At 45.4% G+C, this 115,513-nt stretch overlaps 1 protein-coding gene across 3 annotated transcripts; it reads left to right on the forward strand.

Annotated features, from left to right (window-relative positions):
* The first annotated feature begins 35,467 nt into the window (after positions 1–35,467).
* On the forward strand, positions 35,468–112,219 carry PLD2 (phospholipase D2). Of its 3 annotated transcripts, none has more exons than XM_044278734.1 (25): positions 35,468–35,560; positions 71,081–71,195; positions 72,974–73,089; positions 73,864–74,015; positions 74,705–74,804; positions 75,173–75,238; positions 75,799–75,857; positions 75,959–76,051; positions 80,122–80,274; positions 81,855–82,004; positions 82,091–82,174; positions 85,198–85,276; positions 86,963–87,073; positions 87,151–87,327; positions 87,697–87,820; positions 89,987–90,105; positions 90,346–90,453; positions 92,499–92,603; positions 92,881–92,969; positions 102,273–102,386; positions 108,124–108,173; positions 108,690–108,827; positions 108,957–109,110; positions 109,917–110,034; positions 110,186–112,219. In XM_044278734.1, exons 2-25 carry the CDS (start codon positions 71,093–71,095, stop codon positions 110,408–110,410), a joined length of 2,787 nt encoding a protein of 928 aa, XP_044134669.1. In that variant the 5' UTR covers positions 35,468–35,560; positions 71,081–71,092; the 3' UTR covers positions 110,411–112,219. The 3 variants fall into 3 exon arrangements, with proteins under 3 accessions (XP_044134669.1, XP_044134668.1, XP_044134667.1); XM_044278733.1 differs by lacking the exon at positions 35,468–35,560 and adding an exon at positions 36,008–36,124; XM_044278732.1 differs by lacking the exon at positions 35,468–35,560 and adding an exon at positions 53,092–53,186.
* The last annotated feature ends 3,294 nt before the right edge of the window (positions 112,220–115,513 follow it).

Consider the following 115,513-nt stretch of genomic DNA (forward strand, 5'->3'; position numbering starts at 1 on the left):
GACTTGGGTATTCCTGTTACAAGTATGCTCAGCAACAGTACTCAATGTCAGGCAGCAGCTACAAAAGGGAATACAATTTTAAGGTGTTTAAGACGTTAAAAACCTGTGATTCCAAAGTAACATTACCCAGTTATGAAGCCACATCTTGAATACTAGATTCCGTTTTGAGCTCCATAGATGATCTCAATACAGTCCCGATTTGCTCATTCCAAGGACCAGGGGACATTCACTACATGTGGAGGAAAGGATTCTTTACAGTAAGAGTGGTCAGACTATGGAATGCCCGACCCTATAGTAGGTAGCGATAGCAGATACTAGGCCACCATGTAAACAAGGCTTAGATGCTTATCCAATAATAAGTGGCTGTTGAGGATCCTTAACAGTAACAAAAAAGGGGTTTTCCAAGACTATCCAACTGATGACCTATCCTCTGGCTAGGTCATTGGTATCTGATCATTGGGACCCCAGTCGATCATCTACTTCAGCAGGGGTCCCCAAGATTCAGACGCTTGCCGATCAGCTGTTCGAGGAGGCAGCAGAACTCTAAGCACTTATGTCTCTTCCTAAGGCAGTGATGTCCATGTACATCGGTCATACAGCCTAGGCACAGCTCCAGAGGATGGGCCATCAATAACAAATTCCTGAATAACTCCAGTAAATAAGATATTAGGTAACACTAGCACCAAAAAACACTTGAATATTGGCAGTTACAGTAAACTGACCTTCAGCAACCAATATCAGGCAGCTGCCACACAGTCAAATAAAGTTGTGGGATGCAAACTAGACCTAATGGGGGTCATTTATTATGATGGTAATATTTGTAGTAGTCTGCGTTGGAGTACTTGTGCCAAATTTATCAATTGTTGCAAGATGGTTTGATAAATTTGGGACATCTTTAAACCTAAAGCTTACCTAGAAACACTACTCCACCGCCTCTACTGAAGTTAGATTGGGACTTCTCATAAAAGTATGTTAATGTGCCCAAATAGTGTATTGTTACCAGCAATCTGCCACCGATCACCCAAATGAACGAGAAAAAACATTAGTTTGTGCAGGCACACCAGTCATGGTCAGATTGTGCGGTCTAAACAGTGATCTGCGGTCCAGAAACAATGATTCTGTACGGGGACGAGCAATCACAATATTGATCCCTCGTTCTCATACCGTGAAGGAGACCTTACCGTGAGGTCTGCTTCACTGAGCAGGCGACTGCCGGGAAGGAACGCTTCCTTTCTATCAGATGTTACATTGGGACGTGTAAACCCACCTTAAGTAATAAATCACGAGGGAAACTCATTAACACTTTCCTGCCACATATTAAAACTGGATGAGTGGTATAAAAATGTAAATGTGACTTTTACATTAACCAGCACAAATACATGAGTTGACAGTACAGAGATCTTTCTAATGACACCAATACCCTGCGCTGTAGTGTTAATATGGGCATCCTCTACATTTAGTGGAATGGTTTCACGCTCCTCAGATTCTTTACTGCAAGAGCAGTGACACTATAGACATCACTACAGGTCTGAGGTCTTCATAGAGCATGAGGTAACATTACCCGGATCAAAGTTACACAATGCCTTTCAATCTTACCATGTAAAACCCGCACCCCATTTCAGATTACAGGAAATAACCACATGCAAGAAAAATTCAGTTGTGTCCCACTGATCCATTAACCCAGATGGTCGTCAAAACACTACTGTCTATAGCAGTGTTTCCCAACCAGTGTGCCTCCAGCTGTTGCAAAACTACAACTCCCAGCATGCCCGGGCAGCCTTTGTCTGTGCGGGCATGCTGGGAGTTGTAGTTTTGCAACAGCTGGAGGCACACTGGTTGGGAAACACTGGTCTATAGCAATGCCTCCAAGGTACATAAATATAATATTGTTCATTAGCCTCATGCTCAGCATTTTAAATTAAGATGTAATGGACATCTACCTACATCACAAGTGTGCAGTCTACTCCATTTTAGGTTGATGAGAGAACAGGATCTGATGGGCTGCTCAGTGTTGAGCTCGATCATTGCAATGGCTAATGAAGATAAATTAGAGCTTGGATCTTGAGGTAGAAGCCAACCAAACACACACACTTTACAGGAGAGACGCTTGGGATCATGATCAGCCTGTTCAGAGCTTGGATTTTACAATTACAGCAACTTTAGAAATTCAGCACTGTGATATAGAAGTTATAACCACAAACCAGACACACGAGCGAGAGGTCCCACTCTGGCCTCCAGTATTATACTAATTAACCCTTAGGTCACCTGAGAATGTTGTGGAATACATGCATTTCCAGTGTGTGAAAACGGTAGCGTATTACAGCACCAGCAAAGCTTATGACATTACACAAATCTCATGTACAATTTGCAGATTTTTTTCCTGTGTGGAAAATGGACCTGCCGTGCGGATTTCACATTAAACAGAATGTCAATTATGGTTGTGGTTTTAGCTGCGGATTTCACCCCTTTAAAAAGGAAGGGCGAGATCTGTGGCAAAACTGCATCAAATCGGCACTAAAAACAGTTAGGCCTCCTGCACACGACCGTATGGCTTTTTGAATATTTTGCGGTCCGTTTTTAACGGATCCGTTGTTCCGTTTCCGTTCTTCCGTATGGCATATACAGTAATTACATAGAAAAAAATTGGGCTGGGCATAACATTTTCAATAGATGGTTCCGCAAAAACGGAATGGATACGGAAGACATACGGAGTACATTCCGAATGTGTTCCGTTTTTTGGCGGACCCATTGATTTGAATGGAGCCAGAGAACGTAATTTGCGGGCAATAATAAGACATGTTCTGTCTTTGAACGGAAATCCGGAAACAGAATGCATACAGAGTACATTTGGTTTTTTTGCGGAACCATTGAAATGAATGGTTCCGTATACAGAACACAAAAAAACGGCCCGTACACTGGCAAAAAAATAAATAAAAAATATAAGAGTTTGTGTGAACTAGGCCTAATGCTGTGCAATCCCATCAGAGGAGCGGAGGAAGGGCTAGAACAGCAAATGTCTAGTGACCGATACAGGCAACACTGATATTTACATACCCCTAAACCTACTTATTGACTTGCCGATTTCAAGTACAGTACAGAGTTCATTACACATAACCTTAAAGTCATTGTGGAACAATAAAAGATCATAAGATCCCCAAATTTAGTGGCAAAAACTGGTAAACCAGATTAAGGCTCGTCTTACTTGGGATGGCAATTTTTTTTCTTTTTTTTACCAGTGCCTTTCCCCGCCCCATAAAGCTCTACAAAACCAGTGACATTACATAGGTGCACATACAGAAATAGCAATTTAAAAATAAGAATTATGAACACATCAATCCAGGACCAACTATGTTAGAAGGAATCCTTAAAGGGATTGTCCGACAAAAAGTATTCTATACTTTCAAAGCAAAACCTGACTCTGCACACTTGTATAAAATGTCTGATTACATTCAATGACATCTACTGAGGTGGTCGCACGTGCTCGGGTGGGGGCGAAGCACACCTACTGAGCTGCTAGCTTAAAATAAAACTAGTAGGGAGGCAGCTTTGGAGTCATGTCAGGTACAGGACTGGTTCCAGCTTTGTCAGAAATGGAAGATTGTCACGTACTATAATATGAGATTGTCATTTTTACATCCTTATAGGACAACCCCTTTAATAACTCTAGTAGCCCATGATTGGTCATGTCCTGAGTATTTTGAAGAAAAGTACCAAGTACTTATAGATTAATTTGATCTACTAGGAGCCATACGAAAACTCATAATAGTGTGGACCTCCTGAAGAGGAAACCTCTGGATGACTGGTGACCAGGACACACAAGACTTCTCTTGTACATTTTCTAATGGTTAACCAGAATCACTCAAGCTACATGGACCATTATACGGCAGCCAAAGACTCAACATCTGAACCACTGACTCTGGCATGAGACACATTGTTCATCCATTTTGAAAAATTGAAAAAGCTTCACGGGAGGTTAATCTGCCCAAATCAGGGTGTAACTGATAATTGACCATACTGTATAATAGTGTGTAAGACATCACCGGATACTTGAGGTGGCAGTCATCTCACTTGGTAATGAAGCATCACTGTTGTCAGAGGGATGGACGCATGTAGCAAAGAAGACGGTGGATCCTGAAAGCAGAGACAAATCACACAGTGAATACATTTGAACAACTCATCTAACCCCCCACAGATATCTGCAGGAACCCAAGGAATAGGCACCTTTAGGGTCCGCTAACAGACCACTACGATGGGAAGCATTTGTAGGAACGGTTCCTAGAAGTTCTCTGGATACTGGATATTCTATTAGATGTCTGTACACATGATGGCAGAGCTCATACGGTTCTATAGGAGTCTCCACGTGCTCCTGCATTCTCCTCCAAGGTACAGGACATTATTCTGTTCAAACACATGGAGGTCTCTTTGTTGCAGGACCTTTACAGCAGTCACTGCTCTAAAAAAAAAAAAAAAAATTATATATTTTGTGGGTCAGTATACTTGTTGCAATGCAAATTTTTATAGTGTTTCTATTTTTGTAAAAGTAAAATTTGAAAAAAAAAAAAAAGTTTGTCACCATATTCTGACTATAATCTAATTCTCTCCCCCCCCCCCCAACTCACTTCCATCATTACACCATAGACTGCAATAGTTGTGGATTTTTACAGGCCTCCTATTAAGCCCTGCTGCATGTACAGCTGAGGCTACTTTCACACTTGCGTTCTGAGCGGATCCGTCTGGTATTTGTACAGACGGATCCGCTCCTATAATGCAAACGATAGTATCCGTTCAGACGGAACCGTCTACATTATATTTTACTAAAAAAGTCTAAGTACAAATTGTATTCAGACGGATCCGTCCAGACTTTACATTGAAAGTCAATGGGGGGCGGATCCATTTGAAAAATGCACCATATTGTGTCACCTTCGAACGGATCTGCCCCCATTGCAAGCAGCGTTCGGGTGTCCGCCTGCTGAGCGGAGGACAGACGGTGCCAGACTGATGCATTCTGAGCGGATCCGCATCCACTCAGAATGCAATAGGGCTGGACGGATCCGTCCGGGGCCGCTTGTGAGAGCTGCAGCATACGGGTAGGCTACCCGACACTGCTAGATTTGAGTGTGTAGTTCCCTTTAAGCCAGTCAGGCCGGTTACCGGCAATCCTTATAACAGCCAGCAGAGGGAGCCCCCAGTTCAGTATAAATAGGCTAGGGCCTAGCTCAGAAGGGTAGAAGTTTCCAGACTCAGTACAGAGAGGGTTCCCCTCCTGAGTCCTTATGCATAGAAGTCAGAAGGGCATAGCTAAACAGCCTGAAGACACAGAATACCACAGAGGCCGATCAGATAAAGCAAGAGGTACTCAAGACAACAGAGGAGGTACTATATAAAGACAGCTTCAAGGGTACGCCAGCTATAGGGCATTAGACCTTGGAGAGAAAGTCACATGTAGCAGGACCAGTCAGGAATAGTGTGCAAACCGCCTGTACTGCATCTCCTGTAATCAACACTCTGTATAATGCCTTGCTAAGACCGGCCATTCTGTACTCCCAAGAACCAGCTGTATCCACTGATATTCAGTAAAAGTTCCAGTTTTTGTTGGCTATCCTATGCTTGCTTCATTCTTCTACAATACCATACACGGCGTGTCACCGTTTAATTGACACTGGCGTCACGAACTGTTAAATACCTGCCTGTTCCAGTATTTGCCCCAATTGAAGACGACAGTGGATCCCAGGTTAGTGGTCAATCTGCACTACAAAGCCCAGCATACACTACTGACCCCCTGGGACACTGCATCGCTCTTTTTGGCGTCACGAACAGGATCCGCATACTTCTACAGTGCAGAGAAGTGTGAACTGTGTGCTTTAACTATTCCACCACCGTACTACAAAGACTGTACCCTTTATTTCCAAGCCGGTGGATTGAAATTGTGCCTGGGAGGAATCAGAGACACTGTACTGTGTTGCGCTACCCCCAGAGAGAAAATCGTACTTGTGGACTGTGATTTATTGGACTTTGCAACACCCTGCTTGCTGTCAGGGAATCGTGATCAAGATGGCTACCGGCCGCCTGGAGTAAAGTTTCCCGCGCTGCTGAGGACCTCCGTGGGCGGATCCCTTCAAAGACACAGAGAATCCCGCCCTCTTCATCATCGCACCGCCGCGGCCCTGCTTTTCCTGCGTCAGCAACGTCACCGCGTACACAGGACGTCCGGAGTCTCACGAGATTTGGCCTGCGCGAACCCGGCGATACCGGTAAGAACTTGTATCCGGAGGGAAGGGGATTGTTCCGGCCCCTTTAGTCACCAGCGGCCACCTCGTAATAAGTTAACATGTCAGATCCGGGAGTTGCCGAGCGGCCGGACCCGGGAGAGCTTGCGGCTCCTAATCATCCTATAGCCCCCAGCATGATGCCCTTTACCATGCCTTACTATTTTGGGGCCCCATGGTTTCCCCGCTATAACGGAGAGGCCCATACCCTAAGGGACTTTAAGGAAAAGTTGCTGGCCTTATTCAAACTATACCCCATAAATGCCGATCAGCAAATGGAAATCTTGCTAGCGCAACTGGAGGGGGCTGCCCGCAGAGAGGTATTATCCTGGCCTGCTGCGGAACGGAGTACTCTAGAGCAGATATTCACCCGCCTCAGGGCCACTTTTGAAACGAGGACTGCCTCAGAGATAAAGATGCACTTCTTTGGCAAGAAACAGAGGCCCGGTGAGTCCCTCCGTGACTATGCCCTATCACTTCAGGAGGCTTTGGGGGCTGTAATTCAGATAGATCCCAAGGAAGCTGATAACCAGGATCAGACCCTGAGGGAACAATTTATTACCGGAGTGTCTAGTGAGCAAATAAGGACCCAATTAAAGATGCTGTCCGCCCAACACCCTAACAGTACCTTTCTGGACTTTAAAGAACTGGCTATAAAAATTCTGGGGTCAGCAGTATCTACAGAGTTGAACACCCCACCTGAGTTATCAGCCTGCAGGTCAAAACCGCTTATCATTAACCGAGCTGAGGCCGGTCAAGCTGTTCAAGCTGCAGCTACCGATACTATCGCCATGCTGACAGAGCAAGTAAATCACCTCACTAAAAGCCTAGAGAGAGTGTGCAGAAAAATGGAGGAATGGGAAAAACCTATGATGTCAGAAGAGGAGTTCCTGTCACCCTCTAAGCCGTTCCCACCTCCATACCAAGAGACTCACCCCAGGGATCCTGGGAGGCGCAATAGGGGTCGCCAGCGGCCCGTGTGTACATACTGCAAAAAGATGGGACACACAGAATCCACGTGCTGGCAGTTAAACGGGCAACCCCTGAGGCTGAGGACCACCCCTCGGGAGGTAGAACACTAGGTCCAAAAGATCCAAATTGGATGCCACGGTATGTAGGATCCCATCCTAAAATCAATGTGGAGATTAACGGGGTCCCCTTTGAAGCCCTATTAGATACTGGGTCTCAGGTCACTACTATTCAGCTGCCCGCCTTTGAAAGATTCTGGGACACCAATCAATTGACCCAGCCGCCTGAATCCTGGGTAGAGATTATCGCCAGCAATGGCAAACCGGTAAAGATCCATGGATACTGGGAACCCACCCTGCAGGTGGGAGAAGTAACCTTACCTCAACAGGGGGTGATAGTAGTACAGGCCGGCGACAGAGGAGGACATCCTGTCATTCTAGGCACCAATGTCTTCAAAAACTGTTATGCAGAAATACTTGCCGTATTACACCAGACTCTGCCCACCGCTTCCTCTGCATCCAAGAGGGTGATTCAAAAGACTATCACTGTGTTAAGTGCCCAGCAGAGGTTTGCTAACGGGAAAGGAGAAATTTGTACTGCCAGGATTCGTGATAATAGGCCTGTGACTTTGCCTCCTAATTCCCAAACTCTCTTATGGTGTCGTGCTGTCCTGGGAGTCCAAGGCCAAGATTATCCAGCCCTGGTGGAACCAATCCAGATGGAGAACTACCCTTACGTGAGAGCTGCCAAGTGCCTGGTGAACGTCTCCCAAGGTAAAGTACCTGTCCGTCTGATTAACCTGAGTGATCATCCTGTTGCGCTTACTAAGCATGACCCTGTTGCCCAGCTTTCTCAGGTGTCCTTCCAAGACATCATCCGTCTTCCAGTGACAGAAAAGCCGCCAGCTGTAGTTAGCGGATGTCCGCCGGTGCCCCAGTCACAAGTGCCCTGGTGGGAAGAGCTCCATGTCGGGGACGAGGCTACCCCCCAACGTCAACAAGAGGGGATACTACAGCTTGTCAAAGAGCACCACCAGGCCTTCAGTAAACATGCTACTGATTATGGAGAGGTTAGTGCCATACAACACACCATACCTACTGGCTCTCATCCTCCTATCAAGGAGAGATACAGACCCTTACCGCCTACTTCCTATCAGACTGTAAAGGAAATTATCCAAGAGATGAAAGACTCTAATGTAATCCGGGACAGTCGTAGCCCGTGGGCGGCACCCCTGGTCCTTGTAAAGAAGAAGGATGGTGGTATCCGTTTCTGCGTGGACTATAGAAAAATTAATCAAATAACCCACAAAGACGCGTACCCACTGCCCCGCATTGAGGAGTCACTAACTGCTCTGGGCTCCGCTGCCTATTTCTCCACGTTGGACTTGACCAGTGGCTACTGGCAAGTACCCATGGCCCCGGCAGATAGGGAAAAGACGGCTTTCACCACTCCCATGGGCCTGTTCGAATTCAATTGTATGCCGTTCGGGTTATGTAATGCCCCAGGAACTTTCCAGAGACTAATGGAACGGTGCTTGGGTCACAAAAACTTTGAAACAGTGCTGCTGTATCTAGATGACGTCATTGTGTACTCAAAAACATATGAAGACCATCTGAAACACTTAGCAGAGGTATTTGAAATCCTTATCAAATATGGCCTGAAGGTAAAGCCATCCAAGTGCCACTTGCTCAAACCTGCGGTAAAATACCTGGGGCATGTGGTAAGCGGAGAGGGCATACAACCTGACCCTGATAAGTTAGCGGCTGTCCGTAACTGGCCGGTCCCCACTACCGTCAAAGAGGTGAGGGGTTTCCTTGGTTTTGCCGGCTACTATAGACGTTTTATCCCCCATTTTGCTCAAATAGCCGATCCTATCCAGGAACTCTTGAGGGGGCAGCCCAAGAAAAGTCCTAGAACTCCAGTGCCCATTGAGTGGAATGAAGAAAGAGAGATAGCGTTCCAGTTGTTAAAAAAGAAACTGACTGAGCCTCCCGTGTTAGGTTATCCAGACTACAGCAAGCCCTTCCATCTGTATACTGATGCTAGCAAGCGAGGCCTGGGGGCTGTGTTAGCCCAGATCCAAGAGGGAAAAGAAAGAGTGATAGCCTATGCAAGCCGCTCCCTGAAAGGAGCTGAGAAAAATGACCAGAATTATAGTTCCTTCAAACTAGAGTTCCTGGCATTAGTGTGGGCAGTGACGGAGAAATTCAAAGATTATCTAGCCGCTACCCCCTTCATTGCATTCACTGATAATAACCCTCTGGCACATCTAAATACAGCTAAATTGGGGGCTTTGGAGCAAAGATGGGCCTCTCGCCTCGCCAACTATGATTTCTCTGTAAAATATCGTGCTGGACGTACTAATGACAATGCTGATGCTTTATCCAGACTTCCCACAGAGACAGCTCCTGATGATGTGCGAGATGCTTGGGAAGATGTAGAAATGCCGGCCTTCTACCATAAATTTGCTCAACAGGATCAGGCTCGGGCTACCAGTAACAGAGCTGCAGTTCCTTCACCCTCCAGTAGGCCTGAACTCAAAGAAGAAAGGTGGGTGAAACTACAGTCTGAAAGTAGAGTGCTGGGTGAATTGTTGGACTTCATCACCAGTGGCAGAACCCCTGAGAGGATTCGGCGTAAGAGTACAGATCCTGAGCTCAAACTGTGGAGACAGCGCCATCAGCTCTTCATACAAAAGGGCCTGTTGCTGCGGAGAAGCCTAGACCCAGTGTCCAACGAGAGGGTGCATCAGATTCTCATACCCCGACGAGATGCAGGTATGGTGTTGGAGATGTACCACAATCAATCCGGTCACTTTGGGGTCCAAAAGACTGAGGCAAATATCCGCCAGCGGTTTTACTGGGTGGGCATGCGAGAAGACATGGAGAAGTGGTGTCGAGAGTGTGTAGCCTGTACCTTGAAACGAGGTGAACACCATGATCAGAGGGCACCACTGAGACCCATTGTAAGTACTCGTCCTCTTGAACTTGTCGCCATCGACCATGTGAAGCTGGAACCTAGTCGCTCAGGGTATGTGTACGCTATGACTATTATTGACCATTTCACTAAGTTTGTTGTAGCGGTGCCTGTGAGAGACCAGACGGCCAAGACTACAGCCGAACTGTTCTGGAAACACTTCCTCCTGCCCTACGGTTGTCCAGAAAAGATCCTCACCGATCAAGGTCCTGCTTTTGAGTCCCATCTGTTCCATGAACTGTGCCGCCTGCACAACTGTAAGAAGATCCGGACGACGGCCTACCATCCGCAAGGTAATGGATTGTGTGAAAAAATGAATCAGACCTTGATAGAGATGCTGAGGACCGTGCCTCCTGAAACCAGGGGAGATTGGCCTAATCTGTTGCCACAGCTCATGTTCACATACAATCATACCATACACTGTTCCACCGGGTATACCCCCTTTTATTTGATGTTTGGGCGCCAAGGGTTATTGCCTGCTGACCACTCCTTGGACGTACTCGTACCTGATTGCATCAACCCATTACCTAATACCGACTGGGTTGCTGAACACCAAAGGCGATTGAATACGGCCCAAGCTATTGTTCAGGAACGTATGGACTATGCTAGAGACCGGCAGCAGAGAGACTATGACCAAGCAGCCCATGCAGAACCCTTGACAATAGGGGCTGTGGTATGGTTAAAAAATAACCGCTGCACCAGTAAACTGGACAGTAAATGGGAACAAAGTCCCTATGTTGTCACTGCAATCCCAAATGTTGGAACTCACACTTATGAGATCACCCGGGAAGGCAGGGGATCCCAAATTGTACACCGAAACCGGTTAAAGCTCTGCCTGACACCAGAACCCAGTGCCGAGAGTTCTATCTCTGAACCCCCTGTGTCAGAGTCATCAATACGGCCCGAGGATCCTATGCAGGCTGTCCGTGATCTAAGGTATGACGCTGATCCCATGCATTGGCTTCTGACACCATGGTTGAACTTGTTGGTGCCCGCTCCGGCACCTACTGTACCTTCACTTCCAGAAGAGCCGGTTCAAGATGCCCCGGATCCAGCTCCCCCTCTAGTGGATCCTGTTGTTCCTGTTGTTCCAGTTGTTCCTGACCAAGGTCTCACGGATGGAGATCCTCCTGTTGCTCCTCTCTCTTCTACCTCGTTGCTAAGGGAAGAGGAGACCCCTGTGTTGAGAAGGTCCACCCGGATAACCAGGGGACGTCCGCCAGTCCATTTAGGAGACTTTGACTATGCTGGTGGTGTCTCCCCCCGAACAGTTGTTAATAGAAATAGCCTGCTTGACGTTTGTGCGCAAGAATGGACTCCTCCACGTGAGCCCTTGCCTGTTCTATACCCACGGGGAAACCCTGTGTAGTTCCTTATTATACTTCAGTCAAGAATAAATAGACTAACCTGGTTCACCTTAAGTCCGCTGTGCCAGGTCAGCGGCCGTGTCTAAGAAGAAAGAAGACGCCCCTTTTTCTTGCGTCATTTATTGCAAATGTTATATTTTTGTGTGAAATAGTTGTTTATTATATTTATAATGCAATGTTTAAATTATGCAGCAGCTTATGTTGGTTCAGGCATGTGTGTGAGTACGAGGCCTTACTCACGTTAAAGTCTGGGGGTGTGCAGCATACGGGTAGGCTACCCGACACTGCTAGATTTGAGTGTGTAGTTCCCTTTAAGCCAGTCAGGCCGGTTACCGGCAATCCTTATAACAGCCAGCAGAGGGAGCCCCCAGTTCAGTATAAATAGGCTAGGGCCTAGCTCAGAAGGGTAGAAGTTTCCAGACTCAGTACAGAGAGGGTTCCCCTCCTGAGTCCTTATGCATAGAAGTCAGAAGGGCATAGCTAAACAGCCTGAAGACACAGAATACCACAGAGGCCGATCAGATAAAGCAAGAGGTACTCAAGACAACAGAGGAGGTACTATATAAAGACAGCTTCAAGGGTACGCCAGCTATAGGGCATTAGACCTTGGAGAGAAAGTCACATGTAGCAGGACCAGTCAGGAATAGTGTGCAAACCGCCTGTACTGCATCTCCTGTAATCAACACTCTGTATAATGCCTTGCTAAGACCGGCCATTCTGTACTCCCAAGAACCAGCTGTATCCACTGATATTCAGTAAAAGTTCCAGTTTTTGTTGGCTATCCTATGCTTGCTTCATTCTTCTACGATACCATACACGGCGTGTCACCGTTTAATTGACACTGGCGTCACGAACTGTTAAATACCTGCCTGTTCCAGTGTTTGCCCCAATTGAAGACGACAGTGGATCCCAGGTTAGTGGTCAATCTGCACTACAAAGCCCAGCATACACTACTGACCCCCTGGGACACTGCAGAGCCTTCAAACGGAACTCACAAGCGGAGCCCCGAACGCTAGTGTGAAAGTAGCCTAAGGGCTCTTTCACACTTGCGTTCTTGTCTTCCGGCATAGAGTTCCGTCGTCGGGGCTCTATGCCGGAAGAATCCTGATCAGTTTTATCCTAATGCATTCTGAATGGAGAGAAATCCGTTCAGGATGCATCAGGATGTCTTCAGTTCCGGACCGGAACGTTTTTTGGCCGGAGAAAATACTGCAGCTTGCTGCGCTTTTTGCTCCGGCCAAAAATCCTGAAGACTTGCTGCAAGGCCGGATCCGGAATTAATGCCCATTGAAAGGCATGGATCCGACCTTAAGCTAAACGTCGTTTCGGCGCATTGCCGGATCCGACGTTTAGCTTTTTCTGAATGGTTACCATGGCTGCCGGGACGCTAAAGTCCTGGCAGCCATGGTAAAGTGTAGTGGGGAGCGGTATACTTACCGTCCGTGCGGCTCCCGGGGCGCTCCAGAGTGACTTAAGGGCGCCCCATGTGCATGGATGACGTGATCACATGATACGTCATCCATGCGCATGGGGCGCTCTGACGTCATTCTGGAGCGCCCCGGGAGCCTCACGGACTGTAAGTATACTGCTCCCCGGCTCCCCGCTCCTACTATGGCGTCCTGGGTGCCATAGTAACACTGAAAGCATTTTGAAGACGGATCAGTCTTCAAATGCCTTCAGTTCCCTTGCGTTTTTCCGGATCCGGCGTGTAATTCCGGCAAGTGGAGTACACGCCGGATCCGGACAACGCAAGTGTGAAAGAGCCCTTAAGGATCCATTCACACATCAGGAAAATGGGTCCGCACCCGTTGCGGAACGGGTGCAGACCCATTACTTTTCAACAGGGCCGGAATGTGCTGTCCGCATCTGCGGATCCGCACTTCCACATCTGTGCTTCCGTTTCCGCCAAAAAAAGGAACATGTCCTACTCCTGTCCGCAATTGCGGACAAAATTAGGCCTTTTCTATTATAGTGCCGGCGATGTGCGGTCTGCAAATTGCAGAATGCACATTGCCAGTGTTTTGCAGATCCACAGAACACTTACGGACGTGTGAATGGACCCTAATAGGCAGTTTACTGTGGCAGGTCTGGGAGACTTCACAAGGCCCCAGGCTGCCATACCAAGCAATCAGCACTCAGATTTCACCACAGGGGTCATGCCCTCTGTATGTATGAGCGGCACCCACTCCTGCAATACACTGGCCAATCAGCAGCTGCCTCTTTGTGCCGATTGGCCAGTGTGAACCAAAGCACGCCCGGATGAATCAAGGGGCAGGTCAGACAAGACTCCAGACGCCATTACTGTGTAACAGAGGGGGCGAGGTCTTTCGTGCGCTCCGGGCCCCCCTTGTGCTGCAGGCCCCATAGCAACGGCGTGGTCTGTCTATATTGGCGGTACGCCACTGCAGGGGTGCCAGAGGGAGCCTCCACTACCTCTAACCTTTCAGATGCAGGTTGCTATTCACTGCAGTATCTGAAGGGTTAAACAACCAGGATCAGATTCTCAGATTGCAGCATTGGGGCATTGTATTACATAGCTGTCACCTGTTAATTATGGGGTGGGCTCCCCTTGGGAGTACACCTCATACAGCCATCACACACCACTCACGTACCGTATATTCATGTGGAGCAATCGGGAAAGGGGTAAGGAAATAGTAATATTCACAGGCGCCATACCTTATACATGAATGTAACCGGGCGAATACAGATGCTGACACAGCGAGACCATCCAAAGAACAGCGTGAAGGGGCATCTCCAGTAACCACTTGTGTAAAGCCTACAAATAAGAGTACCATTGGTTATTACTGAGGTCCCTCACAGGCAGCAGATACTCTAAAATAGGATAGTTAATTATCATGCAGTACAGGATACAGTCCTGTAGGTGGCAGCAGAGCGATAAGAAGCCTCCACGTGTCATGTCTCAAGATCCTCAGCTCTAGAGCAGGAATGGCCAACCTGAGGTTCTCCAGCTGTTGCTGTCCGCAACAAGACTACAACTCCCAGCATGCCCAGACTGCCTACAGCCATCAGCAGGGCATGGTGAGAGTTGTAGTTTTACAACAGCTGGAGAGCCACAGGTTGGCCATCCCTGCCCTGGATAATCGCTCCAAGGACCAGATTCTGAAAACAGAAACCCATTAGATACACCAGTTAACATAATGAGGGTCATAGTCCACTATGACTATGAAACAACCATACAGGCTGATTGCATCACCACAATGGAGGAAAATTCTTTAAAGAAACATAGGCGTGTCAGTTAGCTGGCCAATTAGGTTTCCTTTATTAGGCCTCATGCACATGGCCGTTGCTTGGGTCCGCATCCGAGCTGCAGTTTCGGCGACTTTGATGCAGACCCATTCACTTCAATGGGGCCACAAAAGACGCGGACAGCACTCCGTGTGCTTTCCGCATCCGTTGGTCCAAAAAAAAAAAAATAAATAAATAAAATAAAATAAAATAAAAAAAACACACACACACCACATGTCCTATTCTTGTCCATTTTGCAGACAGGAATAGGCAGTTCTATTAATGGTGAATTGCGTAACGCACACAGACGCCATCCGTGTTTAGCCGACATGCACACGGATTACTGCCAATTGCCAGGCTGCAGCAGGCACTAGCGGACTAGCCCTGTAAATCCAGGGGAAAGGGACGGAAGCTGAAGGGGGAAGGGGTGTGTAAAACTGGTGCTCCATAGGCTTTGGACAGCCCCTCGGTGCTCCAGTTAGGTCATTTGCATATACATAATACAGTTCCCAGTAATAGAACAGCCAAAAATAAAAATAAAAATCCTTACATCGCCACATTCTGACCCCCAAGCTGTGTAAGGGCTCTTTCACCCGAGCAGATGTCGTGCGGGTAATCCGCTGCATAAAAGAGCCAAACCCCGCTCCGGACAGCAGAAGCACGGAGAATTAACATGATTGATAACGCTCCGTGCCTCTCTGATCTTTTTACTACAAAATCTGTGAGAAAGTGGTAACTGCGAGTTTGAAGTAAAAAGATCACAAAGAGGCAAAGAGCATTATCAATCATGTTAATGCTCCGTGTCTCTGCTGTCCGGAGTGGGGCTTGGCTCTCTATCACGCTGCGGATGACACGCATGGCATCCGCTCCTGTGAAACAGCCCTAAAGGCTTGATTTTTTTGAACGGCAGCCAAGGATTTTTATCATGTTCTCTAAGGAATTCTCGACACTTATCCAAGGATTTTTTTTTTTTGTTCCGTGGTTTTGCACTAAGAATGTGAAGGCCCAGTCTCAGCACAGACATCGGGAAGCTGTGGCATCGTCTGCTGGCGATTTAGCTCCATTCAGTGGACCTAGAGTAGGACGGGTCCACACCATTCGAGATGAAAACCCACAGCGATTTCTGTCAAGGGACACGTAACAGGTTCTGACATGATCAAAATCAATCATAAGAAAATTCCTTAAGAGGGAGGTCAGGCACCTCAGCCGTGTGAGCCCCCCCATATCAAAATTTTTGAACAAAAACATATGCAGTTGGTTAGATCAATTGTTGTTTGCATTAGATCTCATACAGAAGTAGAGATATTAACAGTTATTTGCAGGGGGGGCTAACCCGTCATCAGCCCCCCCTTAAAATTTTATGCAGACTAATAGGCCTTCGTTAGATCTGGTAAGATCAAGTGGTTTCAACATTAGATCTCATAATTACAGAGATATTATGGCTATTTGGTATTACGTCGGGGGGGCTAGCCCCCCTATTTTATACTACCCAATATCCTTGTTTTCATGTGAAATATCTCTAATTATATGAGATCTAACGTTAAAACCACTTGATCTTACCGGATCTAACAAAGGCCTATTAGCCTGAATGAAATTTTACCCAAAAAATTGCATGTGGGGGGCTAGCCCCCCCCCCTGACGTAATACCAAATCTCCATAATATCTCTGTAATTAACCACTACAGGACCGCCGTACGCAGGATCGCGTCCTGGCGGCGGCCCTGTAATTCCTCCTGGACGCGCGCATTCACAGGATCGGCAGGTAAACGAGTGGATCTACAGCCTGCCAGCGGCGATCATTTTTTAACCCCTAAAAAGGTATACTAGACGCTGTTTTGATAACAGCGTCTAATATCCTTGCTACCTGGTCCTCTGGTGGTCCCTTTAGCTTGGATCGACCACCAGAGGACACAGGCAGCTCAGTAATAAGTAGCACCAAGCACCACACTACACTACCCCCCTGTCACTTATTAACCCCTGATCACCCCATATAGACTCCCTGATTACCCCCGTCATGATTTATTCAGACGTCCGTATGCGTTTTGCGGATCCGCAAAGCATGGACACCGGCAATGTGCTTTCCGCATTTTGAAGATCCGCACATTGCCAGAACTATATAGAAAATGCCTTTTCTTGTCCGCAATTGCTAACAAGAATAGGACATGTTCTATAGGCTCTACAAAAAAAAAAAAATCAGGCCTGATCTTGTGCGCACACTTGCGTTCAGTCCGCCCCACCGCAGTGACAGAATTTTTTCTGATCACTGCAAAAACACTGTAAAATCGCCGCGGCGCTATAAAAAGATCACTTTTGAGGGGCATGACGAGTTCATAGAAGATTTTTTTTTTTGGCACAAGTTAGCGGAAATGGATTTTTAGTTTTTTCTTACAAAGTCTCATATTCCACTAACTGGTGACAAAAAATAAAATCTCACATGAACTCACCATACCCCTCACGGAATCCAAATGCGTAAAATTTTTTAGACAGACTTCTTCTCACGCTTTAGGGCCCCTAAAATGTCAAGGCAGTATAAATACCCCACATGTGACCCCATTTTGGAAAGAAAACACCCCAAGGTATTCCGTGATGGGCATAGTGAGTTCATGGAAGTTTTTATTTTTTGGCACAAGTTAGTGGAATATGAGACTTTGTAAGAAAAAAAAAAAAAATCAATCATCATTTTCTGCATATTTGTGACAAAAAAATTAAAAGTTCTATGAACTCACTATGCCCATCAGCAAATACCTTAGGGTGTCTACTTTCCGAAATGGGATCATTTGTGGGGTATTTATACTATCTGGGCATTGTAGAACCTCAGGAAACATTACAGGTGCTCAGAAAGTCAGAGCTGCTTCAAAAAGCAGAAATTCACATTTTTGTACCATAGTTTGTAAACGCTATAACTTTTGCGCAAACCAATAAATATACACTTATTGCATTTTTTTATCAAAGACATGTAGAACAATAAATTGAGAAAAATTTATATAGAAATATTTACAACTGAAAGTGAAAAAAAAAAAAAAAAAGTGTAACAAAAAATGTCAGCAGCAATGAAATACCACCAAATGAAATCTCTATTAGTGAGAAGAAAAGGAGGTAAAATTAATTTGGGTGGTAAGTTGCATGACCGAGCAATAAATGGTGAAAGTAGTGTAGTGCAGAAGTGTAAAAAGTGGTCTGGTCATTAAGGGGGTTTAAGCTAGGGGGGCTGAGGTGGTTAAATGAGATCTAACGTTGAAACCACTTGATCTTACCGGATCTAATGAAGGCCTATTACTCTGCATCAAATTTTACCTGAAAATTGCATGTGGGAGGGGGGGGGGGGGCTAACCCCCCCCCCCCTCATTAATCACTTAATAAGTTTGTAATTATGTGAGATCTAACAAAACAACTAGTTGATCATACCTGATCTAACAAATATCTTCCAAAATAGCTAATTGTTTGGTCAATTTTTTGATAAAGGGGGCTGATGACGGGTTAGGCCCCCCCCCCTGCAAATATCTCTACTTCTGTATGAGATCTAACGCAAACAACAATTGATCTAACAAAGATCTAACCAACTGCATATGTTTTGTTCAAAAATTTTGATATGGGCGGGCTAACACGGCTGAGGTAGGTCAGGCTGGGTTTCAACAGTGGCCACAAGGCATCAGTTTGACGGGCAGAGCTACAGAACCTTGCTGCATTGTCTCTAGACTACAGGTGAAGCACAAAAAAAAATAAATAAATTATATCCATCTCTTTACCTGTGTTTGATGAGAAACTACAGCACTTCACGGCTATAATGTCCTAGAGGTGCAGCTTGAATCCCAGCCAAAAGGTAAGGCCACACAAAGCAGCCGCCAGACAGCTTCAACCACGCAAGTCCTAGTCAAGGAGCTGATTCTTATTCCACATCCATTGTTACTGGCTGTGCGGTTTGCAGGTGTTAATCATCAAAACCAGGAGTGGATTAATAAATAAAAAAAAAAAAAAAAACTGTCCATAATACTTTCATGACCCCCACATGATTTTTTTTATTTAAAATAAACACTGAACATGTGGCCGCACCCTTAGGCCACCTGCACAATGTGGTTTTTTTCTGCGCAGATTCCCGTGCAGAAAAACCACAGCATAGTACACGAAAGTGTATGAGATCGCAAATCTGCGGAGCGTCAATGAGATTTGTTAATTTCCAAATTCACTACATATCAATCAATTATTTTTGCGGTTTTAGCTGCCGATTTCACCCCTTTTCCAGTGAACTGTGTGATCTGCGGCAGGACCACATCTAATCTGCACCTAAAACAGATATTAGAAATTGCAGATTTTGGTGTGGATATGGTGCAGAAACACAAATCTGCATGAAAATCACCGGTGCACAGGTAGTCTAAGGCTACATTTACATCTGCGTTTTTGCTGGATCAGTTAAACAAAACGCTTCCGTTACTGATACCTGATAAAACCGTCTGCATCTGTTCGGAACAGATCTGGTTGTATTATCTCTAAAATAGCCAAGACTGATTAGTCATGAACACCATTGAAAGTCAATTGGGGACGGATCCGTTTTCTATTGTGTCTGAGAAAACGGATCCATCCCCATTCACTTACATTGCGAGTCATGACGGATCCATCTTGCCCTGAACCACATCGCGGACAGAGAAATGCTGCTTGCAGCGTTATTCTGTCCGCGATGAGGACGCAACCAAACGGAACACATTCTGGTGCACTCCATTCCATTCAGTTTTGTCCCCATTGACAATGAATGGGGACAAAACAGAAGCCTTTTCCTCCGGTATTGAGATCCTACTGTATGACGGATCTCAATAGCAGAAAGGGGAGAGTGCAGATGTGTATGTAGCCTTAGGCCTCTTTCACACGAGCGATACACCCAAGTTCAGTCAGGTTTGTCTGTGACTGTGTTCAGTGTGTTTGCTTTTTCATGCGTCTTATAAAGAACTGAAGAGCAACAATCTACACCTCCTAACAGCCATCATAAATAAAAAATAAATAAAAAAAAGCCGTTTTTCACGCAGCCCCATTCACTTCTATGGAAAGACACTACATAGAACATGCTCAATTTTTTCTGAATGCAGAGATGCGTGAAAAACTATACTCAGAGCCATTGGATTAAATAGTCCAGGATTCATGTGGATGCTCCGAGATCTATACGCTCATTGCATCCTGATGGAAAACTCCCTTGTGTAACAGAGGCCTGAGCAATCACGTACGGCGCCTTCACATGTAGTAGGTTTTGTTGCACAAGCCTCAGCGACTGATAATCATTTTTATTCACCTGGATGGGGCTTGCAGAAATCCACACGCTTGTCACCAAAGCCCCGTTTACATGAATGACAGATTTTCAGAAGTTTGACCTTCCACATGTGAAGGCTCCCTTAGTCCACCTGCACATGACTGCGGATGACTGCGCATAAAATCTGCACAAGTTTCCGTGCATTTCTGCACCAAAATCCACAATTTCTAACAGCGGTTTTTGGTGCAGATCTCGCCATTACATTGAAAAGGGTGAAATTCACAGCTAAACCAGAAACATAATTGACATGCTGCGGATTTATGGAAATCCACACAGCAGGTCAATTTCCGTGCAGGAAAAGTCTGCAGTGTACGTGAGATCCGTGTAATCTCATACACTCTGCTGGCACTGTAATACGCTGCGCATGCCTCGTCATAAATTAAACATATCTAGCGGCAGCACAGAGGGGGAAAACCAAGACTGGCATAAAACGCTGGTTCTAGTAAACATGCCCCAGCGGTTTTCTGTCCACATCAGACCTTCCTCATGTGTGGACTTTCCTATAGGGTGCACTCACACAGTTTAAAATAAAAGGGCAAGGGAAATCTAATCATCATGATGCAACCATTGAAATCAGGGAGAAAGTTTGAATCAGTTTTTAAAGGCAAATTTTAGGGAGAAAACTCCCATCAAAATCAGTTATAAAAACCTCCACATAAATATAACTTCAAGATAGTATATGGAAAGATAGCAAAGGAGAAGTGAAAGCATAAAGTGATTCCAACAGACACACGCTTGTGCGCCAGCACCTGTACATAGTACTCTACCTTGCCTGCAGAAGCCATACTGCAGCACACCACCACCTAGTACACACAATGCAGCAGGAGCCGCTGCAGCCAATCACTACATCACCCTGCACTCATCTGAGGGTCTTATTAGTCACAGGTGGAGCTCAGATATTAACAAGCCAGTCATAATTAATGAACCAACCACTGCCTCCTGTGGGTGTAGCAGAGCTGAAACCGTATGCATTGTGCTAACATCTTAGGTTTGGGCTAGGTCTACACGATGACATTTGTCGCACGGCAATTTTTTATAATGGTAGTCTATGGTGTCACACTGTGACATGCTGTGACTGCGGCGCGACAGTTGCAAAAAACCCATTCAAGATGGATTTTTCTGCGACTGTCACGCCGCAGTGCGACACCATAGACTACCATTATAAAAATTGTTGCGCGACATATGTTGCAGTGTAGTGGCACCCTATGTGTTGCGCGACACAGATCGTTGTGTAGACCTAGCCTTAGGCTACAGTCACAAGACCGTATGTGTTTTGCGGTCTGGAAAACACTGATCCGCAAAAAATACGGATGATGTCCTTTTAGCATCCGCATTGCATCCTTTTTTTGAGGGGCCATTGTGTCCACAAAAGGGACAAGAATAGGACATGCTCTATATTATTTGCGGGGCTACGGAATGGACATATGGTATGCTGTCCACCTTTTTTGTGGACCCATTAAAATGAATGGGTCCTCATCCAATCCGCAAAAAAAAAAAACGGAACGGACACGGAAACAAAATACATTCATGTGAATGTAGCCTTACAATAAGCTCAGAACTCCACCAGTGCATCGTGGTTGAGACGTGGACATGTGGTCCCATGCGTTTCTAGGGTAGGGTCACATGTGATTTATTTGCTGCTTGTAATCTGCATCAGAGTGGCAAACATGGCACGGGCATGGAATTTGTGGCTATAATACAGCTGCCTGAACGAGGCCTAAGGGCTCACGTACATGAGCATGTGTGCCCTATGCGGTCCGCAATGCATGGGCACCGTCCATGTGCACACCGTTTGTGGCACCATTGACTTAAATGGGTCAACGATCTGCAAGAGACAGACCACACCGCAAAAAAAAAATCTAGAACATGTTAAAAAAAAAAATGTTGCAGTGTGGAGGAATGGGGAATGGCTCCGTAGCGCTTCCTTGGGCTTCTACTCCGTGCCTGCTCTCCGTATCTTGAGGACTGCGGACCTATTCAAATGAATGGGCTTTTCGCAATACAGGCACAGTGTGCATGAGCTGCCCTAAGGCCTCGTGCAAACGACCGTATGTATTTTGCAGTCCGCAAAAAACGGAACCACAAAAAATACGGATGACATCCGTGTGCATTCCGTATTTTGCAGAATGGAACAGCTGGCCCCTAATAGAACAGTCCTATCCTTGTCCGGAACGCGGACAATAATAGGACACGGAACGGAACGGAAATATGGACATATGGAAACAGGATGCACACGGAGTAACTTCCAAAAAAAACTGAGCGGACATGGAAAGGAAATCCGTTCGTGCTGCTGGAAAGAACCTGCTCTTTTCACTATGTAATTCGCAGACTGTAACGTCCCATCAGGTCAGCACATCCTTCTCCTTAAATCCTCTGTGCTGCTTGAGACCTTTTACTCTGTGACACGTCACAATATCAAATTCTCTACTGTTACACTCTGAGGGTCAATTATGAACATTTTTATGGCGTAAAACCCCTTTTTTGTGTCTTTTTGAACACTGTTGTGACAATATTTTGTCGCACAGGTGTTTTTGCGCCTTATTCAACACATAGGAGTGTCGGGGGTTGGGACTTTGACTGTGGAAACAGACATAAGTGTGGCGAAAAACGACTCCAGCCAGGATCCGGCCTAGTTTTTCCACCAGGGGTACGGACTGCTGGAGGTGCACCATCCGCCAACAAAAAAGAAAAGGCCGAGGTACAAAGCGACATCATTCATCAAAACTGATGTAAAGGAAAAGTGGCGTGGTCGTCCATGGCAACCAGATTCCACTTTTTATTTTCCAAAGGAGCGCTGAAATCTGATTGGTTGCTATGGCCGACTAGGCCATTTTCTACTTTACACCAGTTTTGATAAATCGCCCCCATTGTATCTAATGATTGTCAATGGTGTCACATGGATGGATTTTGTGTCGCAGGTTGTACGTGCAACACCCGGTTCACCAGTAGGTGGCAGCAAACATGGCAGAGCTATTTTACCTAGAGTGGAACCTTCCTTTTCATTCTAGCCCCCGTTGTGTGGTGGGCATTTTCCCCACTGGCTGCAGGGAGGGAGGCACTTAGTTAGGAGTGAGTCTAGCTTACCCCTTGCAGGAGGGAAGCAGGAGCCGCCCCTGTTGGACGAGCCTTGCCTAGAACAGCTAGAGCACCTTCAGCTCAGCTGCAACTGAAGGCGGAAGCTAAAAGCGTCAGAAACCTGGAGTAAAGTTCCCTGGATAAAGCTAGAGACAGATCAGACCACAGAAAGTTAAGTATAGCAAGCCTGTCAGCACAGCAGAGCCAGAGAGCAACAGGTATAGGAAAGAGGAGTTTGCCTGCCACCATTAATGCCAAAGCCTGTTGGAAGCCAAGACAAAGTCTGTAAACCATTTGGAGAAACGTTTATGCAAAGTAAAGCTGCTGTTCAACTATATACAAGGTCTGGACTAAATTTATTCAACTATCCCTTTTCTGCAACGGAGGCAATGCCTGGATTCCAGCATATCCAGGTAGGAGCACCGTGACACATGCACACCAACATTAAGGGACATTTAGGCCACCCTACAACACTCTGGCATTCCTACCCCTGGGTACCATCTACCACAGTATCACTAAAAGGGGGTCTGTGCCCTTGTTTCATCACTGCAACTGGCGACACGACTAACACTCATCTTAAAGCAACCCATTGCGCACCGCCTTCTGCTGCATACGCAACTTTTTCTCCATTGACTTTAATATTAGTCACGTGCGACAAGCAACTCACCGGCAACTTGCAGCCAAATCCTAGCTCGCACGACAGCAAGCTGCAGACAAGTCGTACATATTTTTTTATTTCTGTGTTACTTGTGGCACCACACATATCGCCATGTAGATGTACAGCCAACGTCACACGGTCAGTGTTTGTAAGCTTAAGGCCTCATGCACACGGCTGTGTTCCGCGGCCGAGAGAGGTCCATGGTATGCCGGGCTGGATTCCTGTTCAGAGGAGGAGCGCACGGCGTCATTGGTTGCTATGATGCCGTGCGCTTCATGCCGCCGCTGCACTACAGTAATACACTATATGAGTGTATTACTGTACTGCAGCGGCGGCATGAAGCGCACGGCGTCATAGCAACCAATGACGCCGTGCGCTCTTGCTCTGAACAGGAATCCAGCCCGGCATACCACGGACCTCTCTCGGCCCCGGAACACGGCCGTGTGCATTCGGCCTAAACCAGTCCCAGAACATGGAAGGGACAGAAATCTTTCCAAATACCTTGAAGCACATTTACTAAGACTGGCTTATCAGTGGCAGTCTCTGTACCTGTTTCCTGGTGCAAATGTAAGTAAATTTGCTGGAGCTTGGACATTGCCCATGCCCCTATCACACCCAATTGGCGTACACGGCGCAAAACCAGCCATGCGACACAATATTGTCACAGGGCCGGAGTGAAAAGCGGACTTGTGACACTTTTTACATCTAAAAGTCTCACAAGTCCCTTAGTACATGTGCCCCCTTCTCTGTAGGCGCCACTTCAGGTTTACAAGCTCTGGTGAAAAATACCAGGGGCCATTTACAAAGAGAGGCTTTTTACGCCAGTCTCTGCACCCCTTCCCCATGCTAATTTCAGAGTTCTATTCAGCCGGAGTAAAAACTAAGCCTGCCCCTGACTGGAGTAGTTTTACACCACATTTCTGCCGGTTTTCAGGTGTAAATGTTGGTAAATTTGCCAGGACCGATGCCCCGGCCCCCGCCACTCCCAAGTGGAGAGCGTAGCATAAAACTGCCCATGCGACAAGATACTGTCACACTGGCATTAAAAAGTCATAAAAAGGGGTCTTGTGACTATTTGTCAGGAAGAAACCAGACAACCCTCGGGATCCACCAGCAATAAAGAACAGGTAAGTACTTACCCGACATATCCCGCACCAGCTGAGATATACCAGACTGAAGTGGTGACATTACGTCGACAACATGTGACCACTGCAGCCAATCACTGGCCTCGTTGGGGGCACCTCTGCAGGAGCGTGAATAGGGCCTGGCCGGGAGAACAGGGGCTGGAGCACAGGACCCGTCAGGTAACTAATTTAGGCCTCATGCACATGACCGTATGTTATTTGTGGTCTGCAAAAAACGGATACGCAAAAAAATACGGATGACATCCGTGTGCATTCCGTATTTTGGGAACAGAACAGCTGGCCTATAATAGAACAGTACTATTCTTTATCGTAATGCGGACAATAATAGGACATGTTCTATTCTTTTGCGGAACGGACATACGGAAATGGAATGCACACGGAGTACCTTCCGTTTTTTTTGCGGACCCATTGAAATGAATGGTTCCGTATACGGTCCGCAAAAAAAACGGAACTGACACGGAATGAAAATACGTTCGTGTGCATGAGGCCTTATGCTAAGGACTTTTTATGTTACTGTTGATGTGATTTCTTAAAATATCGCCCACTTTGCTGGAACTGTACCGTGCTGCTCTCGTAGGACAATCCGCACAGTCCACACGTGACTTAGGCGGGGTGCTGGATGTCCGTAATGAGACCACTGGAAGTGCATGGTATGGAGACTTATTGACAATGCTCCATGGGAAAAGAAGACGCAAAGAGATCTCCCAAGGAAAGAGAACAATATTGCTGGCGCCACCTTGTGGAGGTGACTCCCCATAAGTCAAGATCTAAACACTATGAAGTAGTGTTCTGGATGGCTAGGTGCGATGCCTCGGAGGAAATAAGTCTCAATACTATGGAGCACTTCTGGTAGGTTTCATACAACATCCTCCTCCATACTGACGTGGTGTAGGACACTGTGCATTGCAGTAAGGGTCCATTCACACGTCTGCATCCGTTCCGCAATTTTGCAAAACAGGTGCGTACCCATTCATTTTCAATGGGTCCAGAATGTGCTTTCCGCATCAGCATTTACAGATTCGCACTTCCGTTCTGCAAAAAAATAGAAGATGTCCTATTCTTGTCCGCAATTGCAGACAAGAAAAGGCATTTTCTATGAGAGTGCCGGCGATGTGCGGTCCGCAAAATGTGGAACGCACATTGCCAGTGTCCGTGTTTTGTGGATCCGCATAGGGAGTCTGCTGTGGTAGTGAAACAATACTGTGAGTCAGTATGAAATGCAGTTGACAGGCGTCGCTCTAACCCTGGGTTCACACCTGAGCGTTTCTGAGACGCGCGTTTTACGCGCGTATTTGTCGCTCGTTTTTATGCGCGTTTTTTGCAATAGTAAACGAGCGTTTGTGTGATTGACTGCAGTGTTGTCCAATGAGTCTATGGCCAAAACGCGCGACAAACGCCCCAAAAAAAGCTCAAGAACTTGTTTATGCGTCGGGCGTTTTACAGCACGTTCAAACGCGCTGTAAAACGCTCAAGTGTGAACCAGGGCCATAGGGAAGCATTGGTTTTCACATGTTGAGCGTTTTACAGCGCGTTTGAACGCGCTGTAAAACGCTCAGGTGTGAACTTAGGGTAAGATTTAGTTCACACTTCACTTATTTAGTCAGTAGTGATGAGCGGCATAGGCAATATTCGTTTTTGCAATATTTTTCGCATAATATTCGCAAAAAATTCTAGAATTTATGATCTCCAGTCATTATTTCCGCGATTGCACAAATTAGCACTAATGATGCACATATTTTTTGCGTAATACATGCAAACTATACATTCTATCAGGTCTTAGTAGATATTACTGATTGGTGCACTAAGTATTGTTGTGACATCACAACACTATGTCTGTAGCATGTATGTATGTATGGACAGCATAACCTATCACACTGCCTAACACCCTGCACTATATCACTATCTAACCTACACTGACTATCTCCCACTAACTATCTGTATTATATATATATAAGCTAACTAACTATCTATCTAATGTTATTGGATAAGGAATAGGATCCAGATGATCCAATGACACTGCTCTCTCTCTCAGAACTGCAAAAAAACTGCAGAAAATGGCTTCTGGGAAGTTTCTTATATAGTAAGGGGCAGCTTTCCTATTGGTTGCTAGGGATGTTGCTAAGCTCTGACAAAGACATTGCAGCCTCATTGGCCCACAAGCAAGAAGGGAGGTTACTGATGAAAAAAATCTAGAATATTCGCGATTACGAATATATAGCACTGTATTTTACATCTTCACGAATTCTCAAATCCGCCTTCACACGGTCAGCATTTGGTCAGTAATCCATCAGCATTGCTAAAGCCAAAGAAAAAAAAAACAGGAGTGGATCCAAAACAGAGATGTCTTCTGTGTTTTGTACCCACTTCTGCTTTTGACTTCCAAATCATGATCCAATCCTAATGCAAAATAGGGACTGTGTGATACAGGCCTTACAGCTGCTACTGTACATTAACAGGATCCATTGTGTTTCTCATTTTTCCAACCTTCTGACAGATCAGAAGAAGGGTCAAATAAATGGTGATGTCAACAAGGCCAAACAGAGATAATAGAGGCCCAGTCACAGAGTGGTGACGTGGCAACAGCATGAGGAGTCAACACAGTGGCCCAGTGACAGATTGGTGAGGTGGCAACAGCATGAGGAGTCAACACAGTGGCCCAGTCACAGAGTGGTGAGGTGGGGGGCAAAAGCAGTGGCAGTAACAGCACAAGATGGTGGGTGGCAGTAGGAGCAGATGGCAGCAGGCATCATCCGAATAGCGGCTGAAGCAGGTTGCCAGAAGAAACGAGTGTCTTTTTAAACAGTTTGGGTGCGGCACCCAGAATGATCTAGTTTGATGCATCAGGCACTGGAGTATGGAAATCCTGGCTGATCCACGCCTGATTCATCTTCACAAAAGTCAGTGTCTCCACATTTTGGCTGGAAAGGCGACTCTGAGTAACTATGCCCCCACCCGCACTACACACCCGCTCTGATGCCACACTACTGGCCGGGCAGGAAAGCTTGTCCAGGGCAAACTCAGCCATTTGCGGCCACAAATCAAGTTTGGCTGCCCAGTAGTCCAGGGGATCTTACATGTGGGATGGCAGGGTGCAGTCCAAGTATGCCAACACCTGCTGGTTCAGGTTTTGATCCATGTCTTGCTGCTGCTGGTGGGTGGTTTCTTCACTAGGCGGGTGAAGAAAACTGCTCATCAGAGACTCTAGACTTACTGTAAGTTGCTGCTGATGGAGCTGTTATTGCTCCTGCCTCCCACCCCCCTCCAGCAGCAATGGCAGTGAAACGTGAGCGCAGAGGCCCCCCTGGTCAGACCTTCGTGAGGATGGGCGATGGTGCACATAGGCAGTGGCCAACTGACTACAAAGGATGTCTCGATAGTAGTTAATTTCATCCTCTCTTTCAGCGGGTGGAAAAAAGGCCACCATTTTGGACCGGTAGAGAAAGTCTAACATGGTGGAGAGGCAGTAGCCATCCCTCTGCTGAATTGTGACAATTCGGCTGTAACTACGCAAGCAACCGAGCATGCATCGGTCCATTTGCGCAAAAGACTTGGAGCGACTCCCTGCCTCCATCTCCACTGCATACAGCCACTGTGTCTTGGGGTCATCTGCCTAGTCTTCCTCATCGCCCTCTACCTCCTCCTCTATTGTCACTTGTACAGAAAAACCATCCATTTATCACATCTGATATGGCAGGTAACAGACGTGCGGCGCAGAGGGGAAGGAAGGGGAGGACCCTTTCACTAGGGGGAGGGAGGAGTGGTGACCCCTAACTCACCTAGCACTGGCACCTGGCTGCCCTGACGTCGCTAGACGGGCTGCTAACCCATACACCGATCATGTGCCTTATCACTGGCTTACCCTGAAATAAGCCTTAGGTAGTGAGTAGGGTGGTGGGAGCACTAGTCATCACTAGGGCTGAAACGAGTCATCGATTTAATCTATGTAATCAAGGCAAAAAAATCCTCGATGCAGTTTTTCTGCATCGAGGATTCGTTTAAATCACATGACCACGAAGCGTGAGTGAAATGAAGCTTCTCACTCACCGCTCCGTGGCCTCCCTTCGGCACCGCGCTGCAGGAGCTTGCGTTCACACATCTTTAGCGTGCTGGCTGACGTTGTGTGTGACGTCAGGTCCCCAGTGCATATTAGAATGAAGACGCGTCTCCTACGGACTCCATGTGTCGGCGCACTATGCACTGAAAGGTAAGTATAAAGTTAGCAGAGGCAGCAGCAGAGGCGGCAGCAGTGACGGGGCGGGGAAATGGTGGCACCTGTGATTTGGCATGGGGAAATGGGGGCACCTGTGATTTGGCATGGGGAAATGGGGGCACCTGTGATTTGGCATGTATAAAGTTATTGGCGGGGGGGGCCCCTGTGATTTGGGATGTATAACGTTATTGGCGGGGCGAGAGGGGTTAACGGGGGCACCTGTGATTTGGTACATGGGGGAGTGGGGGACATGGTGAATGGCATGGAGGCACTGGGGAAGGGGGACATCATGGCAATGCCATCATGGGGGCAATGGGGGACATGGAATGGAGGGTCTGCTGCTGATATGATGGCACTGGGGGACATGGTGGATGGCATAGGAGCACTGGGGAAGGGTGACATCATGGCAATCTAGATGGCATGGAGGGGTTGATGGCTGTGCCATCATGGGGGCACTGGGGGACATGGCATGGAGGGGCTGCTGATCTGATGACACTGGGGGAGTGGGGGACATGGTGGATGGCATGGAGGCACTGGGGAAGGGGGACATCATGGCAATCTGGATGGAGGGGCTGATGGCAGTGCCATTATGGGGGCACTGGGGGACATGGCATGGAGGGGTGCTGATCTGATGGCACTGGGGGACATGGTGGATGGCATAGGAGGCACTGGGCAAGGGGGAAATCATGGCAATCTGGATGGAAGGGTTCAGATGGCAGTGCCATCATGGGGGCACTAGGGGACATGGCATGGAGGGTCTGCTGATGTGATGGCACTGGGGGAGTGGGAGACATGGTGGATGGCATAGGAGGCACTGAAAAAGGGAGACAACAAACAGGAGAGAACCGGAGATTCGACAGCACCAGTTCCAACTCCACCAGAGGCCAGAATAGAAGATCAGGAAGGTAGGAGAAGAGAAAGAAAGAGAGAAAGAGAGAGAGAGAGAGAAGGAAAAAAAAAAAGGGCTATATCTGGCAACAAGGGAAGCAGAAAAGGAGAATATTTAGTAGCTTGGAGTGGCTGACAGAGAACAGCTGAAAGGAAAAGCTACAGATTCCTAAATGGGACAAAAAGGATCGCAAACTTAAGCAGGAAAACCTGGACCGGAATCCATTCAACCCACTAGGTCATGGAGCGATCTCTTGAAACCGAGCGAGTAGCCACCCGCTGCGACCTTCTGACCCCAGGCACAACAGGTCGTGACACCATTTCTGTATACATTGCTTGTGTGTGAATGTCATCCTCCTCCTCCAGCTAAGCCCCCACAGGGCTCAGGTGGCCATGAGATGTAGGTGCCACGTCTCCTGCCCCTGTTCATGGACATGAAGCAGTAGAATGACGTTGTTCATCCCGTAGTCCTGGCGACTGACTAATAAAGTAGCCCCCTCAAAGGGCCTAAGCAAACTGCAGGTGTCACGCATGAGCTGCCACTGGCTGACGTCAAAGTTACACATGGGAGTGCTCATGTCCGCCTGCATCATCAAGACATCGTTTATGACCTTTATCTCCTCATATAGTCGGTCCAACATGTGGAGTGTGGAGTTCCAACGGGTAAAACGTCGCATATGAGGTGATGTTGGGGAATGCCATTCTGCCTTTGCAGCTCAAGAAGGGTGTGCTTAGCAGTGTAAGACTGGCTGAAGTGCATGCACAGTTTCCTGGCCATCTTCAGGATGTCATGCAGATGGGTATAAGACTTCAGGAACCGCTTTACAACCAGATTGACCACATGTGACATGATGTTCTTCCGGTTGTCGGTGACCATGGTTCCGATCTTAAGTTGGCGAGGAGACAGCCAGGATTCGCTTTCTTGATGGAGGACGCAGAGCAGTTCCTCCCCTGTGTGACTCTGTTCGCCCAGGCAAACTAGGTGTAGAACAGTGTGACACCACAGTGCCCTGCTCATGTGGTATGCTGAAGGAGCACTTCGAAATGTGCCTCCAGTGAAGGCTAAGGACAAGGTGGAGGATCAGGATGCAGTGGAGGACATTGGCGCAGGACTCAAATATTAAGATGTGGAGGCAGCACCTGGCCAAGTAGCTGGTGTGGCTAAGCAGGAACCACATTTACCCAGTGGGACATATATTGTCCTTGACCGTAGTACCAGCTCCACACGTCAGCACTGCCATGAACTTTAGCAGACCAACAGGTTCAAGAATGTCCCCACCTTCTGTTCAACATACGTGTGCAGGGTTGGTACTGCCTTTTTGGAGAAGTAATGACGGCTTGGGACTCTCCACCTGGGCTCGGCACAAGACATCAGTTCTCTGAAAGGTGCAGAGTCCACCACATGGAAAGGGAGGGACTGTGGTACCAGCAACTTGGCCAGGAGCACGTTCAGCTTCTGCGCCATTGGATGAGTTTGTGCATACTATTGTCTATTTGCAATCGTCTCTGGGATCGATTGCTGACAAAATGACTGACAGGGAGTAGGAGCAGAAGCATCAGTACCAGTAGATGATGGGAAGGAAACGCTGCTCCCTTCTGCTGAGGTGGTGGAGGCTTGACTTGTGGAAGAGGGGTGTGGGCTACTTGGTGATACAGCTGTTGCTGCCTCAGGCTGTACCACTACCACTTTATGATGACGCAGGGCCGTGGTGCCAACATTGGCACCCTGGCCACGCTTCACCTTCTGCCCACAGATTCTGCAAATGGCCATGCTGACGTCCTCCGGCAGCTTTATGAAAAATTGCTACACCTCTGAGTATGACATCTTGCCCCCACCACTCCATGCTGACTGCCTGCTACCGCTGCCTCCGTGAACCCCTGCACTACTACTTCTTTCCGGACAGGTAGGCTCCTGCGTAGTGGGCGTTCTACCCTGGTCACGTTTGGCTCCCAACCTCCCACTGCTGCCACCCTGCTGACTCACGGCCACGCGACCACCCTGCTGGCTCAGCAGCTGCCTCATGTGCAGGCTGCCACCCTCTTCTCCTGATGATGAAGATGAAGCCCCCTGTTCACCCAGCTCCCACGTGCGATCTGCCACATCATCGTCCACTACTGTTTGCACGTCACTGATGTCACCCTCACCAGTCTCAGGGCCACGTGCCTGACCACTCGCAACACCAGCTCCCGCGTGACTGTCATCACTACTTGCCCACCTACTGGAAGAAGCAGCGGATCTCTCCTCCAGATATTGGCTGGGCAGTAGCTGCTGATTGTCCTCTAGAATCTTGTCCTCGCTGAAAAGTAGAGCCGAGCTGACGGCATATAATACTTCTCAAGCTGAGGGAACAGAAAATGACAGAGGCAGGTTGAAGACAGGTGGGGGCACAGAGCTTGTTCTCCGGCCATGCCAACTAAGGTTCTTGTCAGAGGAACCCACCGACTCTTGGCTAGGGGTGTCTTATGTCACTTGCGACGAAGTAGAAGACTGAGTCAACCATTCAAGGACCGCTGGGTTGCTGGTCAAGACACGACCGCTAGATGACACTAGGAGCTCAGGCCTGTTGCTGTGACTGCTGCTGCCACACACACCACCCCCTTCTTCTGCTGCTACTTCTGCCAGCTCCAGAAACATTTTGGCCACTACCCGTTTCCTTTGAAGGGCCTGTCACATGTCTGTCCAGCATAGTGTAAATTCAAAGAATCTGCAATTCTATCAGACTGCAATTTAACCACTGCAGAACAGCGAATAGACGTACCTATATTTGCTATAAATACACTCCAAAACTGGATGTAACACATTGTAATTTCACTGCAGAACAGCAAATGGATGTACTTATATTTGCTATTAATACACCTCAAAACTACCTGTATCAAACCGCACTTTCCTTAAAGGGGTTGTCCAGGTTCAGAGCTGAACCCGGACATACCCTTATTTTCACCCCGGCAGCCCTCCTGAGCCTGGCATCGGAGCATCTCATGCTCCGATGCGCTCCCGTGCCCTGCGCTAGATCGCGCAGGGCACAGGCTCTTGTGTTTACAATAACACACTGCCGGGCGGTAACTTCCGCCCAGCAGTGTGTTCGGTGACGTCACCGGCTCTGAGGGGCGGGCTTTAGCTCTGCCCTAGCCGTTTTACTGGCTAGGGCAGAGCCAAATCCCGCCCATCAGTGCCGGTGACGTCACCGGGGTTCCTGTCAGCCCCATAGAGAGCCCCGGTACGTCACCGGAACTCAGAAAAATGCCTTTGCCCTGCGCGATTTAGCGCAGGGCAAAGGAGAGCATCGGAGCATGAACTGCTCCGATGCTCATGTCAGGGGGGCTGCCGGGGTGAAAATGGAGGGATGTCCAGGTTCAGCTCTGAACCTGGACAACCCCTTTAATGAAGCATGGGTGAATGGAAATAGTTATTTTTCACCTAAATACACCCCAAAACTGGTGGTATCAGACAGCACTTTCACCCCTATAACAAAATCACGTTCTAATATATGCAGCAGCCATTTTAGAAAAAATACGATTCGTTACCACGAAGCACAAGGAAATTCGACTCCCGTACAAAACGAATTCCACTTCGTCAACTTCAATTCGCTCATCTCTAATTGTGACGTCAGGAGAGCTGTTGGAATCACAGTGGGGCACATTTACTAAGACCAGATTTTTAAGCAGGTATTAGTTTCCCCCTTTGACCTGCCCTTAGATTTGTCTGATTTATGACGAGGTGTGCGCCTCTTCATAAATTAGGCGCGGCAAAATATTGACTTGTGACCATTTTTTACGCCTAAAAAAGTCACAAGTCCGTTAGTAAATACGCCCGAGTTGGTTGATAACATGAAGAAATGCATGTGGAAACCGCCTGCGTTCAATTGTGATTGGATACACTTCTGCAATGCTTTTACTGGCCCCTGTGGATTTTACAAGTCAAACATGTAAGGCTACTTTCACACCCGCGTTTGCTGCGGATCCATCATGGATCTGCACAGACGGATCCGTTCAGATAATACAACCGTCTGCATCCGTTCAGAACAGATCCGGTTGTATTATCTTTAACATAGCCAAGACGGATCCGTCTTGAACACCATTGAAAGTCAATGGAGAACGGATCCGTTTTCTACTGTGCCCGATCCGTTTGGCTCAGTTTTGTCAAACGGACGCCAAAAAGCTGCAAGCAGCGTTTTGATGTCCGCCTTCAAAGCGGAATGTAAACGGAACGGAGGCAAACTGATGTATTCTGAGCTGATCCTTTTCCATTCAGAATGCATTAGGGCAAAACTGATCCGTTTTGGACCGCGTGTGAGAACCCTGAACAGACTTCACAAACGGAAAGCCAAAACACCAGTGAAGTAGCCTTAAAGGGAACCTGTCACCGGGATTTTGGGTATAGAGCTGAGGACATTAGTTGCTAGATGGCCGCTAGCACATCCGCAATACCCAGTCCCCATAGCTCTATGTGCTTTTATTGTGGAAAAAAAACTATTTGATACATATGCAAATTAACCTGAGATGAGTCCTGTCCCTGACTCATCTCACGTACAGGACACATCTCAGGTTTATTTGCATATGTATCAAATCGTTTTTTTTACACAATAAAAGCACACAGAGCTATGGGGACTGGGTATTGCGGTTGTGCTAGTGGCCATCTAGCAACCCATGTCCTCAGCTCTATACACAAAATCCTGGTGACAGGTTCCCTTTAAATCATTTACAAAGAGCGGCTTTTCACGCAAATCACTTATCATGCGTGTGACTTTCAAATGCTTTTTTTTTTTTTTATGAGCTCTGCAGCTTCTAAAAACAGTCACTGGGAAGACTGTCAGGGGGCCGTTGGGTGGAGTAGTACACTACAGATCCTGGTAGACCAGTGATGGGTGAACACACAGTTGCTTGCTATACAATTTGTGTTCTCTGTCAGCCACTTTGCACATGAGTGAGACTGATTATATACACGAGAAAAAGGAAAGCTAGAACTCAGGGTTTAGTGAGGTTTTTATTGGGATGACAGGCAGGAATTGTGGGGGTGGGGTGGCAGAGGGTGAATCCCAGCAAAGTGAACTGTGGGAATGTCACTGTCCATGTACTTGAGAGCAGAGTCTTACATCACTCTGTCAGGGGCTGGAATGCAGCAGAGACTGGAGAACAAAGCATGGGGTCAGCAGAGAGACACAGAGGAGAGGACCAGGGAAAGGGGCAGAATGGAGGCATAGAGAGCACAGGGGGCAGTGCAGACCCCACAGCTGGCGCAGGGTGCAGTGCAGACCCCACAGCTGGCGCAGGCAGGGTGCATTAGAGACTCCACAGGCAGCTGCACATGTATAGGCTGGTGATTTCGGGGAGATCCATCTGATGCGGAGTACAATGCTGGGGTCAGACGTGCAGGTCTTCTGACTAGCACTGGTTACCAGAGATCAGCAGAGCGCACAGAAAGCTTTCAGGACTACAGAGTGAAGGCAGGAAGCTGCTGCTGGCTGGAGGTATGGCCGCATACTCAGTGGTGGGGTGGAGGTATGGCCGCATACTTAGTGCTGGGTGGAGGTATGGCCGCATACTTAGTGCTGGGTGGAGGTATGGCCGCATACTCAGTGGTGGGGTGGAGGTATGGCCGCATACTTAGTGCTGGGTGGAGGTATGGCCGCATACTTAGTACCGGGCTGGAGGTATGGCCGCATACTTAGTACCGGGCTGGAGGTATGGCCGCATACTCAGTGCTGGGTGGAGGTATGGCCGCATACTTAGTACCGGGCTGGAGGTATGGCCGCATACTCAGTGGTGGGGTGGAGGTATGGCCGCATACTTAGTGCTGGGTGGAGGTATGGCCGCATACTTAGTACCGGGCTGGAGGTATGGCCGCATACTCAGTGCTGGGTGGAGGTATGGCCGCATACTCAGTGCTGGGTGGAGTATGGCCGCATACTTAGTGCTGGGTGGAGCTGTGCACAGCAGAGTTAGGGGAGGGCAGGGTGGAGTCACTGGTACAGATTTGGGGAGGGCTGGGAGAGGTGTGTGTGCTGCAGGAAGTGAGGGCACGCCGCAGTCAGGTAATAATGGTGCTGATATGGCTGATATACATGCAATCTGTATACACAGGTGTCATATGAGAATGTACATGTTACCTACGGTATACACAAGTGTCAATGTGAGTGTAACTTATACACATGTGACATGGGAGTGTACCGTGGTCTGTGTATACATGTGTTATATGTACAGGGGATCTATATACACATGTGACATGGGAGTGTACCGTGGTCTGTGTACACATGTGTTATATGTACAGGGGATCTATATACACACATGTGACATGGGAGTGCACTGTGGTCTGTGTATACATGTGTTATATGTACATGGGATCTATATACACACATGTGACATGGGAGTGTACCGTGGTCTGTGTACACATGTGTTATATGTACAGGGGATCTATATACACACATGTGACATGGGAGTGCACCGTGGTCTGTGTATACATGTGTTATATGTACAGGGGATCTATATACACACATGTGACATGGGAGTGTACCGTGGTCTGTGTATACATGTGTTATATGTACAGGGGATCTATATACACACATGTGACATGGGAGTGCACCGTGGTCTGTGTATACATGTGTTATATGTACAGGGGATCTATATACACACATGTGACATGGGAGTGTACCGTGGTCTGTGTATACATGTGTTATATGTACAGGGGATCTATATACACACATGTGACATGGGAGTGTACCGTGGTCTGTGTACACATGTGTTATATGTACAGGGGATCTATATACACACATGTGACATGGGAGTGTACCGTGGTCTGTGTACACATGTGTTATATGCACAGGGGATCTATATACACACATGTGACATGGGAGTGCACTGTGGTCTGTGTATACATGTGTTATATGTACAGGGGATCTATATACACACATGTGACATGGGAGTGTACCGTGGTCTGTGTATACATGTGTTATATGTACAGGGGATCTATATACACACATGTGACATGGGAGGGTACCGTGGTCTGTGTATACATGTGTTATATGTACATGGGATCTATATACACACATGTGACATGGGAGTGTACCGTGGTCTGTGTATACATGTGTTATATGTACAGGGGATCTATATACACACATGTGACATGGGAGTGTACCGTGGTCTGTGTATACATGTGTTATATGTACAGGGGATCTATATACACACATGTGACATGGGAGTGTACTGTGGTCTGTGTATACATGTGTTATATGTACAGGGGATCTATATACACACATGTGACATGGGAGTGTACCGTGGTCTGTGTATACATGTGTTATATGCACAGGGGATCTATATACACACATGTGACATGGGAGTGCACTGTGGTCTGTGTATACATGTGTTATATGTACAGGGGATCTATATACACACATGTGACATGGGAGTGCACCGTGGTCTGTGTATACATGTGTTATATGTACAGGGGATCTATATACACACGTGACATGGGAGTGTACCGTGGTCTGTGTATACATGTGTTATATGTACAGGGGATCTATATACACACATGTGACATGGGAGTGTACCGTGGTCTGTGTATACATGTGTTATATGTACAGGGGATCTATATACACACATGTGACATGGGAGTGTACCGTGGTCTGTGTATACATGTGTTATATGTACAGGGGATCTATATACACACATGTGACATGGGAGTGTACTGTGGTCTGTGTATACATGTGTTATATGTACAGGGGATCTATATACACACATGTGACATGGGAGTGCACCGTGGTCTGTGTACACATGTGTTATATGTACATGTGTAGATAACACTTGCTGACTAAGATTTCAGGAAGATTCTGAAGAGGGGAGTTTTCTTCCTATGAGACTGATCCGCTGTGTGCAGGACCTTACCAAAGTCTTATTCTTCTGCCTACAGCAGGCATGCTCAACCTGCGGCCCTTCAGCTGTTGCAAAACTACAACTCCCAGCATTCCCAGACAGCGTACAGCTATCAGCCTACAGCAGGGCAATGGTGGGAGTTGTAGTTTTACAACAGCTGGAGGGCCGCAGGTTGAGCATCCCTGGTCTACAGCATGTGACTCACAAATAGCCCATGCACAGGTAATCATAGGGCGCCTAAACGTACCCTACCCCCCCGCCTATTACCAGCCGTTTTGCTACTTACCTCTAACCATTTCTGCACTTTACTCCACTCCTGGGTGCCACCTGTTACAGCGGAGGCCCACGGCCACTGTTGCTGGACTCTCTTGTTCCTGGTTTCTGTATCCTGACCTTGCCAACCCGGCTCCTGCTTTTCCCCGTCCACCCTGTGGGGTGTGCGCGCTCTTAGGGCACATGCACACGGTCATTGACCAGCCGTGGCCGTATTGCGTCCCATTCACTTCAATGGGTGCGCAATCCGGGAGATGCGGAACGGAGGCACGGATCGGACCCCCACAGAAGCAGTACGTGCTTCCGTGGGTTTACTGTATGTACCTCCGCACTGCTCTGCTTTTGACCTGACTTTTTGCCCATTGACTGGATTGTGACCCTCAGCCTCCTGATGTGACATCTGCTTGACTTCTGTATTGACTCTTCACTGCCAGCCCTGACCTTGGACTGTTTCCCCATATTGAAAAAAAGCTCAGGAAGGTGAACAACCCCTTTAACCCGTAGGATACCAGTGCCGTATATGTATGGTGCTGGGAACTGGGCCAGAAATTTCAGCGCTGTGCTGCTAGATGCTGCGCCCGCCCAATCAGCTGCAGGGGTCTGGCAGTCACTGAAAGCCAGACCCCTGCTGTATGCGTCGGCATTGGTGAAAAGACTGATACTGCTGCGGTCAGCACTGACCGAGGCAAGTGAGGTATCCTGACGGGTCCACGTGTCTATCGGGTCCCAATGACTATATCATTATAAAAAATAGTTTCACGACATTGGTGCAACAAAATGTTGTTCGACACATGTCGTCGTGTAGCCCTAGCCTTGTACTGGTAATACACTTACAGCCAATGCATTACAATATAAATGAATTTTAATGCATTGTAAAGGGGATCCGACCCCCAAAAGTTGAAGTCCCAGAGTGGGACAAAAAAATTAAGTTAAAAAAGCTGTAAAAAAAAAAAATATCGTTTTACAAAAAAAAGCGTACTTTTCCAAAAATAAACTTTATTTTTTTTTTGTAAAAAATAAGAAAAAAGAGAGAAGTAGACATGTTGGGTATCACCGCTTCTGTATCGCCCGGCTATATAAAAATATCACATGATCCACCCCGTCAGGTGAACGCCGTAAAAAAATAAAAACAGTGCCAAAACAGCCATTTTTTTTCACCTTGCCTCGCAAAAAGTGTAATACCAAGCAATCAAAAAGTCTTATGTACCCCCAATTGTTACCAATGAAAACATCACCTCATCCTGCAAAAAAATAGCCCCCACATAAGACAATCACTTAAAAAAATAAAAACCAATGGCACCCCTAAACCAATCCATCAAAATGTCCTGCCATGTGCCCCCACAGCAGTTTACCACCACATATGGGGTGTTGCCGTATTCAGGATAAAATGGGTAACACATTATGGGGTGCTTTTTCTCCTGTCACCCTTTGTGAAAATGAAAAACTTGGGGCTGAAGCAACATTTTATTGGAAGAAATTAAACTTTTCATTTTAACAGCTGTTTCCAAATTCCGTAAAACGCTTACGGGGTCAAAGTGGTCAGTACCCCCTTTAAGATATTCTTTAAGGGGTGTAGTTTCTAAAATGGGGTCATGTATTCAGGGTTTCCACTGTAGGTGTACGTCAGGGTCTCTTCAAATACAAAATGGTGCCTAAAAACCATTCTAGCAAAATCTTCCTCCAAAATCCATATCGTGCTCCTTTCCTTCTGACCACTACCATGATGTGCCCATAGAGCAGTTGACCGCCACATATGGGGTATTTCTGTAAACTGCAGAATCACAGTAATATATATTGAGGTTTATTTTGCTGTTAAACCTTGCTGTGTTGCAAGAAAAAAAATAGATTAAAATAAAAAAAATCTACCAAAAAGTGAAATTTTTAAATTTCACCTCCATTCTCATAAAGTGACACATGTCAGACTTGCAAAAATTGGCCTGGGATTTAAGGTGAAAAGTTGCTCAGTACTGAAGGGGTTAAAGCTAGCTAGGTTACAGGTTAAGGGCTTGTTCACACGACCGTGGTTTTGTTCCTCATCCGAGCCGCATTTTTTGCGGCTCGGATGCGGATTCATTCACTTCAATTGGGCTGCAAAAGATGTCCGCATCCATTGCTGCGTTCCGTGGCCCCGCAAAAATTTTAAGTCTGGTCCTATTCTTGTCCATTTTGCAGACAAGAATAGGCATTTCTATAAAGGGCTGTCCGTTCCATTCCGCAAATTGCGGAAGGCACACGGGCGGCATCCGTGTTTTGCGGACCGCAAAAAACGGCACGGTCGTGTGAACAAGCCCTAATATAAGAGATTCCTGGAGGAGTCTGAGGACGCAGGTGAATTCTGTGAAGGCAGAACACTAGAAGTAAACTATTTGATCATCTATTCAGGCAGTAATAACACAAATGATTATAATAACTAGAATTAGGAAATAAATATGTATTTTACCATTGCTGTGATCAAATGGATCTTCCTATTGTGCGAAGAGTCTCCATTAATTAAAGGGGTTTTCTGAAATTTAAATACTGATGACTAATCCTCAGGATAGGTCATTAGTGTCTGACTCTCAGCTTTCCCTAGGCCAAGTGATGCCATGTTCACCAGTCATGTGGCCGCCTAGGCTCAGACCCATAGAAGTGAATGGGGCTGGGTGCAATACCAAGTACAGCCACTATATAATATACGGTGCTGTGCTTGGTAAGTTGTGAGAAGGCCGCGGTGCTACTGTGAGCATCGGTGCCTTCTGAAACCGCTGATCGGTGGGAGTCCCGGGTGTCGGACCCCCACCGATCAGATACTGATGACCTAAGTCTCAGAATACCCTTTTAAGAGACTAAGAAGGAGTGCCACTACAAGGGACATTATGGGCCACCAGGGAGAACATTATGATTGCTGGGGGACATTATGTCTACTGAGGGCACTGCAGGAGTTGGTATTTGTATTAAAAAAAAAGCCAGTGAAATTCATCTTCTTTTCATAGCTATTTATAACTGCCATGAAAAATGGATGCAAAATGGCCATGAAAAACTGACAGTCCGTTTTTAATGGCCTAAGGATATTGTGCACCTCAGAGCCCCCCAGGAGTCTGCCTGGCTTTAGCAGAGCGGGCAGAGGAGCGAGGTGCTGGGCATCTGTATGCCAGAGTTCAGGAGAGCAGCGCTCTCGATCCGTGCCTCAGCTCTGCGAAAGATGGGTGAAGGTCCTGCACTACTTACCTCAGAATGTCAATATTTCCCCTCACACTTCTGACAGGACATCTCATACATACACAGGTTCATGTATGTACTAACCTCACCAGTCTACATGTACATACAGCTAGTCTTGAGGTAACTTACCTGCAGCCCACATTTTCTCACACTACTTACCTCAGAATTTAAATTTTTTCCCTCGCATTTCTCCAGACTGACACCATAAACATTTATGTCAGCACTAACCACATCAGCGTACGTACTTAGGCCTCATGCACACGACTGTTGTCTCATTCCGTGTCCGTTGTTCCGTTTTTCGTGATTTTCTGCAGACCCATTGACTTTCAACGGGTCCGTTGAAAACTCGGCCAATGCACCGTTTGTCATCCGCTTCCGTGATCCGTGGTTTCAGTCCGTCAAAAAAATATAACCTGTCCTATTTTTTTTCACGGAAAATGGTTCGCGGACCCATTCAAGTCAATGGGTCCGTGAAAAAACATGGAGGTACACAAGATTGTCGCCCGCGTCCGTTTTTTTTCCTATCATTTGCATGGCAAACTTGACTTAGAATTTTTTTTTACTTTCCTTCATGTCTGGTGATCCTCCAAAAATAAAGGAAGACAGACGGAAACAAAAACGGATCACGGAACAACAGAACCCCATTTTGTGGAACGGAACACAACAACGTCGTGTGCATGAGGCCTTACACAGATAGTCTTGAAGTAACTTCCCTCCAACATGTGTTTTCTCACTCTTTTTACCTGGGAATTTATCCATTTCTTCCAGGATATATCTTGTATGCACCACCACAGTGTACATGTATATGTCTAGTCTTGGTGATACTTACCTCTAGCACGTGTTTTCTCTCATATTTTACCTCATAACTTCTACATTTTCCCCTCACGCTTCTTCTGACAGTGTATATTTCACACTGACCACACTAGTGCACATGTACTGTATACAGCTAGTCTTGGTGATACTTACCTCCAGCATGTGTTTTCTCACATTTTGTACCTCCAAATTTCTCAATTTTCCCCTTGCGCTTCTCCTTACTTATACACTTTCATTTACTGTACGGTATATGGCTAGCCTTGATGATGCTTCCCTTCAGCACATGTTTTCTTACACTTTTTACCTCACATTTTCCCCTCACACTTCTGACGGGACCACTCTCCGCTTTACCTCACATTTTCCCCTCACACTTCTGACGGGACCACTCTCCGCTTTACCTCACATTTTCCCCTCACACTTCTGACGGGACCACTCTCCGCTTTACCTCACATTTTCCCCTCACACTTCTGACGGGACCACTCTCCGCTTTACCTCACATTTTCCCCTCACACTTCTGACGGGACCACTCTCCGCTTTACCTCACATTTTCCCCTCACACTTCTGACGGGACCACTCTCCGCTTTACCTCACATTTTCCCCTCACACTTCTGACGGGACCACTCTCCGCTTTACCTCACATTTTCCCCTCACACTTCTGACGGGACCACTCTCCGCTTTACCTCACATTTTCCCCTCACACTTCTGACGGGACCACTCTCCGCTTTACCTCACATTTTCCCCTCACACTTCTGACGGGACCACTCTCCGCTTTACCTCACATTTTCCCCTCACACTTCTGACGGGACCACTCTCCGCTTTACCTCACATTTTCCCCTCACACTTCTGACGGGACCACTCTCCGCTTTACCTCACATTTTCCCCTCACACTTCTGACGGGACCACTCTCCGCTTTACCTCACATTTTCCCCTCACACTTCTGACGGGACCACTCTCCGCTTTACCTCACATTTTCCCCTCACACTTCTGACGGGACCACTCTCCGCTTTACCTCACATTTTCCCCTCACACTTCTGACGGGACCACTCTCCGCTTTACCTCACATTTTCCCCTCACACTTCTGACAGGACCACTCTCCGCTTTACCTCACATTTTCCCCTCACACTTCTGACAGGACCACTCTCCGCTTTACCTCACATTTTCCCCTCACACTTCTGACAGGACCACTCTCCGCTTTACCTCACATTTTCCCCTCACACTTCTGACAGGACCACTCTCCGCTTTACCTCACATTTTCCCCTCACACTTCTGACAGGACCACTCTCCGCTTTACCTCACATTTTCCCCTCACACTTCTGACAGGACCACTCTCCGCTTTACCTCACATTTTCCCCTCACACTTCTGACAGGACCACTCTCCGCTTTACCTCACAGATAACTGACTGCTAAGCCCCGCCCACACACCTGCCACTCAGCAGGATGAAGCCCCCTGATTGGCCACGCCTCCCTCATCCAGCTGCTTACCTCTGGTCCCTCAGCTCCTGGGCGCAGTGCAGATGGTTCTGCTCCTTCCGCTTGGTGCCGGGACCTCGTCTGCGGATCCTGGGAGCAGATGGAAAGTGGAGGGATGTGTATATGGGTGTCCCTAGAGATTTTGCCTTCAGATTCCCTTCCAGTTTGGCTGGTAAAAAAAAAAACGCACCAGAAACATTTACAACACGGTTTAAGGGTCCATTCACACGTGCGTGTGTGTTTTACGGATCCGCAAAACACGGACATCGGCGATGTGCATTCCGCATTTTGCGGACCGCACATCGCTGGCACTTTAATAGAAAATGCCTACTCTTGTCCACAATTGCGGACAAGAATAGGACATGTTCTATATTTTTCGGGATCGGAATTGCGGACGTGTGAATGGACCCTTACTTTGATTGCCATGGTTTTGCATTTCGGTACTCGCCCACGTTGTTTTTAAAGATGAAACATATTTTTTCACATGGAAAAACCAAACATGTGGACGGTTACACTATCATAAAACCACAGCAATCGCTGTAAAAACATTCAGGCAGCGTTCACACAAGGTGTAAATGCTGCTCAGTTTCCACAGTTGAAATTTGTGTGTGAAAAAAACTCTCAAGTTGTCACGACCCCAGGATCTTAAAATGTATCTGACGCTGCCGGATTTTTCATGATTCTGGGGTTGCGGCAAGTTGAGATTTGTGTTGTTACCCCATTTAGTGCAATGGCTGCAGTGATCTCCAGTCATGTGACCGCCAAGATCCCCGTGTAGCGCCACTGAATGGGCTAATCCGTTAGCAGACCCCCTGTGTCCATTTTTAAACCACAAGAAATCAACTGCAGCATGGAATCACATTGAAAACAATGTAAGGCGGTTTCTGTGCAGAAACTTAATCTGCAAAATACGGAGAAAACCAGCAGCGTGTTGGGGGGGGTTCACCTGCCGAACTGAGAATCGGGTGAAGTCTACTCGCCTGCTCCCCAACATTTCCCATAGGGTGGGATGGGGCTTTAAAAACTGATATGGGGCTGGATAACCCCTTTATGACTCATGCACGCGACCATCGGCTGTTTTACGGTCTGCAAAACACGGACACCGGCTGTGTGTATTTTGCGGAACGGTCGGCCCCTAATAGAACAGTCCTAACCTTCTCTGTAATGCAGACAATAATATGATGTTCTATTTTTTTTTTTCCGGCACAGCCATGCGGATATACGGATAGGGAATGCACACTGAGTCGTTTAGTATTTTTTTTTGCGGTCCCATTGGAGTGAATACTTTCACATATGGGCCGCAAAAAAACGGAACAGACATGAAAAAAATACGTTCATGTGCATGAGCCCTTAAGGCTAGGGCTAAATGACGACATTTGTTGCGCAACAAAAGGGCACAACTACACTGCAACGTTTTTTGTTACAATAGCCAATGGTCTCGCACAAATTGGATTTGTGTGAGGCAGTCGCAGCATGTTGCAGTGCGACACCATTGACTTTCATTACCAAAAAATGTTGCACGACATATGTCGCAGTGTAGTTGTACCCTTTTGTCGCGCAACAAATGTCCTTATGTAGCCGCACCCTTAGAGTACTTGCATACTGCGGTTTTCTAAATCTGCACGGCAGGTCAATTTCCGCATGGGGGAAAAAAAAAGCAAAGCGTACATAAGATCTGTCTGATCTCACTTACTTTTAGGGTACTTTCACACTAGCGTTATTTTCCGGTTTTGAAATCTCAGTACCGGGGAAAAAAACGCATCAGTTTTTTTCCTTTGCATTCTGAATGGAAAGCAATCCGTTCAGTATGCATCAAGATGTCTTCCGTTCCGTCCCTTGTACAGTATTTGACCGCACTTGCCGGATCCGGCATTAATTGCCATTGAAATGTATTAATGCCGGATCCGGTACTAAGTGTTCCGTAAATTGCTGGATCCGGTTTTCCGGTCTGCGCATGCACAGTTCTTTCTAGCTTTGAAAATAAATAAATACCGGATCCGTTATTCCAGATTATACCAGAAAGACTGATACGGTATTTCAATGCATAAGTCTAACGGATCCGGGAAAAAAGATATGTTTGCACTTTGCAGACAGATTTCTGAATCCGGAACTGCCTGCTGGATTCTTCTAACGCTAGTGTGAAAATAGCCTTACTTGTACTGTATTAGGCCTCATGCACACGGCCGTGGCCGTACTGCGGCCCGCAAAGAGCAGGTCCGCAATATGCATGCACCGCCCGTGTGCTCCCTGCATTATGGTTACGGACCCATTCACTTGAATGAGTCCGCAATCTGGAGCTGCGGTGCAGAACGGAGGCTTGGAACCCCACGGAAGCACTACGTAGCGCTTTTGTGGTGTTTCTGTCCATGCCTCCAACATGTTAATTATTTTTTGTGTGGTTGGATCACAGACCCATTCAAGTTGAATGGGTCTCGATCTGTCCCGGCTGCTGCACAGATGTTTCCTTCGCAAATTGCGGTCCCCAATGCACAAAACAGCCGTGTACAAGAGGCCTTACAATTTTTTATTTTAATTTTTTTTTGTACGGAAAATTTGCTCATAATCCGCAACACATGCAGGTAGTCTAAGGCCTCTTCCACATGAGCAATATGGATTGTGTCAGGATCTGTACAGGAAAAAAGTGATGGTTGTGCACCTAAGTTCTATCAGTTTTTTTTTTTTTCTTTGTTCATTGTCTGCGTTTTCTCTATCTTGAATGCATCCGTATTCCTTCAGTTTTTTTTTTTTTTTTCTTCACGCGCTATACACTTCTGTGGGGCTAGGCTTCCTTGGCACACACAATACAGAACATGCTGTGATTTTTATTAATTTTTTCTCCCTGTATGTTGAAGGGGCACCTGAGGCGGTGAGGGGATGGGAGTGACCAAAAAAACGTTTTATTTAATGGTTATAAGGGATAATAATAGCATTCTTAATACAGAATGCATAGTACAATAGAGCTGGAGGGGTTAAAAAAAAAAAAAATTTAACTCGCCTTAATCCACTTGTTTGCGCAGCCCAACTTCTCTTCTGCCTTCATCTGTGAGGAAAAAGGACCTGTGGTGACGTCACTGCGCTCATCACATGGTCCATCACATGATCAAGCACCATAATGTGATGAGCGCAGTGACGTCACCACAGGTCCTTTTTCCTCACAGATGAAGGCAGAAGAGAAGCCGGGCTGCGCGAACAAGTGGATTAAGGCGAGTTAAATTTTTTTTAACCCCTCCAGCCCTATTGTACTATGCATTCTGTATTCAGAATGCTATTATTTTCCCTTTATAACCATGTTATAAGGGAAAATATTACAATCTACACAACACCTAACAGAAGTTCGGGTTTCGGTACCAAACATGCAGATTTTTCTCATGCGCGTGCAAAACGCATTACAATGTTTTGCACTCGCGTGGAAAAATCGTGCATGTTCCCGCAACGCCCGTGTGAAACCAGCCTTAGGATAGGTCATGATTATCAGATTGGTGGGGCTTGACTTCTGGCTCCCCCGTCAATCATCTGTTTGAAGAGGACACTGCACTCATGTGACTGCTGCAGCCTCTTCCTACGCCAGTGACATCACATTCATCGGTCACATGACCTAGGCACTGCTCAGTCCCATTCAAGTGCATGGCCCTAGGCTGCAGTACCAAGCTTACCAAGGACGCCGCAGCGTTCAGCTGAGCCCCACAGTCTCTTCCAACAGCTGATCGGAGGGGGTCAAGAAGTTAGATTCCTACTGATCAGATATTGATGACCTCTCCTAAGGATCAATATTGTACTTCTCACCCCCCCACCCTGTAGCGCAGCAAGATATGATGTTTCTGAGTTAGGGAAGCAGAATAACATGCTGTACTGTTCTATTTCCATAGCTCTCCTGCACCACAATGTAAGCTACAGAAACCGCGGCGTACTCTGCTGTTTCCCAGCCGGCGGGTGGTTGGGACTGTGTCTCATCTCACCTTAGTAACAGGGAGATGAGACATCGTCTATAAAGATCAAACACACTTTTGAACATTTAAAGCAATATTGGTGAATTATTTTGGTTTTGTACAATTTGAGTGAAAAAAGTATGGGAACCCAAGGAGAATTGAGCTCCTAGATAACTTTGACCCTTTGTTAGGGTTAAAGGGTTTCTGTCATCAGAAAAATGGGCATCAACCTGGCTGACGTTAGCGATGTGCTAATATCAGCTGAACATAATTATATTAGTGCCACGTGTTGAGCGCGGTGACGTCAGCGCAGGTCCTGCTGAATGAAGATGGAAGGTCCTTTTGCGGGTCCTTCAAGAAGAACAAAGTGGGTGGGGTGAGTAATGTGTTTATTATTTTTTAACCCTTAATTGACATTTGACTTTGCATTCTGTCTTAAAGAATGCTATTATTTTCCATTATAACCATGTCATAATGGAAAATAATATTCTACAGAACACGGAACCCAAACCCGAACTTCAGTTAAGAAGTCCGGGCTCGGGTCTGCGTACCAAACGTTTTTTTATCACGCGTGTGCAAAACGCATTGCGCTCGCGCGGAAAAAACTGAAGAATGCAACGATTTTCCCTGAACGCACCCGCATCCTATCCGGCCCTCACCCCGGTGTGAAAGAGGCCTGAGTGTTCACAGTAACATCAATCAGCCGGTGCTAACAGATAGTGTATCTCCTGCCTCATTATATGACCACTTACTTATCTTGGTTACACAGTGTTATCTTTGTGGCTTCTCAGTGCTCTGCAGTAGACTATAGGTATGTGATCAGTCATAGTTCATCGGAGGGTTAGTTCCCCCTCATTGCCTGCTGTTTACAGAGCAGCTGAGCAAACAATCCTCTGTCAGCTAAAAAGATCTTTTATGGAGACCTAAAAATGCTCGCTGGTCGGCAGCACATCTCCCCATATAAACAGCGGACGGACTGAAACTGTACGGGGTGAACAGTTGTATGAACATTCAGTTTGCATCGTCCCACCTAAAACGAGCTCCAATTGACTTGTCATACTGTAAGTCGGGGCTTGTTCTAGGTGGAAATGTGTAAATCGCCCACACAAAAGGACCTTTAGGCTGGTCCTACACATTAGACTACTTTCCCTTCTGCATTTTGCTGTACGCTTTTGAGATCTGTCACAGGGTCTCAAAACCGCAGCGAAATCTGACACGTTTCGTTCATTGTGGAGATAATAGAAACATAGAATGTGTCGGCAGATAAGAACCATTTGGCCCATCTAGTCTGCCCAATATACTGAATACTATGAATAGTCCCTGGCCCTATCTTATATGAAGGATGGCCTTATGCCTATCCCATGCATGCTTAAACTCCTCCACTGTATTTGCAGCTGCCACTTCTGCAGGAAGGCTATTCCATGCATCCACTACTCTCTCAGTAAAGTAATACTTCCTGATATTACTTTAAACCTTTGCCCCTCTAATTTAAAACTATGTCCTCTTGTAGCAGTTTTTCTTCTTTTAAATATTCTCTCCTCTTTTACCTTGTTGATTACCTTTATGTATTTAGCAGTTTCTCTCATCTCCCCTCTGTCTCGTCTTTCTTCCAAGCTATACATGTTAAGGTCATTTAATCTTTCCTGGTAAGTTTTATCCTGCAATCCATGTACCAGTTTAGTAGCTCTTCTCTGAACTCTCTCCAAAGTATCAATATCCTTCTGGAGATATGGTCTCCAGTACTGTGCACAATACTCCAGATGAGGTCTCACTAGTGCTCTGTAGAGCGGCATGAGCGCCTCCCTCTTTCTACTGGTAATGCCTCTCCCTATACACCCCAGCATTTCCTGCTGCTCTATGACATGGTCTGCCTACCTTTAAGTCTTCTGAAATGATGATCCCTAAATCCCTTTCCTCAGATACTGAGGTTAGGACTGTATCACTGATTGTATATTATGCTCTTGGGTTTTTACGCCCCAGGTGCATTATCTTGCACTTATCAACATTATCTTTTAGTTGCCAGATTTTTGACTATTCCTCTAGTTTTCCTAAATCCCTTTCCATTTGGTGTATCCCTCCAGGAACATCAACCCCGTTACAAATCTTTGTGTCATCAGCAAAAAGACACACCTTACCATCGAGGCCTTCTGCAATTTCACTGATAAAGATATTAAACAATATGGGTCCCAGAACAGATTCCTGAGGTACCCCACTGGTAACAAGACCATGGTCTGAATATACTCCATTGACTACAACCCTCTGTTGCCTGTCCCTCAGCCACTGCCTAATCCATTCAACAATATGGGAGTCCAAGCCCAAAGACTGCACTTTATTGATAAGCCTTCTATGTGGGACAGTATCAAAAGCCTTACTAAAGTCTAGATAAGCGATGTCTACTGCACCTCCTCCATCTATTATTTTAGTCACCCAATCAAAAAAATCTATAAGATTAGTCTGACATGATCTCCCTGAAGTAAACCCATGCTGTTTTTCATCTTTCAATCCATGGGATTTTAGATGTTCCACAATCCTCTCCTTAAGTATGGTTTCCATTAATTTCCCCACTATTGATGTCAGGCTTACTGGCCTATAGTTGCCTGATTCCTCCCTACTACCTTTCTTGTGAATGGGCACAACATTTGCTAATTTCCAATCTTCTGGGACGACTCCTGTTGCCAGTGATTGGTTAAATAAATCTGTTAATGGTTTTGCTAGTTCACCGCTGAGCTCTTTTAATAGCTTTGGGTGTATCCCATCGGGCCCCTGTGACTTATTTGTATTAATTTTAGACAGCTGACTTAGAACCTCTTCCTCTGTAAAGACACATGCATCAAAAGATTCATTAGTCTTCTTTCCTAACTGAGGTCCTTCTCCTTCATTTTCCTTTGTAAAAACTGAACAGAAGTCTTCATTGAGGCAGTCAGCTAGCAGTTCAGAGTGGATGCAGATGGTTGTATTGACTGGATACGTTTTTAATCCCTTGATGGATCATGCAAAAATGCAGATGTGAAAGTAGCCTTTTTTACGGCGTTCACCATACCGGATAATTTACATGATCTTTGTATAGTTGTGGTAGTTACGGATACAATACCAAATATGTGAAAGAGGTTTTATTTTTGCAATTTTTTTCCATTGAAAAGCGTTTTTTATTTATCTAATGTTGTGTTTTTTTTTTACTTTTCTAATCATTTATTAGTACCAAAAGAGGACTATAATAGTTGATTACTTTTTAACCCTTTTGCTACTAGTGCCGTACATGTACGACACAGGAGCGAAGGGCAAATATGGCACGTGCGCACACGTCTCATGGCCGGCAGGTCTTCGCTGTTTCAAACAGCAAAGATCCCGCGGCTAATGACCGTGACCGGCAGTGATGCCGATCGCGCTCATTAAAGCCTTTAGATACAGTGATCAAGTGAGATGACTGCATCTAAAGGGTGGAAAACCCGAAAGGAAGAACAGCCTGCTGGATCTCTGTGCATTCTGGCACCGCCTCACTTAGTAGTAGAGCAAGGAATGCCGTGCATAATCTTGGGCTTTCTATTCCCCATGGTCACTTATTGAAAATGGCCAGCCGTATCTAAGTACAGTATATACATGTTATGGTGTAGTAGTGTATATACTGGATCTGGGCTGTGTGTATATACATGTTATGGTGTAGTAGTGTATATACTGGATCTGGGCTGTGTGTATATACATGTTATGGTGTAGTAGTGTATATACTGGATCTGGGCTATGTGTATATACAGGTCATGGTGTAGTAGTGTATATACTGGATCTGGGCTGTGTGTATATACAGGTCATGGTGTAGTAGTGTATATACCGGATCTGGGCTGTGTGTATATACAGGTCATGGTGTAGTAGTGTATATACTGGATCTGGGCTGTGTGTATATACAGGTCATGTGACTGATATTTAATGTGACATCACTGGCTTAGGAAGAGTCTATGGCTTTGAATGGTGCTCACCGCTCCTGACATGTCTGTTTTAATAGCTCCATGCATTCCCCATGTAATAATGATTCTGGAGCATGTATTCTCATGGCTCTATGTTGTGCCGTTCCTTTATTATTTCTACTAGAAGTTATGAATGAATTGCCAGCAGTCTGCAGTAAGGGTACAGAGGGGAGGTAACCAGTTGGGGGGTTGTACCTTCACAGACTCGCTCTATCCAATCAGTGTTGCCATTTTCAGACTATACACCCCCCCCAACTGGTTACCTCCCCTCTGTACCCTTACTGCAGACTGCTAGCAATGTATTCATAACTTTTAGCAGGAGTAATAATTGAAGGTGAATAAGTGAAGGCCGGTCAGTGTAACCTCTACGATTACCAGATGGGAACGGGCTGGTAGGTAATGGCGCTCCTCACTATGACTCCTGGTGTTGGTCCTCTGAGTCTCCACATTATGTATGATGGCAGCAGGCGCTCTCCATCCCTCCTGTGAACTGTGATGCGGCCATTATTATCACCTGGCAGAACCTGCTTTCATCACTGAACTCTATTGTCCACCATTCCTGCCTCTCCAGTGGGCTCTGCTGGGACACCAGTGCGGGCGTCCTCGATGCTGAGAGGTCAGTGGCAGTGTGTGAATAAAGTCCTGCTTCTGGTACCAGGGATGGTCAATCTGTGGCCTTCTAGCTGTTGCAAAACTACAACTCTCAGCATTTTCTAATAGCTGTAGGCTGTCTAGGCATTCTGGGAGTTGTAATTTTGCAACACCTGGAGGGCCGCAGGTTGAGCGTCCCTGAAGTAGATGGTTTCTCATGGTCCATGTGGTCACTGTAGGAACTCCTGCAGAAGCGACTTGTGACCCCGTGTCTGTCCTTTCAGATACAGCATCCATCTTGGCGATCGTCTGTCTTGACCGTCCAGAACCCCCTCCACATGTGTGAGCGCCCCCCTCTGACCACTGTCCGCACTACAGAAACTTCTCTTCCAACTCCTTCCAAGACTTGACGGATGGACCATAGAGCTTCTCGAAAGTCTCACTATTCCTCTCTTTTCTTTAAATTGCACAAATGGTGGAAGGATCCATCTGGTGAACACAGAGATAACATACAGATGTAGTAGAGTTAACACTCATGCTTTATGAAATGTGTTATCTAAACTAAATGCGTTAAGCAAACACCTTCAATCGCTTTTCAATGGCTTTTGTTTCAAGATAACGCGATGAGTTAAGAGTTTGAGTGTTAACCCTGCTACATCTGTAGTCTATGAGACTGAACAGAGACGTCTGTCTGTCCAGTCCAGCCTGTTCTCCTGCACATTGATCCAGAGGAAGGCAAAAGTCCCTTCTTGTCTTTACTCGGTCTAGTCGTTCTTTTTCCTGCAGGCTATACGTTGTTGTCACTGGTTCAGCTCTGCTCCATCTGCACATGTGGTGGTGAAGTCATGTGTGATGTAGTCTGGGCCCTCCAGGCTCTTCCTCTCCTCGCCCTGTCTGGGCGTTGCTGGATGTCACAGGGAGGGGCGGCTTTGGAGCTCACAGGACGATGGTGGTTCTCGGGATGGAGGTGCAGTGACACGAAGTGAAGGACTACATCAGAGGTGACTTGTGTTAGGCCCAGATGTGCGTAGAGGGGTGTCCGAGTCTGCACGGGCGGGTGTGCGGACTATGGGGTGCCATCAATACTGCACTGCAGAGTGCTGCACTCTGGAGACTGCGCAGGAGTAGCAGAGTTAGATCTAGTGTAGGGTAATGTAGTGGCGGTAATGTGATCTGCACAGGAGTAGCAGAGTTAGATCTAGTGTAGGGTGACGTGATATGTACTGGAGTAGCAGAGTTAGATCTAGTGTAGGGTGACGTGATCTGTACTGGAGTAGCAGAGTTAGATCTAGTGTAGGGTAATGTAGTGGCGGTAATGTGATCTGCACAGGAGTAGCAGAGTTAGATATAGTGTAGGGTTATGTGTTCTGTACAGGAGTAGCAGAGTTAGATCTAGTGTAGGGTGATGTGATCTGTACTGGAGTAGCAGAGTTAGATCTAGTGTAGGGTGATGTAGTGGCGGTAATGTGATCTGCACAGGAGTAGCAGAGTTAGATCTAGTGTAGGGTGATGTAGTGGCGGTAATGTGATCTGCACAGGAGTAGCGGAGTTAGATCTAGTGTACGGTGATGTAGTAGGGGTGATGTGTTCTGTACAGGAGTAGCAGAGAGATCTGTGGAAAGTAGATGGTTGTACTGGACGGAATGGTTTCAGTAATTGGTGCAGGAACAGCATCTGCAATGTGATCATTGCAAACCCTTGCAGATAACTCTGCTATTCCTGCACTGAAGCATCAGTGATGTAATCCACACAGGAATAGCAGATAGTGGAACATCAGTGTATAGTAAAGGAATAGCAGAGCGGGATTTAATGGTCTGAGATGTAGTGTCTGTCATATAATAAATGTAGGAATAGCAGAGCTCGATGTAATGGTTAGTTGGTATTTTAATGTAACCAGTGCAGGAGTAGCAGAGTTGTCTGCACTGTAGAGAGAGCAATGCGGGTATAGCAGAGCTGGATATAGTAGTCTGCAGTGTAGTGTCAGTGATCAGTGCAGATATAGCAGAGCTGAATATAGTGCTCTGCAGTGTAGGGTCTATGGTATGAACAATGCAGGTATAGCAGAGCTGGATATAGTGATCTTCAGTGTAGTGTCAGTGAACAGTGCAGGAATAGCAGAGCTGAATATAGTGCTCTGCAGTGTAGTGCCCTTGATGTGAGCAGTGCAGGTATAGCAGAGCTGTGGTGTGTAGTGTCTATTATATGATCAGTGCAGGAGTAGCAGAGCAGTGGAGGTAGCTGTAGTATCAGTGCTTGACTGTAGAAGTAGCATTCATGGTTTGTAATGGTATCGGCACAGGAATAGTAGAGCTGTATTTACTGTGATATTATTCTAATAGCAGGGCTGCATATATTGGTTTGGTGTAGTGTTGGTGATGTGACAGAATAGCAGAGTGATGCATTGTTCTTCCTCTACACGAGGTATATCTGACCCTCCACTGGTGTAATCTGCATGAGGCGGGAATGAAGCAGAGGCGGTTACGTGTGTGCGGTGTGACAATATACCCCGTCACTGTACAGACCCGCACCCCCTCCTCCACTTTCCATTATTCATGTAGTGCTGCCACACCTGTGCCTGGTTTAACCACTTACTGCCTGATCCCGACCCGTCCTCCAGGAGGGGGCGCAGTAGTTTAGGTCCAGGTTAATGTATACATTGTCCATGCAGGTCTGGGCTGATGGGTGTGTACATGTTCTCTAGGCTATTATATGCTAGAGGAGGCTTCTACACTGCATTCAGAACTTCTCCACGCCCGTTCACTTCTCTCACATTTTATGTTCCTCCTTGTGCTAAAACAAAAAATCACGTTTCCCCCATAGCTCTGCACGCGATACCCCATAATGAGAAAGTGAGAACAGAATTTTTTGAAATTTTTGTAAATTTATAAAAATGAAAAAACTAAAACTTTGCCTGGCCAGAAGTCTTCAGACCATTTGCTATGACATCTGACATTTAGCTCTAGGGCCTCCCAGTTCTGTGGATCGTCTCTGTTCCTACACCTTGATTGGAGTCACCTGTGGTAAATTCAGGTGATTGGACAGGATTTGGAAAGATCTCACAGCGGACAATACATATCGGAGCAAAAACCAAGCCATAAGGAGGAAAGAACTGCCTGTAGAGCTCAGAGACAGGATTGTGTGGAGGCACAGACCTGGAGAAGGGGACAAAAACACTTATGCTGCCCTGAAAGTTCCCAGGAGCTCAGTGACCTCCAGAATTCTTAAATGGAAGACATTTGGGTCAACCAGGACTCTTCCTAGAGCTAGCCGCCCCACCAAACTAGGGGCTCATGCACACGACCGCATGTATTTTGCGGTCATACAGGAACGGAATGCACACGATGACTTTTTTTTTTGTGTACGCACAAACTATGGGTTTACCCGATGAACGAGCGCTTCCGTACATGTTTTTGCGGCCTGTTAACTGCAATGGGTCCACAAAAAAAGAACGGAAGTGCTCGTTCACTGGTTGTTTGCCGCCAGCAGATCGTGCTGTATAAATAGTATGGGGAAGAGTGATGGCACTGTGGAGGAGATCGCTTCATGTCTTCCCCACCAGCGAGCAGCAGATTGTTGGGAAGGAACACTTCCATCCTGATAATCTGCTGCTCTGTCATCCTGTGTAAAGGGACCTTTAGGGACAACCCTGTAAATGTCCCTGAGTGGCCCAGCCAATGGAACATCTCTGGAAAGACCTGAAAATGGCTGTCCACTGACGGTCCCCATCCAACCTGACAGAGCTGGAGAGGATCTGACTTGTGCCCCGAGTGAAAGGGGCTGACGACTTGTGCCCCGAGTGAAAGGGGCTGACGACTTGTGCCCCGAGTGAAAGGGGCTGACGACTTGTGCCCCGAGTGAAAGGGTCTGACGACTTGTGCCCCGAGTGAAAGGGTCTGACGACTTGTGCCCCGAGTGAAAGGGGCTGACGACTTGTGCCCCGAGTGAAAGGGGCTGACGACTTGTGCCCCGAGTGAAAGGGGCTGACGACTTGTGCCCCGAGTGAAAGGGGCTGACGACTTGTGCCCCGAGTGAAAGGGGCTGACGACTTGTGCCCCGAGTGAAAGGGGCTGACGACTTGTGCCCCGAGTGAAAGGGGCTGACGACTTGTGCCCCGAGTAAGGCCTCGTGCACACAACAGTGTTTTTTGACTGTCAGGGATTTGGCTTCTTTGTGTCTTCCTTTTTTTTTTTTTTGTCTGAAAAAAAAAAAGAAGGTTAATGAAAAGTGTCATTTTATTGCACCAAGGTCTTGTAGGAAAAAAAGGGACGCGGACACGGATGACATACCAGTTGTGCATCAGTTTTTTTATATTTTTACTGACCCTATGACTTGAATGGGTCCGTTCTCTGTTTTCCATTGACAAGAATAGGACAGGTTATATTTTTTTGACGGACTGGAATCATGGATCACGGACGCGGAGAAAAAACGGAGGACTATCAGTTTTTTTTTTTTTTTTTCACAGCTCCATAGAAATGAATGGGACCTCCGCTAAACTGTGAAAAATGACGGAACGGACGCGGATGCACACAACGGTCGTGTGCATGAGGCCTAAAGGGCCTTGTGTTCCGAGTAAAGGGGCTGAAGACTTGTGTCCATGTGAGAGTTTTGTTTTTCCTTTTCAGTAAATAAGCTGAGATTCTAACCTTCTGTTCTCCCTGTGCTGGAGAAGGGCAGAATGATGGGAAACCTGATTGTATAGCACAAGACCATAACGTAACGAGATGTGACTTTCCCAATGCCCTGTGCAGCCACTTGTACTCTGCGTTCTCTATGCTGAGTTGTCAAGGCGTATCCTATATTCTAGAGTTTCCAGTCATAGATTCCCTGGCAGGATATAACGGGAGGATTCCCTATTTGAGCTTTAAAGAGAACCTGTCACCATTTTTATGCTGCCCATACTAACAGCACAAGCATGAAATAGAGACGGGTAAGTTGATTTCAGCGGTCTGTCATTTAAAAAGTAAGTGGTTGTCGAGAACCAACATCACAATCATTACAGACTGGGCCTGGAAAAGAGTCACGGCCACCTGAGAAGAGTCATGGTTATGCATGAATTCCTGCCCACCTGCTGATGGCTGACGGTCTTCTACCTAGTTTTCTCGCTTTCTTTCTAGCAGAGAACTGCCAATCATCAGCAGATGGGCGAGAGAGCATGAGATTTGGAATAACCAGGACTCTTCTCAGGTGGATTTGACTCCTTTCAAGGCCTGGGCTGCAATGCTTATGATGCTGGTTCTCAGCAACCACTTACTTTTAGCTCATCATGAGTGAGACACGACAGAAATCAGCATTTCTGTCATTATTTTATGCTGCCCTCTGAGGTCAGAATAACGTTGATGACAGGTTCCCTTTAAAAAAAAAATATGGAAAAGAATTCCTCCGAATCCTGTGAATCATCCGGAGAAGTATTTCCTGTTTGTCTGCTATAAATTTTTTCACTCCTTATTCTCTGGGTGTCTTAAATTCTTAGAGATACAGGTACATCCACATGTCTGCATTCCCTATGGAGGGTGTCAGAGTATGTGTATTCTCTATGGGGGTGCATCGAGTGTGGATCCTCCTTGGGGGGTGCATCCCGGTGTGTGTGTGTGGTTTCTCTATGGGGGTGTATCCCGGTGTGGGGTTTCTCTATGGGGTGTGTCTGGGCAGGCTGGGACTGGCCCACAGGGGACAGTAGATAAAAGCCCCATTGTGGATAAACAATGTGGAAACTGTGGACCACCACGTGCCAATGACGTGAGAAGTAAACATCACTTATGAAGGTGCGTGAGGGCAGACTGGCATGTTAGGAGCCCACAACCAAAATTAACCAACGAACTACCAGACGTGTCTGCGTATGGGGCTCTGAAGCAGACACGTGGTCACTTCCACAGTTGCATTAGCAAAAAAAGTTTCAATTTTCACGGCAGTATCAGAATTGGACCTCCACTGATTGGCACTGGATTGTCTTCTCTGATTGAGTCTTCTCGGAGTCTCATTTTCTGCTTCATAGCACCGATGGACGTTGACGTGTTAGGCGAGAAACATCAGAGAACAAACAACCTGCAACCATTGCTGGCAGAACACAAGCTGAAAGTGGTGGCAGTGTTATGGTCTGGAGAAGATTTTTGTGGCATTCTCTGGGCCAATCATCCATGTGGAAGGCACTCAACACTGATTTGGGTATAAATCCAGTCTTGCAGATCACGTGCACCCATAAACGCTGATTGTCTTCTCTGGGGCGGATAAGATTTTCTAGCAACACAATGCGACCTGTCACACAGCTAGAAATGTCCGACACTGGTTGGAAGAGGATGATCGAGACTTCCAAATACTACCCTGGCTTCTCAGACTTGAAACCATTTGCCCATCTGTGGGGCCACCTTGATGGTCATGTTCTCTCTATGGATCCTCCTCCAGCAGCTGTGGGATGCACTGCAGTCAGCATGGCTCCACATACCCGTGACAACCTACCAGGACCTTATTGAGTCTCTCCCAGCCCATCTAGCTATGTCCGTGCTTTGGATATTAGCTGCTGGTCAGAATAATGGGACTTGACCGTGTAAAAAAATAAAAAAATAAAAGGGGTGGATTATTTAGCAAACTACCCACTTTGTTATTATAGATGCATTAGGGTGGCTTAGATGACTTGTAGGTACAGCCAGTATCTTCTTATCCCAGGGACTTTCTCAGAGATGCTGTAGGGACCCTCATAATCAATTACCTTGAGCTGCTGCATTGTGACTGCCACTGTATTAGCAGGTAGTATTTGCATGTAGCTGTGCAGTGGGCACCCAGAATTAATTTTACTGGTGGGTGCTAGGCACCCCAGTCTGACACTGTGTCCGGGTATGTGGCTTGGGGGTTCGTATGGGTGTGTACATTCTCTTAGAGGGTGCGTCCAAGTGTGTGGATTCCCTATGGGGGCATGCCCAAATGGGTGGGTTCCCTACGGAGGTGCATCCTGGTGAGTGGATTCTCTATGAGGGTGTTTCCAGGTGTATTCTCTGTGGATGTGCCCTGGTGTCTATCTTCTCTAGATATGGTGTGTGTAATCCTTATGGGGGGTGTGCATATTCGCTATCACGGAGTAAATAACCCCGACACCAAAAAACACACTTTTTCTCCTCTGTCTAGGTTGGGTTGATTCACATATCCTCTCTCGTCTGTACCTGGTGCCCTGGGCTTGTTCTCTGTGCACCAGAGGTTGTCCCCTTTAATCCTTGTTTCTACTTATAATGATCTTTGCGGGTTCAGTGTCCTGCCTGACTCTTGGGGTGCCGACTGTTCTATGCCCTCCTGCCTGGTCCCTGCCACTATGTGCAGGCTCAGTATATATTCAGCATTTGGCCTGTATCTTGCTGCACTGATCACTGTGATCTAAGCCACACACTGACACACTTCCTGGATGTTGGCTTTTACAGTCCTTTGGTCCCTGCAGTGTCATCTAGTGGCCACAAGTAACATTGCAGGCATATTCAATGCGTGGATTTACATGCTTATGGAGGAACAGACACTCCAAGGGCGGGGTCTTCGTACAGTATTGGAAGGCATTCCAGTATTGTGTTTTATTATTTTTTCGAATTGACCACTATATGTTAATACCAGGACTGGTTTGTTTTGTGCATATCTTTTTGTATTATTGTGATTATTTTTATTAGGATTGTTTTTAAATAGAAGAATATTCCTATCCTTATTTTTAGCTATTTTAGCCGCACGCTCTAACATCCATTTCGGGTGCCCTCTTTTCCGCAATCTCGTCATAATGATCATGCTCTCCTCTACAAACGCCTGGTATGAACTACAATTGCGTCGAGCCCTTATTAATTTGCCTACCGGTATTCCTTTTAATAGTATGTGCTATGTGTCCACTATTTGCTCTTAATATGGTATTCCCCGCAACTTCTTTTCTATAAGTTTGAGGTTGTATGATTTCCTGCACTTCTCCACTTAATTTTAGATCCAAAAAATTCCGGGCCCCCCACCCCATCTATGTACCTGCCATACCAGACTATGGCATCCCCATATGGATTGGCATCACAGTATATATATACTTCTCCTCCCAATAGGACATCACTACATTTGCTAGTGATGGGGAGAATTTTGCCCACATTGAAACTCCTTTTTTCTGCAAATAGAAGAGACCATTGAAGGAGAAACAAGTATTCTGTTGTTTCTATTACCGGTATATAATCTAAGAATTCTTCCGAATATCTGCTGTACTTATTCAAGTTACTTATAAAATACTCTAATGCCAGCATTGCTATTCTGTGTGGTATCGAGGGATATAAAGCTGTGACATCACATGTCATGTCAACCATACATAGTTACTATACCATTTTTTTGTTATCGAAAAAACTTTTCAAAACTTTAGACATGTTACCAATGTACCCTGGGATCCTTTTCACAAGGGGCTGCAAAATTGTATCTAGCCATTCCCCCGAATCTTCATTGAGCGACCCTATCCCTGATATTATAGGTCGGATGCACCTTGGGCAGTGCATGAATGAGCGGAGTTACTGGTGATTCTATATCCAAAAACTCAGTGTGTGAATATTCCCTTATTTGTACCTTTGGCTACCAGGTGTCACGGATGGTGTTGCAGAAAGCTGGAACTTATAAATAAACATCCGACTGGCTTGATCCCAAACTAAGGAGCATATGGGTGAGCCCTATAAAACCCCTAGAGCTCTCCCTGACTGCTATGCCCATGCAAAGGTCTTTGTCACTGTGTGACACCTGAAAACCCTATAATTTAGGGTCACCTAGAATCAAGCCAGCAAGGAAACACAAATAAAGGAAAAATACTTATCTGAGGGAAACAGCAGCAGCAGCCTCCAGCAGTGAACACTTTATCCAGGAAGTAGTATAAACCGCAAAGTGAGGCAGTATGGGAGGGAATATAAAGGGAGACAATTAGTGTAAATAGGTGACAGCTGGGAGAAGGAAAGGAGATGACAAAGTGAAACCAAAACAAAGAACGTCATGCAAGAGGTAGAGAAGAACGTCTGCCATAGCTTCTCACAGAAGTGGCGGTGACACCAGGTCATTGTAAATTTAGCGAAACCTGATTAGGGGATCACCACTAAGTTTGTCATATACACTTTCATCACCCAGCAACGCTATCATCTGTTGTTGTTAATCTGATTTATTCATCACTACCAGTGATGGTCAGTTCGCAGTGTTCGCCAACGAACACATGCGGGCTGCCATATTGACTCACCCGTCTGGCGATGCACAGGTAAGCCCTTACCTGTGCCGGGAGCCAGTTTGAAATCTAATGCGGTCACCGGGAGCAGGCAGTTCCAAGAACAGCCCGATGAAGGCCCCCGGCGGCTTTTCTCGGAACTGCCTGCTCCCAGTGACCTCATTTGATTTCAGACCGGCTCCCGGCACAGGTAAGGGCTTACCTGTGCATCGCCAGACGGGTGAGTCAGTATGGCAGCCCGCATGTGCTCGTTGGTCGAACACTGCAAACTGACCATCACTGATCACTACCACGCTCCCCCCCCCCCCCCCCCCTCTTATCCGCCATCTTGATTATTATATACCTCATATTGGATAATTCCGATAAGGCTGCTCTTTGTTTGAAACTCAAATTGTGTGCTTTTTTTTTTTTTTTATCACAGTGGAGTCGCGCATCGTGCAAGGAGGTAATTTCTCTTTCCAATACCTCTTGCGCGACTCCGGTGGATACAATTTGGGGTTGGCAATTCTGCAACCTCCACCTGTCCTTTCAGGGCGAGGAGCCGGGTTTTCAGATTGGAGATCATTCAGACATTATAGCAGGGCTATGTGTTCTTTGAAAGATAATCCCATAAACTCATTGGGAAGTGGTTGTATTTCGGCATCTGTCTGAACACGTCCCACCTGACCATCCGGTTCACAGAAATGTTTTTTAACCGTTAGGTCTCTAATACATTTGTTTGTCTAGCAATGTAAAAAACTAATTAAAAGTCATTAATAGGCAAAAAATGAAGACCCAATGATGGCACTTCTGGCTGATCTTGTGTCAAAATATAATCGGACAGGTTCAGTACATCTAATATTTCCGCGTCCTGAAAAGCCGTGTCTATTTTTTATTTTTTTTGTCTGCTGGAGTATATTTCCTTCAAATTGCTACAATCTGAATAAAAAGGAGCCTGCTGAAGGAGGGAAGTGTGGTGAGCGGGATGCCGGCCATCGGGATATGAGTCACTGGCATCCAGCCCAACCATGGCTGAACCTGGATGTGCAGACCGAGTGCACGCAGCTTCCAGTATGTGGCAGGACAACTTTTTAGTGGGGGAGGGTAAGGGAGTTGGAAGCACACTAACGAGGTGTAAGGTAGGTTACTGGGGCAATGCAGGACGGAGAACCGGGCGACCGCTCAGACTGGACAGGGCTGATCTATAGAGGTGTGTACAAGGGGAACTGCCACGAGGGAGAGAATAATCGACTAAGGAGAACTGTTGGGCAGGGACATGGGCTCCTAACTGAGCCTAGGTGCCATAGGGAATCGAAGAAATAATGGCCTATGTGACAATGAATGAGGAACCACAGAGAATGGAAGGTGGGATGGTATAAGACCGGGGGGGGGGGGGGTAAGCTGTCGGGGCTATATGAACACACAACGGCATATACATATACCAGTATATCTGGTATCACCCCTCTATACAGTGCATCCCCTTCATATGCAGGATACCCCCTCTATACAGTGCACCTCCCTTTATATGCAGGATACCCCCTCTATACAGTGCACCTCCCTTTATATGCAGGATACCCCCTCTATACAGTGCACCTCCCTTTATATGCAGGATACCCCCTCTATACAGTGCACCTCCCTTATATGCAGGATACCCCCTCTATACAGTGCACCCCCCTATATGCAGCATACTCCCTTTATATGCAGGATACCCCCTCTATACAGTGCACCCCCCTATATGCAGCATACTCCCTCTATACAGTGCACCTCCCTTATATGCAGGATACCCCCTCTATACAGTGTACTCCCTTTATATGCAGCATACTCCCTCTATACAGTGCACCTCCCTTATATGCAGGATACCCCCTCTATACAGTGTACTCCCTTTATATGCAGCATACTCCCTCTATACAGTGCACCTCTCTTATATGCAGGGTGCACCCCCCTATATGCAGGATGCCCCCTATATATGCAGGATACCCCCTCTATACAGTGTACTCCCTTTATATGCAGCATACTCCCTCTATACAGTGCACCTCTCTTATATGCAGGGTGCACCCCCCTATATGCAGGATGCCCCCTATATATGCAGGATACCCCCTCTATATAGTGTACTCCCTTTATATGCAGCATACTCCCTCTATACAGTGCACCTCTCTTATATGCAGGATGCCCCCTTTATACAGTGCACCCCCCTATATGCAGGATGCCCCCTCTATACAGTGCACACCCCTCTATACAGAGCACAAAAAGTTATTGCCAGAAAAAAGTTATCAGGAAGAATTGCTAATCCTTTATTTTATTTTTTTGCAAGCTTGCCTAACCCTAGGGTGGGGCTGGGGGTGACATACAGAAACTACTGTAGCATTTGTAGACCATTATCAAAAATGTGCAACGTTTGATAAATTTGGAGGAAAGTACACCAACGCAGATATATATATATATATATATTTATTCCCCTTTTTGGATAAAAGCCCCCCCTCCCCAGGGCTGTGCAGTGCCTCGAGATCTCTGCAGTTCCTCGCTATAACATATAAGGTATTATTGAGGTACGGCTTAAATATTCACGTGAGACATCCAAATGAAATCCTGTTGGTTGTGGAGTGAGAAGAATTTTTCCCATGCAGAGTTTAATAATCTCTTGGAAACTGTTCCAGAATGGGTGATTTATGGGACAAGATCTCCATATATGAAGCGGAGCGCCCATCACGCTGCCAACACGAGGGTGACGGGCTGGAGTCAATCTTGTGTAATAGGTCAGGCGTTCTGCATCATCCGGAGACTGGTTTTATAGTTTAGTCCCTGATGGCAAGTAGATATTGAATAGAAATGTATTCCCTTCAATATAGATTTATAGGAGTTCTCCGAGACTGGGAACCTCTTTGGATATGACCGTGCCCCCTCCTGCTAGCAGTGCTCTGGTTCCAGTGCCAAGCTCCTTTCTCCATTGCTTCAGGTCCCCGCAGGACTGAAAGTATGATGTTCCATCTACACAGACATCACTGCTGCAGGCCAGTCAGCGGTGATGTGTGTAGGCACAGCATGGGACCACTGCTACTGCTGAGGCCATCGATTGGCTGCAGCGGTGAGGTGCACATAGACACCATGTAACACTCTGGGTCCAGCTGGGACCTGAAGTAGTGGAGGAGAAGGTTGCTCACTAGTTGAATCAGAGTGCCAGTAAAACCAGTCAGCTGTTTGAATGGAATGCAGTGCTCGTACAAGCCCTGCCTTATTGTCACTGCTTAGCAGGTGTAATTGCAGCTCCTCCATCCTACTCACTTCAATGGAAAGGAGGAGTTACTCTGTCTGCTCTTTCCCATTGAAGCATGTGCAGTAGTATTTGTCCTGCTGAATCTCTGCATATTTGCCGGCTAGAGGCCAGATCTCTGTTGGACCCAGTTATAGTCAATGTGGACGGCGGGCATTCTGGTATCATCTGACCATGCCGGATCCAGTGAGCTGGTCCATGCCCGAACTCCTGCCGCAAGTGTGAAACAGTCCTAAGTCAGTCCTTTCTCGTAAGCAAAGGCCACCTGTAGGTGTTGCCTAAACAGATCTTTTTAGAAGAAGCTTAAGATCTGCAGATAAGCAACAGGGTTTTATAGCAGGAATCAGTTTTCCAGCCCCAAGTCCAAGAAGAAGCCAAAAGCATGCACTATGACGTTGGGGTTCCTCCAGTTGAGGTTAGCCGCTCCTGATGGTTGATGAGACCCAGGCATCTGATATGTCCTAGAATTCTTAGCCAGGTAAGTACCTGATCTCTGGGCACCTCAATTAGAGTCCCTACGCTACTCCCTATGTGCGCTCTCCTCTCCTCCTTTTCCTCAAAGAGGAACAGAGGTCTATTTCAGGGCCTTTATCATTCCCAGGGCAACCGAAGGTTGGTATCGGTCGATGGACTTGATATTTCTGGAGCAACTTAATTGTAAAGCGGAAGTTGGAGAAGGAATCCATCAAGCTTGTTATCACAGCTTTTTAAAGAAACCATTCTCTTTGCCACCAAGATGCGTCTTCACATCCCAATTCTATTGTCACTGTTTTAGTCTCACTGGAAATTCAGGGACAGGCAGGGCATTAAGACAGTGGACTCTAGGCACAGGCCCGGCCTTAATACCACTGGTAACCAGTTACAGCCTAGGGTTCCTTGCCACTTGACATCAAGGATATCACAAAACTTGGCACCAACAGTCTAGTACTTAAGAAAAGCTGAATACCTGGCAGTGTTTGGTGCATCAAACCACTGTATGCCAAGGGTAGGCTTGAGCATTAAAACTGGATGCCTTGGTCAGGCTGGTGCATGAAACTCTGGATACGAGAAATAGTTTGGGTCATGAAATTATACCACTAGACACCAGGGATAGACTGGGGCATCAGAGAACTGGATGTCAGGACCAGGCTGGGTCTTCAAACCACTGGACACCAAGATCCGACTGTGGCATAAAAAAATGGATGCTAGACTGAAGTGCCAGCTTGGGACATAGTCATTGAAAGCTAGGGCCAAACTTGGATATTAAGCCATAGGATATAAGCTTCCTTAGACACCAGAGATTTGGTCACCAAAACGTGGAACTTGAATGATTATGGCGCATTGGAACTGGTGTGGTCTTCACGGTTTTGTGAGAATGGTGCACCTTATTCTTGACAAATCTACTAGTAGGACTGGAGAACCCACCTCCAGATATGCTGTACATGGCCAGAGATTACTAAGCACTCCATCCATGTGCAGCTCGTGCACCGAACGCACGGCCACAAGATTTCAGGGCCAGGCCTCAGTACGTTTCTAGTAGTCGGTGGTTTGGAAAGGAGGGGAGCCTTGGGTGCAAGAAAAAAAGCCTATTTCTCAACAAGGAGGCAGCCTATTGAAATAGGACCAAGAGCCTTACAGTGTACTGATGAGTGTGCATCTCACATGTCAGATGGATTCATAACGATTTATCTGATGACTGAGTCCCTTTAAAATAACTTTTACTTCCCCTCACTATCCCTACAAGTGCTATTCAAAGTGATAATTGCATTCCAGTGAGATTCGCCCGGACTTAGTAATGTATTATGTGAGTGTGTACACAAGTGAATCAGGCAAAAATCTGTCAGGACCTGCAACTATAACATAGGTATATTCTGTATATGGTGATGTGGAGCATGCTGGTATAACCTGGGCATCCTCTGTACATAGCTATAGTGTTATGCATATAGTAAACTATATATTTCCCTCTAGCTTGGAGACTAGGGAGTCCTCCGCCTTTGTTTTTCATGCATCTCCTGGAGATACCATACGTGAAACCTACGTTGAGGGCTCGCCCATCCTTAAGGCCTGAGGGTATTACTGTATGTAGTTTACTATGTTGGATGGATTACACTGTTATCACTGTTTGTGGTAATGGGCAGCTCCCATGTGTAATATTTGGATTGCCTCTGTAGCTCAGTAATTCCTCTCCCGTATTTCCTGTTTTTGTGCCAGGTTCCTTGGTAGAGAACTGCTTGACTTAAGACTCTTGGCAGGAGGCTGGACATTACACAAGACTCGGCTGCCCTGGATTTTCTCTTTGCTCACATTGAGTCTCTGAGCGTCCAGACACCAGTGCAGTGTTTTAAGATGGTGAATTTAGTGGGGGTGTTAGTGTATGCGTTGTCAGAGGATGGGGTCCGTTTTCCATGTTTAGTCTGTTACATGTGAACGTTCCTGGTTGTCTATAATTTTTACAAGTGATGATCAATCCTCAGGATGGGCCATCACTATCTGATTGGCCTACGTAGTGGACGAAGCTGTATAGTTCAGGTGCTGACGTACGGAGCTATGCAGAACAGCAGTTTGATGAAGGGTGCAGGAAGTCTTGGGGATGGGGGATAAGCTTTCACTTGTTAAATCAAGGACAACTCCTTCGAGCAGTGGCGTACCGTCATTGTAGGTAGATCATGCAACTGCGACGGGGCCGCGATGGAGGAGGATTTGGCACTGAACTCCTTTTCAAGACAAGAAAACTCAGCATTTTCATGCAGCCTCCACTAGAGGGAGCTCAATGCAAAAATATTATTTAATCTTTCATTCCAATACCTAGAGCTCCTCCTAGTGGTGGCTTTAGGCAGCTAGTTTTCTAATATGTGAAGGGAAGCAAGAGATATATTGATGTATTCCTGGAAGTTGTCTGGTGTAACTACATTGAGAAATATCTTGTTCACAATGAGCGCTATAGTTATAAAGCACCTATTCCACCTTTTTATGACCTAAAAGTCAGATTAAGTGGGTGAGGTGGAGGGCGACTTTTTTATCACTTTCTTTTTTTTTTTTTTTCTTATAAAAAATTTAATAAATGTAGATTAGAAATCTGGGGAGTTGCACTTTGCGTTTCCTCAGAGTGATTGATGCACGAATACTGGGAAACTGGATTGGGCAGGGGGGCCCATACTAAGTTTTGGTATGGGGCCCTATGTGATCTGTGTACGCTCCTGCCTTCAAGGTTTAAATGTATATTGCTGCTGTGATGATTCAGGGGTTTAACTATAGAAGGTGCAGAGATAGCAGCCACACCAGAGGTCCTGGTAGCTGACAAACATGCTGTCGCCCAGCTTTCTGGGACTCCTGAAAGGCAAGCCTTCCTGGTTGTGCTGCAATACTTACCCCCGAGAATAAGTAGAGAGGAGCTTGCAGGATGGTCTGCTGTGCTGTTGTAGTGTCTGGTTGGCAGGCACGTCTTGGTATCTCTCCATTGTGTAATCACTTTATGATATAAATTGATATAAATATTTTCTCTGCATTTCCCAGGACTGACGCAGAGATTACTTCTCGGTTTTTGTGTTATGTTCTCATCTGGTGGTGTTGATCGACTAAGATTTATATTTTTTCCAGTAGAGCCAATCTTGAGCACTACTGATAGGTGTGGCAGAACTGGACAGCTGGGGTACCAGAGCCAAAGCGGCAGAGCGCGCCGGGAGGCTGAGGTGGCAGAGCGCCGGGAGGCTGAGGTGGCAGAGCGCCGGGAGGCTGAGGTGGCAGAGCGCCGGGAGGCTGAGGTGGCAGAGCGCGCCGGGAGGCTGAGGTGGCAGCCAGAGAGCTGGGTGCCAGTAGCAAATCTGAACAGTATAGGTGGGTTTCAGTAGCCCAGCGGAATGACATAATTGGCCGTAAATGCACAGGAGAAAAGGCTGAGCTGGCCAGAGGGTGTGGGCGAGGCAGGACATGACGCTGGATCTGAGATGGGAAAGTAGCTTATGGCAGCATCAGGTTATCTGCCAGAAACCTACATGGTTTAATTACTGTAATCTTTTTTTTTTTTTTTTTTTTTTTTGCTAGTGTTTTAGAGCTAGGCATGTATACCTGAGTTGGTCTGTCAATGATTGTAATTACCTTATAATAACAGCTTTCATTAATGTCCTCTGTCTCTTTCCACTGCTCCCTTTTAAAAGACCGTTACTAGGGCTTGTCTGTCTCCCAACTAAACAGAAGACAGAGGGGCGGTCCTTCACACTGCATTCCTGCATTAGGCTTCAGAGTGAGGAGGCGTGTGTCTCAGTAATCTAATCTGATTGGCTGGCAGGGAGCTGCTGGCTACAGCAAGTGTGTATGGGAAGTGAGGGACAGCAGTTTTGGCCTCAGAGAACTGGCAGAGGAGGTCCTCATTGTAAATGTTTAAACAGCTGTAACTAAGGGAAAAACTCAAGGAAAACAGTGGTATGCGAAGAAACTAAAGATTGCTTTATGCATAATGCTGCTGCAGCAGTAACATATGCTAAAATGTATTTTTTTTTTTAATAAAAACATGAGTTACCCTTTAAGGCGTTTATAAGACACTAGTCATGGAGGAGTTAGAATGTTAAAGGGCATTTGGAATTTTTTGTCAATGCATGGTAATGTTGTATTGATTCCTATGAAAATGTTGACTACCAGCAGTGGTGAAAAAAAGGGTACTGCAAGAGTACTGAGTAAGTTGCAGCTAGTGCACAGAAATAATAGGGCCCCATAGCAAAGCTCGGATTGACACCCCTCCAAAACTTACTGTAATGTGCTATTGATGATGCAAAATATTGTGTTTTTTAGGTCTATACTAAAGTAGTTCCTCTGACTAGATAAAATGCATTCTGTCTGCCTGCTATCACCACTAGAGGGAGCTCAGTGTTGAACCCATTGTGAGCAGTGAAAATCTGTATACAGGGAGTTCCCCCTAGTGGCAGCTGCATGTTTAGTATGTACAGTCCTGATCGAAAGTTTTAAGACCACTTGAAAAATGGCAAAAAATTATATTTTACATTGTTAGATGTTAACAAGGTTCCACGTAGAGCTTCAACATGCAACAAGAAGAAATGGGAGTGAGACAAAACTTTTTTTGAGCATTCAATTATTTGAAAATTAACGATTAAACTGAAACAGGCTGTTTTTCAGCTGATCCAAAGTTTAGGACCACATGCCTTTTAAAAAGGCCAAATCTGTGCAAACATGTGGATTCATTGTCATTCTCTGTCAGGTAGTCACCTGTTGTGATGGCAAAGGCAAAAAAACTCTCCCTTTTTGAACGTGGTCGGGTTGTTGAACTGCATAAGCAGGGTCTCTCACAGCGCGCCATCGCTGCTGAGGTGGGACGCAGTAAGACAGTCATTTGGAATTTCTTAAATGATCCTGAGGGTTATGGAACAAAAAAGTCAAGTGGAAGACGCAAAAAAATGTCCTCAGCACTGAGCCGGAGGATCCAGGCTGTCAGTCAAGACACTGGATGATCCTCGACCCAAATTAAGGCCCTTACTGGTGCTGACTGCAGCCCCATAACCATCAGACGGCATCTGAGACTGAAGGACTTCAAAAACAAAAAACGTCTTCAAAGACCTCGTCTACATGGGACATTCAAAGGTGGAAGAAAGTTTTCTTCTCTGATGAGAAAAAAATGTAACCTTGATGGTCCTGATGGTTTCCAACGTTACTGGCATGACAAGCAGATTCCACCTGAGATGTTTTCTACGCGCCACAGTGGAGGGGGCGCCATAATGGTCTGGGGTGCTTTTTCCTTCAGTGGAACAATAGAGCATCAGGAAGTCCAGGGGCGTCAAACGGCCGGTGGATATGTCCAGATGTTGCAGAGAGCATTCCTCATGACTGAGGGCCCTCGTCTGTGTGGTAACGACTGGGGTTTTCAACAGGACAACTCTACAGTACAGAATGCCCGCAGGACAAGGGACTTCTTCCAGGAGAATAAAAAACTTTTGATCAGCTGAAAAACAGCCTGTTTCAGTTTATTAGTTGCTTTCATTAAATTAAATGCTCAATAAATGTTTTGTCTCGCTCCCATTTCTTCTTGTTGCATGTTGAAGCTCTACTTGGAACCTTGTTAAGATACAGCCATGCTAAATGATATTTTTTTTTGCCATTTTTCAAGTGGTCTTAAACTTTTGATCAGGACTGTATGTAGCTATTTGCTGTCTCCAAAAGCAATGCCCATTTTTCTTTTTTTCTTTTTATTACTCCTCGAACGGTCCCACTATGGTATCAAAGGCTGGGACCACCAGAGGATCCTCTGGTACTCTAGTGAGCCAGTCCAACAATGTATAGATTGCAAAGAAGAATGGGGGGGAGGGAAATGACACCTGCTCTGAGCTCAAAATTGGTTGTCACTTATCAAACCCATTCAGCCTGGAAATGTTGCTTTCCTCACTTTCATGTCCTAATTTTGTGAAGAAAATGAATCTATTGGATGTCCTTGTGTCCTAATACATTCCCCCTGACTTAATTCTTATTGTCTCCTTCAGGTGTCTTCTAACATGCAGACTCCAGACTCCCCCGATGGCTGCTTCCTGCCTGAACACCTGGACGCAGCAGCCCTAGAGTTGGACGTTGATGAGCTGGATGCTGGAGATGATGAAGGTACTCCGCACCAAACAATTTCCTATTTAGAGCATCTGCACCCAAACTTTAAACCTTCTGTGTGCTGAGAAATGTTCGTCTTTGCCTGCACAGTGTGTCGCTGGTGAAGGCAGCAGTTCATGCTGTGGAGCTGCTCTTCCATTTTACTAAGGAATTTAGAAGCGTAAATAGTTGTTATAGGGCTATAAAGTTGGGTCATCGCTATTCAACTGTCTCTCCTCTGGAATAGACAAGGTCACTTCTTTGGTCTCCCCCCTCCTTCAATGGTTTCACCACTTACCAATTTTCTGTGGGGTCCCATATCCCCATCGGTTTAATAGAAACAGAAGTACCGCAAAGTGATTTGATCTGACTCCTGTAACCACTCCCCAATGCCTTCTGTGATTAGTTACTGTAAGTTATTAGTATAAATGGGAGATGTTGTACAGGTACATCCATATGAGAGCCCACACACATGCAATGGCCAGGTTTGGGGTGGCCCAGACGCTACGCTGGGTCCCCCGGACACTGTCGACGTGTCACCACATGTGACACCCCAATGGAAAATGAGTCCAGAGAGTCAGGGTCTGCAGTAACCAGGGTGCTTCTTTACTGGAGGAATTCAGGTACAAAACAATACAGGCGAGGCATAGGGCTGGCTTCTCCAGTCTCCTCCCTGGCAGGAGAAGGGTTAGATGCTGAAGAAAGGCCTGAGCGAGCTGTCCCTCTCTCTCGTCAGAAGGCTGGTACCCTGGTCCAAGGCTGGTGATCCAGGGTCTGTGGCAGCGTATCCCCGTCTCAGCTTCTTCTTCTTGTCACTCAATAGTCTGGCAGTCTCCTCTTCAAGAAATGTTCCCTAACTGCAGAACACCAGGGGCTCTGACTGCTCACCTTATATACTATTTCTAGCTAGAATGGAGCATTCTAGTGGGGAGGGGTGGAGTGGAGAAACACAGCCTAAACAGTTACAATGTTACAACTCCCCTATCTCATAGACTTACGTTAGAGCTTTAATAATAATGGCAAAGACACAGCAGTTTTTTCCAGACACAAACAGGTTTTCAGACATAATAATAACATGGCTAAAACCAGACATTCAAAGGGTCATTCTGTCTGGTTTTGGTGGTAAACAAGTCTGGCTTTTTCCCTCCAAAACATGATCATCTTTAACCCATAATGGTAGCTGTGAAAAATTACTAGTGTTTTATCATTTGCGAGAAAGTCCCACAAGTCTCTCAATGTTAATTAACCCTTTCCACAGTGCTGTGCAAATGGATATACAGCAGGATATATATCACAACATACATATACAATGCAGTTACACAGTATTAAACAGTATAAGACAATGCAATTTAACCCTTTCAAGTGAAATAAAGTAAGGAGTTGATGAGTTTGCATAGGGGAAACAGGGGTCCCCGCTCCAGGTCACTACATACACTCTAGGAGGTAGCAATGCAAAGTTCTCCATTTTAGCTGTATTTGCCCAGACTTTCACATGGCATTACAAAGTCTGTGAAATGTCACCTGATTGTCAGAGGTGATGTTTAACTCATAAAGGGGAAAAGCAAACGCCTTAGGTTGATCTCGTAAGAACTAGAGGGCAAAAGTGCAGCAGCACATCCCCCGCATGGAGGAACTGGTAAAATATTAAATGGCAGTCAAGAACCTAATGTTGATGTTTAATTAGATCTTTTACAAAGCTAAGTCTCATCAACTAATCGCTGACCTCTGTGCCAGCACAGAATTATGCATTTTAATTGGCACGGCCTCTTTTTATTATATTTCTTCTCTCTCTCCAGCTTTCTTGACAGTCTATGATCTGAAGCCACTAAAGAACCAAGGGTCTGTTTTCCTGAAAGGTGTCTCCGTGACTGCAAATATATTACAGACCGAGCGTTATACCAGCGGCTCCAAGGTGATGAATCGTAGAGTTTATTTAAAAAGGAGCTATGAGTCTGCCCCTCCTCCTGCAGGGTGATACATATAGAAGGAGCTATGAGTCTGCTCCTCCTCCTGCAGGGTGATACATATAGAAGGAGCTATGAGTCTGCCCCTCCTCCTGCAGGGTGATACATATAGAAAGAGCTATGAGTCTGCCCCTCCTCCTGCAGGGTGATACATATAGAAGGAGCTATGAGTCTGCTCCTCCTCCTGCAGGGTGATACATATAGAAGGAGCTATGAGTCTGCCGCTCCTCCTGCAGGGTGATACATATAGAAGGATCTATGAGTCTGCCCCTCCTCCTGCAGGGTGATACATATAGAAGGAGCTATGAGTCTGCCCCTCCTCCTGCAGGGTGATACATATAGAAGGAGCTTTGAGACTGCCCCTCCTCCTGCAGGGTGATACATATAGAAGGAGCTATGAGTCTGCCCCTCCTCCTGCAGGGTGATACATATAGAAGGAGCTATGAGTCTGCTCCTCCTCCTGCAGGGTGATACATATAGAAGGAGCTATGAGTCTGCTCCTCCTCCTGCAGGGTGATACATATAGAAGGAGCTATGAGTCTGCTCCTCCTCCTGCAGGGTGATACATATAGAAGGAGCTATGAGTCTGCCCCTCCTCCTGCAGGGTGATACATATAGAAGGAGCTATGATTTGGCCCCTCCTCCTGCAGGGTGATAGGTTATGGATACACATTATATATCGATGTTACTGGTTCTGATACAATGTATCTTCTTTATAACAGGTTCGGACCAGCACTTTATATTCTGTAGCCCTGACACACGGCCCGTTTCAATGGATCATTAAAAAGAAGTTCAAACATTTTCAGGAGCTTCACCGTGATCTTCTAAGACACAAAATATTTGTCTCCCTCCTTCCCCTGAACCCACTCTCTCGGTAAGAAGTGCTCTGTGACGGGGGGTTATGTTTCGGGCTGTAGCCATGTGATTTAGAGAACATCTTTGATTATCTCCCCGGGAGGCGCTAATCTTGTTAGATACGCTCACAGAGGCACATGACTTGCCGGTTACTCACAACTACAGGCACAGTAAACAAGAAAATAATGGGGTGTGGAAGGTGTCGCTCACTGCAGGTTATGAGGAGATTGTGTCCCGCCTATTTATGCTAAGCAACAGTTATGAGACTATCCTCCTCCACGGGAAGAATGTGGACACAATAACGTCAAGTGGTGGCGCTTGTCCCTCTGATCCCGGTACCACACATGGTATCACCAAGGCACATGGCACAGAAGCGGTCTCTGCTGCTCTCTGTTCTTTTTCCCCACAAGTGATTCAGTGCCATGATAGGTCCTTGCCCCATAAATGCCATGGCATCCCTGCATTCCTTGACGTCACCACAGGATACCAAAAAATCTCCTCAGAAGGGTGGTCAGGCCTGTGGTCCCCATCGTCCTGAACAGGAGGCTTGAGACCTAATCTACATCCTGTGATGACCCCATTCACCAATGGGACAAATGCCACCATAGACCCAGAATCGCTCAGGTATTCGCCAGGTCACACTTGTACATTAGGGTCTGAAACCTGATGGTCCAGTCATGTAGGTCTCATCAGTCGTTTCATCTCCAGGTTTAATGTGACTCGGTCACGAGCTGAAACCACCTCCGAAGAAATGCCCTCCCTGCCTCATGCTTCTGGAGAGTCGTCACGAAGGACCCCAAGTAAACAGGTGTGTACTTTATGTTCTCATAGACTTAGATACACCAGCTCAGCAGACAGTGTCACACAGAACTGCCTTAGATACCTCAGATCAGCTGAGAATAGCACCATGATAGCCTTAGGTACGCAGCTCAGCAGACGATATCACACAGGATAGGGTTAGATACACCCACTCAGCAGAGGATATCACACAAGTTAGGATTAGTACATGGCTCAGTAGACAGTATTACACAGGATCGGATTAGATACACAGCTCAGCAGACAGTATCACACAGGTTAGGATTAGATTCAGGCTTAGATACACCATCAGTTGAGTTATTATATCTGTATATTCCTGTGCTTTACTAAATAAACTATAGGGAATGTTTTATCTTGCAGAAATACCTTGCAGACTACCTCAATGCGCTACTGGCCAAGGCCTTCTACCGAAACTACCATGCTATGGTGAGAGATGCCAGGAGAGGGCAAAAGATTGCTTATTCTACTGGGGATCTTGGCTCATGGACCTCCACTGAAGAAACCTTCTGAGATGTTTCTTCTATTGTCATAAGATGATCAGTTTAGTGTACGGTCATTAGAATAACTGAAGCTCGTTCTTGTTGTTAAGCTCCTACAGAGGCTCTTATATTTTGTAGACCACAGAATGAAAATATTTCCTCTATCCCCAGATACTTCCAAGTTAGGAATAGCCTATTAATGTCTGACCTGCAGAATCCCCCGTTCAAGAGATTTGTGCTGGTAGTAAAAATACTGTAAAAGATCCCTTGAAGAGAAGTGCCCCTTTGTGTGGAGAGCCTTCCAGTTGGCTAGTGTAGACCATAGTAGCTCTATACATGGTAACCTTCTGATCTCCAAGCTCAAGTGTCATAAGGTCTGTGGTATGGTACCACATCTGTACCTTTTATTTGTACCATTATCTAGTGAGGTTTGAGGTCTGTAATAGTGATGGGATGATATGTAATGTCAGATGTCCTCACCTCACCCCAGGAGTTTCTCTTTTACAGAGGGAGTTTCTGGAGGTCAGTCAGTTCTCCTTCATTACAGACCTTGGGATTAAAGGATTGTGAGTATTCTGTGTCTAAGATCATGAAGAACGTGTCATTGTCCTGTACCCCAAGGGTCGTTGTCATTATCCTGTACCCCATTTTTTTCCTTTTCTTTTAGGGAAGGTTTCATACTTAAGAGATCCGGTGGTCATCAAGTTCAAGGTATCAATTGCTTCGGCCATCACAGAATCTGTTACCGTTGGTCAAAAAGGTAAAACCTCTGGGCAGCAAATATGTTCTCGCTTTTGTCAATGGTCCTATCACATTGCCCTTCATAAGGTGTGATGTACATGATATTGTCCGTTCATTTGTCTGTCCTTGAGATTGGGGTGGACAGAGGTTGTTCATCTCTGTGCTGTACATAATGACTGCATGCTTCTTACTTTATCCTTTCTTTCTATGGGAGCATCTCAGTAAATTAGAATATCATTGAAAAGTACATTTATTTTAGTAATTCAGTTCAAAAAGTGAAGCTCCTATATTCCAAAGATTCATTACACACAGTGATCTTTTTGAAGCCTTTATTTCTTGTTAGGTTGATGATTACGGCTTACAGCTAATGAAAACCCATCAGTCAGGATCTCTGAAAATTAGAATATTATATAAGACCAATTAAAAAAAGATTTTTAATACAGAGATGTCATACTGAATAGTCTGTCCAGTATATGCCCTCAGTACTTGTGCAGCACGCCAGACCTGCAGGGTATAGCGACAGTGAGGTCACGGTATGGGCCATCGAGGGTTACTCACTTTTTGGAGGACCCTGAGCAGGCATGCAGCAGTGAAGGAGAAGCAGACACTAGTTCCTCTGGGGCACACTCTGGGAGACCTGGCCTGATGTTGGGTGAGGTGCCCTGGATGTTGCAGGTGTTTAGAGTGCAAGGTCCCTTTAAGGATCGTGACGCCAGTGCCTGTAACGGTGACACACCGTTTGGTAGGAATAGTAATTGAGGTACACAGATTGTATGGTGAACCAAACGTTGCTTTACTTGAAAACAGTCCAACTTTGTACAATCAATTACAATGATGAATGATGATGCAGTCCCTTGAACAATATGTCCCAAGCAGGCTTACTTCACAATGATGGCATGTATTAATCATGCAAGATACTTGGAGGGCAAACAGTTAATGCTTTGCAGTGCAATGCTGCTCTATCCCCTCAGCTATTCTAGCTGGCTGGATCCCAAGGCCCGGATGCCTAAGTGCTGGCTTAAATCCTTGGTGTATAAATTCCTTCCTCCAGTATAGACCCTTGCTCTTCACTTTATAGTGTTCTGCCCATCAGGTTACTTATCTGTACTTGGTTGTATTCTCCTCTCTTGGTAGGGAAACTGCAGGTTTCTCCCAAGAGGTGCTCTCCTACTACTGGGGTATCTCAACTGAACTATGCTTAGCCTCAGGAGCTTCAGGCTGACGAGGTGACTCCTCTAGTCCCCTGGAATACACTACTCCTCTCCTATCTGGGCCTTCCTATATATATCTAGGGCTCTCTAGCTCCCTCTAACGTCTGGGAGGCTAAACTGCACCCTGACAGGCCTGACACCCAGTTAACACAGGGAAATACAACACATGACAGTAAATGCAATAAACACATTACCCTTGTGTAGTGCCCACCTTTACCTAGTGGGACACTACACTTGGTCGGGGCTCCTTCTGCATGAATTACTGCGCCAGTGCGGCGTGGCATGGAGGCGAGCATCCTATGCCACTGCTGAGGTGTCATGGAAGCCCAGGTAGCTTTCATAGAGGCCTTCAGCTTGTCTACATTGTGGGGTCTGGTGTCTCTCATAGATTCTCTCTGGGGTTTAGGTCAGACGAGTCTGCTGGCCAATCAAGCACATTGATACCGAGGTTATTACACTAGGTATTGGTACTTTTGGCAATTTGAGCAGGTGCCAAGTCCTGCTGGAAAATGAAATCCGCATCTCCATAAAGCTTGTCAGCAGAGGGAAGCATGAGAGGCTCTAAAACTTCCTTTGTAGATGGCTGCGCTGAGTCTGGACTTGATATCAGACAGTGGACCAACACCAGCAGATGACATGGCTTCCCAAACCCTCACTGACTGTGGAAACTTTACACTGGACCTCAAGTAACTTGGATTGTGTGCCTCTCCAGTCTTCCTCCAGACTCTGGGTTCATCTGAACATGACTGTGGACCACTGAGCACCAATCCAGTCCTTTTCCTTCTTCTGGACTTTCCCTTAATGTGCTTGGATAGAGCGCTGTGAACAGCCATGATATTTTGTGGCTTACCCTCCTTGTGAAGGGTGTCAGTGACTGTCTTCTGGACAACTGTCAAGTCAGCAGTCTTTCCCCATGATTGTGTAGCCTACTGAACCAGACTAAGGGGCATTTAAAGGCTTAGGAATCCTCTGCAGGTGTTTTGTGTTTAGCTGATGAGATTGTGACCCCATGAGTCTACAAGATCAAGCTTTTTCATAATATTATAATTTTCTGGGATCCTGACTTTTGGGTTTTTATTAGCTGTAAGCCGTAATCGTCAGCTTTTAAAGAAGTAAAGGTTTGAAATGGATCACTGTGTGTGTGTGGAATGAATCTGTAGAATATAGGAGATTCACTTTTTGAATTGAATTACTGAAATAAATTAACGTTTCAATGATATTCTAATTTATTGACATGCTCCTGTATATCACTGTCCTCATTGTCCTTACTCGTGTTTCCTTCCTTTTTATCTTTCATCATTCTCCTCTTATTCTCTTGTTACTTCACCCTGCATGGCGGGGTTCTTTCACATCTTCTCCTTGCAAGGCCTTACTATGCTCTTCTTATATTGTATAGTATTACTATGCTCTTCTTGTATTGTAGAGCATTACTATGCTCTTCTTGTGTTGTAGAGCATTACTAGGCTCTTCTTGTGTTGTAGAGCATTACTAGGCTCTTCTTGTGTTGTAGGGCATTACTAGGCTCTTCTTGTGTTGTAGAGCATTACTAGGCTCTTCTTGTGTTGTAGGGCATTACTAGGCTCTTCTTGTGTTGTAGGGCATTACTAGGCTCTTCTTGTGTTGTAGAGCATTACTAGGCTCTTCTTGTGTTGTAGAGCATTACTAGGCTCTTCTTGTGTTGTAGAGCATTACTAGGCTCTTCTTGTGTTGTAGGGCATTACTAGGCTCTTCTTGTGTTGTAGGGCATTACTAGGCTCTTCTTGTGTTGTAGGGCATTACTAGGCTCTTCTTGTGTTGTAGGGCATTACTAGGCTCTTCTTGTGTTGTAGGGCATTACTAGGCTCTTCTTGTGTTGTAGGGCATTACTAGGCTCTTCTTGTGTTGTAGGGCATTACTAGGCTCTTCTTGTGTTGTAGGGCATTACTAGGCTCTTCTTGTGTTGTAGGGCATTACTAGGCTCTTCTTGTGTTGTAGGGCATTACTAGGCTCTTCTTGTGTTGTAGGGCATTACTAGGCTCTTCTTGTGTTGTAGGGCATTACTAGGCTCTTCTTGTGTTGTAGGGCATTACTAGGCTCTTCTTGTGTTGTAGGGCATTACTAGGCTCTTCTTGTGTTGTAGGGCATTACTAGGCTCTTCTTGTGTTGTAGGGCATTACTAGGCTCTTCTTGTGTTGTAGGGCATTACTAGGCTCTTCTTGTGTTGTAGGGCATTACTAGGCTCTTCTTGTGTTGTAGGGCATTACTAGGCTCTTCTTGTGTTGTAGGGCATTACTAGGCTCTTCTTGTGTTGTAGGGCATTACTAGGCTCTTCTTGTGTTGTAGGGCATTACTAGGCTCTTCTTGTGTTGTAGGGCATTACTAGGCTCTTCTTGTGTTGTAGGGCATTACTAGGCTCTTCTTGTGTTGTAGGGCATTACTAGGCTCTTCTTGTGTTGTAGGGCATTACTAGGCTCTTCTTGTGTTGTAGGGCATTACTAGGCTCTTCTTGTGTTGTAGAGCATTACTAGGCTCTTCTTGTGTTGTAGAGCATTACTAGGCTCTTCTTGTGTTGTAGAGCATTACTAGGCTCTTCTTGTGTTGTAGGGCATTACTAGGCTCTTCTTGTGTTGTAGGGCATTACTAGGCTCTTCTTGTGTTGTAGGGCATTACTAGGCTCTTGTGTTGTAGGGCATTACTAGGCTCTTCTTGTGTTGTAGGGCATTACTAGGCTCTTCTTGTGTTGTAGGGCATTACTAGGCTCTTCTTGTGTTGTAGGGCATTACTAGGCTCTTCTTGTGTTGTAGGGCATTACTAGGCTCTTCTTGTGTTGTAGGGCATTACTAGGCTCTTATATAGGTTTATTATGCTCTTCTCATGTTGTCGTCAATGTCTTTTTCAGGTGGTTTGTGGTAAAAGACTCCTTTCTTCTCTACATAAAACCGGACTCTGGAGAAATCTCCTTTGTTCTTCTCTTTGATCCTTTATTTAAAACGGAGATTGGCAAAAAAGCAACGGAGACTAAATACGGGGTCAGTGTACAGAGCTATCAACGGTAAGAGACCCTGACTAATGAGCCGTGTGTGTAACCTGCCGGAGCGGTAACGTTCTCCCGGACCTAGGCCACTTTACAACGACCCTGCCCCCTTACCCCCAATATTTAACTTCCCCAAAGCTACTGTTCCTGAAACCTCCTCCATCCACCCATAAGGCCCGCCAGCCAGTCACAAGCCTTGCATCTGCATCTGAAGCTAGTCCCGTTGACACAGCTGAGAGTTTGTTGCAGTGTATTGGTAATAGCTGTCTGTTGTGTCCGTTCTATTTACTGACAGCAATCAGAGCTCTGGAAATTCAAAGTAGATTATAAATCTGGAGAATGTTTTACTTACTTACTGCTTTGGGACAAAATTGTGTGGGTCTCCTTTTATTAAAGTGCCCGACTGTGAGCCCCGACCTCATAATCACCACGACTGACATTTATACAGAGACAGGCTGACCTGAGGTACTGCCTGTAAGGAACTACTCTAAACAAAACTACAACTCCCAGCATGCCCCAGGCTGTAGTTTTGCACTAGCAGGCGAGCACTCTCCTTCATGTACTACTGTGATAAATCTGCAGGTCCAGAAGTGAAATGACTTCTCCCCTTTGTCTTTTTGCCCATCCCATCCCTCAGTCAGTGCCAAGGCCCTCGGCACTGGAGGGGGGGGGGGGCAGCTTCCTTCCCAGAATCCATTTTTTGTAGCTCGGATTCTCAGAAAACCAAGTGACCTCCCTAATCTCAGTAATGTGACCTTGTACTTTCCATGTATGAAGTGGCCTTCTTATCCCAGCCCTGACTTCTCGATAAGGGGGTCTATGAATAGGTTTTTAACCCCATCCGACGCCAACTTTTATTCTTTTCTTTAAAAAACTCTGTGCAGGAACTACACATACCAAAACAAATGTTCCACATGATGACCACTGATGGAACCACTTGTGGTACCTATAGATATAATTAGAGACTAGCAAAATTATGAAAAATTCGAATTTCACAAAGAAACTCAATTCGAGGCGCATTCCTTTTTGTATGTGTATGTACCTGGTGCAATGACGAGGAATGGCGATCGTTCTCCCCCCCCCCCCTGTCTTTGAACCCCTCAGGTACTGCGTTCATTGCTGACTGTGGCATCTGAGGCTACAGTCAGGGTTAAAAAAAATACTCCCCTTATCCATTTGCTTGCGTAGAGGCCGTTGTGGCCATCTTGATTGAAGACACAGCGCAAAACCCGCACAGTGATATGATGACGTCACCGCCGGCGTGGTGGAATCATACGTCACCATGCGCGAGATTTCTGCAATCAAGATGGCGCAAAGGCCTCTTCACGTGCAAATAGATGAGGGGAGTATGTTTTTTTTGTTTTTGTTTTTTACCGCCATTTCAGTAAAAATAGATTTGTTACCAAGAAGCGCGAGGACGTTCAGTTTTGCATCGAATGGAGATTCGGATCAAAGTCAGTTTGTTTGGCTTCAGTTTGCTCAATGCTATATATACTCATCAATGTTCTTGGGAGTAACTAGTACTGTTATCTGGTGGTAGTATTCCACTTTTTGTTGTCTCCCCCCCCGGTGCTAAATTCTTCTTGTAAACATTACAGGACGCTGAACCTGAAGTTCAGTGGGTATCGTCAGGCTCGCTGGTGGACGCAGCAGATCACCCAGATTGCTGAGGATCAGGGGAAGGACTTCCTGAGTCTTCATCGGTTTGATGCTCATGCACCGGTGAGGCATAAAACCCAAGTGAAGTGGTGAGGATAGACTCTGCTTCCCCCCCCCCCTTGTACATCTTCATGCCGTTGTCCATGGTTGTCATCTTCTTTCCTTCCCCCACCAGGTTTGTTAATGGCTCCACTTATTTTGCTGCAGTTGCTGATGCCCTGCTGCAGGCTCGAGAGGAGATCTTCATCACTGACTGGTGGTAAGCTGCCATGTGGACTGCATGGGGGAATGGGGCCGTCCTGTCAGTCTAGGGGGGGCCGGCCACATGATCTGGGGGGATGCAGTATCGGGGGGAATGATGGAATTCAAGCAGCACAGTCCGTTGGCATTCCTATACCCAAGTAGATGCAATGCACCGGACTGGTTGGCAGGACCAACATATTATGGAAAAAAGGAATTCCAGCATTCTGGATGATGAAGGCAGAGAACTTTGTGCTTACTCACATGAATATGTTCAGCGGTAGTGTTGAGCGAACTTGTGTTTTACGTTCGGCGTGTAAAGTTCGGGTTATCGAAGAATCGCGTTATAATAAGTGTATGTGTGTGTGTGGGCGCATGTCTGTAATAAGTGTGTGGGTGTGTATGCGCGTTAATGAATGTGCATGGTATGTATGCCGTGATTGTGTATAAATCATGTCTATAGGTGCACATGTGTGTACCAGGTTGTTGTTTGCATGTGTAATGTGCATTGAGCTGAGGCAGGAGACAAGAGGATGGGAGTGGAGTCCTTATGAATGAGGGTGGTTGTAGTTACCCATGGTTGCTTGGGTCGTCCTTGAATCTCCCTGGGCCGCGTCCACAATGAAGGAAAGGCACACCCTTTTTCCTCTGGGCCCACCCTGGATTTGTGAGTCTCCTGCCTGTTCGTGGTTTGGGTTGCCCTTGGCCTTAGTGGGCGTTGAGGATGCAAGGCATGGTTCCCATGAAATATATGTTAAGGGAGAGGCAATGCAGTACTGTGGCAGTGCAGGTGTTGGTGCGATGATGAGGAGGAGGGTTTAGTAGGAAACGGGTGAACCGTTTTATTAGCTTTATTAACTTCTGCAGTTCACAAATACATGTGCTGGCGGAGGTGGGCGCAATTCTTATCCCATGTATTGCATAGGTCTTTTCCCAAGGCTGTGTCTAGGAGGTGCAAGTCCCTCTCCAGATAACCTGCATAATCTTACTAATCTGGCCAAAGGGTACGAATTCTCCTACTTGAGATCCATAGACGCACAGTACCCTCAGCACGGTACAATCTTACAATAGATGGCCAGCCTGTCTCTTCAGTATAGCAGAGGACCTGAGGTTTATTTCCCAACCCAGATGCAGGGAAGTCTATAGTCAAAGTACATGCATTACCTTCTCTGGAGGATACTCTGCGCTCTCAATGTATGGGCGCTAAACCTTCTGTTATATCCAGTCCAGCAGTATGTCCTTTCGGAGCTGGTACTTTGCTGGGATGGGAAGAATCCACACCCATCAGCTAATCCCAAGGGGCCGGCTGCTAATCCCAAGGGGCCGGCTGGCCAGTTAACTCCCTTCTTCCCATACAAAGTTTTTGAGATACAAAGTGCACAATTGACATCACATTAACCCCTAATGCTGGCACACTGTACATGCGAGTGTACCTGCCTGTTGGGTGTATGGGGCCTGTCTATAGTGCCGTTCTGTGCCCTTATTTTTAGCACTGTTATGACTGGCCGGGTATTGTGGTCTACAGAGTATAGTTATTGTAGCATTGTGAAAACTTAGCGATGAGTAATAATCAGCCAGTGAAATGGATTATATCCCGCCACGGTGCCTTAGGCAATGTGAGATGTGAATATGGCCCCGATGGAAGGCTGTTAGAGCTGGTGCACACACGTGACTTCTTGTTGCCTGGAGGGGCCTCGAAGGCCCACAGGCTGCATACGTGGAAAACGTTACTATGGTAAGTGACGGCTTAAGGCTCTTTGACACGAGTTTTGCTTCAGGTACCATGAGCTGTTAGATTATGCATGTCACGAGGTCTGCATTTACACCGTAGCAGGGTCTATAATGTTATGACTACCTAGAACATCTGCACAAATGCTCTACAATACGGGGACATCAATAGTGATTCAAAGTCTTTATCTCCAGATGATTTTGACTCCCTTCAGCTCAGTAAGTGACAAAACTATCTAGAAATTGTTGCGCTCACAAATGTCTAGGAGAGAATTTTTTATTTTATTTTATGCAGTGGGATGGTCTAGATTTAAAAAGGTGCTCTAGATCCCCGGCAGTGGTAATGGGACACTCCAGATTCCAGGTGGGAAGATGGTGGTTGGGGGGGGGGGCATGGTTCTAAATACCAGAAACAGGGGGTTGATGTAAATCCCTGGTGTGAGATGGTTCTCTAGATCCCATAAAGGTGGGATGCATCACTTCTTTACATCACAGGTGGAGGAGTGCACTGTAGATACCAGGGGAGTCTTCTAGATCAGAGGTGGGGGAATGGGGCAATCTAGGTTTTAAACAGAGAAGGGCGATCTGTATCTCGGGTCAGGAGCATTTTCTAGATCCCAGGCAGGTTGGGGCATATCTTTACATGAGTGGTGGAAGAGTGCACTGTAGATCCCAGAGGAGAGACTTCTAGATCAGAGGTGGGTTTTTGGCATGATCTAGGTCCCAAGTAGAGAGAGGCACTGTGTATACCTGAATGGGGCAATGTTTTGGATCCCAGATAGGTGGGGGGCATAGCTTTACATCACAGATGAAAGAGTTTGTGCTAGATCCCAGGGGAGACTTCTAGATCAGAGGTGGGTGTGTGGAATGATCTAGGTACCAAGTAGAGAGGAGCGATCTGTATTCCAAGTTGGGGGAATGTTCTAGATCGCAGGCAGGTGGGGGGGCGGGGGCTACAGGTCCCAGGGTACGATTTAGATCAGAGATGAAGGGGGAAGCCTACTGTAGATCCCAGGCAGAGTGATCCAAATCAAAGTATGGTAGTCTGGAAAAACATCTTAAAGTCTAGCCCAATATGATTCCTGTATAGTTTGTTAGTTGTTAGATGTCATCTGCAGCGCAGGTCTCCAATTTGGCCAGGAGATTTTTCTGTAGTTACACAAGGATCACAAGTATTGCCGCCATATATGATTCTTCCTACTTGGTACTGTCCATTGACAACATCATGGGTACATATATAAATGTGCCATGTGTGGACTGGCGACACCTACTGAAGTTCTGATATAGTTTTTTTTTCTCTTCTCATCTGCATAGGCTCAGCCCAGAAATCCACCTGAAGCGCCCAGCGTTTGATGACCAGTTTAGACTGGACATTATCCTGAAACATAAGGCGGTCAGTACTAAAGGTTTCCATCTCCTCAACCATACTAAACCATGATTTGGCAGCAAAGCCTTTATTTTCATAGATTACACCACGCAAAAAAAAAAAACTTTTCGTCTGCTACTGGGCAAAAAAACACTTGTCCTTTACTAAATCGAGTGTGCGGATTACAAATCTGAAGTTAGAATTGTTGTAACGCGTCACGAAATTTTGCTATGCATAAGTATGCCTAAATGAATTAAGCACTTGGAAAGCATGGAATGATTTTGAACAGAACGAGCTTTACTCCAACAATTACCTGATCTACAGCAAAGTTTGCGTAGTAAACAGTGTATGAAAATGTAATGGAAAAACCAACTTTCAAAGTCTCGTTTTTCAGTTTAAAAGTCTCACTTGAGCTAGGCCCGGTACTGTTAAAAGTGCTCCAAAAGTTGAAGTCCCAGAATGGGCCAAAAAATAAAGTGAAAAAAAAAGTGAAAAAAAATAGTTTTGCAAAAAAAAAAATTCCAACGTTTCATGTAAAAAAAAAGTGTCCTTTTCCCAAAATAAAGTAAAACATTTTTTTTTTTTAAATAGAGAAAAAAAGAAAAGTATCGCCCCGTCCATATCGACCGGCTCTATAAAAATATCACATGACCTAACACTTTAGGTGAACACCGTCAAAAAACTGTGCTAAATAAACCATTATTTTTTTTTTGTCGCCTTACATCACTAAAAGTGCAACACCAAGTGATCAAAAAGGCGTATACTCCCCAAAATAGTATCAATCTAACCGTCTCCTCATACCACAAAAAATGAGCCCCTGCCTAAGACAATAGCCCAAAAAATAAAAAAAACTATGGCTCTCCGACTATGGAGACTCTAAAACATGATTTATTTATTTTTTGTTTGTTTTAAAAATGCTGTTATTGTATAAAACTTGAATGAATAAATGAAAGTATACATATTGGGTATCGCCGCATCCGTAACAACCTGCTCTATAAAAATACCATGTGACCTAACCCCTCAGGTGAACACCGTAAAAAATAAAAACTGTGTCAAAAAAGCAATTTTTTGTCATCTTACTTTTACAAAAAGTGTAATGGCAAGCTATCAAAAAGTCATATGCACCCCAAAATAGTGCCAATCAAACCGTCACTTCATCCCGCAAGAATGATACCCTACCTAGGACAATCGCCCCAAAAAATAAAATAAAAACTGTCTATCAGACTGCTTTATTATGTAAAACTGATCAAACAGTAGTCATATTTGGTACTGTCACATCCGTAACAACCTGCTCTATAAAAATACCACATGGTTTAACCTGTCAGATGAACATTGTAAATAACAAAAAATAAAAATGGTGCCAAAACAGCAATTTTTTGTTACCTTGCCTCACAAAAAGTGTAATATAGAGCAACCAAAAATCAGATGTACCATCAAAACTGCCACCTTATCCCGTAGTTTCCAAAATGGGGTCTTTTGTTGGAGTTTCTACTTTAGGTGTCTTCAAATGTGACATGGCAGTAAAATCTGCCCTCCAAAAACCGTATGGCGTTCCTTTCCTTCTGCGCCCTGCCGTGTGCCCGTACAGCAGTTTATGACCACATATGGGGTGTTTCTGTAAACTACAGGGTCTTCTGGGTCGAGTCCAATCATTCCCATTGAATCTTGATACAACGTTGAATCTTGATGGTTTCACTGCTCTCTTTATTGCAGGAGGCTGGGGTAAAAGTTTGTGTCATACTCTTTAAGGAGATGGAAATGGCTCTCGGTATTAACAGTGGGTACAGCAAACGCGCGTTAATGCTTCTGCACCCCAATATTAAGGTGAGCACCTTAAGCTCTATGCATATTTCATGGCCATGGGAAGCTTTGGGGTCCCCTTACCAGTTTTTGTCTTTCAGGTGATGCGTCACCCCGATCACTTGTCTTCCATAGTCTTCCTCTGGGCTCACCATGAGAAGATGGTGGCCATTGACCAGTCTGTTGTGTTTCTGGGTGGTTTAGACTTGGCCTATGGCCGATGGGATGATCATGACTATCGACTGACTGATGCACGATCTACGGAGATGCAGCAACAGGTACCCATCAACTGAGATAAGAATGACTCAATATTCTACCGATCTTAATCCCAGACACTTTCTCTTCTACCAAGTCAATGCTCTACTATAAAATAATACGAGATTATGCCTATTGCTCCATGCTTGTATTAGTCCACCATAGTCCATCTATCCTATTAATCCAAATAACCCATATAACTTCTCCTGTACTTGTCCTTAAAACCTTCCTATTACTTCTCTTACCATATAACTGCTGATAATACTCCCAGTAACCTCATGTAATCCTCCTATGTCTCCATTCTTTCTCTGATCTCTCTTCTCTTTCGCTGTCTGTCTTCTTGTTGGTTGTCTCCTGCTCGTTTAAGGTGGACTCCTGCTGTCTCTCACCAGAAAGCAACCTCATCTGCCGAACATCCTACAGAGGAACCCTCTATGGAATGCCAGACCTGGATGGGCAAAGACTACAGTAACCTCATCCTCAGAGACTGGGTACAACTGGACAAACCGTTCGAGGGTAAGAGACCAAGGAATTACAAGCACTTCGGTTTTCACCCTGCAGGAGGAGGAGCCGACTCATAGCTCCTTCTATATGTATCGCCCTGCAGGAGGAGGAGCCGACTCATAGCTCCTTCTATATGTATCACCCTGCAGGAGGAGGAGCCGACTCATAGCTCCTTCTATATGTATCACCCTGCAGGAGGAGGGGCAGACTCATAGCTCCTTCTATATGTATCGCCCTGCAGGAGGAGGGGCAGACTCATAGCTCCTTCTATATGTATCACCCTGCAGGAGGAGGGGCAGGCTCATAGCTCCTTCTATATGTATCACCCTGCAGGAGGAGGGGCAGACTCATAGCTCCTTCTATATGTATCACCCTGCAGGAGGAGGGGCAGACTCATAGCTCCTTCTACATGTATCACCCTGCAGGAGGAGGAGCAGACTCATAGCTCCTTCTATATGTATCACCCTGCAGGAGGAGGAGCAGACTCATAGCTCCTTCTATATGTATCACCCTGCAGGAGGAGGAGCAGACTCATAGCTCCTTCTATATGTATCACCCTGCAGGAGGAGGAGCAGACTCATAGCTCCTTCTATATGTATCACCCTGCAGGAGGAGGAGCAGACTCATAGCTCCTTCTATATGTATCACCCTGCAGGAGGAGGAGCAGACTCATAGCTCCTTCTATATGCATCACCCTGCAGGAGGAGGAGCAGACTCATAGCTCCTTCTATATGCATCACCCTGCAGGAGAAGGAGCATACTCATAGCTCCTTCTATATGTATCACCCTGCAGGAGGAAGAGCAGACTCATAGCTCCTTCTTTATGTATCACCCTGCAGGAGGAGGGGCAGACTCATAGCTCCTTCTATATGTGTTACCCTGCAGGAGGAGGAGCAGAATCATAGCTCCTTCTATATGTATCACCCTGCAGGAGGAGGGGCAGACTCATAGCTCCTTCTATATGTATCACCCTGCAGCAGGAGGAGGGGCAGACTCATAGCTTCTTCTATATGTATCACCCTGCAGGAGGAGGAGCAGACTCATAGCTCCTTCTATATGTATCACCCTGCAGGAGGAGGGGCAGACTCATAGCTCCTTCTATATGTATCACCCTGCAGGAGGGGGAGCAGACTCATAGCTCCTTCTATATGTATCACCCTGCAGGAGGAGGAGCAGACTCATAGCTCCTTCTATATGTATCACCCTGCAGGAGGAGGAGCAGACTCATAGCTCCTTCTATATGTATCACCCTGCAGGAGGAGGAGCAGACTCATAGCTCCTTCTATATGTATCACCCTGCAGGAGGAGGGGCAGACTCATAGCTCCCTTCTATATGTATCACCCTGCAGGAGGAGGAGCAGACTCATAGCTCCTTCTATATGTATCACCCTGCAGGAGGAGGGGCAGACTCATAGCACCTTCTATATGTATCACCCTGCAGGAGGAGGAGCAGACTCATAGCTCCTTCTATATGTATCACCCTGCAGGAGGAGGGGCAGACTCATAGCTCCTTCCATATGTATCACCCTGCAGGGGGAGGAGCAGACTCATAGCTCCTTCTATATGTATCACCCTGCAGGAGGAGGAGCAGACTCATAGCTCCTTCTATATGTATCACCCTGCAGGAGGAGGGGCAGACTCATAGCACCTTCTATATGTATCACCCTGCAGGAGGAGGTGCAGACTCATAGCTCCTTCTATATGTATCACCCTGCAGGAGGAGGGGCAGACGCATAGCTCCTTCCATATGTATCACCCTGCAGGGGGAGGAGCAGACTCATAGCTCCTTCTATATGTATCACCCTGCAGGAGGAGGAGCAGACTCATAGCTCCTTCTATATGTATCACCCTGCAGGAGGAGGGGCAGACTCATAGCTCCTTCTATATGTATCACCCTGCAGGAGGAGGTGCAGACTCATAGCTCCTTCTATATGTATCACCCTGCAGGAGGAGGGGCAGACTCATAGCTCCTTCCATATGTATCACCCTGCAGGGGGAGGAGCAGACTCATAGCTCCTTCTATATGTATCACCCTGCAGGAGGAGGAGCAGACTCATAGCTCCTTCTATATGTATCACCCTGCAGGAGGAGGTGCAGACTCATAGCTCCTTCTATATGTATCACCCTGCAGGAGGAGGGGCAGACCCATAGCTTACTATCATCTGTGTTTAATTGCAGATTTTATTGATCGCATGAAAAATCCCCGAATGCCGTGGCGGGACGTGGGTGCTGTGATTCATGGTAAAGCAGCTAGAGATGCCTCCAGACACTTCATCCAGAGGTGGAACTTTAACAAGGTGACAATGATATATATATATATATTTTACACATTTACACTACTATATTGTGCAGCGCTTTACAGACATTAGCATCCAACTGTCCCCAATGGGGCGCACGCAAACACAGGGAGAACACTCCATGCAGATGTTGTCCAGCGCTGCAATGCACCAGTGCTAACCACTGCGTGTATATATGTATATATAATCCTCTAACACTTGCTGTACATGTTGCTCATTAACCCTTTCTCTGTATCGTAGACAAGAAAATATAATGGGCCGGAGTATCCATATTTGCTTCCCAAGTCTCTTTCTACGGCAGAGCGGTATAATTACACAGTACCAGGATGTTGCAGTGCCAGTGTACAGGTGCGGTACTGAGTGCGAGTGTGAGTGTGTGCTCTGTGTGCAGTAATAGGAGTATTGCATGGATCCAGGAATCTCATGGAGCTGGAGAAACATGTCTAAAGGGCCCTGCACATGGACCGACTTAGCAGGCCATTATAGGAATTAACCGTTCCTTCCTGATAATTGCCCGAGGTGAGAGCTGGATTTGCATGCAGCAATCATCTCCTCTTTGTTCTAACAAGTGATTGCTACTGCGTTGGCTCATCCCCTTAGAGAATTTTTGGTTCTGGGCAGTAGATTGCTGTTTACACAGGACTGGCTATCTGCTGCCCAGAAATGAGTAATGTATATGCATGCTATATATATCTGCTGTATACTGTCCGCTCTCATTATAATGTCTGTAGGACTCCTGGCAGAGCAGGGACATCTCCCTGTTTCTGGATACTTTCCCCTGCACTCCTCAGCGGCGGGAAAGAGCAGCAATAGGGAGTGGTGTTATCTGGTCTGGGGTCCGTATTATTGGGAGCTTTGCTCTGGGCTCTGTACGTATGGCATGCCCGCTCTGGGCTCTGTACTACGGGGCATGCCCGCTCTGGGCTCTGTACTACGGGGCATGCCCGCTCTGGGCTCTGTACTACAGGGCATGCCCGCTCTGGGCTCTGTACTGCAGGGCATGCCCGCTCTGGGCTCTGTACTGCAGGGCATGCCCGCTCTGGGCTCTGTACTGCAGGGCATGCCCGCTCTGGGCTCTGTACTGCAGGGCATGCCCGCTCTGGGCTCTGTACTGCAGGGCATAGTGGTCAGTCTTCTGTTTTTATTCAGGGTTTCTGGTCTGAGGTCTGTGTTTAATTTAGGGGTTCTACTTTTGGGTCTTTTGTATATTGAGGGTATTTCCTATATTAAAAAAGATACAAAACATCCTGCACGATATGACAGTAAATACGCGGATGTACATGGCTACATTTACAGAAAATAATGCACTATAGCAATAGATGCAAACACAACATATGGACTAAGCCCGCACTCTGATAAAATCTGAGACTCTCAGGCAATATATTTTGATCAAAACACATCTGTGCCCACCTACCAGCGCCACGGTGGTCTCAGGTCAGACGGGTCCTACGCTATACCTATACATTCAGGAGAGCAGACCCTGCAGGTATAGTGTGCTGCTCCTAGTTACCAATGAGAGGAGCAGCACGCACCGCTATATGTACCGCCGAATCAAGGTCGCTGTTAGACTTTATACATGTAGCCATGCACATCCGCATATTTACTATCATGTCGTGCAGAATGTTTTGTATTTTTTTTTTCCGTGATTTTTCTTAGTGTCCTTGAAGGCGTGGCACCTTCATTTGTGAATACTCTCCTATCTTGGGAGTAGCATTCATGTGCACTTTTTCCCCACCTATCTAACAGGCGACCTCGGCGGTACATATAGCAGTGCGTGCTCCTCCTCTCATTGGTAACTAGGAGCAGCACACTATACCTGCAGGGTCTGCTCTCCTGAATGTATAGGTATAGCGTAGGACCTGCCTGACCTGAGACCACCTTGGCGCTGGTAGGTGGGCACAGATGTGTTTGTTTTGATCAAAATATATTGGCAGAGAGTCTCTTATTTTATCATCAGAGTGAGGGCTTAGTCCACATGTTGTGTTTGCATCTATTGCTATAGTGCATTACTTCCTACTGTATATAAATGGATGCGGCATCAGTCCCAGATGTTACTAGGTGATTCGCCTCTTTATATGACCATCTCTCTGATGTTCCTTCTCATATAGGCCCTGGATGTTTTGTAGATGTTCTCAGACAGCGCCATACAGCTCCCCTTCATTGCCCGGAGTACCACTCGGTGCCCACATAGTGTCATACTGCAACTATACAGAGACCAGCAATTCTCTCGCACTGCGGCGGGGCCCCTAAGGCAGCGCCCGGAATCCCTGACCTGGGGGTGTAATGCGTGCTGTGTGGGTGCAGGAATAGCAGAGAGCTGGAGATGTAGTGTGTGGTGTGATTGCAGGCGACCATGGTGTGTCTTCTCATCTGGTGGCTTCCTTTCTCTGCAGGTGCTGCGGTCAGTCGATCGCTGGTCAGCCGGATGTAATGAATGCTCCATCCTCAATGCTTACCTGGACTGTATATCCCACGCTGAGCACTACGTGTACATAGAGGTGAGGTCTCGGGCATCCTTGCCTGAGAAATGTCCTGCTTTTCCTATGGACCCCTAACTATTTCTGCTCACGCAGTTGGGCCAGAGCAGTGTCCGACCTAACATTGTCCCTCCGCACCCTCTGATACTAATCTGCTGCATAAACACATGTGGTCCAAAACATTAAAAATCACCAAAAATGGCAAAAGTGATGTGAGGTGATGAGGTCAGTTTCTGGATGTGGCCTGACGTGTGTGCAGGGGATGCATCGCTCTCCCATCTTCTCTTTCTCTTCATAGAACCAGTTTTTCATCAGTTCTACAGATGGAAGAATAATCCAGAACATGATAGCGGACGCCATCGTACAGAGGATATGCCACGCTCACAAGTAAGACGTCGCCAGTGTGTCCTTACATCTGGGAACCTGGGGCTCTCCATGGCATGCTAGGAGATGTGGTCTGGTGACACTTAGGGTACAGGATGATGACACACTGACTCTTGGGGTACAGGGTAATGACACTTGGGGTACAGGACAAGGACACTGACACTTGGGGTACAGGACACTGACACTTGGGGTACAGGACACTGACACTTGGGGTACAGGACACTGACACTTGGGGTACAGGACACTGACACTTGGGGTACAGGACACTGACACTTGGGGTACAGGACACTGACACTTGGGGTACAGGACACTGACACGCTGACACTTGGGGTACAGGATAATGGCAATAGAAAAGAACAGTGTGTAAACAGTTTTTCGGAGAGTGCCCCTAATTGTCAGGGATTGTAACTCACCAGATCAGGTTGTGCACGCCAGGCACAATGCTGGGAAGCGTATGTAGAATAGCTTGTGCGGTACCAAAGCAGCTCCCTTCTGCCGCGGGCATCCAGAATAGGTCTCGATGATCAGAGATAAGTTTAGGGAAAAAATGGCAGTACTACCCGGGTGCTAAGATTTAGGCCCCCTGCACACCAACGTGTGCTTCCCGTTGCCGTATTGCGGACCGCATTTGGGGATCCGCAATACACGGGTGCCTTTCTGTGGGCATTCTGCATCACGGATGCTGACCCATTTACTTGAATGGGTCCGCAGATGCGGAACGGAAGCGCGGAACGTAATTCCGTTCCGCAAAAAGATAGAACATGTCTTATCTTTTTGCGGAACGGCATTAAAGTGAATGGGTCCACGATCCTCTGCGGCTGCCCCACGGACTGTGTTCGTGCATTGCGGGCCATAGCACGACCACGGGGTGCACATGTTCGTGTGCAGGGGGCCTTAACCACACTTTATTTTAGTATACAACTAGACATTAACAAAGTTATGGGGTCTTAGTTTAGCTACGCGTTTCACCGACGCTCCATCGGCTTCTTCTGGCTGACCCAGAGGAATGGCGCACACCAGAATTTACACCAAAAAACAGGAAACTACATCATTAGATTGACAAGTTCAGTCCACAAATACGTTTTAGTAGCATAAATTATTAATTCAAAACTGAATAAAACATTGTGCAAATATATTATATAAAGACAATTAATATATAAATATATATATATATTAGGGTTTCATTTTGTAATGGAAATTATTTTAATGTTAAATATTTGCAGACTTTGCTTACGCCCCGAGTCTCAGTAATGTAAAATATATGTCAAATTTGAAGAAGATTGGATAATATTTAGAGGTTGCACACTTTGATCAGTTTTGTAAAAGTAGGCAAAAAATAAGATTCTAAAACTAGAAATCACAAACTTAAAATATTAAAACTAGACCTAAGAGTAATAGGTAGTATGATAGGCAAAACATGTGTTATATTAATCAACTTTGAACGATGCAATCCCTTCTTCTGTTAGCTCGGTGACGACTTTTCTGTGACGCTCGACGACCCTCAACAAGAATTGTTTTTGTTGTTCGTCCCTGACCGATTGGTTAAACTTTTTTATGAGAGTAATTCCTCTTTCTGCGGTATCACTGACCACCTTAAAAGCGTTCACATGGCTTCTTAGAGAATCACTGCAGTATTCTGTCACCTCGTGGATCCCAAACAATTCAAAGAACGTCTTTGTTTTATTAGTAACGAAATGGCTCAGGTCTTTTCCTTCAAAAATTTGGGTTTTACCCTCTAATCGTTTAATTTCCTTTTTCTTTGCAGCTTTGGTTTCAGAATTTTTAGTCATATTTTCCTTAACAGCCCGAGTAATGCGTTCGTCCAAAAAAGCAAATCCTACGTTTGTTTCTGTCTCTTAGCAACTGTGAGAGCACTTTTTTTGACGTCTGCATCTGGGTGAGTGCTCAGAAGCCATAGCATATCCAAGTCATTCTTTGGAGCCATCGACTTACAATTGCCTCGTGCAAAAAGCGAACATATGAGGCTGACAAAATGTGCAACCCGCTTCATTCCTTTCAATTCTCGTTAAGGAATATTCAACTGTTTGGTGAAGAGGACAATTTTAAGTGCATATATTGCCTTTTGCCATCCACCTTGCTTGATGCAGAGTGAATATTAGACCAACCTCCTAGGTACAGGAGTGAGAGTAGTAATAAGTGATCCATGTGTGCAACCCCTAAATATTATCCAATCTTCTTGAACTTTGGCATATATATCTTTTACATCACTGTGACTCAGGGCATAAGCAAAGTCATATGAAAATCACATCTTTAGAAAAATGAAACACCCTAATATATAATGCATACATATAATATATATAATGCAGCAATATACTATTTTGGTAACAAATTCTAATTAAATACTAATAGTAAATTATTAAATGAATAAAAAAAACAAAAACAAAACAGATAACTGACATAAAATCATTATTTATAATAGAAAGCTCTGTTGAAATAGTTATTTATTCCTCTATAATTACTCCTCTATAGTAAGTACTTGTGGTAGGAAGCCTGAATACTGTTTGTTTAGTATGTTCTATGACTTCATTGAGACCAGTACCAGCGTCTGCAGGTGAAATATCCAGTAGGATTCTTTATTTACCAATTGTTGGAATCTATTTTTAGTGTTTGGAGGAATCCACTCGATGATGGTCAGTTTTAGGACAGATATATCGCGATTGTGCTGTGTATGGAAATGTCTAGAAACGCTTTGGTGTTGTTTCCGTTACTTATATTGCTTCTATGGTTTTTTAATCTGGTTCTTATACACCGAGTTGTTCGTCCTACATATTGCAGGGACGCTCCAAAAGATGGATAACAAAGGATGAGCCGCAGTCCAAGTGTGTTTTTTTTTTTTTCTTTTTTTTTTTAACATTTTCCCCTGTGATAGATGAAATAAAATCTGATTGACCGGGGGAGATGTTCCTGCAGCATAAACATTTTATGCGTTTGAATCGGTAATTTCCCATGGTATCCTGTGTATTTGTGGGCATGCTTAGTTTATTTTTTTTATTCACCATACTAGGTGCCAAGATATTTTTTAAGGTTATGTTTCCTCTGTATGTGAGGTTTGGTTTTTTTGGTAATATTTTTTTCAGAATGGGGTCATTCAGTAGAATGTTTGTTGTTGTTTTTTTTGTGAAGATATTTTTTTATTTCATTATGGGCAGTGTTATAAGTGGTGATAACATTATATTTGAACTGATCTCCATTTTTATTGATTTATTTTTTTATTCCATGTTAGACAGTCATTTTGAGTCAGGAGACAAGTTTTTTTATATGCTAAGGATACAATTTTTGATGGGTATTTTTTCTCTTTAAATCTTTTTTGTAAGGTTTTGGCTTGTTTGGTGAAATCTTCAGTTGAGGTACAATTTTTCGTTATCCAGCGGTATTTTCCATATGGGATTGTATTCCTCAGCCATCTGTGGTAATGGCTGCTTTGAAAATGTAAATAACTATTTGTGTTAACTTGTTTAAAGTGTGTTTTGGATCCAATTGTGTTTTTATCGGACCGAAATAGTGTGACCTCTAAGAAAACAATTTCATCTCTAGAAAAATTGGGGCAAAAATGAATGCCCCAGGAGTTGTTGTTCAGTTCTTCTACAAAGTCAAAGGCATCCTTTTGTGCGCCTTTCCAAATGATGAACAAGTCATCTATGTATTTTTTTTATAGTATACGATGAGCGGAGAAAAAGTCGGGGACTGTGCAATGTGTTGTTCAAACCGGCCCATAAAGAGATTGGCATAACTTGGTGCCACTCGCGCGCCCATCGCACAGCCCTTTATCTGTTGGTATAGATTGTCATTGAATGAAAAAACCATATTGCAAAGAATAAACTCAATTCCTTTGAGAAGGAAATTAATTTGTTTAATGTTGAGTCTGTTGTGACTGATTGGAGTTTCTTCTACTGCTTTTAGTCCTAATTGGTGTGAGATGTTAGAATATAGAGCGGTGACGTCTAGTGTGAAGAAGGCAGAACGGCCGGGAACTCGACTGTTCGTAGTTCAGTTATTAATTGTGTGGAGTCTTTTAGGTCTGTAGGGTGTTCTAGAACATATTCTTGGAGAAACAGATCCTTGTTGTGAGATATATTAGATGTGATGGACCCTATCCCTGAGATAATTTTGTTTTTCTTGTGGCTGTTGGTTTGCAGATTCTGAATGATCATCTCTAGAGGTTTTTCCTCCCCTACACCCTCCAGTTGTTTTCTTTTTGTGGCTTTGTTTGTGGGGGATGGGGCTGGGGAGGAGCGGCATTAGGGTTGTGGTGGTATTTTTGCTGGGTAGAGGGGTGGAAGGTAGTGTCCCAGCTGTTTTGATGGATGATTTGGTTGATATGGAGTTTGTATGTGGTATTTTCTTTTGTCATTTTGGGCGGTAATGGTGGGGTTTGTGTCGGATTAACAGTGAGGGCCGATGCATGGCGGTAGTCTAAAAAAGTAGTTGTAGAAAGATTAGAAAGAGAATCGGAGTTCTGATTTGATATGGCTGGAACTGGAGAGTTAGGAGAGAGATCTGCCTGATTTAAAAACAATTATGCCATCATCAATGAGATCATCATCGGGAAAGGAAGATTGGAGGGGGAACCTTAAACCCCTAGGTATGATCTGTTCCTTCAAGTACATCTGGAGGAACAGAACATCAATGGTATGATGTATTTCTATTTTATGTGCATCTTCAAGTACAAGAAAAAGATCGGTCATTATGTTGAGTTCATCTGGAGGGATTGTTTCCTCCTGGTTTACTTGCATTTGAGTTGTTCCAATTGTCTGTGCAATAAGATGTCCACAGGTTTCTTGCCGATTTAGTAAGGTAATCCATGTTATGAAGAGAAGGGGATGAGTGGTAAATCTGTTCACTAGTTGGACTTGATGTCCCACGATACCTCAAAAGGTTCGTCCGTTCTTTTACTATTTACCTAAAATACACAAAAACCTACAACACCCACCTGGCAGAGCCATCATCTCAGGGATAGGGTCCATCGCATCCAATTTTTCTCACTACATAGATCTGTTTCTCCAAGAATATGTTCTAGAACTCCCTACAGACCTAAAAGACTCCATTAATAACTGAACTACGGACAGTCGAGTTCCCGGCCGTTCTGCCTTCTTCACACTAGACGTCACCGCTCTATATTCTAACATCTCCCACCAATTAGGACTAAAAGCAGTAGAAGAAACTCCAATCAGTCACAACAGACTCAACATTAAACAAATTAATTTCCTTCTCAAAGGAATTGTGTTTATTCTTTGCAATAAAGTTTTTTCATTTAATGACACTACATAAACAGATAAAGGGCTGTGCGATGGGCACACGAGTGGCACCAAGTTATGCCAATCTCTTTATGGGCCGGTTTGAACACCACATTGCACAGTCCCAGACTTTTTCTCCGCTCATCGTATACTATAAAAAATACATAGATGACTTGTTCATCATTTGGAAAGGCGCACAAAAGGATGTCCTTGACTTTGTAGAAGAACTGAACAACCACTCCTGGGGCATTCATTTTTGCCCACATTTTTCTAGAGATGAAATTGTTTTCTTAGATGTCACACTATTTCGGTCCGATAATAACCCAATTGGATCCAAAACACATTTTAAACAAGTTGACACAAATGGTTATTTACATTTTCAAAGCAGCCATTACCACAGATGGCTGAGGAATACAATCCCATACGGACAATACCGCCGGATAAGGAAAAATGTTACAAAAAAAAATTTTAAGAGCAAAAATACCCATCAAAATTTTTATCCTTCGCATATAAAAAAACTTGTCTCCTGACTCAAAATGACTGTCTAACAGGGAATAAAAAAATAATCAATAAAAATGGAGATCAATTCAAATATAATTTTATCACCACTTATAACACTGCCCATAATGAAATAAAAAATATCTTCACAAAAAACTGGAATATTCTACTGAATGACCCCATTCTGAAAAAAATATTACCCAAAAAAAAAAACCTCACATACAGAGGAAACCTAACCTTAAAAAATATCTTGGCACCTAGTATGGTAAATAAAAAAAAATAAAAAATAAGCATGCCCACCCACAAATACTCAGGATACCATGGGTAATTACAGATGCAAACACATAAAATGTTGATGCTGCAGGAACATCTCGCCCGGTCAATCAGATTTTATTTCATCTATCACAGGGGAAAATGTTAAAATAAAAAACACACTTGGACTGCGGCTCATAACTTTATCTATCTTTTGGAGCGTCCCTGCAATATGTAGGATGAACAACTCTGTGTATGAGAACCAGATTCAAAAACCATGGAAGCAATATAAGTAACGGAAACAACACCAGAGCTTTTAACTTTCTAGACCTTTCCATACAAAGCACAATCTCGATATATCTGTCCTAAAACTGACCATCATCGACTTGATTCCTCCAAACACTAAAAATAGATTCTAACAATTGGTAAATAAAAAATCCTACTGGATATTTCACCTGCAGACGCTGGTACCCAAGGCTGGTTTCAGACCTTAGCGTTTTACAGCGCGTTCCTACGCGCTGTAAAACGCTCAACAGGCAAGAACCAATGATTCCCTATGGGAATGGTTCTCACCTGATCGTTTTACAGCGCGTACAATCGCGCTGTAAAACGCCCGACGCCCCAAGAAGTACAGGAGCTTCTTTGGGGCGTCTTGTCGCGCGTTCCCGTACATAGACTTCAGCAGGAACGCGTGACAATGGGCGTTCGCTTGTCTCTGTATGCGCGATTGCAAACACCCATACGATCGCGCATACAGAGCGTACGTTCAGTACGCTCAGGTCTGAACCCAGCGTAAAGGTCTCAATGAAGTCATAGAACATACTAAACAAACAGTATTCAGGCTTCCTACCACAAGTACTTACTATAGAGGAATAAATAAATATTTCATCGGAGCTTTCTATTCTAAATAATAATTTTATGTCAGTTATCAGTTTATTTATATTTTTTCATTTAATAATTTACTATTAGTATTCAATTAGAATTTGTTACCAAAATAGTATATTGCTGCATTATATTTATATATGAAAGGTAGAAGCAGCACACTGTATCAGGCGGGTGCAAATCTGGCAAAGGCCAGCGACCAAGATCCAAAACGATATGTGAAAAAGACTGCAACAAGGTCCATAAATATTGGGACATCGTCAAATTCTAACATTTTTGGCTCTATACACCACCACAATGGATTTGAAATGAAACTAACAAGATGTGCTTTACCTGCAGACTGTCAGCTTTACCTGCAGACTGTCAGCTTTAATTTACATCCAAATCAGGGGAACGGTGCAGGAATTACAACAGTTTGCATATGTGCCTCCCACTTGTTAAGGGACCAAAAGTAATGGGACAATTGTCTTCTCAGCTGTTCCATGGCCGGAGTGTGTTATTCCCTCATTATCCCAATTACATTGAGCAGATAAAAGGTCCAGAGTTCATTTCCAGTCTGCTGTTTGCATTTGGAATCTGTTGCTGTCAACTCTCAAGATGAGAACCAAAGAGCTGTCACTATCAGTGAAGCCGTCATTAGGCTGAAAAATACAACAAACCCATCAGAGAGATAGCAAAAACATTAGGCCTGGCCAAAACAACTGTTTGGAACATTCTTAAAAAGGACACACCGGTGAGCTCAGCAACACCAAAAGACCCGGAAGACCACGGAAAACAACTGTGGTGGATGACTGAAGAATTCTTTCCCTGGTGAAGAAAACACAACAGTTGGCCAGATCAAGAACACTCTCCAGGAGGTAGGCGTATGTGTGTCAAAGTCAACAATCAAGAGAAGACTTCACCAGAGTGAATACAGAGGGTTCACCACAAGATGTAAACCATTGGTGAGCCTCAAAAACAGGAAGGCCAGATTAGAGTTTGCCAAACGACATCTAAAAAAGCCTTCACAGTTCTGGAACAACATCCTATGGACAGATGAGACCAAGATCAACTTGTACCAGTATGGAGAAGGAAAGGAACTGCTCATGATCCTAAGCATGCCCCCTCATCAGTGAAGCATGGTGGTGGTAGTGTCATGGCGTGGGCATGTATGGCTGCCAATGGAACTGGTTCTCTTGTATTTATTGATGATGTGACTGCTGACAAAAGCAGCAGGATGAATTCTGAAGTGTTTCGGGCAATATTATCTGCTCATATTCAGCCAAATGCTTCAGAACTCATTGGACGGCGCTTCACAGTGCAGATGGACAGTGACCCAAAGCATACTGCAAAAGCAACCAAAGAGTTTTTTAAGGGAAAGAAGTGGAATCTTCTGCAATGGCCGAGTCAGTCACCTGACCTGAATCCGATTGAGCTGCATTTCACTTGCTGAAGACAAAACTGAAGGGAAAATGCCCCAAGAACAAGCAGGAACTGAAGACAGTGGCAGTAGAGGCCTGGCAGAGCCTCACCAGGGATGAAACCCAGCGTCTGGTGATGTCTTTACGTTCCAGACTTCAGGCTGTAATTGACTGCAAAGCATTTGCAACTAAGTATTAAAAAGTGAAAGTTTGATTTATGATCATTATTCTGTCCCATTACTTTTGGTCCCTTAACAAGTGGGAGGCACATATGCAAACTGCTGTAATTCCTGCACCGTTCACCTGATTTGGATGTAAATGCCCTCAAATTAAAGCTGACAGTCTGCAGGTAAAGCACGGCTTGTTTGTTTCATTTCAAATCCATTGTGGTGGCGTATAGAGCCAAAAATGTTAGAATTGCGTCGATGTCCCAATATTTATGGACCTGACTGTATATATAATTTGACTTTATATGATATATTTTCACAATGTTTTATTCAGTTTTTAATTATTTATGCTACTAAACATATTTGTGGACAGAACTTGTCAATCTAATGATGTAATTTCCTGTTTTTTTGTGTAAATTCTGGTGTGCGCCATTCCTCTGGGTCAGCCTGAAGAAGCTGACAGAGCGTCGTTGAAACGCGTAGCTAAACTAAGACCCCATCACTTTGTTTATGTCTAGTTGTGTACTAAAATAAAGTGTGGTTAAATCTTAGCGCCCCGGTAGTACTGCCCTTTTTTCCCTAAACTTACCTAGGATAATGACACACTTAGGGTACAGGGTAATGACACATACCTGGTCTGTGTCAGTGTGACTAGTTTTAGCTAAGGGATGAGGGACCTGGAGGTCCACATTTTCAGTCCAGTTCCTCCAGGTACCTTTTTGAATAAATGTAAATTTTAAACAAATTTGAGGCCCTCATCCTATTCTTTGTGCCATTGACCCTCTCTACTCCCTGCAGATTCAAGAACTGTGCCTCTCATTGTCCCCACTGCTAACCTGTCTGTCATTACAGGGAAGGCAAAAAATTCCGGGTCTTCATTGTGATCCCTCTGTTACCTGGCTTTGAGGGCAATATTGAGTTGGGAGGTGGAAACTCCATCCAGGCCATCCTGCACTTTACATTCAGGTAACACCGCAGTCGGGTCAGCAGTTGTTCAAGAAGAGTTGTCACGGACACTAGTGTTGGAGATGGAGAGTTTTTTTTATTTATTTTTTTATGGTTGACATATCTTTCTTAGTTCTATAACATTCTTGTAATTTGGCATTGGGTTGGGATGTTGGATGGTTCAGCAATTGTTTCTCATGGATACTCCTTAATCTTTCTCCAATTAGAAAAGTCCAACCATATGAAACTGATGATCTTAAATTTTTTTGTCTAGAACAAGGTTTCTAAACTCATTCCTGTAATGCTCCACCAGGTCATGCCCTCAGGCACTGGTGGTATGATTTCTTTTTTTTTTTTAAGTGCCCAAAAAATGTATAAACCATAATTTTCATACAATAATACAACATAAAATCACTATTATTTTAACATTGCTCATAACCACCCAGGTCCCAACCCTCCGTACACTTGTGATGCATCTCAAAGATAAAGAAAATAAAAAACAAAAATGAATTAAAGAAATTAGGAGAAGAAAGATGAATGCCATGGAGAATTGAGGGAGGGAGGAGGTCAAAACTTCCAAGCCTCCCATATCTTAGTCTATCTCTCCTGACTATTTATTTGCTTATACAAGAAATACTCATAACTTTTAACCCTATTGACCAGATTTATCCAATTGTTCAAATTTGGAACATTTTATGAAAACCAAACTCGGGAGATCAAGAGTTTCGGCAGGAACAGTATTATGTTGAATATTTTTTTATTTATGACAATCTACCTTGGAGAGATCACTCCATATCCAACACTCAACCGCAAAAGGAATCAGGAATCTTAACTCCTTAGCAACAACATTTTTGATTGCAGTCCAATACTGTTTTGGTTCTGGACAAGACCAGAGCATATATGAATGATCAACCCGACCCCAAGAAAATCACACTGTGGATACTTAGAACTGTCTCTTAACCCTAATTTATCAAGCAATAAGGGCATAACTAAAGATGAAAGAATTGACTTCGGATGAAACATCCGAAGTCGATTCACATAAAACTTTGTTCTAAAATACTGTACGGGGCAGGAGCTTCGTACAGTATTAGAATGTATTGGCTCTGATGAGCCAAAGTAATTACTTTGCGAAGTCTTGCGAGACTTTGCATAATAACTTCAGAAATTAATTTGTACTATAAAAAACCATTTCCCGAACTCTAGTTCAGTTCTAAGTGGTACCTTGGAACCGAACCAGGGTTCGGGAAATTATTTTTTACAGTATAAATTAATTTCTGAAGTTATTATGCAAAGTCTCGCAAGACTTCACAAAGTAATTACTTTGGCTCATTAGAGCCAATACATTCTAATACTGTACGAAGCTCATGCTCCGTACAGTATTAAAACAACGTTTTATGCGAATTCTCTCATCTCTAGGCGTAACCTATATAATCTATGCAAAGTATTAAATTCTACCAATATGTGATCAAATTGGCAAAATATATTTCCCCATCCCTCTATTTGGATCCTTGGGTAATCAGCTTCCCAAGCCCCTTGTCTTGGTGAATAGTACCTTAAGTATTAATTTAGAAAAATATGAAATCCTAAACTTCTGATTTAGTTCCCTATCAAATCATTTAAAAAAGTTGAAGTATCAATCTCCAAAAGTGATTTGTTCTTTACACTAGTGAGTGCCGAATAGAACTGCAAATATCTTACATAGTTAATATGGTTGAAAAAAGACAAAAGTCCATCAAGTTCAACCAAGGGATAGGTGGGGACGTGAATCCCAGAAGAAAGTGAGACTCAGATTTCTACACATTTTCATAAGCATTAATGTCATTTACTTTTAAGAATTCATCTAAACCCTTTTTAAAACTGTCCACTGTTCCTGCTGTGACCACGTCCTGAGGACGTCTATTCTACAGTCACAGTTCTTACAGTAAAGAAGCTTTGACGCTTCTGGAGACTGAACTTTTTCTCCTGCGTTGGAGGCAGCGATCCCTTGTCTTTTGAGCACATTTTACATGGAACAGTTTTTCACCATATTTTTTGTATGGCCCATTTATATACTTGTACAGGTTAATCGTGTCCCCCCTTAGACGTCTCTTCTCAAGACTAAATAAATTTAATTATTTAAATCTTTCTTCATAACTAAGACCCTCCATGCCCCTTATCATTTTAGTCGCTCTCCTCTGTACTTTTTCCAGCTGCAGGGCATCCTTTCCAGCTGCGTATTCCAGATGAGGCCGCATGAAGACGAAGACAAACCATCCATATTCTCCCTTTGTACTAACACGATAACGGAAGTATATCTCCGTTCTTCACCACTTAAGCAACATAAAAAATATTTATTATTATTATTATTTTGCCAAAACTGGTCCCAGTTAATTTATCCATGGCCTGAAATTGAAGATTATGCCAAAGGGGAGTATACTGAAGAGATCCTTTTATTCCCTGCCATCTTCTAATAGTATCTCAAGCCCTAGATAATACCTTTTTAGCTTCTCTATATTCTTGTTGCACATTAGTCAATTGCCCAGATTCCAAAAATCTAAGTAAGTTATTATATGGGGATCTCCTCACCAAGATGCTACACAGTACGCTTTTCTCCCATTCACGATAAAGCCATAATTGGCCAGCTGTAAAATAGCCCATGAAATAGGGAAGATTCGGTCCTCCCTGTTACAACGGCTTATATAAATATTCCCGTCTAAGCCTCACCCGCTTTCATCCCCACAACAAATCATTAATAATTCTCTCGATAAGCTTAAAAAATGTATCTTCTATCCAAATAGGTTAATTCCTAAGAATATAAAGGAATTAGGGCAAAATCACTATCTTAACCAGGGAAACTCTATCAGCTCTAGACAAAGGAAGTCGAAGCCATATCCCAATTTTGGACCTCAGCTTAGTTAATAATGGAATCAAATTCAGCTGAAGATAATCCTTAATCTTGGGAGACACAGTCATACCCAAATATTGAAAAGAATCTGAAACCTTCAGCATACTCAGCAGAGAGTACAGAGGTATCCACTGGCATAAGAGTGATTTTTGACCAGTTAATATCTAAGCCTAAGACCTTACCAAAAGAGTTACCTATTTGGATGAGTCTTGGAAGTGTTTTAGTATGCTCTATAAAAAATAAAACATTATCCTCGTATAAAGAGATGCGGTATGGTATGATGTTTTGTTAATTTAATTGGCCACTGGTTTCTCTCTGTGGCACATACAGAAATTGTGGTCTCTTGGGGACAGTCTACATATGCTTGTCCACCATTAGCCTACGACTGTCTTCTGGTCTAATACTAACCTTGTACACTGATCGGTGGTTCTTCTAGGATTCTCACTGGATGAAGGACTGTTTAGTCTGACACCCATTGGATTTACTTAAATCTAAAATGACTATTGACCTGCCATGGGCCCGGAACTCTCATTGGTCGGACATGGCTATAGAATATTCCCCAATCTGACATTGACCTTGAACCTCCTCTGATGTTACTGTACTTTAATCCTAAAGTTTACTCCACAATTCTTACTAATTTTTTCCAGAATCTCCTTAATTCTCATATTAGTCTATGGTCGGACCTTAGTCTGCGAGGTCCTGCTGGTCGGTCCTCAGTTGGTCCCATTTATCTGACCAAAGTCTAGAGGGTCATAAACCACACACAAAAAAAAGAAAAGAAATAAACAGAGCGAGCCAAAATATAAAAATATCACTTTTTATTAGTCCAAAGCCGCAAATAAATGTAAGAAATTTCGGACATTGCTGTATATTATTGAAGATAACCCCAATAATGCAGAGTGCGATCTACACTCATGTCACAACGGGCATGTATATAAGAAATTAACAAAATAATAAAAAAATATATAATAATAATAATCTGTCCAAAATTGTGCAAAAATATACCTGAAATAAGTGATGAATGGGAGGAAACCTCGCTGCGACCTGGTGTGTGGTAACAGCAGATCAATGATAGATCACACTTCCCAATACAAAAATACACAAAGATTGACAGGATGATATTGGGGATATAAAAAATGAGACAAATCCCCAAATAAATAAAGAAAAAAAATCAAGACCAAAAAATCAATACAAGCAGTACATACTGTACCCTGCGACATGATGAGAGTGCAATATCATACCGCTAGACTGGAGGGGGACTATACTACAGCACTTATTTCAGGTATATTTTTGCAAAATTTTGGACAGATTATTATATATTTTTTATTATTTTGTTTATTTCTTATATACATGAGTGTAGATCGCTCCGCTATGTGCACTCTGCATTATTGGGGTTATCTTCAATAATATACAGCAGTATCGGATATTTCTTACATTTATTTGCAACTTTGGACTAATAAAATGTGATATTTTTTTATTTTGGCTCGCTCAGTTTTAGGGGTGCACCGAAATGAAAATTCTGGTCCGAAACCGAAACCGAAAATTCAGGATACCCCTTGACCGAAACCGAAACTGCCTTTTTGCCCAAATACTTTTAAAAGACCCCCCACCCCATAACAGTGCCATCCACAGACCCCCCCACCTCATAACAGTGCCATCCACAGACCCCCACCCACCCCATAACAGTGCCATCCACAGACCCCCACCCACCCCATAACAGTGCCATCCACAGACCCCCCCCACCTCAACAGTGCCATCCACAGACCCCCCCACCTCATAACAGTGCCATCCACAGACCCCCACCCACCCCATAACAGTGCCACCCACCCCATAACGGTGCCATCCACAGACCCCCACCCCATAACAGTGCCATCCACAGCCCCCATTGTACAATTAATAGATTAATAGAAAATAGCGGGGAGGAACTGGGAGGAGCAGCTGGGGGCCGGTGCGTTCACTGTTCTCCGGCCCCCAGCTCCAGTAGTTATAAAATGTTGTACAATTAATAAGAAATCTATTCATTTGGCCCCCCTCTGCAGTATTACATTCAATACAGCCACATCCTACTCACAGGGCTATCATCTTAATGCTGGCCGGCCGGGCAGAGGAGCGGCAGCGTCACAACTGACGTCATGTGCCCGGTCTACTTTCTGAATGAAGGAGGCGGCGCAGGCATGTGACGTCAGTCGTGATGCTGCCGCTCGTCTGCCCGGCCGGCCAGCACAGCCCTGTGAGTAGGATGTGGCTGTATTGAATGTAATACTGCAGAGGGGGCCAAATGAATAGAATGCTTATTAATTGTACAACATTTTATAACTACTGGAGCTGGGGGCCGGAGCACAGTGAACGCACCGGCCCCCAGCTCCTCCCCGCTATTTCCGGCCGATATGTAAAAATATCGGCAGAAACAGATTAGGTGCATTCTCGGCCGATATTTTCGGCCGCCGAAATTTCGGTGCACCCCTACTCAGTTTCTTTCTTTTTTTTTTTGTGGTTTGATTATCTGTGGAGCCAGGGTCTTTGTTAGATTTATGTGGGCATATGTAGGTATTGTATACAAAGTCTAGAGTCGGCCTGGAGGCGCCCCCTGGTCTGACGTCGGCCTGGAGGCGCCCCCTGGTCTGACGTCGGCCTGGAGGCGCCCCCTGGTCTGACGTCGGCCTGGAGGCGCCCCCTGGTCTGACGTCGGCCTGGAGGCGCCCCCTGGTCTGACGTCGGCCTGGAGGCGCCCCCTGGTCTGACGTCGGCCTGGAGGCGCCCCCTGGTCTGACGTTGGCCAAAAACCCACTAGTTTGCCACATGGAACCTTTGAATTGTGGCTGGACCACTGACAACTATTTCTTGTTCTTTTGACTCTGTTTTCCTCTTTTGCAGTTCTATTTGCCGTGGAGATAATTCTATAATTTATCGTTTGAAGGAAGAAAGTAAGTGTGAGCTGTGGTGGTGGCGGCTTGCCCTGCCCCATAACCTTTTGTCTGGAGACAGATGGGCCCAGTGCTTGCGCCCTCCATTAGGTTGTTTAGAGCCATCATTCTATGCTTAATTCTATTGAATGGCCTATAAGGTCTATGGACACTCTCCATTGGCACCATACCAACACTGTATCTTGCTTGCATGGTACATGTGCCTATGTTATCAGCGCATGTTATACTCTGGAGTACTTCATGGATGGGTAACTAGTACTGTGTCTAGTCTTGTGTCCTGTAGCTGGTACTGTGTCTAGTCCTGTGTCCTGTAGCTAGTACTGTGTCTAGTCTTGTGTCCTGTAGCTAGTACTGTGTCTAGTCTTGTGTCCTAGTCTTGTGTCCTGTAACTAGTACTGTATCTAGTCTTGTGCCCTGTAACTAGTACTGTATCTAGTCTTGTGCCCAGTAGCTAGTACTGTATCTAGTCTTGTTTCCTGTAGCTAGTCCTATGCCTTTACCTGTTTCTTCTTGTAGTGGGAGACGTCTGGCGCCAGTACCTGTCAGTGTGTGGCCTGCGGACACATGGGGAGATGCCGGATGGGTCTCTGGTCACAGAACTCGTTTACATACACAGCAAAATGCTGATTGTGGATGACCGAAAAGTCATCATAGGTAGGTTCTGTGGTAGAGCGTAATAATGTTGTTACTGGTGACCAGTACAACCTAGACAAGCCTCTCCACCCATCTCCAGTCCAGGACACTGCAGTGTATGATGGCCTCCATTTCTGCCTCTTTGTGCAGGCTCGGCTAATATCAATGACAGGAGCATGCTGGGAAAGAGGGACAGTGAACTGGCCATCATGGTGGAAGATACAGAATATCAGCAGTCCTTTATGGATGGGGAGCCATACCAGGCGGGAAAATATGCACTCAGCCTGCGCATGGACTGTTTTAAGTAAGAGATAATTTTATATATGGTCTTCCTGCCGACAATACAAATGCAATTCCAGGATCCCATCCTCATTTACTCCTAGCAGCCTTCCTCATACTACCGCTACACTACTACTACTACTGCTACACTACTACGTCATCATCATCTCCTTATCCTAGTATACTACTACAACATCATCCCCTTATACTACTGCTACACTACTACTGCTATATCATCTCCATGTACTACTGCTACACTACTACTACTACTACTACTACTACAGTACTATGCTACTACAACTACACATCCCATACCTGCCTCCACCTTATACTACAACTACACATCCCATACCTGCCTCCACCTTATACTACTACACATCCCATACCTGCCTCCTCATGCTATTGCTACTACACATCCCACCATACCTGCCTTCTCATACTACTACTACACATCCCATACCTGCCTCCTCCTCCTTATACTACACATCCCATACCTGCCTCCTCCTCCTTATACTACACATCCCATACCTGCCTCCTCCTCCTTATACTACACATCCCATACCTGCCTCCTCCTCCTCCTTATACTACACATCCCATACCTGCCTCCTCCTCCTCCTCCTCCTCCTCCTTATACTACACATCCCATACCTGCCTCTGCCTCATACTACTACTACTATTACTACTACTACTACTACTACTACTACTACTACTACTACTACACATCCCACCATACCTGTCTTTCCTCATACTAGTACTATTACTTCTACACATCCCATACCTCCCTCCTCCTCATACTACTACTACTCTGTCATCTCTCTTTCTATCTTTTAGTACTCTCCTGGGTGCACAGAAGCCACCGTGTCTGGATGTCTCCGATCCAATATCCGATGAGTTCTTTAGTAATGTCTGGAATCAGATAGCACTGAATAATACCGCACTTTATGATCAGGTATCAGTATTAATATTGTCTTACGCATTACTTTCTCATGATCTCATACTCCAGTCACAGCCAGAGCTGCATTCACGGTTGATTGTTGTAGATGACACGAACTGTTAGATATATTTTTTTAATGTCTCCTTCTTGTCTTGCCCCCTACAAGGTGTTTCGATGTCTTCCGACCAACGGTGTGCCAAGTCATCGAGTACGGCAGACTTACACCTGCGTACCCCATCTGGCAAATACTGATCCCATCCTCTCCCGGGAGATGTTGGCTAGGGTGAGGGGACATCTGGTGGAGTTCCCTTTGTACTTTCTGGCTGAAGAGTATCTTCTGCCTCCTCTCAATAGCAAAGAAGGGGTGATCCCTACCGAAGTCTGGACGTGACCTAACCAGAGAGAGGCTCTGCATCATTTTTCACATCTCGGACAATAATACAGAAGATCTGTTCGATCTACAGAACTATCAGTCAGTGTGCGACCATGATCCCTTCTGAGTTCTCTCAAGAAAACCCAAATGTCGGTGTAACAACACCAACCAGATCACCACTGTGCACATACACAGGATCACCCCTCTGTTTACACAGTTACCTGATCGTGTCACTGCTCTGCATACTCTGTATGCCCAATAGATCACTGGTCTGTGTACACCATACCCCCAAGAGATTACTGCTCTGTGTACACCATACCCCAAAGAGATCACCTCTGTGTACACCATATCCCCAAGAGATCACTGCTCTGTGTACACCATACCCCTAAGAGATCGCTGCTCTGTGTACACCATATCCCCAAGAGATTACTGCTCTGTGTACACCATACCCCCAAGAGATCACTGCTCTGTATACACCATATCCCCAAGAGATCACTGCTCTGTGTACACCATATCCCCAAGAGATCACTGCTCTGTGTACACCATATCCCCAAGAGATCACTGCTCTGTGTACACCATACCCCCAAGAGATTACTGCTCTGTGTACACCATATCCCCAAGAGATCACTGCTCTGTGTACACCATATCCCCAAGAGATCACTGCTCTGTGTACACCATATCCCCAAGAGATCACTGCTCTGTGTACACCATATCCCCGAGAGATCACTGCTCTGTGTACACCATACCCCCGAGAGATTACTGCTCTGTGTACACCATACCCCCGAGAGATTACTGCTCTGTGTACACCATACCCCCGAGAGATTACTGCTCTGTGTACACCATACCCCCGAGAGATCACTGCTCTGTGTACACCATACCCCCGAGAGATCACTGCTCTGTGTACACCATACCCCCGAGAGATTACTGCTCTGTATACACCATACCCCCAAGAGATTACTCCTCTGTATACACCATACCCCCAAGAGATTACTCCTCTGTATACACCATACCCCCAAGAGATTACTCCTCTGTATACACCATACCCCCAAGAGATCTCTGCTCTGTATACACCATACCCCCAAGAGATCTCTCTTCTCTGTATAAGGTATACAAAAAGATCGCTCCTCTACAGTATATGCCAAGCAATCACCTTGCTTTGTACACAGTGTACTCTGTGTATACAATATCCCCAGTAGATCCCTGCTTATTGTTCAGAGTATCCCTAAATCACTTTTTTGTGCACAGTATCCTCGAGATGACACCTCTATGCCTAGTATACCCAAATGACCCCTGCTCTGTGTACTCTGTTTTCCCAAAGGACCGCAGATCTGTTATATGTACTGTTGTACTCCCCAATAGATCACAGCTCTTTCCTGTACAGATCACTACTTTATATCTGTACAGTACCAGAACAGATCACCACTTACTGCCCACATGGATCCCCTCCTTGTAACTCCCCTCTAATACCCCCCGTACTACCTCCTTCCAGACACCTTTTCTCTTCCTCCTGATCTCTGGCGTACATGGTGGACACTACACATCGGTCTTTCTCTAGACTGGTGAAGGAGGACATGTCTGTGTCTTATGACTTAGGGTTGACTCAGAGAGGACGTCCATCTCATGTTAAACCTCCCCAATGTTTGACAGTGAACTGACACCTCAGCTTCCTCTGTGGTAGCACACAATAATGAGATCTTCTGACTATGCATTCTTCTATGGTACAGTGTCTTCCATGCTGCAGACAGACCTGTGGTATTATAGGGTTAACACTAATTATCATTGTAATAACTGGATCATGCACTACCAATAAACACTCTTTGTATTTTATCTTCTACTTTGTCGCTTGGAACTCCGCTAAGATGTCTTCATGATCAGCAGCACAGAGTATTTCAGGATTGGAGTGCCCGGATCTTGCGGGTGGTTACGTAAATAATGGAGTAGGATCTCCAAGAGCACTGAGTGGTTCAGAACATGGGTGTGCTGACAAGCCATTTGGTGCATGGCTGTATGACTTTTGTGGTCTACCAAAGCATGGGACATAGTCCTCCTCAGGATCCCGGTACTGCCTGTCTTTGTTCTTGAACCTCATAGTGAAATTTTTGACTTCTGTACACCTGTAAGGCTCTTCTTTGTGATCTCCATAAGCGTGATCTCATACTTTCCCATAGAGCTTGAATCTCCAGACCCATCATTACTTTGACCATCGCCCATTGCAGAAGCTCTCCCTACAGATTCTTGGTTATTCTCCTCCTTTCAGTCACCCTTCCTCGAGATTCCACTGATGAAGCCAACCGCCGACTGTAAAGACTGTCAATAGATGCTTAAAGGGGTTGTCCCATCTCCCTTGTTTACCTCCACAGCTGCGCCGAAGCTCAGCACTTCCTGGAAACTCAGGGGACAGATTCAATCCATTTCATTGAAAGCACAGGCAAGGGGCACTGTAATGACATCACTGCGCCATTTGCCTGTGCGTGCGCAATCCTAATGCTGGGTTATCATAGCTGTATAGAACAGCTCCAGGGCTTTTGCGCAAGCACTGGAGCTGTTCTATTGAAACACGATATGTTGCAGGGGGTGGCCCGGACTGCAGTTGCCATGCATGAATGGATACTGTGTGTGCGTTTTTCAGCCATTGCAGTAAGCTAAGAACTCCATCTCACTGTGCAAGCGTAGCCATCACTGCAAGATCAAAGTGGTGGCCGTATTCCCTAACAATGTTGTCTATTGCTAAAGGAGCTGCGTTGGCCCATAACGAGTTTGTGAAGTGGGTGGCTTGTATTACCAGCTATCATACCCAGCTCCTTTAATATTCTTTCCTCCACAACACCGTCATGGTTCTCAAGGCGATGGTACACAGCACTCTCCACTTTTCTGATTTAGCTTCTTCAGCCTTCATCGTCGCAGGTTCTCATGCAGGCCCCCAATGTCACCACTGCAAAGAATATTACGCTCACCTGGTAGAACATCTTAGGCATCCTACTACACACAATGAAGGACCTCAGTCTCCTTAGGAGGTATAGCCTGCTTAGTCCCTTCTTGTAGAAACCCTCTGCATGTGGTTTACAGTTCAGTTTGATATCCACCTGCAGACCAGGGTATTTAGAAGTCTCCAACCGGTTTCAACCTCCTGACTAATCGCCAAAAATTCAACAAAAACCCTTAATTAAAACAACTTTTAATAAACTAGAGATTCACATAGACCCCCAAAAAATAACTGAAGCAAATATAACAAAGCACGATAATGGGCACCATCGGAGGTAATCAGACACAGGTGGGGCCACTGCACTTGGGCATACATGGTCCATCTTACTTATAGAAGTTGAAATCGCTCACTTAATACGGTTGATACTCTTGATTGGGGGGTGCAGAGTTGATGACGTCTCCTAGCCAGGAACACCACTCCTGCCCCTTCAGTGTCCCGCACTACCCCTGCCTACAGTCAGAGCTCCCGCCCAAAAGAGGAGGGACCCCACCTCTTAGTGGCTATACCCTCACCTGCTCCTCCAGTGCCCCTGCTTGTCTTCCTGGGTGTCCCAACGCATTTCCTCAACATATAGTTCATCAAGGGACCAGACTATGCATGAAGATGAGCCAAGATGAAGAAGTTGGTGCACAATGGAACAATTGAAATGGGATAGGTTTGAGATTTAATAATCAGTTTGGGCAGGGGTTATCCTGATCCTCTAGTGAATCCTTCTTTCAGGTGTCTGATCTTTTCCTTCCCTTTATCACATAAATCCTTGTATATACATGTAAGTGCTGTTATCATCAAACCTCCTGCTTCATGGATGGTATTTTAAGCCCCACTTTAGCCCACCCATTGGTGGTGTTTCAGTGTCATTGACTTGACAAATGTAAACCCATATCTCTTTGGGTTTTGATACGTTTATGACCAGACTGCTTGCTTCACACCATTCCACAAACACGTCCACCACCCTTCTGTATTCAGACTCACACCCTCCTTAATGCAGCCCACTATCACTAAGTCATCTGAGTACTTCTGTAGATGGCAGAGCTCACTATTGGAAATCCGCTTAGTCTTTCCCCAGGGTACATGTTGCGATATACAGGTCAGATAGTTTACAATCCATGTCCTTAGTTGATATGAGAAGCCTAGATTCACTAGTTTCCCTTTAAGTACCTCAGGCCGGATAGTGTTAAAGAAGTGCTAGAGAAGTAAAAAAAAAAAAGTGAAGGGATTATTACCAGGGCCAATGTTGGCTACCATCTTCCCCAACATTAGCCCTTTGAACACTTTCTTGTTCTGTGCTATGAGTGCTACTTAGACAGTATTCATTGGGACTCTCAGGAAGGTTGGTACAGTCATAGTCTCTAGTATCCAGTTAAATAAGTAGTTTATCACATCATACAACTGATCGCTACAGTACTCCCGATACAATTCTGTCAGTGCCTGCCGTCTTACCTACCCCCACCTTCCTTAGTACATCCATCACCAGCTCTCTATTCACTACCATTGTTATATTCCTATTGGTACCCTCCACTTCCTCCTTCTCCATAGCCCTCACCTGCCTCAAACCAGCTCACACTGGAGCGCTCCCAAAACGGAACTTGTTAAAGTAGTCATTCAGCTCATTCACTATACCATTCTCTCCAACCCAAATTCCGGGTTCAGGTTGATGCCAGTAATTTTCTTCATACCCGCTCACACTGTCTTCATGTCATTGCTTGCCAGCTTGTCCTCCATTCTCTTCATATAGGCCTCCCTCCCTTCCTTCACTTTAAACTTCAGGTCCAGCTGGGTCTTCTTTAGTGCCTTATGTTTGTGCCTTATCTTATCTAAAGGCTTCTTTCTTCCTATTCATAGCACTTTTAATCTCTTTTGTAACCCAGGACTTTTGACTCTCACAATGGTTTCAGTACAGAAGTTTATGTAGTCCGTCACCCGTTCAACAGCTCCATTAATGCCCCCGTCACCTGATCTATACAGCACCTCCTAATCTATCGTATCGAAACAGTATTTCAACTCTTCCACCCTCTCTGCAGACCACTGCTTGACATGCTTAACCCTAACCGGCTGCTTTAGGATTGCTGGTCTGTGCATTGGTTTTAGGTAGATGAGGTTGTGGTCCAATTTTCCTATTGGGGGAAATGCTTTTGCTA

This window comes from Bufo gargarizans, chromosome 2 (genome assembly GCF_014858855.1).
Source record: "Bufo gargarizans isolate SCDJY-AF-19 chromosome 2, ASM1485885v1, whole genome shotgun sequence".
Taxonomy (NCBI): Eukaryota; Metazoa; Chordata; class Amphibia; order Anura; family Bufonidae; genus Bufo; species Bufo gargarizans.

Excerpts from the sequence above, each read along its gene's own strand:
- PLD2 (XM_044278734.1), top strand. The coding sequence starts at position 71,093 with ATGCAGACTCCAGACTCCCCCGATGGCTGCTTCCTGCCTGAACACCTG. Across the intron at positions 71,196-72,973 it reads GGATGCTGGAGATGATGAAG|CTTTCTTGACAGTCTATGAT; the intron begins GTACTCCGCACC and ends CTCTCTCTCCAG. Across the intron at positions 87,074-87,150 it reads TTCTGCACCCCAATATTAAG|GTGATGCGTCACCCCGATCA; the intron begins GTGAGCACCTTA and ends TTTGTCTTTCAG.